At 51.1% G+C, this 138594-nt stretch overlaps 8 protein-coding genes across 10 annotated transcripts in view; 5 read left to right on the top strand and 3 right to left on the bottom strand.

Annotated features, from left to right (window-relative positions):
* Positions 1-7788, top strand: part of DDR2 (discoidin domain receptor tyrosine kinase 2) — a 12949-nt gene extending 5161 nt beyond the window's left edge. The window contains exons 3-17 of the mRNA XM_058030029.1: positions 531-633; positions 754-985; positions 1069-1216; positions 1346-1451; positions 1815-1998; positions 2069-2312; positions 2430-2492; positions 2619-2749; positions 3238-3448; positions 3938-4161; positions 4265-4401; positions 4772-4951; positions 5075-5303; positions 5788-5937; positions 6364-7788. Of these exons, the coding sequence (XP_057886012.1) occupies positions 531-633; positions 754-985; positions 1069-1216; positions 1346-1451; positions 1815-1998; positions 2069-2312; positions 2430-2492; positions 2619-2749; positions 3238-3448; positions 3938-4161; positions 4265-4401; positions 4772-4951; positions 5075-5303; positions 5788-5937; positions 6364-6501 (2480 nt within the window). The 3' untranslated portion in view covers positions 6502-7788. The remainder of the gene's footprint in view (positions 1-530; positions 634-753; positions 986-1068; positions 1217-1345; positions 1452-1814; positions 1999-2068; positions 2313-2429; positions 2493-2618; positions 2750-3237; positions 3449-3937; positions 4162-4264; positions 4402-4771; positions 4952-5074; positions 5304-5787; positions 5938-6363) is intronic.
* An 830-nt stretch (positions 7789-8618) lies between these two features.
* HSD17B7 (hydroxysteroid 17-beta dehydrogenase 7) lies at positions 8619-14826 on the top strand. Its single transcript, XM_058030054.1, has 9 exons — positions 8619-8666; positions 8770-8973; positions 9071-9163; positions 9992-10106; positions 10576-10770; positions 11645-11749; positions 12748-12804; positions 13347-13445; positions 13851-14826. The coding sequence occupies exons 1-9, from the start codon at positions 8632-8634 to the stop codon at positions 13944-13946; spliced, it is 999 nt and encodes a 332-aa protein (XP_057886037.1). The 5' UTR covers positions 8619-8631; the 3' UTR covers positions 13947-14826.
* A 12697-nt stretch (positions 14827-27523) lies between these two features.
* On the top strand, positions 27524-41241 carry OLFML2B (olfactomedin like 2B). 2 transcript variants are annotated; one of them, XM_058030118.1, is made up of 8 exons: positions 27524-27667; positions 28718-28981; positions 32317-32424; positions 35365-35535; positions 37198-37426; positions 38321-38803; positions 39263-39439; positions 39710-41241. In XM_058030118.1, the coding sequence occupies exons 1-8, from the start codon at positions 27524-27526 to the stop codon at positions 40309-40311; spliced, it is 2178 nt and encodes a 725-aa protein (XP_057886101.1). In that variant the 3' UTR covers positions 40312-41241. The 2 variants fall into 2 exon arrangements, with proteins under 2 accessions (XP_057886101.1, XP_057886100.1); XM_058030117.1 differs by having other exon boundaries at positions 37198-37435.
* Positions 41242-41633: 392 nt separating this feature from the next.
* Positions 41634-114127, bottom strand: ATF6 (activating transcription factor 6). 2 transcript variants are annotated; one of them, XM_058030119.1, is made up of 16 exons: positions 114052-114127; positions 113894-113958; positions 112055-112142; positions 111642-111736; positions 111033-111162; positions 110580-110786; positions 107810-108030; positions 102260-102445; positions 101758-101849; positions 90417-90560; positions 88554-88673; positions 86729-86834; positions 85720-85784; positions 81688-81802; positions 59285-59369; positions 41634-43706 (listed from the first exon to the last, which is right to left on the bottom strand). In XM_058030119.1, the coding sequence occupies exons 1-16, from the start codon at positions 114119-114121 to the stop codon at positions 43498-43500; spliced, it is 1998 nt and encodes a 665-aa protein (XP_057886102.1). In that variant the 5' UTR covers positions 114122-114127; the 3' UTR covers positions 41634-43497. The 2 variants fall into 2 exon arrangements, with proteins under 2 accessions (XP_057886102.1, XP_057886103.1); XM_058030120.1 differs by having other exon boundaries at positions 81688-81799.
* A 780-nt stretch (positions 114128-114907) lies between these two features.
* Positions 114908-124410, bottom strand: SELP (selectin P). Its single transcript, XM_058030116.1, has 16 exons — positions 124344-124410; positions 121771-122160; positions 121566-121673; positions 121276-121458; positions 119129-119314; positions 118809-118994; positions 118502-118687; positions 118190-118375; positions 117870-118055; positions 117225-117410; positions 116595-116780; positions 116252-116437; positions 116000-116119; positions 115591-115621; positions 115336-115391; positions 114908-115196 (listed from the first exon to the last, which is right to left on the bottom strand). The coding sequence occupies exons 2-15, from the start codon at positions 122156-122158 to the stop codon at positions 115337-115339; spliced, it is 2373 nt and encodes a 790-aa protein (XP_057886099.1). The 5' UTR covers positions 122159-122160; positions 124344-124410; the 3' UTR covers positions 114908-115196; position 115336.
* Positions 124411-129494: 5084 nt separating this feature from the next.
* LOC131086871 (1-phosphatidylinositol phosphodiesterase-like) lies at positions 129495-131552 on the bottom strand. Its single transcript, XM_058030121.1, has 2 exons — positions 130850-131552; positions 129495-130610 (listed from the first exon to the last, which is right to left on the bottom strand). The coding sequence occupies exons 1-2, from the start codon at positions 131006-131008 to the stop codon at positions 129495-129497; spliced, it is 1275 nt and encodes a 424-aa protein (XP_057886104.1). The 5' UTR covers positions 131009-131552.
* A 274-nt stretch (positions 131553-131826) lies between these two features.
* On the top strand, positions 131827-134330 carry HTATIP2 (HIV-1 Tat interactive protein 2). The gene is made up of 5 exons (XM_058030122.1): positions 131827-131985; positions 132063-132170; positions 132268-132405; positions 133181-133242; positions 133826-134330. Exons 1-5 carry the CDS (start codon positions 131827-131829, stop codon positions 134049-134051), a joined length of 693 nt encoding a protein of 230 aa, XP_057886105.1. The 3' UTR covers positions 134052-134330.
* Positions 134331-137302: 2972 nt separating this feature from the next.
* The window catches only part of LOC131086874 (regulator of G-protein signaling 5), an 8881-nt gene continuing 7589 nt past the window's right edge, over positions 137303-138594 (top strand). Inside the window, exon 1 of the mRNA XM_058030129.1 lies at positions 137303-137426. Coding sequence (XP_057886112.1) covers positions 137383-137426 — 44 coding nt within the window. The 5' untranslated portion in view covers positions 137303-137382. The remainder of the gene's footprint in view (positions 137427-138594) is intronic.

Here is a 138594-nt window from a genome sequence, read left to right as displayed (position 1 = left end):
CCACCCCGGGTACTTTTCCACTTGCGGCCCAGCCAGGAGGAGGGCTGGGGGTGGGAACTGAGGGGTCATCAGGGAGGACGAGTGCCTGTCTTGGTCACTTGTTCCCTCAGGCAGGGACAGGGAGCAGCGGGCAGCGTGGCACAGTTGCTGCAGTGAGGTTTCTGGGCAAGTGGGCCCTCTGGAGCATGGGGACAGCAGTGCCAGCTCACAGGCTGTCCACCACAGCCAAGATCCTTGCCAGCAAGGCTGAGGAGATCCCTGGGGACAGGGCCCTGCGTGCCCGTTAGGCCTTGGAGCCACCTCCCCTTCTTCCCACTTCACTGGGAGCTGGGCTGGCATCCGCTTCTGGCCAGAGGCTTCACTTTGCTTGAGAAGGTGCCTGCTTTGGCAGGACTGTCCCTGCCTTGCTTTGTCCTCTCTCTGTGAGCCAGAGGGATGGAGAGTGCTGCCCTGGGGCACAGTGGATGTGGCCCAGGCCATTTCCGTGGAGGGATTCCCTCCTGCTCAGTGCCCTGCCGGTGTCATTGCAGCGGTGTGTCGGTACCCCTTGGGAATGTCGGGTGGGCACATCCCTGACGAGGACATCTCAGCCTCCAGCCACTGGTCTGACTCCACGGCCGCCAAGTACGGACGGTGAGTGTGGGCACCCTCCTGCAACAGCCACAGCAGGGTCTGGGCTGGCATGGAGGGAGAAGGGGGATGTGGGGCTGGCCTCAGCCACCTGCAAACAGCTCCTCCACTCTGGGCTCGCAGGCTGGACTCGGAGGAGGGCGACGGAGCCTGGTGCCCCAAGACCCCAGTGGAGCCAAATGACCTGAAGGAGTTCCTGCAGATTGACCTGCAAGCCCTGCACTTCATCACACTGGTGGGCACCCAGGGGCGCCACGCCAAGGGCCACGGCAATGAGTTTGCCCCCATGTATAAAATCAACTACAGCCGGGACGGCACCCGCTGGATCTCTTGGAGGAACCGGCACGGGAAGCAGGTGAGGAGACGGGTGGGGGCTGCATTGGGTGGTGGGTGAGGAGGCTCCTCCTGCCCATCCCCACCACGCTTCTCTCTCTCCAGGTGCTGGATGGAAACACCAACACCTACGACATCGTCCTCAAGGACCTGGAGCCGCCCCTGATCGCCCGCTTTGTGCGCTTCATCCCCGTCACCGACCACTCCATGAACGTCTGCCTGCGCGTGGAGCTGTACGGCTGCGCCTGGCTGGGTGCGTGCTGCGGTCCCCTGCCTGTCCCCGTGTCCCCACGCTGGGGTGCTGGCCATCCCAGCGGGGGCTGTCTGTCCTGCAGCACTGGGATTGCAGGGTGTCCATGCCCTCACCCTTCCCTCCCTGTAGATGGGCTGGTGTCCTACAACGCGCCGGTCGGGCAGCAGCTCATCCTTCCTGGGGGCACCATCATCTACCTGAATGACTCAGTGTACGACGGGGCCTTTGGGTACAGGTGAGGACTGGTGCCATGCTGGGCACCAGGTGAGGGGCATGTTCCTTCCCTGCATTTTCAGGCTGATCCTCAGCAGAGCAAATGCTTGCCGTGTCCTTGAGGTGAGGGACATGGCCAGCCTGGAAAGGCTGCACATCATGAGGGGGTCAGTGTGATGAGGGAAGCAGCTCCAGCCCTTCCCTTGGATTTGCTCTAGCTGCACCACATGTTCAGCACCCCACAGCCTTTTCCAGAGAGAACATCTCCAACAAAATCCCCCCCTGAGTGTCCCAGGGCCTGTGAGGAGCTGCCAGGGGGTGCTGGGTGGTGCAGGTTGTGGGGCTGGCAAGAGTCACGCTCCTTCTGTCCCTTTGCACATGCCAGCATGACAGAGGGCCTGGGCCAGCTGACGGACGGGGTGTCGGGGCTGGACGACTTCACGCAGACCCACGAGTACCACGTCTGGCCAGGCTACGACTACGTGGGCTGGCGCAACGAGAGCACGGCAGGCGGCTACGTGGAGATCACCTTCGAGTTCGACCGCATCAGGAACTTCACCGCCATGAAGGTCCTCACCCCCCCCGCCCTGTCACCCTCCCCGTGCCCCTCGGTGGCCGTGCTGACAGGCTGCCCCACAGGTCCACTGCAACAACATGTTCGCCAAAGGTGTGAAGATCTTCAAAGAGGTGCAGTGCTACTTCCGCGCCGACGCCAGCGAGTGGGAGCCCAGCGCCGTGTCCTCGGTGCTGGTGCTGGATGACGTCAACCCCAGCGCCCGTTTCGTCACCGTGCCTCTGCTCCACCGCATGGCCAGCGCCATCAAGTGCCAGTACTACTTCGCCGACACCTGGATGATGTTCAGTGAGATCACCTTCCAGTCAGGTACTGGTTGCCACGAGCCTCATGGGGACCGGGCTCTCCTGGGTGGGAGGCTCAAGGAGGTGGCGGGGCTGTGGGCCATCCACACCCCCAGCGTGATGTTCTCTTCTCCCTGGCCAGATGCAGCCATGTACAACAACTCAGTGCCCCCCGCCGAGGCACCCGTGGTCCCCACCACTTACGGTAAGCGTGGGAAGCAATGGCACCCTGTGCTGGGTGGGCCCTGTGCCCCATCCCACACAGGAGAGGGGCAGGGGGTCTCCCCATTCCCCACTGTGACCGGCCCTCTCTGTCCCCTTCTCCGGCTAGACCCCACACTCAAGGTAGACGACAGCAACACGCGCATCCTGATCGGGTGCCTGGTGGCCATCATCTTCATCCTGGTGGCCATCATTGTCATCATACTGTGGCGGCAGTTCTGGCAGAAGATGCTGGAGAAGGTGGGCAAGGGTGGTGTGGCTGGTGAGGTGCCTTGCGGTGGCGGGGTCATTCTGCGCAGGTTCTTCTGGGAGCTCAGCACGGAGAAAACAGACTCCATGCAAGGGCTGATGCTCCCTTGCCCTCCTCAGAAAGGCTTTTCACCCATCTCCAAAGGAAGGGGACTTAGCTGAGCAGGGTGGTGACTTTGGAACGTGCCTGTTTGTCCATCCCTCTGTCCTGAAGCTGATCTGGGGGACAGGAGCCTGGGTGTGGAGGGTTCTCACCACAGCCACCACCTAAACAAGGTCACTCACAGAACTGATGAAGCCAAACCCTTTTCCATAGAGGCAGACAAGAGAAGGGGGGAACATGAGGACAAACACAGGCAGGAGTGTCCCTGCAACCTAGGGACAAGGCACTAGAGAGGAGGTTTGCTCACATCCCTGGTACCATCCTGCCCATGCTGTGGGGAACCCCACCTCTCTCCTCCCTTGCCCCGCTGTCACAGGCATCACGGAGGATGCTGGACGATGAAATGACCGTCAGCCTCTCCCTGCCCAGTGAATCCAGCATGTTCAACCACAACCGCTCCTCCTCCCCCAGCGAGCAGGAGTCCAGCTCCACCTACGACCGCATCTTCCCCCTGGGGCCCGACTACCAGGAGCCCTCCCGCCTGATCCGCAAGCTGCCCGAGTTCACCGCGGGGGAGGAGGACACAGGTGAGAGCCAGGACACCCTGCGTGCTCACAGCCATCTCACAGGTGGCAGCCAGGACACCATTCACAGAGCCTGCTGCAGCCCCCTCTCTCCAGCCCCAGCTTTTGGCCGCTCTCCAAATATTTTGTCACAGGGGGAGAGGTCACACAAGTCCCCATGCATCCCCCATGAAGGTCACACAAAGCTTGTGACTGAGAGCCATCAGTGACATCGACTGCCAGACTAAGGTGTATCCCACTGTCATCCTTGGGATGCTCTGGCACCTCTTCCTCCATGACGTGGAGGCCAGGCATGGATCTCTGCTCCCCTGGGGCTCAGGGCTTGGTCGGCGTTTGCCCTTGGTGGGGAAGGAGTGGAGCAGCCTGCGCTGCCTGCAGGAAGGCAGCCCTGGGGAGCTCTGGGGCAGAAGGGGCAGAGTGTGAGCAGCCCCAGGAGCAGAGGGTGCAGGGCAGGACACCCACGGCAGGGCTGGCCCCGCTGTGTCCCCCCAGGCTGCAGCAGCCCCACCAAGCCATCGCAGGCCAGCGTCCCCGAGGGCGTCCCGCACTACGCCGAGGCCGACATTGTGAACCTGCAGGGTGTGACGGGCGGCAACACCTACTCAGTGCCGGCCCTCACCATGGACCTGCTCGCTGGCAAGGATGTGGCCGTCGAGGAGTTCCCCAGGAAGCTGCTGACCTTCAAGGAGAAGCTGGGGGAAGGCCAGTTTGGGGAGGTGAGCGGGAACTGGGCCTGCTCTGAGCAGGACTCAGGCAAAGCTCTTCCCAGCTCGCAGGGGCTGTGGAAGGCTGCCAGTCAGCTGCCCCTTGCTCCCCCAGGTTCACCTCTGTGAAGTGGAGGGGATGGAGAAGTTCACAGGGAAGGACTTTGCCCTGGAAGGCCTGGATGGCAGCTCTGACCACCCCATGCTGGTGGCTGTGAAGATGCTGCGGGCAGATGCCAACAAGAATGCCAGGTAGGGGCTGAGGGGGGCACACACCCCAGCACTGCCCACGGGCAGAGCCTCACCAAGAGAGCTGGGATGCTTGGAAAGCATTCCGTGTCTCCATCAGCCGTATGCTCAGTGCAGCTGCAAGGACCACACACCTGAGCTCTCTGGGGATGCTGGGCTGTCACACGTCAGGATCCTTAGTCCTAACCAGCTCCCCAGTGCCTACCTACCTGCTGAGCCCACCCTGCAGCTCATCTTCTCTAGTCCCAGGGGAAGGGGCCCACAGGTCCTTGGGAGGCTTGGGTGGGTGGGTGGCACTCTTGGCCAGTCTGTGCTCACCTCTGTGGCCCTCTGGGTCTGTCTATCCCACCTGTGTGGTTTCTGTTCCGGAAAGGAATGATTTTCTGAAGGAAATCAAGATCATGTCACGGCTGAAGGACCCCAACATCATCCGGCTGCTGGCGGTGTGCATCACAGATGACCCCCTGTGCATGATCACCGAGTACATGGAGAATGGGGACCTCAACCAGTTCCTGTCTCGCCAGCAGGCAGGCGGCCCTGCACCCACCGTCAGGTAGGGCTGCCTGGGAGAGCAGGGGCAGGCAGTGCTGCTTGCTCCTGGGACACCCTGCCTGGAGCACCTTCTGGCTGTTGTCCTTCCTGCCTTGTGCTCATTCGTCCCGCGTGCCCCCGACAGTGACCTGCGGTTCATGGCCACCCAGATCGCCTCGGGCATGAGGTACCTCTCGTCCCTCAACTTCGTGCACCGGGACCTGGCCACGCGCAACTGCCTGGTGGGGAAGCACTACACCATCAAGATTGCCGACTTTGGGATGAGCAGGAACCTCTACAGTGGGGACTACTACCGCATCCAGGGCCGGGCGGTGCTCCCCATCCGCTGGATGTCCTGGGAGAGCATCCTGCTGGTACACGGGGCCGGGGCTCTTCTGACGGACAGACATAGCTCTGGGGATGCTCACTGCCCTGCTTCCTTGGGCTGGGGGGTGCAGGAGGGATGGCGAGGTCTCTGCTCACTGCAGCCCAGATTTGGGATGAAGCATGGGGACAGCGGGAGCGGTGGCAGCTTTTTGAGGCAGGCTGGGGGGGGACTGTGGTGATTTTTGATGTGTCAGTGCAGAACATCCTTTAAACGGGATGCTTGGCATTTTATCCTGGCCACGGTCAGGCCCGGAAGAGGGAGCAATGTTGGTCTTTACCTTTGCCAGGAGCTGGGTCCTTGGCAAGTCCAGAGCAGTCACTGCCAGGCAGACCTGGAGCTCACCAGGCTCTGGCCTCAGGCAGAAAGCAGGTCTGTGGGGCTGAAGCATCCAGAATGAGGTTTTGATCCCCGAGCACCTGGAACTTCTGGGTAAAGCCCATGCCTGATCCTGCTCTGCTCCCTCTGGCCAGGGCAAGTTCACGACGGCCAGTGACGTGTGGGCGTTCGGAGTGACGCTGTGGGAGACCTTCACGCTGTGCCGGGAGCAGCCCTACTCCCACATGTCTGACGAGCAGGTCATCGAGAACACCGGCGAGTTCTTCCGCGACCAGGGCCGCCAGGTGGGGACGGGATGGACGGGACAAGAGGACCAGGGGTGCACCTAGGACATCAGGGGCCTGGGGAGGGACTTTAGGGTGACCAGATAGGGAGCTTGGCTGTGAGGCAGCTATGGGACAGGAACTCCTCTGGGAAGGAGTCCTGGTGAAAGGCCCGTCGTGGCAAACGCTGCACTTTACACAGCCCAAGGCACTGCTTGCTCACTGACCCCACTGCAGCTTTTAGGGTCTGGGGGACAGAGGCAGGTGTCCCCAGCTGCCTCACTGTGCCACTGGGTCATCTTGTCCCTGGGCACATAGTGGCACAGCCCCCACCTCGGGCCATGGAGAGATGGGGCACCCTGAGATAGGTGGCTCTCCAGGAGCAGTTTGCACATTGGTTTCTGTGGCAGTAATTCTCTCTTTGCTTTTCTGCTATTTGTTTTGCAGACCTACCTTCCCCAGCCCATGCTATGCCCTGACTCAGTCTATAAGCTAATGCTCAGCTGCTGGAGACGGGACACTAAAGATCGTCCCTCCTTCCAGGACATCCATCGTCTTCTCCAGGACTCAGCCAGTGAGGAATGACCCTCGGCTCCCACCTGTCCTGGTCCCATCCTTCCCTGTGCCCAGAGGAGCCCCAGATGCAAACCGAAGCCACTTCACTCGGACTTAGCCATAAACCCGGAGCGGCTGCTCGTGTTCTCATTGTGCAGTGAGCCCTCACAGGAGGCCCCCAAGGACAGCAAAGCCCCACGGTGTGGGGCAGCTCAGACCTCCCTCTTCCCCGCAGGCCTGAGCCCGGCAGCAGCTGGGGGAGGGTTATTTATTGGTGCAGCCTGTTCCTGGTGACAGGGACTGGCACAGAGCGGCTTCTCTTGCCCGGCTGAAGGGGACAAACTTCAGCTGGACTTTCTCCATGAGGAAGCTCAGCCCACACGCAGGGCAGGTGCCTGGGGAAGGGATGTGTGCAGGTGTGTGCCCACTGGAGCAGGGACAGACCAGCAGCCACCACCTGCTTCAGGAGGAGTTGGGAGCAGCCTGCAGCTGTGCAGTTGCGGGGTGAAAACAAAGACTCCGCGGGCATTCGGGGCTTTGGACATGCCACAGGGAGAGGCAGGAGGCGCCCTCCCTGCTGGCCAGCCCCAGCTGCACAGGGAGAGGACTGGGGGCGCTCCCGGCACCTCACCCAGCTGCTGGAGTGTGCAGCCAGGGAGAAGCAGGCATCCCGTGCCGAGGGGATGTTCCCTCACTGACCACAGCCACTCCAGGGCAGCTCAACTGCCCACCAAACGCATTTTGGATGCCCCACGGGTGGTGCATGGCAGCTGGCAGCAGGATGCTAGTACCTTTTAGTTCCATGGGGAAATCTCCAGGTCCTCCTCCCCCAGAGTTAACCCACATCTTCATCTGCCACGAGAAGAATGTGTATAGCAGAGTTTCATTGGCAGCTGCCTGCTGCCCATGCCCGGGCATGGAGCAGGGCACTCCAGCTCTTCCTGGCTCTCAGCCTGGGATCACAGTCCAGCTGAAGCCCCTGAGCTGGGCTCTGCCGCCCTGAGCATCCCACAGCATTCTGGCCCCTGTCCGTGCTCCCGAAGCTGCCAGCATTCTGAGCAAACTGGGCAGGTGCCAAAGCCATGGGCCCTGGCAGGTGACCCACCAGGCCCCAAACTCGGACTCTCCTGTGGCTGGGCAGGAGGAACTGTGGACTTGGGGGGTCCATGGAGCCCTCCACACTCTTGTACGTGCTAGCTCGGCCCCAGCAGGCGCGTGTGGCACAGTTCCCGGTACCCCGTGGCTAAGGCATGTGTATATTCAGTAGATGCACCTATGTGTAGGGGCCAACCCGCTGAAGAGACACTCGGTATGTGATCTGGCTGCATGGTTTCCTTGTGGCGCTTCTGCAGGCAGCTCAGCTCGCCTGCCCCGAGGGCACCCCGGGGCTGGGGAGCTCTGGAGCTGCACTGTGTGCCTGGGCTGTGGGGTGGAACACAGGTAACAGCCCGAGACTTGGAGCCAGGATGATGGAGGGAGCAGCTGGCTGACCCACACTCGCTGTGTGTCCCAGCGGTGGGAGGGAGGATGCTCTGAGGCTCAGCAGCCATGTGCAGCAGCAGGGCCGGGGCAGGCCCGTGTGCCTGGGCGAGGGGAGGGCAGGGATGGTGGCTGTGCCCCGCAGGGACTGGCAGGTCTCCCGCGTGCTCCTCCTGCCTGCGACACAGGATGGATGCCTCATCCCTGCTGAGCGTGTCGAGACGAGGACGGGCCTCGTTCGTGTCCTGGAATTGGTGTCCCTGTGCCTGTCCCCTGGATGGCCGCTCCGTGCTCAGGGTGCGTTGTGGCCCATCCCAGCCGTGCCTCAGCGGGCTGGGGCAGGTGGGGCACATCTGCAGCTCCCGGGGCCCGGGCGCTCTGCTCCATCGGTGTGGCCCCGCATTCAGTAACAGGCTGGGGGGTCTGGGGGGCAGCTGTGGGGTGCGCGGTGTCCATGCCCTGCTCGGGCCCGGACCCCGCCGGCAGCGGGGCGTGTCCCCGGGGGGCGTGGTCACGGAGCGCGCCCCGCTGGCCCCGCCCCCCGCGCTCTGCTCATCATCACGCCACCGGCGGCGCGGGCCCCGCCTCCCTGCCGCCCGCCGATTGGCTGCGGGGCCGGGCGGGGCGGGGCCGGGCGCGCGCAGAGCTTATAGGGCGGGGGGCGGCGGGCGCGGGGCAGCGATGGAGCGCGTGGTGCTGGTGACCGGTGCGAGCGGGTGAGCGGCGCTGAGGGCCGGGAGGGGCGGGCTGGCCTCGGCTCCGCTCGGGTTGCGCTGCGTTCGGTTCGGTTCGGCTCTCTCTGACACTGTGCCGTTGCAGCGGTGTGGGGCTGGCGCTGTGCAAGCGGCTGCTGGATGAGGATGGCCGCATTCACCTCTGCATCGCCTGCCGCAACGAGCAGAAGAGCGAAGCCACGCGGGACCTCATCCTGGCCACCCACCCCTCTGCCCAGGTGTCCACCGTGGAGATGGACCTGGGTAACCTGGCCTCCGTCCTGCGGGCCGCCCGTGAGCTCCGCTGCAGGTACGGGACCTGTCCCCGTGGGACACCCCTGCCCGCGCTGCGCCCCGCCGGGCACCCCTGACCCCTCCGACCCGGCTCCTGTGCTCTCTCCACGCAGGTTTCAGCGCCTGGACTTTGTCTACCTCAACGCTGGGATCATGCCCAACCCGCACGTGAACTTCAAGGCTCTCTGGCACGGGCTCCTCACCGGGTAGGAGTGTTGCTCCAGTCCCCCCCGCCTGTGGGCAGCACGGGGCGCTGGCACCGCCGGGCCGTGCCCTGGGTGCCGTGCTGAGGGGCCTGCCGCCCTCCGGTGCGAGACACAGCACGGCCCTGGGGATGTGGGGATGCCCTCCCCTGTGGGGTGGGTTTGCCGGCTGAGTGCCGTGCTGCGGTGGCCCGAGGCACCCAGAGCCGCCTCTGCTGCCAGGTGTCAGCCCCGCTGGAGGGCAGGAGGTCACCCAGAGCCTGCAGCCGCTGCCTGAGAAATGCTGCTGTGTTGAACTCTGGGTCTCCTCGCTGCTGTTGTGATGCCAGGGTAGGTTTTTGCAGGCTTGTTCAAAGCTGTGGATCACAGCGGTTTGTGAGGGCCACGGTTGGTGTGAGCGTCGATGCTCTGTGGGCAGCACAGTGACGTGTGTGAGTCTGGCAGAACTGCTGGGCTCTTGAGCTCTCCTGCCAGACTGCTTTCCTTGCCTGCATTAGGCATGGCCCGAGGCCTTGGCTAGATGCTGAAGCTTGATGAAGTTATCTGAGAGTGAAATGAGGGAAGGAGGTGTTTTTAACAGTACTTTACCATGGTAAAGTGAAGGAAGGGACAAGACTTCTCTGGTCTAGTGAGTATTGAGGCACTTGCAAATAAAGGGCCTGGGATACTCTCTAGATGTTTCCCATCCATTTTGTTAATGGTTTGATGTTGCCCTTGAAAGCAAAGCTGTGTGGAGCCTGTGAGGTGAGGGTACTGCTGGAGGGCTCAAGTGGGGAAGTGGTGGATTCCCCCTGGCAGTGTTCCTCACTAACTCCTGTTCTTGGCTTCCAGGAAGCTGCTCCACATGCTGACCACTGCAGAAGGCATCATGACCCAGACGGACAGGCTGAATGGAGATGGGCTTCAGGAGGTGTTTGCTACCAACCTCTTTGGGCACTTTATGCTGGTGAGGCTTCGTACGAAGATTGAACCCTCAGTCTGATGTTTGATGTGGGTAGGGATGGGTCTGGGCAGTACAGATCTCACAGGTTCAGATGCTGATGGAGGCTGCAGCCTGACAGATAAAGAATGACAGGACAAAGGCTTGACATTTGTTTGAATGAGCAATAAATGGTGACTTTTGTTGTAAGAGTTAATATAATTTTGAGGTTACTGTAATGAGCCAGCAGACAGAAGTCAATCATATGTAGCTCTCCATCCAGGATAAATGCTAAGGCTTGGCTGTATTAAATTCTGAGGTGCTCAACTGAGCTATCCAGCTGAATGAGAGCTGCTCATCCAAGTGTCTGCTCTTGGCTAGTCTAGGAAAAGCTGTCTGGGAAAGCTGAGAGAAGCTCACAGCCTTAGGTGCTGTAAAGTGATGCCCTGAGCCTGGGAAACTGCTGTGTTAAATAAGTTAAGGATTCTTTTTCCAGGTTCGTCAGCTTCAGTCTCTGCTCTGCAGCAACGAGAAGCCCTCACGACTCATCTGGACCTCCTCCAGCAATGCCAGGGAATCTGCCTTCAGCCTCTCTGACTATCAGCATGCCAAGGGGCAGGAATCATACAGTTCCTCTAAATATGCTACTGACCTGACCAGTGTGGTTCTGAACAGGAAATTTAATGACCAGGTGATGATGGGGTTCGTGTTGCTGCAGAAATCTAATGAGCTGCTGCTGTTTGTAATTATCATGACGTTGTTGTTACCTAGTTGCATTCATTCACTCATAGCAATCTGATGCATTCCTTAGTGCACAGGTAAGAACTAAACGTGGCTGAGGTTGAACTGGTGGTGTGGGGGGTAGGGAATCTGCCAGAGAGATTGGGAAGTTCTTCTGGCAAGAATTCCAGAATCTGGCAAAGTGGGAGATTTTGGAGCAGTTCTTACCTTGCAAGCTCTACTCCTTAGGTCAGAATTGATGTTAGAGAGCAAAGAGCCTCTGCTTTTTTCAGGTGTCCCTGCCCATCAGCACAGGGCTGCTCTGGCAGCGCTGCCTGGAGCTGCAGGCTCTGCTGATGGCTCTGTGCTGCTGCTCAGGGCAGCCAGGGAGCTGTACAAGCAAGTGCCTTCCCTGTCCTGGGGCAGTGATGGGTTGTGCTGGCAGCTGCAGCTCTGCTCCAGCAGTAATGCTTTTGCCATTCTCAAACACTTCTGGAGAAAATGGTTTAGTCCCAAAAGGCTGAGCTCTTACATATTAAAGAAGAGGTAGTCTTTAGTCTGACTGGGCTGTAATTTTTGGGATATCTGCTGAGCTGCATGGAGATTGCACCAGGAGGCTGCATTTTCTACCCTGGGGGTTTGTAATGGGCATGGATCAAACACAAACCTTTGGACCTCTTAAAAATCACCGCATCTAATTGCTCTCTGCTCTGGTACTTAGTGTAGTAACAAAGTCTGATGCCTGTACACACCCTCTCTGCCTGAGGAGCACTGGGAGGGAAGCAGCATGACCCATTCTTTTAAGTGTGGTGTAATTGCACACTGACTTTGTTTCTTCTCTGCAGGGTCTGTATTCCAGTGTTGTTTGTCCTGGGCTTGTTATGTCCAATATGACATACAGAATTTTGCCTGTCTTTCTGTGGAAGCTGCTGATGCCCATCATGTGGTTGGTGAGTGGATGTCCTGGCTGGTTTTGGGCTGTGACACACATCACTGCAAGTGATGTACAGCACACTTTGGCTCCCTGCTGCCTGTGTTGGTGTAGATTTCTTCCTTCTCTTGGGCTGGGCAGGCTGGACCCTGTGTAAGCCTTGCCCTTTCATCTTGGGGCCCAGTTTCCAAGCTGAGTTTGGAGGTTTGGTGCTGGACACTGGCAGAGGAGCAGGGTTCAGCCCTTCAGCTACAGCAGTGTTTGTCAAAGCTCCCCTTGGAAGCTTTGCCAGTTCTGCTTGGGATTGTGAAACACCATCAGCTTGCTGGCAGCAGAGCTCAGGATGTGGCCCCAGCTTGGCCCCTGTGCTTTGAGATGCTGTTCATTTCTAGAACAACCTGCTTTCCAGTGGTGTTCCTTCCATTCCTCTAGAAGGCAGTGTTGTTTTTTTCTTTCCAACCCTATGGAAAGCAAAGCTTCCTGCTCTCTGTTGCCTCCCCATCTGCTTCCTCAGAAGTTTCCTTGCCTTTCTTCCTCTGGCCTTCAGCTTTCCAGGTTTGCTGCAGTTCTGTCCCTGAGGGCTGCCTGTTCTGAGCCGTGATGCTCTTGCTGCAAGAGTGGCCTTTCATCTTAAGCTGCCCCAGTTGCAGCAGCTGATCCTGATGGATCACGTTTCTCCTGGCAGCAGAGAGGCAGTGCCTTCTCAGTTGTCCCCAAGGCTGGCACTCCTGCAGATCCCCTCTGCCATTCCTGCCCTTGAGACCCTTCCTGGTGGCCTGTTGCTCCTGCCTTGGGTGATCTCTGCGTGGGACCATGGAGTGACACTTGCTGGGGGGCTCCCGAAAGCAGTTTGTGGTGATAAGGGACGCTTTAGTCAGTGTGCAGTGTTGCCTGTTGTCCAGTTTGAGAAGCACTTGTACCTCTGGTAGATTATCTGGAGTGTTTGGGCTGCTCAGGGCTTGCCAACAAACCTTGGGCCACAGTACAAACTCTGCCGTGTCCTTCTTTTCCCCTCAGATCCGATTTTTTGCCAAAACTTATACTCTGACGCCCTATAATGGAGCAGAAGCTCATGTAAGTAGTTCACAATTTGATTCTAGCATTGCTTCCTTCTGAGTAGCTCTTCTGGGGTCTTGTGGCTTGAGCAAAGAGCCTCTCGGCGAGGCTGGAGGGTGGGAGCTGTGTGTGACCCCCAGATGCACACAGCAGTGAGTGTGGGCAGCCAGCTGTGCCCAGGGCTGCTCGGCCACGTGGAGCTCTGGGACCTTCACCCAGTACCCATAAAATAAATGGTTTTGGGAAAGCATCCTGACCAGGGAGAATGATGTGCAGCAGAGGGGGTGGAGGTGGGTGATGGGGAGCACAACGTGTCTCAAACACAGTGGGAGCAAGTGCAGCCATGCTGAACTGCTGTAGCAGAAACCTCCATTACTCTTGGCTGAGGTAGGTCACATCTGAAGGGAGCCAGCTCAGAACTTCAGAGATCACACCTTCCCCTGCCTGGTGGGAGCTCCTGTGGTGTCTTCTCCCGTGTCTGCTGGCAGCCAGGTCTTTGCCCACAGGCGTGGCTGGGACAGTGTGTGCTGCACTTGTACATCTTGGTGCTGTTGTTCCAGGTGTGGCTGTTCAAACAGAAGCCAGAGTACCTGGATGCTCTTGTCAAATACCACAGCTGTACTTCTGGACTGGGGAGATGCTACGTGGAGCCTCGCAAGGTCAGTGGAGAGGGAGCTTCCTGCTGCCTCTGCCATCTGCTTTGTGTGGGAGGGCTGGTGCCAAGGGTGTCCCGTGCCTGGAGTGGAAGGAAGATGCTTGTTGAGTGCTAAGTAGCAGGAAGGGATGTGGGGTTATCTGCAGTGCTTCCTAGAGTAACTCCTGGCTTAGGCTGGAGTCTGGAAGACAATGGAAGTGATGATCAGAACGGGTTAAGTGTGGGATGATACTTTCCCAAAATATGTTCTGGCTTATGCCCTGGTGACAGAGCATGTCTGGGAAGGTGGAAGCTCTGGAAATGCACCCTGCTCTGGAAATGCACCCTGCTTGTCCCCAGAGCTGCCCTCAGTGTGTGCACTGGCTGCCACCAAGGGATGGTCTCACAGTGCTGTTTCCTTGCCTTCCAGATGGATGTGGATGAAGACACTGCTGAGAAACTTTACCAGAAGCTGTTGGAACTGGAGGAGCAGAGTCTAGAGAAATACCACGATCTCTTAGATTAAGTAAAGCTAGTCTCAGTGGGGTGAGAGTCTTGTATCAGTAACCTGGGGTTTCTTCATTCTGGTGCTACCTGTGTTGCCAGCTGCTCTGCAGGCACATGGCTTCAGACACAATCTTCCTTCTCGACAGAAGGTGAACAGTTCCTGAAAATGGAAGTGTGAAAACTGAAGAGAAATACTTAGACCTTTGGCTATGGGATTTTTCTTTTGGCATAAAACTGGAGACCTCGAATAGGCAGAGTCTGTCCCAACACAGTTGCAAAGTGGTGTCTTGCAGAAGCATGGCTGAGCTGTGTGTGGTTCAGGAGCAGCCTCAGAACCTGTGGTTTCCGTCTGGCTCAGGGCAGCAAAGGCAGCAGTCTGGGGTGCTGCCCTGCATCTTGGCTCTGCTGGTGTTTGTAGATGGCTCAGACACATCACCTGTGGCTCATCCTGATGTACTTGAAGGCTCACCTTCAGCAGAGCTGCCTTACACTTGTTCACCAAAGCTGGGGCTGCCTCTGCAGACCTTCTCAACAAGATTGAACCTTACTGGCCAGGCAGGGTCTGCCCAGCAGCTGAAACCAAGCTCCTGAAGAGCTGGCCTGAGAAGCACACACCTGCCTCAGCTGTGAGGACAGATGCCTTGCTGTCCCCTGGGTATGGGCACTTGAGGGTTTTAACCATGACTGCCTTGAAAGGATGATGTTAACCTGGACTCAGGGCCAGTCTGCTCTGTTTAGAGCAAGAGTGAGAGGTTACCATGTTGTTTTATCTATTTAACTCTTTTTATATAATATAAATCTATTGTACCAACCATTCTTCCTGTTGTTTATCTGGAGACTTTCAGCAAGTACCTGCCACCAAGTAACTTCAAGTGCTATAATGAATAAACGACTGAAATTGAGTTGTCCTTAATGCAGTGGTGTTTTTACTCCAATATCCATCTACTTTTGACTTGGAGGCTTGGCAGGAAACTTAATTGGTGCCTTGTGCTGTAAATCTGTGCATACCTGGGAAGTGTGGAGCCTCTCTGCCATGGAAGAGCTGTCAACCACCTTTTTGGCTTGCTTCTTTAGCTAAGGAAAGACATGAGTGATTTCCAAAGACTTCAGTGTGGTTTTGTGTGCTGAGCACCTGTGGGAAGCCTGAGACTATTTCCCAGCCTTAGGCTCTTGGGAGATGTCTTTTGGTGCTTGCTCACCCGCTGTGTCACATAATGACTCTTAGTGCTTAATGCACTAATTAATGGCTTAATGCACCTCCCTGGGGCTGCCTGGGGTTGGGTGCTGTTGGAGTGGGAGTGCTGCCTGCCCTGGCTGCTGCCTCCTGCCAGGGTGCCACAGAGAGGGGCTCTGCTGGGAAACCTGCTCAGAGCTAGGAGAATGCAGGCTCTTCATGGACTTGCCTTGCAGGGATGCACATTCAAAGAGTCTTGCTTTCATTTTTTAATTTCTTCCCGTCCTCCGCTGGTTTGGGTGCTGGCAGCAGAGGTGGATCAGTGTTGAGTTTGGGCTGAGGGGACCCTCCCAGCTCAGCCCTGAGTGAGGCCTGAGCCCAGCAGCACTGGTGTGGGCAGCAATGCCCTGGGTTTGGCCTGGCAGTAGAGCAGAATGGGGAGCTGGCCATTGTGGGGTGCTGCTTCCCTCAGCTGTGGCTGGAGCTGTTCAGAGCTGTGAAACAGCTTGTGTGGGTGTGCTTATGTGGGTGTTTATTTAAATGCAATAAAGCCAGTCCCAGCACCAGATCTGCATTCTGTGGCTTTGTTCAGCTGTGTCCTACAACGCCCTGGGACTGAAGCCCTCTATTTCTGGTGGAGTAGTGCCTTCCCTGCTCCACAGGGAGAGTTGGTGGCTGGTTCTCCTCCCCACAGCATCCTGCAGCAGTCCTTGGCTCCCTGTTCTGCAGGAGATGAAGCACATTGCCCTGGCTGGTTTTAGGTGACTACCTTGCGTTTGCTGTGCTTCTGCCCTGGGCTGTAGCAGGTAACACTCACCAACTCCACCTTCAGTGTTCCCCCCACCCCAGTGCAGAGGCACTCAGTCATTTGTTATCCCTGCCTCATTTTCTCTCTGGGCTGAGACAAATGGAATAGCAGGTGTTCCTCAAAAACAGTCTGACACAATTGAGCTGAGTGCAACTTAGTGGGGAGCGGGAGGGTCAGGGCTCTTATGCCAAGCTGCTCACTTGTACTGCCCTGTGCCAGCTGGCACTGCAGCTCTGCCAGCCTTAGGGTTTGAGTGCAGTGAGGTCTGGGCAGCCTAGGAGAGGTAGCTTTGCATGATCTAGCATACTTAAGGAGAATAAACGTCTTCTGATTTATGGGTTTGCTGGTTCTGTTGGGATTTTTTTCTTAAAGCTTGGAAAAAAGGGGAAAATTTCTTGGACGGGCAGAGGTTGATGACAAGAGCTAGGACCTTTTAGGTCCTTTTATCTCAAGTGTGCCTGTAGGATGAAGTTAGACATTTAACAGGAAAAGCAGGGATGGGATGGAACAAGTGCTTTTTGCCTCTGGAGACCTGAGCTCAGCTTCTGTTCAGAGTGACACAAAGGAGGAACAAAAGGTGCTGAGCCCTGGAGAGTGGAATGGCCTGGAAAGATGGGATACACTTGTCATTTCCCACAAGCTTTGAGCTGCATGGAGCTGGAGAGGCACAGCCAGCCCAGGGGTCTGCAGAGGAGTCTCTTCAGTGGGAGGAGGTGCTCCCTGTTCTGCAGCCCTGTCACAGGTCCCTGCTTCCCTACAGGGGCTCCTGCCTGCTTGTGTGACCCCAGGCATCATTGTCCCTCCCTTTCTGTGGAAAAAGACTTGGCTGTGCTCAACCTCACTTTGTGCCCCTCTCCTCCATGTGGTGAGAAGCTGGACGTCTTTGCAGCCAAAGGATGGGACTGTTTTGTGGGGTGGGAACTTCCCACATTTTTTCATTTTTTTTTTCTTTTGTCCTGAAAGCACAGGTAGGACCTGGATTCATAGGGAAGAGCTGGCAGTGGCAGCCATGAATCACTGCTAACACAGGATCTTGCTCTTTGTGACCCTTGGACATGGAGCTTTCCAGTGAACCTCCAGGGCAGGTCTTGAGTGTGAGAACTCGTTGTGGTTGCTCTGTGAAGCCCTGCACAATCAGCTGTGTGAGCTGGTATCTCACAGCTGTGCCTCATCCTGAGCCACTGGTTTTCCACCCTCGTGAGCAAACACACTGCCTTGCTCCAAGCACAGCCTGAGCTCCCCATTGCTTTCCAGCTCAAGTGGCTGTCAGCTATGTAGGGCATGGATAACAGAGGGTGGGTGGGAACTGAGCCCTGGCCAGGGAAGGAGAAGGCTTGAGGTTGGTGTCAGAGCTGAAATCCTGTGGCTGGGTGACCTTTGCCTCTCCAGGAAGGGAAGGGAAGGGAGTGGGATGGAAGAGAACAACAAGGACTGGCATGTTCCTGTATGCAGGTGGATGTAATACAGCCAGGCTGTTTGGAAAGATCCAGGCTTAGTGGATGGCAGCTTGGATGTTGAAAGCCTTGGGAGCTGCCCAGCGTGGGGAGAGGAGACACATAGCTCTGAAGGGCTGGGTGAGAAGCAGGGAGCAGAAGCCCCTCTGAGGGTGCTGCAGCAGCATGGCCTCTCTGTCTGGCAGAGAAGAGACAAGAGGGACCTGGGTCTGGGTGGGTTTTGCTGAGAATGGGCAAATTCCAGAGCCAAGAGTGCCTCTAGAGTCAGGGAAGATTGTCAGCACTGCTTTGAAAGATGGAGCTGTGCTCAGAGGAGAAATCAAAAAGGGAACCGGGGGATGAGTTTAGGAATAACAGATGCTGAGTGTGTGTGCAGGACCCTCTTGGGTGAAGGAGAAGCTGCTAAAGACAAAGATGGAGGCACAGCTCCAGACTTGGCCTTCTGTGTGTTTCTATCTGTCTCAGCAGAAGCTTTGGTCAGCTCAGCTGGGCTTAGTGGGAGCCGTGTCCTTTGGAAGCTCCATGAGTCACCGTAGCAGCACATGGCAGGTGCAGAAATATTTCACATCTTTGTCATCTGAGCACGAGGTGCCTCATTCTTGGTGGGCCAGCAAAGGCCAAACTGGCTGTGATGGTTTGGGTAAGTCACTTCCAAGCAGCAGTGTGTGAGGGCTGCAGGGATGCTGCTCTGTCCCGGCTGGCCTGTAGAGCCCTGGGACGTGGGAGCGTGGCCTGAGGTGCCAGGGGTTTATTGATGGCCACTAACACCCCTCAGAGCAGAGCGTGGGCATGGAGGGCAGCTGTGGGGATGGAGGCAGCTGTGGGCATGGAGGGCAGCTGTGGGAAGGAGGGCAGCTGTGGGCATGGAGAGCAGCTGTGGGGATGGAGGCAGCTGTGGGCATGGAGGCAGCTGTGGGCATGGAGAGCAGCTGTGGGGATGGAGGCAGCTGTGGGCATGGAGAGCAGCTGTGGGCATGGGGGCCAGCTGTGGAGTTGGAGGGCAGCTGTGGGCATGGAGGCAGCTGTGGGCATGGAGAGCAGCTGTGGGGATGGAGGGCAGCTGTGGGCATGGGGAGCAGCTGTGGGCATGGAGGGCAGCTGTGGGCATGGAGGCAGCTGTGGGCATGGGGGCCCAACTGTGGGGATGGAGGGCATCTGTGGGGAAGGAGGGCAGCTGTGGGGATGGAGGGCAGCTGTGGGCATGGGGGCAGCTGTGGGCATGGAGGCAGCTGTGGGCATGGGGGCAGCTGTGGGCATGGGGGCAGCTGTGGGCATGGGGGGCAGCTGTGGGGATGGAGGGCATCTGTGGGGAAGGAGGGCAGCTGTGGGGATGGAGGGCAGCTGTGGGCATGGGGGCCAGCTGTGGGCATGGGGGCAGCTGTGGGCATGGAGGGCAGCTGTGGGCATGGGGCCCAGCTGTGGGCATGGAGGCAGCTGTGGGCACGGCTCCTCCTCTGGGCCCCGGGCTCGCTGCCAGGCGGTGGCAGAGGGCAAGGCCAGTGAAGTTTGGGAGAGGAGCCCACTGCAGGCACGTTGCCTCATGTTTGGGTTGGGAGCACTGGAATGAGGTCAGGGAAGCTGGGATGGCAGGAGCAGGGGCAGCTTGGGCCTGGCTCTGGGCACGGGCAGGGGCTCACATCTGCAGGTGTTTCTTACAGCCCCTGGTCAAGGATGTCCCTCTGGGGCAGGGACAGACAAAGCACTGATAACCTTGGCTCCCTGCAGGGCCACAAGGTGCCAGCCATTCTCCCGCTCTCCTTTCATGCCCTGAGCTGTGAGGGTTCTCTATCCAGGGTTTTATGTGCTGGCCTTGGGCACCTGAGGGAAGAGGTCTGTCCTCTCACCCAGACTGCTGCTCTAGGGTGAGGGGTCTCCAGGAGGGACAGTGTGTGGGGTCAGTGCAGACCCAAGTGCCCAGCCATGGGGACACCCATGCCTGAGCTCCCTGCTCTGCACGGGCTGGGAGCTCTGGCACACACCCTGTCCCACAGAGGGGCTTTGGGGGACCCCTCTGCCATATACAGGGGACCAGAAGCCCTGCTGGCACTGAAGCTTTGCCTTTCTGAGCCCCAGGCATGGGGCCAGTGAATCAGCCCAGCAGGCACCTCAGCCTCATGGGCACGAGTGGCTTCCTCCCACCCACGTGGGGATGGCCCGTGGCACTTCCATGCCCACCAAAGCCCTTCCCGTGCTCCCGGCGTCACGGGCACAGTGACCACGAGCAGGGCCAGCGAGGGAAGGGCATTCCTGCAGGATCTGCTGCTCCTCCACGGACACAGATGTTCTCTGTGCACTTTGGGAGCTCTGGCTCTGGCTTCTGCTCTCGTCTCTTTTCCCAAAGCCAAGGCCAACGCTGCTGGGGTGCAGAGCAGCAGATTGGCAGGGATATAGGGGAGCAGGGGGAGCGTAAAGCTGAGCTGGTGGGGGTAGGAGCTGGTGGTATGAAGGTGTCCTCTCCAACACCTCCTGGGCCCCTAGAAGCCCATGGGATCTTCAGGGATGTGTGGGCACTGACCATGGCAGAGTGATCTGCTGTCGGTATGCCAGGACAAACAGAGCATGTTGGAACAGGTTCCACAGAATCACAGAGTTGGAAGGAACCCTCAAGGATCATCAAAGCACAACTCCTGGCCCTGCACAGGACACCCCAGGAATCACACCAAGTGCCCGAGAGCATTGTCCAAACACTTCTGAAACTCTGGCAGGCACAACCACTTCCCTGGAGAGCCTGCTCCAATCCCCAACCACCCTCTGGGTGAAGAACCTTCTCCTAATATCCAACCCAAGCCCTGCTGGACACAGCTTCTTGCTGCTCCCTCAGGGTCTCTCGCTGGTCACCACAGAGGAGAGATTGGTGCTTCCCCTTGTGAGGAAGCTGCTGTGAGGTCTCCCCTCAGTCTCCTCTTGTCCAGGCTGACCAAGCAAAGTGACCTCCCTGCTCCTGGCATGGCTTCACCTCCAGGCCCTTCTCCATCAAACAGGACCCCAGGTGGGGCTGGGCAGGGCTGGTGGCGCTGGCACGGGTGCCATCCCCGGATGGGCTGCCCAGGGCACCCAGTGGCACGTGCTGCTGGTATGTGGTGACTGCTGGAGAAACCTGTCCCAGCACATCCCACTGGATCAATCACCTTCCCTGAATGTGGCTGCTCAGGCTGATGCTCCCTGCCCGACGAGCTGAGCTCAATCCATTCCCCAGGGACCTGTCAGCGGTGTCAGTTGTGACACAGGCTGCTGCCAGAGAGGGGTCATGTTTTTATCAGGCTTTGCTAATCCCTATTTTCTCTCCACCTTTTTCCCCTGCCCGTGCATCCCTCAGCGAGGTGCTCATCGGGGATTTGATTGCTGCAGGACAAAGGGCAGCTTTCCCAATGTTTATCAGAGCACTGCTCTGTGAGCCGTGGCTCCAACCATGGTGGCCTGGGCACCTCAGAGGCGCTGCTTGGAGCAGGACAGGCTGTCCTGGCCCTGGCCCGTGCCCACTTTGCCAGCAGTGCTGAATGCTGTGCAGGGGCTGCCTGGGCTGTGCAGGCCCTGCCTGGCTCTCCCTGCACAGTGCCCTGAGCCCTCAGGTCCATGGTTCAGCTCAGGAGAGGGCAGAGCAGGGCATTAGCGAGGGGGACACTCCAAGGTGGGTTCCAGTTCCAGCCATGGGGGTCAGCCAGGCTGCTTTCCCTGGAGCCAAAAGAACTGAAGACAACCAGTCCTCGGAGCCTCACTTTTGCCCAAGCTGGAGGCTCCCCCAGAAAGTTCTAAAGGGGTTTTCTGCCTGAGAGACTGAAACAGAAGGGTTTGCTTCCTTGCCTTGTCCCTGAGCACTTTTATGGCTACCACAAGCCCCTGCTTCCCCTTGAGGGCCCTGCTTGTCCCCTGGCCTGTCTTGGCAGGGCTGCTCTGAGGCCAGCAAGGAGACAGAGCAGCGTGGAGGGGTTGCAGGGCAGGGGAAGGTGTGTGGGCAGGGCAGGGTGCTCCAGTCAGGGCTGTGTGGAGAGATTGCTGTCCTTCTGCAGCAGCACGCTCAGTCAGGCCTTGGGGAAGCTCAGGGGCTGCTGGTGTGGCTGTGCCAGGTCCCAGTGCCAGCAGGGGCAACGTGCAGGGGGTGCAGTCACCGTGCCAAGGGCAGCGAGGGCACACACGTGCGGTGCCCGGGCATGGCACTGAAGGGTGGGATGGGCAGACAGAGGGGCAGCAGGACATGCTGGTCCTGCCCAAAGTGATGGAGCAGCCTGGCAGCGTGTGGCCGTGCTGGGAGTGCGCTGTGAGCAGGGCACTGGTGTGGCTGGGTGGCCCAAAGCCGGGACTGCCTTGCCCAGCCCCACGGGGCACAGAGGGCACGTGCCCGGTGGAATGGGACGTGTGTGCCCAAGGAGGTTTGTGTTTGGAAACACAGCAGGGCAGAACCTTGCCTTGATCACAGGGGCCAGGCTTAATTACAGTGTGAAGTGGAGATGGGTACAATCAGCTGGCATCTCAGGGAGGCTGGATGGAGCAGCTGCATCCCTGAAGGTGCTGGCTATGAGTTAGGGTCGAAGGTATGGACACACCCTTGTTTTTACCCACTGGATTTCTTTGTCATCTTCTGCGCTGTTCAAACCAGAACTAATAGCCAGAGCTGTTTTCCTGGCTGTGCCATGCAGGGCGTTTCCACGGTACTCCGTAGGTGCCAGTGCCAGCACAGGACAGAATCCCTTGATGTGTAGGAAAGCCCAGGTGAATCCCAAAAGTCTTTGACACCAATGGGAAAATGTCAGGCCCCAGCATCTGCCACCATTTGGTGAATGGGAACAGAAAGCCAGGAATTTCAGCATAACATTATTATAAAGCAGAACTTGTATGAAGTCCCACTTTGCTCACACTGCAGTAATCTGTCCTGAGCTTTGCAATCAGTGCCTGTGCAGCTCAGCTTAGTGCTGAGCTTTTCCTAAACCCAGCCTTAAGCTACTCTTATAAGCTCTTGTGGATGGACCAGAGCTGCCCAGGAAGCCTGGGGCCCTTCCCAGCCAGCCAACCCACCTGACACAGTGCAACTCACCTGGCCTGCTCCTGACTTCAAAAACTGTGCTTGGAAAGTTCTGTTTTAGGACATATTTTAAAATACATTTTTTGTTCTGGCTTGGACAGGTCTCCTCCCCAGTGCAGGTGCTCTGCAGAGGAATGCTGAAGGGTCAGGCTTGGGGCAGTTGTGGCTCCGCTCCCGTGGACAGCCCCGGAATGGTTTCCGGAGCGTGTGCCTGCTCACCCAGCTATCATTTGACTCACAGACATAAACAAAAAGCTCGCTGCTGAGGCCAGCAGGGCAACCTCTCAAATTGCTGGGCAGCTCTGGGTCACGTCACGAGTTTTCCTGCCAGGTTAATTCACTCCATGGGCTGGATTTCCTCCTCCAGCGGATGGATGTAGGAGGGCGCTTCCCTCAGCCTGGGCGCCTGGGCCAACCCGTGTGGTGGAGCTGCTGCTCTGATTGCTGCGCCCCTGCCCGGCTCTGCGGCCTCCTGCCACCCCACCACAGGCTGTGCCAGGCGAGTGGCAGCGCTGGGCACACCTGCCACTCACACTCTCACCCGTGCCCGTGGCAGCGTTGCCTGCAGGAGCCCTGGCAGCAGGCACAGCACCGTGGAGCCCAGGAACGTGGGGACAGATCCACCAGCCCCTCTCTGTCTGTCACCTCTGCAGGCACACGCCTCGCAGGATCCAGCGGGGCTCTCTCTACAGACACCACGGCACCAAAAGCCACCTGAGCCGAGGCCACAGGCTCTGGGAAGAGCTCCAGCACATACCAGGAGCATGCAAAGATCAACCGCAGCCTGCAGCTCACCTTGCTCACCTCCGGGCCAGATAAGAAGGAAGATGATGTGTCCCACCCTTGTGATGCTAGGCGTCTTTCAGGTTTTGACCCTAAGTTTTCTGACACGTGTCCTTTCAGACTGGCAGGAGTGCCTGGCAGGCTGGAGGCTTGGTCTGCCCTGCAGAGACAGTCTGGGGAAGCTGGGGTGGCAGGGACCTCATGCAGCTCAGCACAGAGAAGGGCAGGAGCAGCCCCCACACCAGCATGTGCCGGGCCACCCGGCGGGAAGGGAGCTTGGCAGAGAAAGCCACGAGGGGGCTGGCAGGGAGCAGGCCGGGCAGGAGCCAGGAACACACCTTGGCAGGGAGCAAGGCGGAGGGTGTCCTGGGAGCATTAGCTGAGGGCTGAGAGCAGGCACAGGGAGGATCTTTCCCCTGCACTCAGCGCTGCATGGCCACACGCAGCGGCCATGAGGGGTCACTGCCATGGAGGAACACGGGAGCATCTCCCCTGCGGGGCAAGGCCGGGCGCGCCGGGGCCTGCGCCGCCTGGGGGAGGCTCGGGGGGCGCGGGCAGGCCGGCACGGCTCCGAGGGCCGGCAGGAAGCGCTGCCATCGCCGGGAGCTGCGAGCAGCCGCGGCCCCGAGCGGGGGATCCAGCTCCGGGCCGGGCTGGGCCGCGCGGGGGAGCTGCGGCCCCGCCAGAGGGACCGGCGGGACGGGCCGAGATCGGGCACAGCGGGATCCAGCTCGGGCACACCGGGATCCAGCTCGGGCACACCGGGATCCAGCTCCGGCATCCCAGGATCCAGCTCCGGCATCCCCGGATCCAGCTCCCACATCTCGGGATCCAACTCCCAAATCCCGGGGATCCAGCTCCGGCATCCCAGGATCCAGCTCCAGCATCCCCGGATCCAGCTCCCACATCTCGGGATCCAACTCCCAAATCCCGGGGATCCAGCTCCGGCATCCCAGGATCCAGCTCCAGCATCCCCGGATCCAGCTCCCACATCTCGGGATCCAACTCCCAAATCCCGGGGATCCAGCTCCGGCATCCCAGGATCCAGCTCCAGCATCCCCGGATCCAGCTCCCACATCTCGGGATCCAACTCCCAAATCCCGGGGATCCAGCACCGGCATCCTGGGGATCCAGCTCGGGCATTCCAGGGATCCATCACCGGCATCCCTGGGGCTCCAGCTCGGGCATCCCAGGGATCCAGCTTGGTTATCCCAGGATCCAGGTCGGGCATCCCGGGATCCAGCACCAGCATCCCGGGGTCCAACTCCAGCATCCCAGGATCCAGCTCGGGCATCCCGGGATCCAGCTCCCACATCCCAGGATCCAGCTCCAGCATCCCAGGGCTCCAGCTCCCACATCCCAGGATCCAGCTCGGGCATCCCGGGGATCCAGCACCAGCATCCCGGGGTCCAACTCCAGCATCCCGGGGATCCAGCTCCCAAATCCCAGGATCCAGCTCCAGCATCCCGGGGATCCAGCTCCCAAATCCCAGGATCCAGCTCCCACATCTCAGGATCCAGCACCAGCATCCCGGGCTCCAGCTCCCACATCCCAGGGCTCCAGCTCCCAAATCCCAGGGCTCCAGCTCCCAAATCCCAGGGCTCCATCTCCCACATCCCAGGCTCCAGCTCCCACATCCCAGGATCCAGTCCCACATCCCAGGCTCCAGCTCCAGCATCCCAGGATCCAGCTCCAGCATCCCAGGATCCAGCTCCCAAATCCCAGGGCTCCATCTCCCACATCCCAGGATCCAGCTCGGGCATCCCAGGCTCCAGCTCCCACATCCCAGGATCCAGCTCCCACATCCCAGGATCCAGCACCGGCATCCCGGGCTCCAGCTCCCACACCCCGCGGGGTCCCACCCCGGGCACCCGCCCGCCCCCGGAGCCGCCCCCAGGGCGCCCGGCAGCCTCAGGTGTCCCAAGGGGCAGATGTGCCGCCCGTGCCGTCCGTCTGTCCTGCCGGTCTCAGCACGCTCCGGCACCCCAGGGAGGCACCGCCCCAGCCCTGGCCCGGCCCGACCCGCGGTGTCCCCTTGGTGCAGGGCCCCAGACCAGCACAGAGGGGCGAGGCACCAAGGACAGGCTTTCAGGGTTTTGCACTCACAGCTCCAGGCACAGCCATAGTCGCTGCCTGTCCTGAGACTTGAATTCCCTTTTGCCCAGACCTGGTGGTGTTTGTTCTTGTTGCACTTTGAAGAGCACTGTCTCCCTGCATCCTTGGGCAGCCCTGGCTCTGCTTGAGCCCAATAACAGAGTGGAGTCAGCTCTGGGGATACTGGGGCCTCCTGCTCTCATCAAAGTTTGGGCCAGTTTCCATCAGCAAGACAAAAAAGCCAGAACCACACCTTCTTGCTCTGCTGTCCTCAGCAATCTGTGGATTTGTCTTGTTTTTTTATTGAAGGAGGACTATTCAGACTCTAGAGACGATTGCTCTGAACCCAAAGTGCCTGTCAGTTTCTCTCCTTGCCCCCAAAGTACCGGATCAAATCCATCTTTAACCCAAACTAAACACCACCATAAGAAATGCTTTCTTCCCCTTCCAAAGAAAAGAAATCAGCAAGGTGTGTCAGTAACATGTGAAATCCCTCCTTTTAGTTTTGAAATAGCGTGGTCGATTTGTTTTCCTTCTGTTTTTCCAGCCTTTGGAAGCAATCATTGAGAAAAGGCCTCCCCAGTTTCAGGCGCTCTTTGCTGTGCAGCTCTGTGGGCTGGTGCCCCTGCCAGCCTGGCAGTGCCATGGCTGCTTGGGGCTCTGGTGCCCTGGGCTGGTGCCGCTGCCAGCCTGGCAGTGCCACGGCTGCTCGGGGCTCTGGGGCCCTGGGCTGGTGATGCTGCCAGCCTGGCAGTGCCATGGCTGCTCGGGGCTCTGGTGCCCTGGGCTGGTGCCGCTGCCAGCCTAGCAGTGCCATGGTTGCTCGGGGCTCTGGTGCCCTGGGCCAGCCGGGCACGGGCTGGGCCCAGGACAGGGGCTGTGCCGGCAGAGGAGGTCGCTGCCCTCGGGGAAGCTGAGCCATGGAAACACAGGCCTGTGCTCAAGGGACCCATTATCCCTGAGAGAGGCTGCTCGGGGGAGGCTTTTAGAGATGCCTTTGCCTCCCGCTGCTCTCCAGCTGCCGAAGGCTGGCTGTCCTTCTCCTGCCAGCCTCCCTGGTTGCTTCCCGCCCTGCTCTGCTGTGCTCAGCGCTGCCGCAGGGACCCACACGGCCCTGGCCCCCTCTCCTGGCTTCCCTTCCCAGGGAGGCCGGAGGAAAGGGAGGCACAGCGCCATCCCACACGAATCCTGAGGTCAGCATCGTCTGCCATCCCCTTGCCACAGCCGCTTCCTCTCCCACACGAGATGTTTTCTTTGTGTCTGGCAGCTCCATCCCTGCGGAGCTGCCGTGGGAGAGAGGGGTGGAATGGAGCAGCTGGAGTCCCCCTAAGGAGGGTGTCTGCTCCCAGGGCTGCAGGCACCAGATTTGGGGTGGTTTTGAGGCCCTGCATTAGGGACTGGGGGCGCTTGGCCTGTGCCTTGCTTCAGCAAGAGCTCGCACGGCCTCCCGTGCCACTTGCTGTGCGTGTGACTTCTGTGGGCATGTGTGGAGGAAATGTGAGTCTGTGCCAGGCCTGGGCCACGGTGCTGGTGCGTTTGTAAGGGCACCTGGGGTTCCCTCCTGTGTGGGCGAGGCCCAGCCTTGTCACGGCGGTGCAGAGACGCTGTGCCTGCGCGCTCCCCGGGAACAGCGTGTCCAGAACACTTCCTTTTGGCAGGAGGTGCACAGGGATACAGGACTGCCAGAGCACAGCCTGAATTTCACTGAGCACACGGAGGTCCACACTCGTGGCTGGGAGCCTTTCTTGGAACATGCTGCTTGTGTGACCCCAGCGTGGGCAGTGCGACTCAGTGAGAGCCGTGCCATCGGGACCATTTCCCTGCCATCCAAAGGATGGATGGAGGGTGAGAGCCGGGCTGTTCCTGGAGCTGGAAAAGGAGCCAGACAGGCAGTCAGGATGGCTCTCCGTCCGCCCCAGCTCCCTGGCACACGGCAGGGATGGGCTGCTCAGGCTCGCCGGGCGCCGAGCGGCAGCGCAGCCCTTTGGGGAGGCGGGCGGCGGCTCCCCGAGCACCCCGCATGCCGGGGCTCCCCGCAGCCCGCTCCGGGCGGGCGATGCAGGTGGGAAGCGCCGGCAGGGGCTCGTCCCGCCGCCCAAGGGGAGAGGAGCGGAGGAGGAGCGGAGGGCGGGAGGCGGAGCGGGAGGGAGGGAAGGAGGAGGAGCGGGGCGGGAGCCCGGGCCGCCCCCGCCGCTCCGCACCTGAGCGAGCAGCGGCGGCTCCGCGCCGGCCCCGGCCCCGGCCCCGGCCCCTCCGACGCCCGCCCATGGCTCGGCCGCTGCCGCTGCTGCTCTGCCTGGCCGCGCTGGGCGCCGGCTGCCGGGCGGAGAGCCAGCCCGCCGGCACGGCCGGGCCCTCGGCCGAGCCGCTGCAGGACGAGGCGGACAACCAGGAGAACATCCTCTCGCAGGTACCGCGGGCACCGCGGCACGGCCGGGCCGGGCTGGGCGCGCTGCCGCGGGCTCGGGGTGCTCGGCAGAGCCGGGTGCTCCTGAGCGCGGACTTCTCGGCAGCGCTGGGTAGTGCTGTGCGCGCTCTGGGTGATGCTGGGTGCGCGCTGTCGGTGGAGCGGGGTGATGCTGCGCGCATCCTGGGTGATGCTGGGTGTACGTTCGCGGTGGAGCTCGGTGATGCTGGGCACCGGAGGAAGTTCATCGCGGAGGGCGCAGTGAAATCACTGAAGCCCATCAGGGAGCACTTCACAGACTCCATCCTATCATTTCTCCGGGGGGACTCAGAAAAAGGGAAACTCCTTGAGAGGAGAATTGGTGGGGCCTCTTTGTGTGCCGAGGGGAGGGATCCGGGCTCTTTCCCTGCCAGTGGGATGCGGTGGAGGTTTCTGTTAGATTTGGCTGATCAGGCAGCGTGTTATTATCTGCCCTCGGAAATGGCTAACGCAGAGACTATTGCAAATGTACCGCCAAAGTTATTTTTGTGCTTGGGCTTCCAGAAGCGCTGTCTGCAAATCTCCGTAAAGGAAATTCCTGGCATTGTATAGGGCTAATCAGAAGTACTGCTTCACCACCAGGTTACGCTGCTTATAGGGTGGCTTTCAGTCACTCTTCCAATGTACCCTTGCCGTGTCGGCCTGTGTAAAACAGTCTTGCTCTGGGTAGCAGGTGGCTTATTGGGTCTTTTGCACACAGAGCATTAAAAGAAAGCAGAAAAAATTAAAAACTCTTGTATTTAAAATTCAAAGCAGCGTTCTGCGCACAGTGCAATAAAAACCACAAAAAATAACCAACTGAAGGAAGCCAGTTTTTATTCCCCTTGTCGGCAGCGATTAGCTCTGCGCTCTCTAGAAAGCTCCTTGGCTTGGCGGATTCTGGAGGAGCTGGCCAGTTTCCTTGAGATTCAGGGTATCCAGAGTGTCCTTGTTTGGACCTTGAGCTGCGGGCCGTGCTCGTCCCCGGGCGTGCAGAGCTCAGGAGGTTTCTCACTGCCGGTGACCTGTGCTCAGCTGCTAGGTGACTACGACAAGGTGAAGGCGGTGTCCGAGGGCTCCGACTGCCGCTGCAAATGCCTGGTCAGGCCCCTGGGCCGCGGCGCCTGCCAGAGGATTAACGAGGGCGCCTTCAGGGCCGAGGACTTTTACACGGTGGAAACCATCACGTCAGGGCCCAGCTGCAAGTGTGCGTGCGTGGCCCCCCCCTCAGCTCTCAACCCTTGCGAGGGCGACTTCAGGCTGAAGAAGCTGCGGGAGGCAGAAAGCAGCGACCTGAAGGTAGGAGAGCAGCTTCAGCTCCTGGCTCTTTGGGGACAAGGTCATCTTATGAAGCCTTTTTTTTTTTTTTTTTTGCTGAGCTTTTTTCTGAAAAAAACCCTCTATTTCCTAACATTTTTCTTAAGTCATCTCCTAGTTATATTTATATCTGCATGTTTGATATAGAAAGCAAGCTCAGCTTAAGGGACTGAGTCAAGCAGCTGCAGTGGATGATTCACTTGATTCATCCTGTGCTGCCTGGGGTCCACTGTGGCTTTCTGTGCTGAGAGCCCAGTAGGGACTGGGCTGCTCCCTGCCCCCTGTCCAGCTCCAAACGTCCCTGGAGGACAGCTCTGCTCTCCTCAGCAGCTGCCAGATCTTCTTTCTGTTGCCGACAGGGACTCCCAGGGACCCACGCAAAAAAGCTGATTTGGCTTCCATGGGCCGAAAGCTGCTGATGCGTCAGCGTGAGGGTGTGATGCACAGCTGGCTGATGGCAGGATGGATTTGTTGTTTTAAATGCTGACACTTCTCTACTATTTAGTATTTTATCTCTCTAGTAATACATACTTCTTTTCCAAAAGTCACAGTGTTTGTTTTAAGTACTCCTGCAGTACTTTTACTGGATACTTCCTTTTGCTGGTGTAGCAGCTGGCAGCAGACCCTGCTGGGTTTTCCAGTTTGCCTCCCATGCCACTGGCTTGGTCCAGTCCCTGTGAGTCCCTGGAGTGGCAGGTTGAGTGCTGGTGGCGCTGGTGCCCCTCAGTCCCTCTCGGGTGGGAAGGGGGTGGCGTGCAAGGTGCCGTGGGGCAGCTGCCATTGAGGCCACCACGATGGGCTTGTTCTAATTAATTTGGAGCTCGAGGATGTGTTTCATCTTACCCGACTGCAGACACTTCTTGTCCAAGCTCTCCTGCAGCTAGGGAAGATAAACAGGCACAGGCAAACAATCCATCATTCCAGGGAAGGATGACGCCCACTCTGGAGCTGTTTGATGGTCCCTCAGTCTGGGGAAACACCAGGAGGTCCCACATGGCCTTAGATGAGAGTCTGAGCTCTCTGTGGTGAGGGGAGGGGACACCCCGAGGCGACAGAGCCACCCCTGTGGTCCCTTGCGGGGAAGCAGGCAGAGCTCCTGCACCAGCAGCTCCCAGCTCCCTCCTCATCCTCCTCCAGGAGGAGCAGAACTCCTGAGCAGAGCTCCTGGCCGTCCCTTGGCTCCGGCAGCGCTTCCCAGCGGGCGCTGCTCGCAGCCAGCTGTGGTGTGAAAGGCTGTCTGCCTGTCTGTGTGTCTGTCTGTCCTCTAGGAACTGGCCCCGGCTGCCCCGCTCCCTGCGCGAGGGCTGGCGGCCAGGCGGCTGCGCAAGGTTTATCCAAACACACACACACTGGGGGTGTTCTGTCCAGCCCCGCAGCTGGGCAGCACGACTGCCTTCCCTCCGAGCACAGAGCCCCCCCTGGGGTCAGGATCACTGGGAGCAGCCCCTTCTTGTAGCACAGGCTGGGAAGAGGGAGAGGACACAGCTCCAGTTCTTAAGCTACTCATGAGGAGCAGCTCCCACAACTCATCAGTGAGTGAACCCCTCAGCTCTAGCAGCCCCAAAGGGTTTTGCTCTCTTTGCTGGTCCAACAGGCATTGCTCTTTCCTGGCCCAGCAGCAGGAAGGGCACAGGGTCATTTGTATGTTGTGTTTTACCAGGCTTTCTTACGATCTGACACAACAGCCCTGGGTACTCCCTGTGTGGGAGAGCTGTGGGAAGGTCCCTCCCTTGGGTGGGCTGGAGGATGAGTCCCCGAGGGAATGATGAGAAAGAGAGACATCCAGGCAGCAGGAACACAGCCCAGGGCAACCAAGCTCAGTTGAATGCCTGCACTGGGCTTTCCAGCTGAAGGTTTCAGTCCCATCTGTGCCTTTAGTAAGGTCCAATGGGAATTCATGGACCATCGGACCGTGGGAGCCAAAGCCCACAGAGGGTGAAGGGAGGGAAGCAGTGAGTTGATAGGAACATCAGTGTGGTCTTTGGGGAAGGAGGGCAGGGAGGAGCTTTATCTCAGATCTGTGAAATGGCAGCAGGCTGCCTGCGGGCACAGCGCGAGTTTTGGGGGTCTTGGTGCAGAGTCAGTGCGGGGAGGCTGTGCTCAGGACCATCTGCAAGGAGGTTAATGCAGTCTGCAACCTTTGTGCATTGATGGAAATTCTCCAGCCTGCAGGGAGAGTGGTTGTCTCCAGTGGCTGTCTGGCAGGCAGTGTGCATTGTATCGGCCGTCTCCATCCAGCTCTCAGTGGAAAGTGGATGTGCAGCCATAAAACAGCTCTTGTCTCTTAGTGCTGTCATTTTATCTGGCCCAAAAAATCTTTCCTTTGCTGTCAGCTCCACAGGGAGGTTGCAGAGGCTGGGGTGGAAACTCCAAGCGCTGCCAGCAGTGCTGCCTGTGATTCTCCCATGTTTATGAAGCTCTGCTGACCAGTTTGTAGCTGCTGGGAGAAAATGTCACCGCCCTGTAGTAATTCCTATGCACTGAGAATCCTGCTCAGCCATCGGGGTTGTAGAATCCACAGCACCACGCTGGACACGTGGGGACACATGGGGACACATGGGGACATGTGGGAGCAGGAGGAGGTGGCCCAGGAACCCTTCCCACCAGCCATGCCATGCTCAGCACAGCAGCAGAAACTGGACAAAATGCAGAACAAGGGCTCTGCTGTCCAGATCCCCAGGGGTGACCAAGGGCTGATGCTGGGCAGGACACAGCCACAGGGGTGACTTAAATAGAGGGTGTCTGTGAAATGGGTGGCTGCAAGAGAGAGCAGCATCCCTGTGATAAAATTGTTGTTCAGAAAGGGAACCGTTGCCAGGCTGGCACCGAATTTCTATTTCTTCACTCTTGCAATTTGAGAGTATTTTAAAACTTTTTAACAAGTTTCTTCTTGTTCCAGGAAAAAGAGCACAGGATGGCATGAACTCAGAGTCTGATCTCAAACTGAGCTGCCTTTTCCTTGTTGCCTCTTTTGCTGGCAGCCCCATCACTGGTGGAGTAGTTAAGCCTTTGGGCTTGTGGGAGAGCCTGCCTAGAGCTGGCAAAGGGAGCAGCATTTTACCTTGCTCTGCTGCTGATCCCCAGCACCCAGAATGTGCTCCTGGAGCCCTGAGGCTCTGTGGAGGGGGCGAGCATCACTCTGCAGGCCGTGCTCTGACCGGGGCAGCAGTGCAGCAGGGCTGTTGAAGGGAAACCTTGCCTGTTAATCCAAATTCTTGCACTCAGATGGAGTGCACTTGACTTTTTGGCTGAAGAAGCTCCATGGGGGTATGTTAGAGCGAGTGCTGCTGCCTGACTGTTCTCCCCTTGCCTTGCAGCTCTCCTCCATCGTCGAGATGCTGGAAAGTGCTTTTTACGGCTTAGACCTCCTGAAGCTGCACTCAGTCACGACCAAGCTGGTGGGCCGGGTGGAGAGGCTCGAGGAGGTGAGTCCTGCTCTCCTTCAGTGCCCTTGCCCTCGGGGGGACTGACCTCCAGCCAAGTTCCTGCAGCCTTTGGTGCATTCAGAGCCATGTGGCCTGGGAAGAAATGTCAATTAACTATTTGGCTGAAACTAAACCAGACCAGACTTGGGTGTCTGAACCAGACCTGATCACAGGCAGTGCTCAGTGCATCCCCATCCCACCAGCCTTGCCTGACCCTCTCCAGCTCTCGCAGTCCCTCAGGGTTTAGACTGGGAGCGGGGTCCCAGCTGTGGCCTGGACAGGAGCAGCACCTCCTTTGGGTCAGAAGGCCCTGCTGTTACGTTTCTCCTCTTCTCAGTTTTGCTTGCATGCTGCTGTGATGGTTGCTCTCAACCAGGAGCTTTTGTGCTGTTTGATGTGGGGGCGAGAGGTTCGAGGCTGGTGCTGGGGTACACTCAGCAGGACTGTGGGGAGCCAAGGAGCTCGCATTCCTGAAGGACCAAGTTACGTCTTGGCCTGTGTTAAAACAGAGCAGAACCCTCAACCTTCCATTTAATTTTAGAGCAGACTTCCAGTGAAATAATTTTCACTTCCATGCAGTTTAATATTTCTTTGGCTAGCACAGCGTAGGGTTTGCAGTTTAAGCTCTGCTTGGCTGTGTAGGAACAGGTTGCCAGATTAAATAGTGGAGTTTTCTCCCGTGGTTCTGTATCTGGGACGGTAATTCCACATTCTTGTCGGAGTGGAGCAGTCCTGTTTGTCTCCAGCCAGGAGCTGAGAGGCAATGACTTATAAAGCCAAAATTCCACTTGCAAAGCGTTTCGGGAAGGCGCGGCGTGCTCCGTCCCGGGGTCAGGAGGGAGACTGCTGAGGGGAGCACACTGCCTGGGAGCTTTGAGTTTCCAAGCATGGAAATTGACCCCAAAGGGGTTTTGAGGTCTGAAAATAACAAAGCACCCACGTTCTCCTTTGCAATCGCACCCTCCTCCTGTGGTTTAGTGCGTTCTTCAGTCATTACTTGGGTTTGCCAAGGGATTGTTTCAGGTGGTGTTATCACTGAACTCTGCTCCGGTATCAAAGTGGCCCTGCCTGCCAGCTGGTTTCTGCAGGGGGGTTCAGGGCCAGCAGTGCTGGTGGCACGCTGGGCACGTGGGGTGACCTCTGCAGCCTGGTCACTCCTCTCACAGCCAGTCACAGGCAGGCAGGTGGGCAGAAAGCTCCCTAGGGCTGAAGGAGTTTGGCCTGGGGTGGAGTTGTAGAGGTGTAGGAGCAAGGAATTCACAGGGGTCTCTAATTTCCCAGAAGTGAGGGTGCAGGATCATGTGAAAGCAGCTGCAGCTTCCTGCAGGCACTTGGACAGGATGGAGAAAGGCAGGAGAGGCCTTGGTTAGGAGGAGATTGCCCAGTGCTTGGGGCAGAGCCCAGCTGATGCAGACAGCAGGTGTGAAATGCCTCCTGCTGCTGGCTTAGCACGGGAATTCCTGTGGAGAGGATGTGGAGGAGGATCACAGCCTGCAGCGGCCTGGGCTCTGACAGCAGGGACAGCTGAGATGCTGAACTGGAGCCTGGCATGGCTTCAGAGCATCGCCCTCCCGGGCGGGTTGCTTTTGGCAGCTGCTGCCCTGCACAGCAGCTGAGCAGCCTCAGCAGCATCACAGGCCAGGCTTTGGTGCTGCCTCTCTGCTCAGGGGGAGGCAGATTTCAACCTTGAGCCGGTCACGAGCCAAACATGACACAGGAGAAGTGGTAAAGGGCACAAGGCTGTTGGAATCAGTCGTCCTCTCCCAAGGAGGATGGTGTTGAGAGCTGCTCCTGCACTGCTCCTGGGAGAACATCATGAGATGCCCTGCTCCTCTGCTTGCTGGAGCAAAATGCTTGCTGGAGAGTCCCTGTGTCATTGGACTCAGCCTCAGATATCCTGGTAAATCGGTGACTCACGATTCGTGGGTAAAGCCTGGGAATTCAGATGCCTGTGGAAGGGGCTGGGGGTTAACCCTCTGCTTTTGCAGGGCTTGGAGGGTTTCATGAGTTCTTTGCAGTACAACAAGGTATTTTAGACCAATGGTGTTGGTAGGCGGAAGGAACTTCCAATTCTTGGTCCATGGGGTGCCTTCTCTAGTGAGGCAGCTCCTCTGCTTTGTTTTCAGCTCACAGCTGTCGCATCAGCTGGCAATTTTGAGGTCACAGATGGAGATCACGGTGGGTTTAGGAGAAATTAATGGTGGAACAGATTGAAAATGAAGGATCAGGGTAACCACCCCCAGTGTCTGTGCTCAAGTGCTTTGACTGATGTGCCACCTATGCAAAGCAGTTGCTGTTTGAGGTGTAGAAGCCCAAGGAGTGATGAGCAGAGACTGCAGCCCTCCCTTGGGTACGGGCTGTGTCTGTGGCTGGGGACTGAGAAGGGTGAAGGGCTTTGCCTGCCGGGGGAGTTGCAGCCAGCCCCAGCTCTGTCCCTGTCCCAGGGCAGCTCTCTGAGGGTCACTGGCTCTTGTCCTGTTCCCAGATTCTCAGATTCTGTGGGAGCAGAGGGTGTTGGGGAGCAGCAGTCCCTGAGTGCAGGCACTGTGTGGCCAGGCCAGGAAAGTGGGATTAATAAACGCAAGATGAACTTGCTGCCACAGGTGAAGGGCACCAGGGTGACTTAAGGTGTTTCAGCTTGTCTTTTCCTCTTCCTTTCATCAGCTGATGAACGTGGCTGAGGGTGGGGGTTGAAAGAACCTCAAGGCCTCTCTCCCACTCCATGGGAACCTGCAGCAAAGAGTGGATCTGGGATATGTACACCAGGGATGGGGTTCCTGGATCCACTGGGGTCACGGGCATCTTCTTAGCAGCTGAAGTGCCTAGCCTCATGGAGAATCCCCAGCTGTGGGTCCAGGATGGCAGCACAGAGCTCCAGGGCTGTGGTTTGGGGCCACAGAAGATCCCTTGTGGTTAAAGTGTCCTCTCCTGCTTTCCTAGGGCATGTCCAGGAACTGGACGCAGGAAGGCCAGCGGGCAGGAGCCAGCGGGGAGGAGGCTCTGCAGGATCCCCCTGGCAGGGCAAACTGCTCCAGGCTCCTCAGCAACAGCCTGGCCGACCTCGAGGGCTCTCTGCAGCGGGACGCTGAGGCTGCCTACGCCCACTCGGAGGTACAGCTCGGTGTCGCTGCTGCTGCTGCCCACGCAGCCCTGCGGTGGCTCCTGCATGTGGCCCTGCCCCGGGGGGATCTCTGCTCGCTGGAGTGAACCCGCCGTGTGCCTGGGCACAGCCCAGCTGCTGCTGGCATGGCATCTCGGTGGAAGCAGGGGGAGCTCGCTCCCTCGGCCTCCCCCCTTCCCACGGCGTTGTTGGTTTTCGAGGTCAGCGGTGGCTGAGCTGCTTGGAAAACGTGATGTCATTGTGGGGCCGGCTGGGAAGCGCTGGGAAACGGAGCCTTTGATGAGCAGGGCTTGGGGCTCGGTGGAGGGACAGCCTGTCGCCTGCCTCCCCTCCCTCCAGCCAGGCAATTGCCCCTCCACCACCAGCCCCTGTGCCTGGTGGGCTCTGGGCAGGGGCTGGGCATCCCCTGGCTCTGGCACCCAGCGCCAGACTGTGGGGTCCCCGTGGGGCTGCCCAGCGTGGGGACATCCTTTGCCTGGGCAGCAGTTTCGGTGCAGCCCCAGAGAGATGTGAGCGGGGTGTTTTGGGAAAAGGTCTGTCCAGGGTGTCCTGAAGTTCTCGCGGCTTCAGTGGGACTATCTAGGATGGCCCGTGCTCCTCTGATCCCTGCTGGGCAGCTCCTGGAGTGTCCTGCCCTCACCCCAGTGTCCCTCTGCGGGGCAATAGGAGGTGTCTGGCGGGGGGGAACAGTTAGTACATAATTTCCAGCTCGAGCAGGGGTGCTCAGCTCCTGAGGATGGCAAGAGCCTGTGCTCGCCCTCCACCCCTGCTCTGCAGATCCTGTGTGGGGATGGGCTCCCCAAGCCCCTGGGGACAGTGCTGGGCTCCCACACGTGCCCTGTGTGTCAGCAGGGAGGGAATGGCACCAAGTGAGCTGTGCCAGCACTCCCTGCCCCAGGGAGAGCCGTGCCCAGGCAGGGATGTCCAGCTGTGCCCCCAGCCCCACTCCCCTGCTCCCACACCATGAGCTGAGCAGCTGCTGCCTGCTGGAGAGGAGCCAGCCCCAGCCAGGCAGGGGAGCAGACCATGGGGCTTTTATTACCCCGAGTGACCTCATTTCCCAATATTCCCCTTTTCTCACTGCTAATTGCAGCAGGGCCCATCTTGTCAGCCAAATGGGCACTGCTTCAACCCTCAGGCTGGCTTTTCGATTTTCTTTAATGAGATGAAATCCTTCAGACCTGAGCTGTGGCAGCTGGTTCCCTGCCCTGGGGGGGTTCCTGGTCCCTGCCTCGGGGGGTTCCCGCTGCTCCTGCTGGGAAGGTGCCTTCAGCCTCTGTGAAAGCTCAGTGCACATTGCACACTGTGCAGATCAGCTGCTGGAACCAGCCCCTGGCATTCCAGGGAGTGACCCTACTTGTGCCTGCCCTGCACCCCACAGCGTGTGCCCTATGGAGCCCTGAGTCCCAGAACTGCAGGGTGGCACCAAGGACACGCAGGAGCAGTGCTGGTCTGCCACCCTCCTGTGTCCTGAAGGGCTTCCCATGACAAAATGGGGCTGAGGGAGACAAAACCAGGACTGAGGGAGACCCTGAGGAAGGAGGGAGCTCAAATCCTTCTGCCCAGCATGGGGCTGTGCAGCCTGACCTGCCCTTTCACCAAAACATAGCATTTCTAGCCTATCTGGTAACAACCTCCTGTGTCTCTTCCAGGGGAAATACGAAGAAAGATTCCTGAAGGATGAAACCATCTCCCAGCAGATCAACTCTGTGGAATCCCTCCCGGAGCTGCACCTCTCTCTGGAGGAGAAGAAGCCTGAGCAGCTCTTGCAGAGGAAGCTGCGAGTGAGGAGCCGGCCTCCTTCCAAGCCCACCATTGTCCGAGGCGTCACCTACTACAAAGCCCAGTCCACCGAGTCAGAGAACGACATCGAGGAGCAACGTGAGTTGGGTATGCAGCCGTGGTGGGATGGTGGCTGCATCCCGCAGCAAAGCCAGTGCCTCATCTGGGAATGTGGGGGCAAAGTGTGTGGGAGCACGGGGGGAGGTGGGACAGCTGGTGCCTCACCGCTGTGCAGCCTTTGAGCTGTGCCTGCGGGGCAGTGCAGCATTGGTATTCCATGGAAAATCTCTGATAGCTAAGGAAATAGCTCACTTCTTTGGTTCAAAACACCCAGCATCAGCACCTTTCCAGAAGGAAATGGGGCTTTATTCAATGTGCTTGTGTTTCAAACCCGCCTGCCCGATGGCATCCCGGGAGGATTGTGCAGTGTTTGCTGTGGTGGAAGGCAGTTCAGGGCTCGTGGCCCAGGCTGGGAGCAGGGGATGAACCCTCATGGACCAGCGGGGTGGGCAGCACGGGCAGGGCAGAAGGGCAAGTGCCCTCGCTGTGCAGACTGGCTCAGCAAGCACATCCAGCCCTGCCCTGCAGGGGTTTGGGAGCTCCTGGAGATGAGGAGGAGCAGAGGGTGCCCGTGCTGGCTGGGGAATCCCAGTGATCCCCATGCCCTGCCTGAGGCTCCTGCTTTGGATCCTGCGTTAGGTGAGTGGGATCTGGTTTGGAACGCAGCTGGGTCTCCATCCTGCCCATTCTCTGGGAGGTGGCAGGGCAGAATTGGTTTCTGTCACCTCCCGCTCTGCCTGGCCCGAGGTGGTGGATGTCACTGTGATGGGGCCTCACTCACCTCCTGACACGGGCACTGTCAGCCTCAGGGGACACGGAGAGGGAACGCAGGTGGATTTAGTAGCAGCCAGCCTGCAGCAGTGCCCAGGGAGCCGCCTGGAGGGGCCTGGCTCCCCTGGCTGCAGGGCTGACACCTGCGCCTGTGTTTGGCAGCGGACGAGCTCTTCAGCGGGGACAACACGGTGGATCTGCTGATAGAGGACCAGCTCCTGAGGCCCAGCAGCAGGGCAGGCGAGCCCATGAGAAAGCCCTCCCCAGTGGGGTGGCCGCCCACCCCTGGCATGGCTCCCACCACCGTGCCAGCTGCGGGCACTGCTGTGACGCCCACGGTGCCGCTGTCCCCTGCCGCGCCAGAGCCCACCGCCGTGAGCCGGCTGCCCCCCGCCCCGAAGGCCGTCACTGCCCCGGCAGGGCTGGCACAGGAGGGGACCCCACAGCTGCCAGGCACGGCCAGCACAGGGGTGGCCACAGCCACAGAGAACTTGCTCGTGGCCACCCCCACCGGAGGCTGGGGTGACACGGAGCCCAGCCCGGGAGCTTGGGTCCAGGCAAACACCCCCGCAACGCCGGTCAGCCCGGCCATCCCTGCCACGCCGAAGGAGGGCCTGGAGGAGGAGGACATCAGGAACATCATTGGTGAGTGCCTGCAGCTGCTGTGCCCATCCAGCTTTGTGAGGAGGGGCTGGCTCGTGCCCACAACACATCCTGATAAGCACAGCACACCTGGATTTGGTCACAGGCGGGAGGTGTCATGGAGATGGCAGCTGGACAGCACTTCACTGGGGTGCCAGGTTTAATTTTTAACTCTGGAACCTACTGTAGTTTCCTCCCACCTTTAGGGGCTGGGTTGGGCAGAGCAAAAAGACGCGAGACCTCAGATGGTCAGCAGCCTCAGCTGGAGCAGGCACATGGCTGAAGCTGTGGGGAGATGTTTGTGGGGTCTGGCCAGTCCTGCTGGGCCTCACAAAGCTGCACCAGAGCCAAGGTGGCAGAGGGTACCTGATGGGTGAGCAAGGGGCTTGGGGAGAATGATGCCCTCAGGGAGAGCATGGCCACCCTGCCTCTGGCCTCACAAGCCTTTCCTTGCCCATGCAGGGCGCTGCAAGGACACGCTGTCCACCATCTCGGGGCCCACCACCCAGAACACCTACGGGCGCAATGAGGGAGCCTGGATGAAGGACCCCCTGGCCCAGGAGGAGCGGATCTATGTCACCAATTACTACTATGGAAACACACTGGTGGAGTTCAGGAACCTTGACAACTTCAAGCAAGGTGGGTTTGCACCATCTCTGATACCATGCTAGCCACCACTGAGCTGATCCAAGCAGCATCCCCGTTCCTGGGGATGATCTGCCTAGGGACCTTCCACCCTTGGGTGCTGGCACCCGGTGTGCAGGGCACAGAGCATGGGACAGCTCAGGCTGTGGCTGGTGGCCAGGGAGGGAGTGTAGGCAGAGCTGTGGGCAGAGGTGCTGCTGGCACGGCCACTCACCCCACAGCAGCTAAGGGAGGTCTCGGCAGCCAGGTGTGTCTGCCCTGCAGGTCGCTGGAGCAACTCCTACAAGCTCCCGTACAGCTGGATCGGGACAGGGCACGTTGTCTACAATGGTTCCTTCTACTACAACCGGGCCTTCACGCGCAACATCATCAAGTACGACCTGAAGCAGCGCTACGTGGCCGCCTGGGCCATGCTGCACGACGTGGCCTACGAGGAGTCCACCCCGTGGCGGTGGCGAGGCCACTCCGACGTGGACTTTGCCGTGGACGAGAACGGCCTGTGGGTCATCTACCCGGCCATCAGCTACGAGGGCTTCAACCAGGAGGTGATCGTGCTGAGCAAGCTGAACGCGGCTGATCTCAGCACTCAGAAGGAGACCACGTGGCGGACGGGGCTGCGCAAGAACTTCTATGGGAACTGCTTTGTCATCTGTGGGGTCCTGTACGCGGTCGACAGCTACAACAAGAGGAACGCCAACATCTCCTACGCCTTTGACACGCACACCAACACGCAGATCATCCCCAGGCTGCTCTTTGAGAACGAGTACGCCTACACCACGCAGATAGACTATAACCCCAAGGACCGCCTGCTCTACGCCTGGGACAATGGCCACCAAGTCACCTACCACGTCATCTTTGCCTACTGAGACCCCCCCACCCAGTGGGGCACTGCAAGCCAGGGGCCACCAGCACCTTTTGTTATTATTTTTATTGTTATTATTGTTATTTTGTACAAATTGAAGAGTAAATGATGGGTTTTGTTTCAAGCTGGTTTTTTATGGTGGATTGTAGATCGATCCCCAGGCCAGAAGCACTCCCTTTGTCTTTGCTGTATCCTTGCTTCTGATTTTCCTTCCCAGGGGAAGGAGGTCCTCCTTTGGAAGGGCAGGCCCGGCTCTCCTACCCAGGGAAGAGGAGGTGGCCCAGACACCGTCCTCCTGAGGATGTTTTTAGCTGGAGATGATCAGCAATACACCCCGAACCAGTGCAAAGCTGCACGCACCAGGTCCCAGCGGGATGCTGCTGCCTGCCTGTCCTGGTGGAGGACCTGCACGTCCCATGGGAATGTCCCGTCTCTCAGGACCATCCTCCCAGCTGACAGCCAGCAGGCCCCTTGGAGATCCTGCTGTACATGGGGCTGCGAGCACAGCTCCAGCAGCCCCTGGTGCTGGTACTTACGTCAAGGACTGTCCCCTCCAGCCGGCGCTCTGCTCTCTGCAGGCCGCCCTGGGGGGCTGGACGCACCCCGAGCCCTCACTCGTGCCTGGAGGGAGCTGGCGGCAGGAGGGGGATGCTGTAAATACGTGTAGATGGCTTTTGTTTGTTCATCTTGTAACCCAATTAGTTCCCCTTGGCATTTGCTGGTGAAGGCTCTGCTCAGCTGGGCACTGGGCTGCCTGGGCAGGGGCTGGCAGAGCCCTCGCTGTGCCACTCCACCTCCTACACTCCCTCTCATGCCCATGCCCGCCCTGGTCCTGGACCAGCAGGATCCCCTCAGAGAGGCACAGCCCTCGCCCTCCTGCCCATCAGCATCTTGTATTTACCTGCTGTCAGTAATAAAGGATCCAGTACCTTTGCAGCTGTTCGGGGCTTTCTTTGGCTCAGCTTCACCCTCTGGGTGCATGACAATGCACAGGGGTGTTTTGGGTGGGTTTTGGTTGGTTTGGGGAGAGCCAGTTTACACAGCAGATGGGGACAAACTCCAGAGGGCTTTAGCCTGCTTGGGACTGGTACTGGGGCAAGGTGACACACCATGTCCAGCTCTCATGAGCTCCTCTGGCAGGCTCTGGGTGAGCAGCTCGTGTAGGGTACCTGCTCTCCAGCAGCAGGAGGGGGACAGGGTGGATGTGCCACGGGCACTGCCAACACTGTGCCAGGCAGAGCCACACTGCACAGCCCAAGAGATGGCAGACCAGGGCAGGTGTTCCAGTAGTTTGCCTAAGGAAAACAGTATATACAAGCACAATAATGAAGTTATTCGTAATAAATAAAAGAAGGATTTTACTGCCTTCAGTACTAGGGACACAGAGGACAGAATTACACAGCATGAGCGATGCTCTCCACCACCAGAGCCCAGGGCTGCTGATCGAGGACGTGGTGCTGCAGCAGCCCTTCCCAAGGTTGTGCCAGGCCCAGCCACCACCCCAGTCACCCTCCCCAGCTCCCTGGCAGCAAATGCCCCCGGAGCAGCCAGCAGCCCCTGCCCACGGCTGCGGGGAGCCGCGTGCCTCTGGCTGGGGCACCGCGGGGGTTTTTATTTCTGACTGTTGTGAGCTGGCCCACAGTCAGGTGGGGCCAGGCCAGGAAAATGAACTGGTGTGAGCAGCCCAGCCAAGCCCAGCTCCCTCCCAGCACTGCCGGGGACGTGGCAAAGGGCACAGCTTCCCCAAGGTGCTGCAAGGCACACACTGCACAGGGGGTGTATTGCCCCTCATCCTCCTCCTCCTCACTGCCCCTGGAGCTGTCTTGCTGCGGGATCAACCTGTATTTCCTAACAGCCACACACATACATTAATAATAATGATAATAATTAATAATTAATAACCCCATGTGAGCCAGTTAGCACTCAAACCATGAAGGAAAGGCAGCTGGCTGGCAAATTGAAGCTCATCATCCTCTTCGCAAAATGCACAAGGGAGAAAAAATAATGTAACAACATGCTGAAGTCATTATGCAATGCTGATGCTGTGCTGGCAGCTCATCCCAGCTGAGCTCCAGTGTGCTGGAGCTCCTGGGCCCAGCTCTGGCCTGGGGCTCGGCTGACAGACAAGGAACAGTGAACAGAGCTCCATCTGCAATGGCAGCAGTGGGCTGTGGCCAGTGTTTGGGGCCCATGGAAGCCTCCTGGCTGCCCAGCGAGTGGCTGGCTGTGCTGGTGAGGCAGACAGGGCTGTATGGTACTGAGTGTGTGTGACACATGTGTGGCTTCAGGAGAAGGTGCTGTGGCTCTGTCCCATGGAACTGAAGCATTCCCAGCAAGGCTAGTGCTGCTCCAAGGGCAGTTGTTAGCTGTGAAAAGTATTAAATAGCACACACAAAAAACCCACGCAAACAAAAACCAGGAAGAAAAAAACCCAAAACTCAAAAAACCTAAACTTTACAAATGCATCTGCTGCATGAAATCACTTCCTTTGGGGCAAGCCTTCAGCCGTGCAGCCACGTGGGCTGGGGAAGGCAGCAGCAGGATCCTGGAGAGCCAGGCAGGTGGGGGTGGGCAGTGCCTCATCGGGCAGCCCAGCCCCAGGGCAGTGGGGCTGTTCTGCTTGTAGTGCTTCAGTGGTGAGTGAGGGGCCCCAGCACCCTCCTGAGGGGCTGGGCTGGGCTGCTCCACCACACTGCTGCATCCCAGGGCTTCCTGCTGAGGGAGGCTGGCTGCATGGCAGGATTCGAGAGGGAAGGACGAGCAGTGGGGTTCTCTGGTCAGGCCCAGCACCTGAAGCTGGGAGCTGGACTTCTCCTGCTGCCCAAGCACACTGCAGGGAGAGCGGCCCCATCCCAAGCGTGGGTGTCTGCTGCCTGGTCTCTGGCTCACCAGCCCGCCTCCGGCAGCCTAACAGGGACAGAAACGAAAACCAACCCACAATCCAGGACAGCGCACAGCAGCGGGGATGGCCCGTGTGCCCCACGGTGCGTGGGCCCCCAGGACTGTCCCTGGCGAGGAGCCGGCCGAGCTGCGCCATCCCCGGGCAGGATGCGGCCGTGGGGTGAGCTCAGGCACAGCAATGGGCCAAGGGGGCTGTCCCTGCTGTGCCCCCGTGCCAGGAGCCCAGGATCTGCCAGGGGAGGGCTCAGGCTGGCGGCAGCACCTGCTGCCCTGCGCGCTGCCTCAGGAGCTACTGCAGGGATTTGACAATGGCCCTCAGGGCATGGGGCGTCTCTGGGACGGACGGGGAGGAGCTGTAGAAGGTGTTGCTGTGATTTCTGCGCTGCTCTCGGAGGTATGGAGGGACAGATGAACTTTTGATGTGGAGGATCCTGGTGTCCATCACTTCGCAGTCAATCTGCATCATCACCTCGTAGTCCTGCCCATTGATCACATTCTCTGCAAAAGTAAGGATAAAAAAAAAAAAAAACAGGTCAGAGTTAGCTCTGCAAGCTAGGGATCCAACAGCACTAAAAGCAGAGCTTTCTGGACCCCTTTTTGTCTGGAGCAGGAGCTGCAGTGGGGGAACTCCCTTTCTGCAGCTGCACACATGGAGCTCCATCTCACACAGCAGAGCCCCAGACTGCTTGTGACACCTCAAAGAGCCCAGACCACACTTAGCATGTGCAGTCACACCTAGAAATTAATGTCTTTTATTTCCCCTTCTTCATCTGCACATCATTACTGATGGAGTTTGCACTGTGTAACATTCATTACAGAACTGTTGTACTTGAGCCACTAAAGCACGGGAGTAATTGAAAATAAGGTTTATTTAAGAAAGCTGAATGTTTCACTTTCTGTAACCCTCTTGACACTGGGGACCTTGAGACATTTCTTCACCAGTTTATTAACAAAAACCCTAAAATGTGATCTCTCAAAAGAATTAACTGTGCCTCATTCCCATGCTGACCTGGCTGCTGTACTTGAGTGACGTGGTGGCACTGGGCAAGGCCACTCCCCTGACAGAGCCCTGGGCACAGGAAGCCCTTGAGCAGCACACAGGACCCCAGCGTGGCCCCCAGCCCGGGACATCTGCTGCCACAGGAGCTGCTGGGCCTACAGGCTGTGCACATGGCTAGCATCTGCTGCCTGGATTTAAAGGTGGGAGACTATTCCCTGCACAGACAGTGTGCCCAGGAATGCAAGAGCTGAGATTGGATTTCCAGGCAAGACCAATCCTTTCAGAGCCAGAAGACTGCCATTGGCTGGGCTTCCTTTCTGTGCTCAGGAGGATGGAAGATCACCTAATGGAAAGCGTATGGACTGGAGGAATGCAATATACATTACTAATTTTTACTGTTTTCCTGGATTAACTCTGACTCTGGATGACAGCTGAGGACCGTGGCCGGGCCCTGCTGCACCCCACGCCACCTGCAGAAGCCATTAGATCAACCATGTCTGGTACAGTAATGAAAGGCAGGAGCAAACCCTGGCTAAGGGGGCTGAGAGCCTGCAAGGGAAATCAAAGCTTGCACCTGCAAGGAATGAAATGGAAAAAGCTCTGTATGTGCCACCAAGAGACTGAGGCCAGGAGCAGCTGTGCAAGTCTCTGCCACTGACCCAAAGCCCCGATGAGCACCTCACCCTTCCTGGATGCTGCACTGCTGATAAAGCCCTGCTATGACATAAGGGACCCTTTCAGAGGCCATTCCTCCACGTCACCCCTTCTCTCTGCCTTTGGAGGTGCTCTAGGCTCCCAGCCATGGGCTCAGGACCAGTCAGCAGAGGGAGCTGGGCCGCTGGTGCCACTAAGGAGAGGGGGCTGGAAAGGGGAGCAGAGGGGCACAGAGCCTGGAGCCAGCAAATGGGCACAGATGGGCTCCCTGTGACACAGCAAGCAGGAAACAACTCCTCAGCTCTCATGCTGTAGTTGATGGAACCCCAGCTATGTGAGAAACAGTGCTCCAAAGCCACAAGTGGGTGAGGTGGGATGGGATGGTGGCCAGGGCCAGGAAAACATCTTGATAGTGCAGTGAGCTTCCCTGACTATTGGCAGCCAGCACAGAGGGCTATCATTAAGTTGTGGGCATTGCACAAGACAGAGGAGAACAGCAATCCCAAGGGCTGCCCAGGCAAGGCAGGGAGCTGTGCTGTGTGGGTGGCACTGGGGAACCAGCCCAGCCCATTCTGACCAGCTGGGATCCCCATCCCCCTGTGCTGACACAGCTCCCTCCCAACAAAGTGTGCAGGATTAAGTAAGCCAGAGCTCTGCCACCCCATGGCAGGAGGGGCTGTGTCTTCTGAGTCCAGCACAGCGGCGAGAGCTGGGAGGAATCACTCCCATGATGAGCTTCTCTGGCCAGCAGGCACACAGGGGATGCACACCCCCCCACAGACATTCACAAATACCCAAATCCTGCCCTCGGCCTGTGAGTTAGCCCAGGAGTTAAAGGCAGGTTTGAAGTCAGCACCTGATCCTTTCCCTTTTTGGGGTAAAAGCATTGAACTGCTGCAGAAAACCTCTGCAAAGGCTTTGATCTCGCAGGGGTGAGGGCAGCAGTGGGAACGGCTCAATGCCCACTATAGGCATTTCCAGCAGCCTTTCTCATTACCCTTAGCTCCAAACAGACACAGAAGAGGAGGTGGGATGTTCCTCAAAGACCACAGTTACTGCTTGCTGCTGCTGCCAGGCACCTGGCCCAGCCTCATTCTAAGGAGGGTTCTGAAAGCAGTGGCAGCCCCAGGACACCCAGCACACCCCAGCCCAGGGAGGGCTGATGCTCTGTGAATGCCCTTGTGATGGTCCCAGCAGAACAACAGGCAAATGTGACCCGAGTACAGCTGGCACAAGCCCCTGTTTGGGAAGACTAGCTCACTGTCATTGCAAAAAACGATTCCACACGGCTCTGTCCTGAGCTCGATGCCATTAAACTGCTTCATGATCTGGACGAGGAATAGACAGCATACTTAGAAGATTTCTGGAAGATGCTAAACTGGAGAGATTCCACTGACCTTGGAGTGGCTAGATTGGATGAGACTGCAATTTTGATAAAAGAGAGAAGCTGTCCAAAATTTTCAAAATGTATTTCAACCACAGCCAGAGCTGGAAAATGAGTAAAAATGGGGCCGGGCAGAAGTACTACAGAAAAACCTTGAGGACTGCAGAGGATCATTGTGGATAAGCCAGCAGAATGACAGGATTAGAAACAACAGCTCGACTGCAAGAGAAACATATTTAACTTTGACCAAGTTTCTAATGATAATGAAATACAAGCCCTGGATGAAAGTACCTTGGGGAGATGAGAGGATCTTCATGATGAAGAGTTTTTAAGGAAAGGCTGGAGGAGCAGCTGCCTATCAAGCCCTTGGGTACCAGAGCTCCACAGACACTTGCATTCACTCCTGGTCCTCTGGCCCTGCACCTCTGTAAACTGCAAGTTCCCACTCCTGACCAGAGCTGTGGTCAGCACCTTCCTCAAACCCAGCACCTCGAGCTGTGGGTTCTCCACTGGACTCCGTGGTCTGATCTGATTCCCAGAACAAGCAAACAATATTGCCTGGTGATTCCTGTGTCAGATCATTCAAAACCAGCCTTGCCATGCTTTCTGTCCTTCCCCTCCCGTGCAGTACCAACACCTGGAGGCACCCGAGGGGCAGAGGGTGGGTTTCCAGAGGGGCTGTGCCCAGCACTGAGCTCAGCAGGTGCCTGTGGCTGATCCAGAGCTCAGGCCAGCCTGAGCACACAGGCACCAGCCCTCCCAGTGCAGCACAGGCAGCAGGGTGTCTGTGGGGCAGGAGTGACAGCCCCAGGCTGCTGCCTGCTGCTCGGGTGCTGGCTGGAAGGTCAGCACTGCCAGCGTGCGTTACACAAGGGCAACGCTGACACACACTGATCTTCACTGCCCTCAATTACCAACGACTGATGCTTGGTGGGGTTGGAAACAGATCTCCTGTAAAGGAGAGATAGATTAATAATAGATTAATAGAGAGGCAGATCAATAAATAGATTTACTGCTCCTCTTTGAAGTTCAGAACACAGTTTTTCACACAGTGCAGACTCAGGCTAAAGAAGCTATCCTTGCTGGGCCAAGAGCCAGTGCTGCAGTTAATTCTTTGTTAACAGCTTTAAAAGCCATGCTTCAGATGACTGACTATTTCAAATTAATAGCAAAGGTAATTGTGCCAAGCGTTGCAGCTCTGACTGCACTTTCCCAAAGAGCCTTACTGGCTCTTGCAGGCTGTACCAAACTCCCAGCACGAGCTTGGTCTGGGGAACAGAAACCTAATTCCCAGTGCTGCTCTCTCTCTAAAAATAATCACATTGCAAGATCCAACAGATGAAAGCTGAAGTCTGCAGTCCAAACCAAAACCAAATAGGGCTGAGGGCATTAACTACTGCTACAAATTACTGAGGATGATAGAAGATTGTCTTCATATTTGAAGCACTACATTTTAAAAACTGTAAAGGCCATAAAACCAAAACCCTCCTTCTTCCCCCAGTAGCACTGACATCCATCAATCAGTTGGCTGTTCAAATGTCTGCGAGATTGAGCACCTACTTCTATGGGAGATACTCTCTCAGAGAATGGAAGAAGACAGGCAGAGAGTTTGAAAGGCAGGCAATGAAACTTTTGTTCTGCAGTTAGTAAGAACAAATGGTGATCTCAGCTCTTTCCACAGAATTCAACTTTACACATACCATCAGGCTGTTTGGCCCTACGGACACACCTGTCTGAAAGAAGATGTAATTCTAGATAATTTATCCTTTCCTATTTACATCTTCCCCAAAAAGCTTTGCTGCAGCAAATGTTCACTGTGAAAACTGGTGTCTGCAGAGAAACTGAAACAGAGCTCCCCTGAAAGGCCACCTGAGCTTGCTGGACTGTTTCAAACACCATGGAAAGGTTTTACAGCTTTCTGAAGGTGCACTCATGCCATATGTACATTTATAGTGCCTTATTCTACCAGAACTATAAATTTCACTTTGCTCTCGACAATATCACAGTGTATTACCAAAAAAATACTCAGTGGCACCAATACTCTATCATGCAGCGAGGTCCTCAGTCCTCAGGCCCTTTTCTAAGGCCCCCAGCTGCCTTTGAAGCAGATAACCGTGTGCCAGTACCTACTGGCTGCTTCCTGAGTAGGCAATTTTAAATGGTCAGAACCTGCCTGGCTCTGTATCTGCTGTGCTCACTGAATACACATTTTAGGTGCTGTCAGCCACACAGATCTGGACTACATGTCCTTACTCCTGCTAAGTACAGGGAGGGCAGTCACTCACCCATCCTTATTTAACTACCTGTCTTTGTCAGTAAGGAGAGAGAATCATCCCCTCCTTGTGTGGGGGAGCAGAAGGTGACTTTGCTATTCATGGAACTGATGTCAAAATAGGAGCCAGCGAATCGCCCCTGTGCAAGGTGATCCAAACCCACCAAACTCTATTAAAGCCGTCTTTGCTGAACAGCTCCTCACACTCTGTACTTTCCACAATTCCTTCTGAAGAGGAAGTTTCCAGTCTGTGTCAGCATTAATCTACACTTGGAGCCCCTTCTGCAGCCCATCTCTCACAGCAGCAGAAACCAGGGCAGCTTTCAAAGAGCCACTAACGTGCTCCAGCACCTGGGAGCTTTGTGCGAGCTGCACCAAGCTGACAATGATGAAGTTTAGCTTTAGGAATGATTTAGCATCAAATAGTTTTTATTGTAACCTACCCTGGCCCAATCCAGAGCTCATGTTTAGGGTAGCAGGGCTCAGAAAACATGAGCCTCAGGAGTTGAAGACACCAGCTGCACTGGCCTGCTGAAGGGCTGCAGCTGTCCCCACACATAACTCACAGGGCTTTCTCTACATTGTCACTGCAGCAATCTTCCATCTCATCTGCCTTGAGAAGCCCTGACTGTCCTACCCAGCACATCTGGACAATGTTTCCATCTGAAGGGTTGGTATACACTACCAAATAAGTATATAAATGAAGCAGTGTAACAGACTAAAAATATGCTCACTGCAACAACGCAGCAGGATTGCTAAAACATTTACAGATTGGATTGTTGGACAGGATTGTTAGAGGCAAGGGAGAAAGTTATAGTGTGACCCAAATAACTTCCCTTTTTAAAAGCAAATTCTCACTTGGAACTACTTCCAAACAGAGCACTTGCAGTGGTCTCACCTCTCTGAACTCAGCTGTCCTCAGTCCCGGGCACAGACTAAGTGAGATCCTGGCATTTCAGTTTCCAGGTCTCCTACCTCCTCTCCAGCTGTGAGCCAGACATCTCTAGGAGTACAGAAACACTGGATCCACATCATCAAACTCACCCTGACAAGCCATGAACTGACAGCAGGAGACAGGGTCTCTCTCTTCATGCCTAATCCATTGGAGCAATGGTGTCAGGGGTTATCCAAGGGAGACATGCACAGGCATCAGAGGTAAGCAAGAAAACCAGAGGAAACAAGCTCTCAGTGGCCTCTGAAGTAAATAATGGAGCCACCAGCGAGGCTGGCACTGCTGTGGGTGAGGAGCATCACCTGCCCTTAGCTTACAGCACTGTGTGGTTTCTGGAAGAGGCCAGCAGCTCCTGTGAGCAATGTGGTCAGTGGCCAATCTGGGCCAGCTGGTGCTTTCTAGTACCTGCTCTAGACTGGGAGGTCTCAGGGAGAGGGAAGGAAAGTTGGCTCCTCCCAGGGACCATGTCCCACTGGATTGCCTACCTCCCTTTTCAGTCTTTCATGCTGCATCACTTCCTCTAAGAGAAAGAACGTGAGCTACTGAGGAGATGGCCCAGTGTGCACTCAGTGTGATTGCTGCTGTTTTGGAGAGGGAGACAATGGTCACCTCAGGAAGAGAAGACCAGACTCATCAGTGTTGACCCTCGCAGGCACTTGATTTAAAATTCCCTCAGATGGAGTATTTCTAGGAAAAAGAGAGACATTTTTGACAGCTCTGGCTGTGTATTTGTGTGTTGTTGGCAGGGTACCATTGCTGCAGGATTACCCTGTTTAAAATCTTACCATCTGTGACAATGCTAATGACAAAAGGCAAAAACCCAAAGAGAAAACAAAGACAAGGGTAAGGAGTTCTGCTGCACAGAAAACTCTAGGGAGTGAAGGAAAGAGGCTAGAGGAAGAGCAATGCTCTTAGTCAGAACCATCCCATGCCTACTTGGGAGGCACTAAAAGGATACACAAACTTCCCACACTGCCTGCAAATCCAGACCTACCCACTTTACAAGACATTAAACTGCACACAGGAGAGTAGCCTAGAAAGGCATTCCAGTAAAGGCTTCTTTCAAGAACTAGGGCTGCAGGGCTTGTCTCAGGAGCAGGGCACTGCTCCCTCTGAGTGCAGCAGGGCATCTCCCCAGCACAGATCTGTGTATCAAGCTACTGGCAACAACCCCTTCACTGCAAAATGAGACTGTCTGTTTCCACCTTTTAGAGAGACACTAAGCTGTGAGTGAGCCTTCCCTCTTGTCTCACAAAAGCTTGCTTCCTTTCAGCAGTCTCAAAGAACCATATTTTCCCAAGGTTTCTGAACACTCAGTATGCTGCTGTGCTGAAGGGAGCACCCTTATTGCCACTCCCTCTCCCTCTGGGAGCACTCTCCCTCCAAGGGAGCACTAAGGTAGGGCTTTCCTCTGCAGGAGCTGTGCTTTCTTCCCAACCTGTTCCACGTGCCAGGACACACTCAGCTCTCACAGATTCTGCCAACTGGTGCAAAACTGAGACTTTGGTTGGAGTAATTTTTTAAAAGTTTGCCTTATTTGTCACCTGCCTGATATTTATACAGCCTCAGTGGTTAATACCAGCACAAGAACACTTTACTCCTTCCTTCAGCAGCGCTGATTTCCACTTGAAGTACTCCTTAACACCTTGGTCCTCCACAGGCACTAGAGACTCCCTGGCAAGTCTCCTCTCAAAAATATTTTTACTATTTCTTTTATGCCTCAGGCATGCTGTTGCTCAGTATCTTTTTCTGGCTTAACTTCTTATGGTTTGACATTTAGTTTGCCAGAAATTATCCTCTTTTTTTTTTCCCATTCTCTCATTTGGCTACAATGTCCATTGTTTAAAAGACATCTTCTTACTTCTATGGATTGACTTTATTGCGTTACTTAAGCCCATCGTATTTTTATAGTCTTCTTTTAAAGACTTTTGCAATGAGCTTTTAATCTTTAATCAATTTTCATTTGTCAGCATTTTTACTCCAATAGTTTTTCCTTTAATGTTTTTCCTTTTCTTTTCTTTTCTTTCCTTTCCTTTTTTTTTTTTTTTCCTTTCCTTTTCCCATTTTATTTAGCCTCTACTTTTGAACTGTGGCATTTCAAGTTGCAGGCACTTACTGATAAAATTAATTTAACTACTGGACTTAATTTTTATTTTCAAGAGGGAACGTCATGTTTGCATTGACATGGACCTTGCCTATCACTTGTATCCTGGTGTTAAAGTGTGTCACTGGTTTAAGACTGCAGGCCAGTGAGAGCCTGTATTCCCCTACAGTTGAAATGTCTTTATAGCTTGGACGGTATCCAAAGAGTGAGCCGAATTTTCCACCTGTCTAACTTGAGTACATAAAGTTACCTCATTTATTTAGATCCTGCAATCAGCTCTTGCTTGTAGAAGAGTATTTTTAACACCATCTTCTGTCTGTGTGGGGTGAGCACTCTCCTGCACATGAACTTCAATGCCTCAGTGCCTGTGTCAGAGCCGGAGCGAACGCAGCGTGCTCACAAAGCGACACAGCCCTTGCAAACGTTTCTGTCTCCCAGCTACAGCAGCAGGAGATTTACAGCTTTCTGATACAGGGGTGCCTCCTTTCCCATGGAGAGGGGCAGCTGGGGCTGGCAGTCATTTCTTCATCCACATTCACCCAGAAGGTGTTTGTGCTAGACGGGGACAGGGCACAGCCTGCTCCTCTGGAGCTGCTACAGACTCAGGCAGGATGCAGGGAGATGATTTACTTTATGAAGTGGGGAATGAGCAAAAATGTCCTTCAGGAACTCAGGATGTGTTTTTCAAATAGTTTCCAGGGCCAGAAGATGCCCAGGAAGCACCAGGGGTGAGGAGGGCTGTACCAAGAGGTGAGGGAAGCGCAGCCTGGAGGACAGACCCAGGATCTGAGGAGCAGGGAAAAGCCTCCCAGCCCTGCTGGCACGAGTCTCCTTAGAGACTAACCCAAACATTCCAACAGGCCCTCTCAGACTGTTTTCACCAGTATCTAGGTTTACTCCAGTGATGTTCTCAAGACTGAACTCATAAATGTGAACCTCCTCTACCAGCTCCGTTGCAGCTTTTCATGTTTTTACAGCGTGAGCTCATTGTGGGTAATTATGCTTCAGATCACTGCAGAAATAGAGAGTTACCAGAGTTGGCCCACGTATCACAAACATAAAACTGTTTGCCACCTATAATTTCACACCAAGAGGAATTATATAATCTTGAATTTACAACATTTGAAGATATATTAAGGCAGATTGGCTGGGCTGGAGGCTAGAATTACAACAGGCTGCACATAGCAGGACACAGCCATGATGGCAACAGTAACCTCACAGATTGGGGTGAAAGTTTCCTCTCTGCTTTGCAGCATGTGCTCTCTGTGAGCCTTGGAAGAGCACACGCCCACAGCAGCACCGGCATGCAGGGCTAACAAACATCCAGGAGACACACACATGCTCATTTCAAACCAACTCTGCAACTCCACACCGGCATCCGTGCTGCCAGCCTATGGCAAGGGCTTCTTTTTAATTATACTTTGTGTATTTTACACAAGTGTATCATTGCTATGGAAAAAAAAAAAATCTGCTGTAACAACACTGGCATTGGAAATACTACATACCAAGCCCAATTGATTTATGACTAATTCTCTGCCCCCTTGGCAAACGGTGCATTCCCAGCACAATGCCATCTGCAGCAGTGCCCTGCCTGCACAGGGAGCACCAGGCACGCTGGGGCTTGGCCTGCCCTAGCAAAACCCATGAGATACTCATTTCTGTATTCATTAAGGGGCAAAAGGCACTGAAGATCCTCTGAAATAACCTTCCTGTTCTTTTGAATGCATAAAAATAGATTACTCATTTAGTAATTTAGGTAAACAACTCGTTATGAAAATTCATTAGGGAATAAGCCTTCATGATTTCATTTCTTGTTCGTTTCCTGTCTAAATAAATAAACATGAACTCAAGTGACACAGATTCCATTACTTTTGCACACAGATTCTTGAATGATTTCTTTCTTACTTTTTAAAATAATTTCATCTCCTCCTTTCTGTCAAAGACAATGTATTAACAAACATGGCGGGGGAGAGCAAAGCCTTTCAAAGGTAACAGTTGAAAACTTTTATTTAGGATTTAATCTAGGCAATGATCAATTCTGATTCAAAGAAATGTAGGAAAGTTTGAGGAATATTTAGTTTTGACAAACTGCACTTCTACATGACTTTGAGAACAAAAACGCAAATAGCAGCATCTTACAAGATTATTAAAATCTGTAGTTAAAATTTCTTGTTAAAAAATGTTCTGCCATCATTTCAATCCATTTCAATCTGCAGCACAGCTTTACAAGAGCACGGGAGCAGAAGTACATCTCTGACATTGGCAAATCCTCCTAATTACAGGAGAACCACAGTAATGTGCTGCCCCATGGCTGCACACAGGACACTGCAGGCTCTCCTCTGTCCCAGCCCAGGCTCAGGAATCAGCTGCTGCAGTGAGGGCTAATCATGCCTCTGACTCTTCCTTCCTCAGACTTCAGCAAAACAACTTTTATTCCTCAACTGGCAGCTCAAGAAGCAAAAGAATGGCATTACAAAATGACTGGAATGGCAGCATTGGAGACATTCTTAGATGTATTTCCCTACATCCTGTTTAGAGAACTTGACGGACTCCCGGGTGACTTTCCTGAAAAGCCTTAGCAGTCACCCTTCTTTCCTCTCACATCTAGGTTCTAATCCCACATACACAACTTCCAGAGTCTTCTGGTCACACACTACAGCTTGTAAGGCTGTGCTGAGTTCTCAGCACCTTCTGTCAAATGCAGATAAAAAGCAGAACACTGAGGGAAGTATCTCTGTATCTCATGCTTGTGCAGCCAAGAGATTGTGTCCCCTGTAGCTGGCAGAATGGCATGAGCTTCCCAGCCTGGTGCCAAGGACAGCAGCTGTGAGAGGGAGCCATGGGCACCATGCCTTGGCTTTTAGGCACAGGGAGAACAATGAGGGACAACAGCTATGGACAACCCTCCTGGAAACTGCTCTGGAGCCATCCAAAGCAAGAAAGAGGCTCCCCAAAATGCCAAGCAGTGGCCTGCAGGGAAGGGGCTGCTGTTCGGTCAGACACACGCTATTTTAGACCTTCCTCAAGGACTGACTGCGAATCCTGCTTCTTGCTCTGAAAAAAGGAAACCCATCTTTTGTTTGCTTGACCCTGAAAGGCAGAGGAAGTTGAAGACTTTATTTATTCAACCCTAAGACATGGGAACTTACAGACCATTGTCACTTCCCAAGGAGCTTTTGTTTTTATTTTCCTCCTCAGCCTGTGTGGGTTCTGTTTGCCTTACAGATTTTTTATAGACAGTTTGCTACCATCCTGGGACATCTGTGACTTGCTTGCACATGGCTGGCAGTTGAAAGGAGGTTTTTTGTAGCTGCAATGCAAATAATTATGCTGCTTGATGGCAGAAATCATTCCAGTTTTGATCAAAAAGCCTTACCACTAGATTTGTTTTCCACCTTTTTAATTAGAATGTATATTATTTCAGAGCACTTTTGAAGTCTGTTACCTCAGTATGATGATGGACGGCAAGAAGGAAAGCTGATGGAACTGCTCACAAATCAGAAATTGGCTAACACAACAGAGCACATGGACTCTGCTGAAGTCAGCACTCCATTCCATTTCTGCCTTTGGGAGATTATTTTGCTGTTGGATTTCATGACAAAAAGCAACCCTTAGGAGAAGAGGGCTCCTTCAGAAGGTTAAGGAGGGTCAGGTTATTGAGGGTCACACAAACAGCTATCTCAAAGGCAGACTGAAGACAAGCCCCACTGGGCTTCATCAGACTAAGGACGTACCCAGAATATTTATAAAAAATTCAAAACTCTGTCATGGCTGTTAATTCCAAGAAAATGAGCCTTAGATTTCACCAGGGGCTTTCTCATCAGGTCTCTCACTTTTGTTTTCACCTAGAGCGCAGACACCAATCCCCAGTTTAAAGAAAGTGAATGATGGAAAAACTTCCACATACAGGGAACTGTTTTGCACAGGGATCCCAAGAAGAAAAAAGGCCATTTTAGTCTCTGTGTTGCTGCTAAGGAGAGCACACACCTGTACAGACACTTAGAGCTGCTCCTACCAAGAGCAAGTGCAAGCTGTGAGAGTCCCTCACCTAATCCCAGGCAGAACTGCATTCCTGAAAGGGGCTTCTTGGGCCAGAGACTGGCCCTGCCTGTCCCCACTCGTGTGTGCTGCACAGAGCAGCAGGCATGCTGCACACACAGAAAGCTTGTGCTCAGGGTGGGCAGAGTGCCCCAGCTACACTCTTCTCCATAGGTTACTTGGATCCAAGGATCCATGTTGCAACACGCTGCAGTTAAATAAATAGAGGGCTAATGGCAGATGGTTTCACTTAAACTTCAAGAAAGGCACCGCCTATATGTCAATTTGGAATTGGTGTAATGAGCCAACAACATTCTGAATTAAAATAAAAGCAAATTTAGGAATGAAACCTACTGGAGACTTAACTGGTCTCAAGTGCATAGTTAGATTTCTAAAATAATAGCTGCAATCCAGCATAACAAACATGACTTGCTTGAAAACAAAAGCCTGAGTTTAACTGTAGATTGCAGTTCGTTTTCATTCCCATGAGAAACTGCAAGATATTTCTTCTTGGAGTAACTTCTCAGGAAGGTACACCAATGGTGCCTCCAAAACCACAGAGAGTGGGACTAGGACTCGCCAGTTGTGCCTTTTTCCTTCCAGGTTTACCAGTGCTGAGGCCCTTGGGTACCATCAGGCAGATTTTCTGTGAGTACTGCACGGGGTCCCTGGGCAGAGGCAGGTCAGAACGGGGCATGGCTGGCTGCAGGGGCCAAGGGCAGAGCTGCACCACGGCACAGCACCCAGCAGGGACATGGCACAAGGGCAAAGCACTGCTAGAGCATCTGGGGAGGCAGAAAAGGAAGAGCTGCCAGCAAGCACTGACTGTGAACTGGGGGATGGCCTAGCAAGCTTGGAAAGGGGCTATGACCAGGGAGGAAGAAGGAAAAGGGAGTAGGAGGCGGAGGATTACCAGGTAACAATGTATAACAAGTTCCCGTACTTAAAAAAAAATTAAATTTACACATATTTAACATATCTTAACATACTAAACATATTTAAATAGGCAAATATGTTTCTGTGCACCCGGACAGTGAGGATCTGGTTCTATCCTCATGCTCTCTGAGGGGTGTGGGAGATTCAGGCTGACTGTGAGAAGGAGCACATGGCAAGGTAAGGGCTGTTTTTACTCTTTGCCAGCACAGAGCAACTGAATACTTGAAAGCAAGTTTTTATCTGGAAAATTAATAACATACTGCTATTGCCTTGTACAAGATCTCCTTTTTAGCTTCGATCTTACTGACTGCACACACGTGCATGTGCACATCAATCACAAGATTGTCTCCTGACATTTGTCACTACCTCACAGCACAAGGACTGCCACCTTCCTCCCAGAAAAACTCTTCAGGCTGTAACCTTGGCTCTGCTTTGTACACTTTTGAAAACTGCCAGATTAGTCTTGCAGAGCCATGCAGGACAGCAGTGGACAACTCATTCCACTCTGTACTCATTGTCCATACCTGTTCTCTGTCCCTGCAGCTAATGGCGGGAATGGCTCAAGCCAGCTAAAGGCAGCCTCTAGTGGGCCTCAGAAGGCACCAGAACAATCTAAGTGTAACCAGAAAAAGGATGACTGTCTGCTGGGAAAAGACTGTCCAAGTAGTTCAAAGGGTTGGTTCTCAACTGCCCTGTCAAGTATTTCATCTTTGGAAACAGTGTCATGGGTAAACTTTAGTACACAATGCAAGTAATCACAAGCAAGTGATGAAGTTCTGAAAAAAACTTCAAAACAAAGACCCCTTCATTTGTATTCCTGTCAGCTCCTCTGGCAGGATTGTGGCAGTAAAAAAGAAGGGCAAGGAAGTGGCAGTAGAAAAGGTTTCCCTTCTTGCACAGAGATCTGGCTGAGGCACAAGGAAACAGGGGACAAGTTCTTACACTGAAAGTTTTGCCAATTTCTCCAAAGGAGACTCGTCCTTTTCCAGCAGCCAACTCTCTGCAGGTGCACAAAGCATTAAGGTGGGCTTAAAAGAACAGCAGACAGCTGGGAGGAAAGCTCTGCTGTCAGCTAACTCCCAGATGCTTGTGCAGATGAACTCCAGTCCCCACAGAGGCAGAAAAGGGTGGAGAAGCAATTTTCTCAAAGGACAGAAACGGGTTCTTCTCCAGACAGAACATTTTAGGGAATCATTTCCTATGGTTATCAATAGTCAAACTGAAAATCAAGCCAAGTTACCTACTGGCTCTTGCTTGTCTTTCTTCCCAACACCTGGCTGGGTGTCACAGAGGAATCCATGTTTGATGCTGTTGTTTACTTAATGCTATTCTTGTGTCTCATCTGTTTCGACATCTCTGCCCAAATCCCTGGACGTTTTTTTTATTTCCTGGATTATGCTGATGTTCCAAAGAAAAAATCCCGAAGAACTGATGAAAATATAATTTCACAATGTTTCATTATTTATGGATAAGATTTGTCACTGGATTCTGATGGGTATTTTCCAAATTATATTTACTCCAGCAAATGAAAAGTTATTTAAAGTAAAAACAGGACTTGGTAAAATGTTAAGAAGAAATAATTTGTAATTTAGAAATAGTGTTTGTACTTCAGTGATAAAGTGCCCACTTGCATGTGGGCAGGTCAGCCAGAAAAGGATTTTTGTAACAGACATAAAAAGGGAGTTTCAGGCAGATAAATGCCAAAAATAATTTTGATACATCTAATAAAAATTCCCCTAGGATAGCTGTACAGATTATCACACTCGGCTGTACTGCATGGGAAAGTGCAATTATTAAAATGCTAAAAGCCTGAACTGATTCTTTTTTTCTTAGTTTATGGAAATTCGCATCAGCAGATAATGTTTTCAGCATGCTGGGATTTAACAATAACATTTGGGCTTATGATTCACATGTACTGTAAAAGACAGATGTTTTAAAAAAGCATTATGTGCACAGTTGTTCAGAAAGTAAAGTTTACGCTGCTGCAGGGTTCTCAATGCCTTTGATGAGTGTGGCAGTGACCCTGTGTCCCAAGCATGTCCCACCCTGGCAATTCCTCACCATCTGAATTCATGATATATTCGTGCAGGTCATGTCCTGTCTCTCGTGTGGGCCTGAAATGCTGACCCAGAACATTTCTGTGCACTAATAAGCCGGTGCCCCAGTGCAAAGCTGTTTTCTCTGCTGTCCTGCAGCACCGTAACATGATGATTATTAATCCTGACCAGGCAGTGCTGAGAGGTCCCACTCACACTGAGTGTTGTATAACAGCGTGGTAAACAGCTGAGGAGGGCCAGGGAAGGCAGTCAGCATCCTAATAAACCAGCAAGGCCAAGGAATTTGCCCTGCTAGGCAAGCGTAGGAGGAACCCAAATGAGGAGATGAGGACAGTCTCCATGGGCTCTGAGTTTAAATCCCATTCATGTAACCCTTCATCAGCTGGGTACAAATCACCAGGACTGGATGGCACCCTCCCCGTCCTGGAAGGAGCCACAATGCACAACTGCTGGCCAAGTCCCCAGCTCTCCTCAAAGTCTGGGTGACCAAGCATGGGAGATCTGCCAGTACCCAGCTCCAGCGGGGACCCTGGCAGCTAAACCCCAGCAATGATCAGTTTGACTTCTTTTGCAAAGCTGTAATGACAGACACTTGGCCTGAGTTTGCTTTTCATGTATGAGTCAGTCACATCTCTTTGAAACTGTTCTCTTATCGTTCCCTTACTTCTTTTGCACTTACCATTGATGTTTACAGCTGGCAGCACTATAGACATCTTTGGTCTCCTGGTCTTGTTATGTGCGGTGGCTGGCAGTAGCAGGTGGTCCTGGAAAACAGCAGAAAAGATGTGTTAAATCTACTCTCAAAGCAGAGAGCTGGGAAAATGACTTTCCTTTCTCTCTTACTGGCATTCCACACTGTACTGTTTACAACAGCTCAGAAAATTCATATTGTTGAGGGAGTCTTCCAAAAGTCACAGCAATTGCTCATGCTGTGTAACCAAGAAGAAATCCCTATTGCATGCAGCAAATATGAAAAAGCCTTGATCATGTGGAAAGAGATGCAAACTACTATTAAGCCCTCATTCAACAGAGTGCTTATGTATATGATTAAAGCAATTTAACTTGACTTCAATGATATTTAAACATATGTTTAAGGACCTTGCTGAATTGAAGCTTTTACTTGCACAGCTGTTTACTTTCTATGTAAGTCATCTTGCTCTGTGAAGCTCTACACCACACGCCTTGTGCAGCAGGCCTGCACTGCTCAGAGCTGGACTGGGGTGTGAGACACAAGCTCTGCCGACAACACCTCCTAGGGAAGCTGGATGGTGAAGCTGTGCTTCAGTATCTGATCTCTCCTGGGCGCTGCTGCCTGGCTCTGACAGTGGGAGCTGCCTCTGCAGGACACAGACCTGCCCTGGATACAGAGCTGGCCTGCAGGCAGAAGCACAGCCTCTGTCCAGGGCTCTCGTGCTGCTGCTGAACTCAAGCTGCTCAACTTGCAGCCTGGAAAAATATGCTTCTTCCCTTATCAATGGAACTTAAAAGCTGTGGTCCAGGCATTTCTCATATTATTAAGCCAGTTTGATGGTCTCCTTTCATGCTTTCCCATGCTTTTCCCATACAAACATCTCATACTTTTGGGCAAGGTTATCTTTTTGGCAAACCGAATTTGACTTCCTTCAGGATACATTTATTTATTAATGTCAGGGTAACTGTAATTTTGCCATTGAAAAATATAAACATTACAGTGTTATATGCAAGATTTGGGGAACTGAGTTACACACAAAGTTAGGTGTCAAATATGTCAAGATATTCTGTAGATACACTGCAGAGATATCACTTTCTTTCTCTTTTTTTCCCATCAAAAATTTCCCTCCCCCAAAACACTAAATGACTGACCATGAGAAGAAAACATTACTTAAATAAATGTCTGCAAAAAACATCTTGGTAACCAAAATTATAAAACCACTCTGGTATAATTCTCAGATCACGTATGTAATTCCCATTTCACTTTTGAACCGCTTAAGATTAAGAAAACATTCACTAAGACAATGAACCTTACATAAAAACTCTTCTTGAAATCCAATGTTCCCAAAGGAACAGGCCTAAGATAAGATGTCCATTAAATTACATTTTGTAGCAATGCCCTTGCCACAATTTGGTGACTATTTTTAGCAGACCTTAAAAAATGCTTATACTGTTTGGTTTTTTCCTTTTTCAATGCTTCTGAGAGTCCATCACTACCTACCAAACCACAAGTACTGCACTGATGATCACCTGAGAGTCATTACAAGTAGCAGCTGCTTTTTGCTAACCTATCTGAAGACTGGTGCAATAATCTATGCTGCCTTATAATGGCACCTTTATTTACTGTATGTCTAAATTGTATTAAGAGCTACCACAAGGATTTTACAGTGTTTTGGACTTGCTGCACAACCTCCCAGTGATTCAACAGCAACTCTGGAGAAAACAGGCAAACAGAAAGCTCTAAACCCAGACTGCCACCAGGAGCTAATCTGCAAGATGCACCCATTGTCTGGAAGCTGCCCATCTACAAAGAGACATTTTATAAATCTGGAATTGGTGAAATGTATCCATCTCTTGAATCATCTTTATCTTTCATATGCATTTTCCATCAGTGCAAACTTGCAAAGTTACCCAACTACCCTCATTCTTCACTGAAGTCAAAGGGTATGCTGTAGAATATCAGATATTCTGACCACAGTTAGCCACCCACAGCATTCTCAAGCCCAGAAGTCTTCAAGCAGTCCAAACCTTTTATTTGAAAGCAACACAAAATTAATTCTATGCCACAGAAATGAGTGTACAGATTAGAGATTTGGAAGATATCAGACATTTGGAAGCACTGATTGAATGCATTTATAAAATGTCATGTGCCATTCTGAAGGATGCTGAATTGCATCCCAGAAGGGGTTGTCACACTCATCCCTAATTTTAAACAGCAGACAAAAAACCCCCAAAACAAACCTAAATTAAAATATTGTTTGTGATATTAACACATGGTATAAAACTGAAAATGAATAAAAGCAAAATTTGCAAGTCAGCATCTGGCTCAGGAGCACGAGTGTCAACCAGAGGCAGAACAAAATCAGAACTATTACCCAACAACAGATGGCTTTGGCTTGGAGCTGGAGCTGCACTCAGACGACAGTTTAAACAGACTAAGCAGACCTGAGACTGCTGGCAGAATGACTGGAAAAATATCAGCCTGGAAAGAATATTTCAAATGAGATCCTTGCTTCAGCATTCTCATTTTTCTTTTGATCATCTCTGCAGTTCTGTGATACTGAAGCCAGATGAGATGGACAGATAGACACAGATACTGAAAACCCAGCCACGAACACGTTACCTTAATTCAGTTAAGTCTCAACAACACATGGGCCTGCAATAAGGATTCTGAGGTTTCTTGTGTATCAGATCAGTGTTATCAGGGCTCCAGCAGGGATAAGGCATTAGAGCCTCATGTATCTCTAACCCTACAGCCAAATGGCAATGGAAATCCTGTCCCACTGTGCTAGAATATTCCAAAAATACCGGTGCTCCTGCAGCTTCAGCCTCAGTCTATGATATGTGGTTTGGTACCCAAAGTCTCTCCTACCTAGATGCATGAAAATATGGTGACGTTTTAGCTTTCATTTTCTTTGTTTTTGTTAAAAATTTTGGTTTAACTCTCATAGTTTTAAGGATGTAAACAAAACATCATCACTGCATACCATGAAGCTTCATTAAACAGAGGAAAAAATGCTAGGCATGGGTTTTTTTGATCTAATTTTGTTTCTTAAACTACCATCACCTCCAATCTGGACTCTTGGCATTTAAGTTAACAGAACTGGCAATAGTGCTTGTTTTGGCTTTTGCAATGCATATCCCATCAGCCACAGCACCTCCCAGGGAGCAGTCCTGCACCTCCTCCATTCCTGCCTCCTTGTGAGACACAAACACGCAGGAATTAACCCTCGCAGTATGCCCACGGCAGAGGAAAATGTTCCAGGGACCGTCTGGAGGAGCGGGGCAGGCATTTCAGGGAAGCTCACGTGACACAGGACACAAAGGAGAGGATTTCCAGCCCCGCAAGGCGCTGCACTCTCAGCATGAGCTGTCCTTTCTCCTGTCCCAGGGGTTTCTCTCTGTCAAATCAATCCCCCTGCATTTTTCCTACCTTCTTAGCTGTTGTGCTTAGGTATGGATAAGTATTTTTCAAAAGGCTTTTCCGAGGCCTTAATTAAGGACTCCTGATTGAGATGTGCTTTGTTAGAGCGTATTCAGCACACCTGCCTGTGTGAACATGGCTGGCCATGCTGCTGCCGAGGCTCGGGCCCCTCCGGGGGGCTTGGAGCACGTACCCTGCAAAGCACAGATGTGATCCATGTGGGAGCCAAGGCTCCAGCAACACAGCCCCCGCCCCACGTCCCACAAAGACTTGGTCAACATGTCCCAGTGAGCCCTGCTCTTCATTAAGAGCTCCATCTCTGTCTGACAAACCTTTTGCAAAAACAAGTGACATTTGTTGCTTGACGGCAATAAAAGCTCAGAGGAGACTGGATTAAAATACCAAAGGAGAACTTTAATGTGCTATTCTGGTAATTTGCCTTGATGAGGAGATTTGATCTTTACCATGGCCTTGGAGACCTGCTCTGTGCCAGAATGTTGCAACAAAGGCAGTGGCCAGAGCAGAGGGGGCAGCAGGAGCCAGGCGTGCCAAAGGGCACTCTGTCACTCTGTCCAGCAGCTTCCCAAGGCTTCTTACAGCAAACAAACACTGGAGCTAGACATTTTTTCATCTCCATTTATGACTAAGAAGTCTCCCGGGGAATTATGTGCCTCGACCTCTTCCAGCCTGAATCTTCCTGCTGTGGTTCCACATTACAGCTCACCGAGGCTGAGCTGATGCCTCAGGTTTGAGCTTTTATATTTTTCATATTCTGTGCTGCTTTAGTGTGTAGTTCTGAGCTTCCTCTCTTCACAGAGTAGCTACACAAAACAATTCCTTCCCTAGCTTGGGACCAAGGAGAGCCACCCAAATCTCAGGCCCAAGAGCACAAACAACATGGACTGAAGAGAGAAGAACAAGAAGGAGGGGACTGCTAACCCTAAAGCTGGAATTGGACAGTGAACTGCAAGATGCAAATGGAGCAGAACTGATCAAAGTGAGAGACCTCATGACTGTTTGTGCATTTTGTGACCATTTTGGTTCATCTTGGGTGCAGCCCTGGCTGGGCTCTTGTGCTACCCAAGGTGGATCCATTGAGGCCTAATAAATCCCTGCTTTATTCTTTAAGTCTGTCCAGCCTCTGTTCTAGGTCAGCCTGCACAAGGCATCAGAGGAGCTCTCCACATCCCAGGGAGGGGCTGTTTTTCTTTAATGGCACAACTTTTGGCAGTTTTCAACACCTCCTGACAGCTTAAAACCTTATCTGTTCACTACCTGACCACACCTAATGAGTGACAGAAAACAAGTGCTTTTTTGATCATACCAAAATTGTGCATCAAATCCATGCACTGTCTTTTGACCCTATTTTTTCTGAACATCTTCAGAGATTTTGAGTCTGACATGACACTGGACCCTCTTTACAGGTATGCTTTTGACAGTACAAAGAATGTGCAACAAAAATATGCTCTCCCAGGCCCAATACTGCATGCCACTTCAGAGACTGATTCATAGTACCAATACTCCAAGGAGCTAGACTTCTTAAACCCCTGGGTTGGCAGAGCCCCTGAGCCAGCTTTTTTCCCCACAAACTACAGATTTGACACTTCTTTAAAATTTCAGGATCATTGTTTCCAGCTTTTTGCTGTTACCAGAGATGTGACATGTCTGTCCTGTTCTCCCACACAGTTACTGACCTGGCCCTGAGCAGCATCCCAGCCCTTGGGACACAACTCCTGGGCAAGAAACTGCACCTGAGAGCTTCATTCTCAGGAATGCAGGATGTCAGCAGCTCTCTGAACACAAAAGGAGGCTTCCCCAGGGAACAGAATTCACCAGTGTGGTGCACTCAGAGCCAAGAGGCTCATCCTCATCTACCCCAGCAGCTCCCAACAGTGCAAAGCACAGAGCAGGTTGTAAATGGGAGTCAGGCCTTGGCATTTCTGGTTTCCTCCTGCATTTCAAAAAGGACATGTATGAAAGTTTACAAGTTTGTAGAGGAAATGGCTGTATATTTTCATTATAGATTCATTTGGGAGACAGCAACCATCCAGTGCCCTGAGGTTACACCAGGCTGGATGCAGCACTGGTCCATCTGAAAATGCCAGAAGTTCTTGAAACAATGTCTTCACCATCAGGGGATGTTAAACTGGGCAGAAATGCAGAGGGGAGGGTGCCTCTGGAAACATTTTTGACCCTTATATCTGAAAAGCATAGGGATGTTTTTGAGAATAGAAAAGAAAAAAAAAAAAAAAGAGAGGAAGCCAATTAAAACCTCTGCACAAACTGTGACTCACAGCCACCACTCTAGCTCATCATACCATAATTTAGTAAAACTGGCTTGTTTTTAAAGTTGATCTGTTGAGGTTTTTTTGTTTGGTTGGTTTCTGAGGTTTTTTTTAAAGGTAGACCTTAGAAATCCAAGGAGATTTACTTACCTCATCATGGATCCTTACAGGGAATCCATGACATGAAGAGTATGGGAGCAGGTGAAAAATGGGATAATGACTGCAAGGAACCCACAGAAACTCCACAATAAAATTTCACAAGGTATCAGCCTCTCTGCAGCAGCTCTTGGCAGCACACCCTGAGAGCAGCTTTACCATTTTGAGTCTAACAATGCCATTTAACTTAATTTGAAGTTGTACCAGTTCTACTTATGTTAACCTTGATGTTAGCCAGCACACTAACACTGTTTGAGTTTGCAGCACATTTAAAGAAGAGAGTTTGTAATTGAGAATTCAACTCCTAATCATAGCATCTAACTACTTTTCTAGGTTTTAAGGGATGAGGAGAAGATTGTCCCAGAACAAGAAAGCTCCAAAAAGTAGTGGGAATAGAGATTGTTTTTCTGCTTTCATTTTTGCCAGAATTGTTCCTTTTCACCCCAGTGCTGTTTCAATCCCTGTATTTCTGTGCACAGGTGGTTTTTACAGCCTATTCTTTGCACACAGTGATGGAATGAAGTGATGAGATATGATTTTTAATTTAAGTGTTTTACCAGAAATAGCTCAATCCCACAGTCAATAAAATGTCCTCTAGCGTAAGATTACACCTTTCTGCCATTCCCAGACAAATTTTCATAAATAAAACCTAACTGCACTTTGGAACAACTTCTAGTCACTGTCCTGGCAGAAGAAGGAGTTGCTACCCAGTTTAGCTCCCACATGAGAGACCTTTTAATGAAGAAGTCTTTAGTGCCTTTTATTGTAAATTGTGCTACTGCCAGATGTGATATGGGCTGGACTCCAAAAGCAAACTACCTGGAAAGCACCTCGCTGTGAGTCAGAGGGCCTTGTGAAAATCCCAGAGACCTCAGAGGAATGGAAAATTCACTCTGTCACAGCTTCCTTCGGAGGAGTTTCCCCCTCCATCCAAAGGCAGCACTGCTGCTTGCCCACTTGAATGGAGCACAGGAGTGCCAGTCCAATTGCAAGGGAGAATGAGGTGAAGGAACACCATTTGGACTTTATTTCTCTGATAAATGTGTTTTTCCCTGTAGTTTTGTCCTTTTCGATTTGAATAAGAAGGAAAAAGGCCATGTTACCATGGAGGGCACAGGACAGAGACTGGACAGAAATCCTGCCAATTAAACTTGCCTGCAGAACTGCTCTGCAGGGCCAAAAGTAAAGAACAATGCATGCATTTGCTATGATGTAATTTTGGTTTGGCAGCAGATTAAAAAAAAATTCCTAAATGCAAAGTAAGAGGATGTGAGGGACAGAATTCTATGTCTAAGTGAACAGTTTTGGTTAAAATCATACAGGAAGGTTCTAAAGCATTCTTGAAAATACTTTGGTAATTTCTGTGTGTGTTATTTGTGGAAATTATCTGCATTTCAAAAGAAACTGGAAAAGGTATGACTTCTGTGCCTCAGAGAAGGAAAAAGAATCCCAGCTTGTACTGGTGGGAAAGTTTCTCCATTATGTTTGATAAGGATCAGGTTTTCTTCTAAAGGCTCTCTCAATCCAACCAGCATCATAAAATTACAAACGTTTGCTTCAAATTATCTTAAAATTATGTTTCTCTGCCATTTTCTGTCCTTTCCAGAGGCTATAGAAGCACAGAAATGCAGTTCATCTGTAACTCCCAGATGAGTCTGTCAATTGTCTTTGCAGATTTTACAAACTTATAAGACCCAAAAGGAATTAATTGTTTTATTACTATTATCCATAAAAAGAAACACTCCTCCTTCTATAATTCACTGCAGCAGAGCTCTGCTTTTGCACAGCATCTGCAGGCTGTTAGTTTTGCAACTGCAATCTGTAATTGCAAAAACATGTAATTTAGATAGGGCATGTGAATCCAGCCCAGTAAAACCAAAAAGGATTTAGTCCAGATTCTCTGCTTCTCTCACAAAACACTAACTGAAACTTTCTATGCTTGTCAGCATGACCTCAGGTCTTCTACAGAAGACAAATCCTGGACTGCCAGAGTTGCTGCTCTGCTGGAGACTGCCCCAAAAAGTGCCCAGACCCCCACGTGCAGAGGAGGATGCTGCTATCAGCTAACACAGCTTTTCTGTGGCTCTGCCTTTTGCAGCCCAGCCACACAGCACAGAGGCAGCCAGGGCACAAAACCAGCGCAGTTCCACGGGCACACTCCTTAGAGGGGAGTGGCATCTCTTCAGATCCCATTCCCATGAAACAGAAGCTGCATGGCTAAAGAGAAATTGATGCCAGGCTTTCTCCACATGCTGGCTCAATGTAACACTGCAGTTCCAAATCCATTTGCTAATACAGCTGTCCCCTGCTTTCTCTTCCAGCTGACTTCAAAGGACAGTGAAGCACTAGAACACTTTGATCTCACTTTGTGGTGAGATCATCCTGAGAGCTCTTCAGAGCCCACTTGACAATGCCACAGCCTACTCACTGCCAGCAACAGCCTTCTTCCACACAGGAGGCTGGACCAGAGCGCTCTTCTAAGCAGCATTTCCAGCATCCATAAGGACTTGGGCTCAAATTTTCAAGTCTGTCAAGACCATACTTCTACCTTGCCTTTTCCCTGACTTGCTCACCTCTCATGGAAAGACTGTGTGAGAAAGATGTTGATAGCAAGCAGGGTTACAAAGCTATCAAAGACAGCAATCAGGGTTAAATACACATGAGAAACATTCAGGAATAGCTACACAAGCTCAGGAAAGGTCACACAGCCTGTGACTGAATGCTCTTCTGGCAGAACAATTTCATTTCAAGGCAGGAGAAAGGATGCTTTCTTACAGCGCAAAAATGCCCACACATGCAGGCAGCTGGGGATTCAAAAGAACTTTAAAATCCTAATCAGAAACAACTGCTAAGTAGAGTCAAGACTTCAATTATTTTTAAAATCAAGGCAATTAATTTGATCACAGTGTGTTCAGTCCTACAACACATATGGCACAAGAGCCAGCCCTAATCTGAAATTACTGTCTTCTTGCCTTCTGCAGCACCAGAAAGAATTCAAACCTCCCATTCAAGCTCCACACTAATGCAAGACAGCTGCAAGCCAAGAAGTAGAGCACTTGCAGTTGTCAGTGCAGCAGACTGGGCATCTCAGACAGCTCAGCTAAGGGAGCTGAGACAGTCAGAATTTGGACACAAAACGCAGGATTCAATCTGAAGGGCAACTTTTATTAAGTGGATCCAAGCACGTTCCCATGCAAAGGAAAATGTTATATATATTACTGGTGTACAGGTGAATATACATTTAAAGCTTCAAGTAAAAATACTACTAGACTGCAAAACTTCATTTTACAGAAGCTGTTAATTATTCTAAAAAGTGTGCACAATAGGCAAATTTGGCACAACAGGACCCAACTGTTCATGAGCCCAAAATCTGAGCACACATAGACGCATTCTTGAGTTGAACACTTGGGATTCACCTTAAAATATGTTTTACTGCCTGCAGAGAGAACATCCATGTCCTTTGCAGTCAGGATATCAGGTACTGGATTCAGATCTGGTTCGAGGGAACAAAATGACAACTGCAGCTCACATCTCACAGTCATTGTGACTTTCTCCCTTTCCTGATCCATCCACTGATCTGTGATTGTTGTCAACTTGCTGAAAATATATTCACTGGGAGGGGTAAATAAACAAATTGAAAGCAAGGCTAATGACAAGAGTGAATAAATTAAGTCTAAATTAAACTCAGATCAAACCCACTGTGAGCCATACTCATTATAGTTGTTACCACTTTTATAATAATATTTATTTTATTTTCATTATTAGACTGGTTTTATTTTACAAGGTGAACATTTTTTTTTCTCCAATTCTCCTCCCAACTGGTGGGGAGAGAGGGCATGAACAAGTGGCTGCCTGGTTCTCATTTAATGGATGGGGTTAAGCCATGTTACTGCCCAAGAGCACACAGTGGCAGCTTGATTCACATCTGCAGCCAGAGAGATGCTGCTTCTGAGAGCACAGCAGATGTACAGGAAATTAGCAACAAATCTTTCCTAATTGTGGAAGTTGCATCAATTACACAGAAATACATCAGAGGACTGGAAAGTCTGGGTTAGAAGTGTTTGCTGTCCCTCAAATTCTTGGAAAAGGCAACTAACCACGAGCTAAGTTTCTGGGGATCTCCTCCTCCCCGCACCCTTTAGCCTCATATGCTCAGGGTACCTGAATCTCTCTCTAAACCTCTATGAAGTTAACTCCAATGAGATGGAGCAAGCAAGAAATGATGTTTTAGGTCACCACGATGATGGTCACAGGCAGAAAGCTGTTTTATAAACAGAGGCAGTACTTTTACTAAACTGCCTTGGACCTGGTTTGAGAATACAGATCTCATTTGCATTGCCAGTACCTGCTGGGTAAAGCAGCTTTGAAAGCACCTTTCCATGGAACCTGAAGAATTGGCTCCTCTGATTTCACTGCTGAAAGCAGTTTCTCCTTCCTTGCAAATCATGCCAAAGCTGACTAAAACAATACCTTTTAATAAATATGATCATCCACAATGCAAATGCCACTGCCAAGAACACAGCAACACGGGACATAAGGAGAGAAACGCAAAGAAAACACAGAAATAAACCTGGACAGGGGGCTGGCACACTCAGGCCATGGCTGGGGCTCCAAAGCCAAGCTGCATTCTGTTTCCCTAAAACTGCTGGTGCACAGACAGCATGGTTTGAATATCAGGATGCAGTGGGCTGAATCCAAATGCAATGGCAGCATTTTCAGCTGTGCAATGTGTATTACATTATGGCTGCTTGTTGGAAAGATGTTTCTCATTCTGCAGATCCCAGGCAATCTGTATGGCTAAGGATTCATCAACTATTAATAGCTTCTTCTAATTAAAGAGGTATTCAACATAATAATGTTAAAGAAGTTATTGCCTCTGTTACTAATAATCTCAGTTAAGAGAGTATGAAGATGAAGCTCCCTTTATTTTTTTTGCCTATTGGTTTGTATTTAGCCCAGCCCAATGAACTTCCTTCTTTTCACATTTGTAGCTAGGTTTCACTTCTAGGTTTCACTTCTAAATCTCAATTCTGAGTCCAGATTTTTTGCCAAACATCTGCTCTGTTTGAATTTCTAGTCTTGCTGAGGAACGCATAAATCAGTTTTTAGAAACAGAGATAATTTTATAAGTGAAACAGTACTATAAAAAAAAAAATCAGCATTTTCCCCTAAAAAGAACCCCTCAAACCAAAACAAGAAAACAATCTGATGGAAAATGGTCTTAAAAGCATATATAAGGTACAGGACTAACTCTTACTTGGAAGCAAAAAGGATGCCTGACACTGAGGATTCTTCATTAATCACCCTCGAGCTACCTGAAGTGCCCTTCAGAATGCCTGGGCACAGCCTAAGCAATCTGATCCCTGTGACCACCTAAAACAGGAGGGTCCCTTCTCCTTCCCTGCCAGCCTCTGGCAATTGTCAGACTCTCCTGAAAGTGCCCTCAGCTCCTCAGGCTGTTTTCCCCCCAAGATAATAAAATAAAATGGCCCTAAGAGAGACCTGAGTACTCACAGCCAAGGAACTGGCATGGACAACAGGAACCCTCCTTTCTGGTGCTGATAAACCATGTGAATGACTCACTGGTCTGTAGCCTTAGAAAGTCCTGGGATCTGCTCATGTAGCTAGGGAAGAAAATGAATCATCCAGTTTTGAACAGTGTGAGAGTACTACAGTGCTGTACAAGCCATCACACAAGCCACCTGCACTTGTCCATTGTACAGCTGGTAGAAAACAGCAGTTTCCACAGAAAAAGCTTTCCTGCGTGACAACAGTTTGCTTGGATCCTGCTCTGAGGCCTGAGAATGGATAAACAGAGGTGTGAACTGGTGCATGAGCACCACACTCCTTGTCCATCTCCTGACACCATGTGAGTAACCGCCTGTCTGCCACAGCAATTGAATTAGCAAGATCACAGGCACCAGATTAGATGAAAGAGAGGGAAAGGTCAGCTTTGGGAAGATAAAAACGTGGGGATGCTTGCTTGCACGCCACTCAGAAGACATCAGGCTGTTGCTTTCAGGCTGGGGCTGTCTCTCTTCCTGCAGAGTAATGTGTTTTCTTCTATCACTACTTGCCAGCTCTCCACCACATTTAGAACAGAATAGCTCGAGCAAATAAAAGCCTTTCATCTCCCCACTCAGGGTGAGATTAATTTTTTCCAGGTTTAGCTCTCTCACAGAGTTGTCTGGGCTCCTTTTAAAACTTACAGAAGGAAAGGCACTTCTGGAAAGAAATCCACATTTAGGTAGCTGTTTGGGATAGGTGGGGAAAATTGAGAAGAGCTTTTCTGCCTCCATTTAGCACAAAAGGAGCCTTGAGTGGTGCTTGAGAATTTGTGGTGCCTGGTAGTCCATAAAGTAGCAACAGCAATCTGTGAAATTTTTTAAGAAAGAAAGTCAGATGCAAAGAAATTAAGAAAGAAAAACAGAAGTATGAGAGGAACACTGCAAATTAAGCAAATTTAAGCCTTTATCAGTCCACCTCTCACTTGACATGTGCCAGCAGCATGTACAACTACAGTAAAGGCTTTTGCCTTCAATAGTTCTAATGAGGTACATTTTGCTAATGGAAGAAGAAGTCTTGAGTTAATTTCCACATTTTCTACAAACATCCTGCAAAGTGTGACGCAACCATATCAGAGAACCACAGAAACCCTGTTTTCATAAATGTGGGTTTTAAAAATGAAATGCCCTATTCACAACATTTCACCAAGCCACTGGAGTTTTCAGCTTTTTTATTTCAAAATACAAGGGACTTTGAGGTCAAAGAAACCTCTACCAGAATTCTAATCACAGAACAAAGATGTGAGGAATGATGCCCGAGAGGTTTTAGATGAGTATATATCAGTGTCCTCTTAGACACTGAGGGTACAAATACTATGGCAAAATAATTGATTTCACTACATGGTCAGCATCAATTGCATGGGCACTTTTAAAATCACCTAAATTATGCTTCCATATGAACCCTCCCTTCTTTTCTTATTACTGTACTGGTTTTAATTCTACACAAAACAACTGAACATCTTGGACTCACGGTGACTTCTGCAAATTAGCAGAGGTACTGAGCACTCTGAAGGCACCAATCTAAACCTTCTCTTCTAGCTGGAGGGCAACTCAGCTTGCCATTAACCAGTTTGACATGTGTAGTCACTACTTTCTTCGTTACCTAAACTCATCAACAAAAATACCTTATCGTGCTGGTAATGTGCAGGTCTACAGCAGAGCAAGAGCCTGAGGCTACTGCCTCCTGCGGGGTGTGCTCCCTTTCACTTCCACTCCCTCCTGCCCTCTGAACCTCTCGTGGCTCTGCAGAGCTGTGCCTGACCCACACAGAGGCAGTGTGAACTCCAGGCAGTCCCCAGGCTGCAGATCATTCCCCTCTGTGCCTCTGACCCCACACAGATCTGTTTGCAAGCACACCAAGAGCATACACAGCCCTGTAACAACTGCACATGCCATTACTGGGAGGGAAACCCAGACCAGGAGCACAGTAACACATCCTCTGATGGGCCAGATTCAACACTGTAACTTCCTACAAGCCCAGGCAGCTGGACCAAGGCTTTGTCAGGGCATTTTCAATCACAAAAAGCACTGCAAGCAGCTAGAGGTGATTTGTAACAGAACTGGACAGAAGGTGCCACAGCTGAGGTACAGGGCTCTGGTTTTTGTCTTTCAGTGCACACTAGTCTTGTTCTAAGATGCCTGTTTCCTAGGAGAATTAAGGTACTGGAAGTGACTTTTATAAACAAACAGGTAAATTCTCAAGTCAACCATCAAGATTTGGAGAGACTTAAGTCATAAGGATATCAACTTTGATTCATGTGAAGAGGTTCTACTCTGCTGGACAGTGCTGGTTAGAACTGCCAGGAGAGCAGAGGAGGGATGGAGAGCTGTAGGGGATTAAATGATCATCACTTGAGAACTTACAGAAGGTCAGGTTCTTCTCTCTGGCCTATCCTGCACTCTTTAGAGGCACATGTGTGCATGACAACGAGATTGAGGGACAGACATGCTTTTTACATGCATTTCTTACATCCCTTTGACAAGTGCCATTCTGTGGGCAATATCCTCCTCCTGGACTGCCATACCAAGCCAACACCAACCAACCCTACCCTGAAATGGAAATACCCTGTCACAACATTGCCATTTACCCAGCTGGCTTCACACCCTTTTTTCAGCATTGGTAGTACCACACCTGTGTTTAGCCTCAACCTAAAGTTTCCTTCTTGTTGTGTAAATGTAGTTCTTTACACTTTCTTTCATTCTCCTAGAGCTGCAATTACCTGATTTTGCCAAAAATTTACACCAAGCAAATGGCTGCATCTGTTGCTTTTCTCCAAATGACAGCACGTTGAGGTCTACCTTCATTTTTGTACATGTTTCCCTCTGTTGGCACTTTGGAAATTGAGTGGGAAGAAGGAAGGGAAACTTCATGCCTGGATTCTATGCAGCACCTCTGCTGCCTGCTGGAGAGTTAAGGCTTACAGCTGGTTAGTAAATGCCAAACAGATGGACCAGCAAAAGGAAAGAGAAACCCAGAGTGTTATTTCCTTGATGTTAAGGAGATGCCCTTCTGAAGATGGTGGTCCCAGATCACCTAAGACAGCAGATTGGTTTTCTTTCAGCTGCCTTTTCCAGGAGTCACCTGTCCACTGATTGTCTACTGAGTTCCTGATGAAAAACAGCAGATCTGAGTGCTCAGGGCTGTTCTTAGAGAGGAGAAGAGCTCCACACTGATTTCCTAGAAAGGAGATTAAACAAGGGCTTCCCAGATGCTAACAAGTGACTCAATCTAAGAATCTCCAAGCTGAGGAACAGCTTGGGAATGTGCACTTCTAGAGTCTCAGAGGAGAGCATTGTTTAACACACAGGAGCCTGGCAGGACTCAGATCCTGAGAGGAAGGCCTGTGCACCTTCCCATCTCTCCAAGCACAGCTCAGACCACTTTCCTCATAGTGGATATAAGCCTCTTTGAGACAGCTGACACTTCCAACCTTGTTTTGGATAGTCACGAAACCAAGGAACCGTAACAATCACTTGTGCAATACTTGGTGGCCCTTTGCCAAGCAGCTCCAAGGGCAGTGGCCCATGGCATTTAGCAGGCAGGCCACTCCTCCACAGCATCCTCATGCTGCAACACACTGCTCGAGCTGTGCACATGCACCTCCTGCACAGCTTTGCCTTCTCTCCATGAAAAACACTGTCAAGTGCCAGAATTATTCACAGGCACATTTTAACGTTTGCAATCAAAACACAAAGAGGATTTCCTGAACAGTGGTTTCCAGTGTGAAGGATCTCTTAGCTTAGCCCATGGCATTCTGAATTCCTAATCACTAACTCAAAGCCTGACAGTCTCTATTAAATGTGCTGGCAAAATTGGAGTTCATCCAGCTGCAGGGTGAAGAGCAAAGCCGTGCCAGGCATGAGGCAAAACGATCTCTTCTCACACCCATCACCATTCCAGTAGATAGACCACAAACAACTAGGAGATCCAGAAGCTGAAAACAAGTTTTATGTTCCACTTTCAAGCAATTTCAAAGCCAGTTTAAAGATAAGAATGTAGAGTGAATTCTATCACACTTCTTGTCCTAGGAGGGTCAGCTATTCAAAAATAAAACCTGGAAGCTAGCAGAGTTCTATTCGGTCCAGTGGGAGGTGATGATAATCTGCACACACTCATAACAGCACCTGGGCTCTTACTTCATAAAATAAGCTTTGTGTGCTGTCCAGCTAAAAATCTGGAAAAAGGATTAATTCTAACTGGAAGCAAATAACTTCATCTGACCAGAATTAACTCTACATGTGTGCCTAAGATTTTAAATAATGCTCTCAAATGTAATGCTGTAATGATTAATATTCGCTAAAAAGTAGGACACTAATGAAACCAAACCCATCTCTATTATGCAAGCTTTACTTTTATACGGAGTGCCAGATATAAAACCAGAAAATGAACAGAAAAATATCACTAGTCCGAAGCCGTGGAAGTGTGAAGTTCAACGAAGAAAGCCAGCAGGGGTACTTTCAAGTGCTCTCTGCATGTAGTCATTCAAGGCAAGCAAAGTATCATGAAGGTCATTTTTTCAAGCAGTTCACTCCTATCAGATTCAAGTCAGTGTCTTACTGGCTACTGCAGTTCCAGAGATGAAGGGATCATTTATGTTTCTGTACGTTTATGGCTCAGTCAGCATCGATCCCACAATTAGATACTGCTACAGATCATAAGCAAGAGCCCACCATTCCCTTCTGGGAACTGTTCAGAATAATCTGAGTAAAATTTTCTACAATGAACATCATGCTATCACAAAAGAAAAATGTACTATTATCTGGCATAAGTAAAGTATTATTAATGCATTATTGAACTTGGGTTATTTCCTGAAGGAAGGGAACTGTTTCAGAGCTCCGTATTTTCACCACCTGCACTGATTGAGCACAAATTAATTGTCTGTGGATAAACTTGTGCTCCTGCTCACTTTGTGGGTGGCAATTGCCTGTTCTGTACTCTTATTAGTGCTGTTCTGTACTCTCATTAAGTGAGATACTGCTGTCATTCCTTTACTGAGACAATGCCCACTATATAATCACATCTTCCTCCCACGCTTCCCAATTATACTTCTCTAGCCTATGTCCACACCGATTTCATAACCAGCGGGACTTTTACAGAGGTTTTCCAAACCCAACAATCTTCCTTTCCTTCTTGCCCACAGCTCTTTGTCTCTCAAGCATGCAGCACATTTTAAATACATGTATGCTATTACTGGTCACGTCTCCCTGCAACCACTTTGGGTTCTGGAGACATTTCTTGCAGCATGTTTTATTTTCACTATAATTATCTGCAGTGTATGTTGTCCTTCCAAATACTAGTTTAAAAATAACAAAGTATTAGTTAGATCTGGGATGTGTAAAGAAATTCAGTGATGGCATTAATATGATTAATGAAGTTCCAGCAACCATAGAGAAGACAAACGAATCAAGACTATACACACAAAATCCAACAGGAGCTTTTGCTTCATGCCAGACATATTTGAGTTGACTTTCCTGCCTCTGCTTATACATCTGTCCTCAACACCACATCAATTCTTGACTCTATTTGGAGGACAGTGGGGTTCAAAGGGACCCAATGAGATAAAAATCAGAGCGACTAAGCCTTCGCTTCCAAAATGCCTTGGGATAGATTCCCAAGTAGGAGCAGCTCTCCAAGCAGGAGCTAAGAACAGAACAAAGGAAGCAAAATCCCACTAGCTGGGACAGGCATCGCTTCCCTTCTCAGAAACACCATTCTGCAATGCTGCTCTGGTCCCTCCTGCTTGCACCTGGAGCTGGCTGCTCCTCTCTGCCTCCCACCCCCACACATCTGGGATGTCCCACCGCCTGCTCCTTCTCTTCCCCCTCCTCTCAGGCTGCTTGTTCTCCACAGCACACACACACCTCTTTGCTGCTTCGCCCCCCAAAGGATGTCCTCAGTGACAAATGATGACCTAGTCAGGTTTTTTGGAAAATAGGAGAAGGTGTTGACAGAAACACTTTTTAAAGAACTGCTGGCCTTTAGCTGCAAACCGAAATTAACTTCTTTAGAGTGTCCTTTTACCTAACTTGCATACACAAATATTTTGAGAATCCCAGGACAGAGGTGAGGCCATTTGTGTTCTATAGACCAACAAAAAATTTAGACTTCATTTTGGATTGTTAGATTTCTCTCTGGAGGTTTTTAGACTAAGCTCTAAGATGCTACCAAAAGCAACATCTTCCCCAGCTGAGTAACAGAAAGAGCACAGAGAAACCTTCTCCCCATCACCTCTCCATCCCTTTGAAAGTCACCTCTACCTCCTCCCCACCTACCTGAAATATTCCATATGGAAAGGAAGACAGTTCAACAAACAGCAGAAACAAAAACAATGAAGCAAGCTTCACTAGACACCGGGGATTTGGAAGGAGAAAATTCCCTGACACAGAAAGAATCCAAAGTCTGGCCAGAAAAGATGGAATTTGTAACAAAGAATACAACAGGCCAGACTAAATTTTCACTATCGACACTTAGATGGAAACAGGAGGTTTTCATAATGGATTCTCAAACCTGAAAGTCAAATACAGCTGTAGTTTGACAGAGGCTGACTCACTGAGCTTCAGGGCATGCTGAAGCACAATCACACATTCTGTTTGCTTCCAAATTCTCCCAGAGAGGCATGAACCGGCCTCACAGAGAAGACAGGATGAAGGGTGAGCTCTGCTTTGAAAAGGACAGACAATTTTATCATGGATACTATGCCCTAAACCTCAGTTCTTTTACCACATATTATTCTCAGCATATTTATAAAATATAAGACAAAATCTAAAAAAATCTCACAATCCTGTGATAAAGTAACCTTTTTCCTCTGAACAGCTACTAAGGTCAGGCTCCACAGGAAAAAAAATCTGCATATTAACTGACAGCAGTTGCAAATCCACAGGACTCAAACAGAAGAGCTGCTCTATCTCTAGATAGATAGGGCAGCAGGACTGTGTGGGTCTAATCAATGCATCTGACTGAAACACCGAATTACACACCCCAGTCTGCAGAAATCCACAAAGAAGTCAACAGCAGAAAACACTAGGTTCAGTAAAAACCACCCATTGTCAAGTGCAACAAAGTAGGAGGAAAATGTATGTTGGGACTGAATTTCTGGCTGTGAAACATCATCTGACGCCAACTTCTTCTAAAGCAGTTTTCCCTGCAGGATGTTGATGGCATCAGGAGTGCAGTGAATTGGAACCTGCCTCATTCAAATTATTGTTGCCAGCAGTGTGTGCAGCACAGCAAACTGCTGCTGCACAAGCATGTCAAAGCCAGCCTTTATCATCTTTTGCTTCCTGAAAGTAACAGATCATCCCAAATACAATTATATCATCTGAAATACAATTAGCACAGGACTGGCTTATTACCAACAGAAGCACATTTCAACTTTGCTCCTAGCAAACAAAGAAAGAACAAACGTTCTGATTGAAATTTGGCTTAATGATTTCAGCAAAAACTTGTTTGCAGAACTCGAAAAGCTGTTAAATGCTTACTGCAGATGTTGGCTTATAGGACCAGAAATTTACTTTCATAATAAGAGGTTTCCCTGAAGATCTATGGTTTATGGCACTGAAGCAGAAATTTATAAAGCCAATTCCTGGTCTTACAGAAGCTGGTAAAGGCTTTGCCATTGATTCCCTCCCATAGGGCCAGCATCACTCTTTCTCTAAGAAACAGAAACCATTTAATATCAACTTTTTACTACATTCTATTGTAAGATACTCTGTATGCACTGCAACAAATGCAAGTGGGAAGCTTTTATATTAGAAGACATTTCTGCTTTCAGATGGAGAAGTAGTGAAAGGAAATGCCAGAAATCCTCTGAACTTCCCAAGTGAATTAAACTCTAAACTTTGTTTTCCTTAAGAACAGTAATTACATTCTTACCCTAAAAAATGTCACTGTCCTTAAATAAGCCTGCAGAGATGTCATCACTGAGTGAACCTTCCAGGATGGAGAAATCTACTCCAAGTTGTTTAATCACTCCAAGTTGTGGGGACTCTGATCCTAACCACACAAGGGTGGAACGATCTGAAGCAGCATTTAGAGGCCAAAGTAAATTGGATGGGATTTGTTTTCTCCAATGATTTAGTTAATTACTTTTCACATTAAGCTAGCTATTCAGGTAATTCTAGAAACAATTGCAAGGCCTGAGCACTCCGTGGAATCAGGGGGTTGGCAGAGCAGCAGACTCTTGTTTAAAATGACATTACAGATTCCCCTGATAACAGCAACAAATTAATTTCTTTAGACCCAGAGCAAAAGCTCTGCTTCTTCCATGGACTCGCTGATCCAAATGCTACTTTATTTTCCTCTCTCCTCCTTAAAAAGGAAAAAAAAACCCCATGTAAACTTTAACTGTAAATATGTGGACCTGCAAGCCTTCCAAGACAAAGGAGAGAAAATAAAATTGATGAGATCATGGGAATCTCAGTCTTACAGGTAGCAAGCATCAGCAGAAGAACATGCAGTGTGCAACAGCTTGGCTACCCAGTCCTGCATTTCCAGAAGTCTTGGCCGAGTCCTACCATGTAAGAGGCAGGGATAGCCCTAGCAAATCCCATTTTCTAGAAAATCCAAGGAACTCAGGGCATGGCTTCTGCAGTGCAAGTGAGAACACACAAAAAATGTTCCATTTTATCACAGGCATCCAGGAGAAATGCTGGGGTTTGTGAGGCTGCAGAGCAGGAAATGGGGACAGAGGATCCAGGGACATCAAGTGGAAAGGAACTCCCGACAACCACAGTCCACCTTCCACTTGGAGCACAAAAACCAGAACCACCCATTCCCTGCAACTTTTAACTACATGATTCTTGTTCTGTTTTTCATGTTACAGGGCTGTGACAGCTTATTAAGTATGTGGGAGTGTCTGCATGGCAAACAGCGAGAGAGGAGAACAAAACATTTCATCTCCAGGCCTTGGCTCCTCACTTGGACAGGCACAAGCAACACAAGTGAACTTTGGGACAGCACTGGGGGGGAATCAGTCCTCTCACAGCTCCTAATCAGTAGGGAAAAGGGAGCTGTGGTCCAGAGAAAATGAAGTCAGCAATCCCCAGGAGGAGGTGAAAGGGCACCTTCCCAGGCTGGGGCCCTGCTGATGGCACCCCTCTGGCTGTGCAGGAGTCCTTTCTTCTGCACTCACAAAAGAATCTAAGCAAATCATTGAAAAGTGCCTCAGGGCAGAGCTTGCTGCTAGATCAGGTTTGCCCTGTTTAAACAATAAATGAGGTAATGCACGAAACTGCCTTCTATTTGAGGACACTTCATTCACAAAACAGAAACACCAAAAGCTTTGCAACCAAATAAACTTCATAGATGGGTTTAAAAGGCCCCTGCACCCCTCCCAGCAAGAGAGCAGAGCAAGCTGTAGGGATTCTGTGGCACAAGGCACACTGCTTCCAAGGACAGCTCTGTGACTTGAAATGAGAGCTGACAACTTCCAGGTCGTTAACCCAACAGTGTAAACAGGACCTGTGGACATGTACATGCATTCAGGTGGGCTGGAGCAATGGCCCCAGGTGCAGAAGTCTACAAACACTGCTCTGATTTTTGTTCAGAGTTTCCAGGAAAACTTTTACTCTCTGCTCCCTTTTCCTCATCCTCAGGATATGCGGAGCCTGGTGCTGGCTATATTTGTGTTGCTAGCTGAAAGAACAGCAGAACATGCCAAGCATTTAATAACAAAATTCCAGCCTTGTGACACAACCCAGTAATCCCAAGACTGGAACCTAACCTCATATTTCTGCTCAGCATAAAACCTTAATACTAAGAAGAGCACTGCTATTTTTATTTTGCCTGAACCTTTTCTACAGAGGTGCATCTCACAAGTCAAGAAACCTGCTGTGTACCAGGTGGAACAGGGCTGTATTACCTATGTACCTGTGGCATCTGTAGATTGGTGATTATGACAACACAGGAGCTGCTCAAACTAGCTGTGCTGATCTGTGTGTTCTTGCACAGAGCTGGTTTTAGCTGGGTGAGCTGCTGTCATGGCCACTCCTGGTGCCCACTACCTCAGGGCTCTCTCGGGTCACTCCTCTGAAGAGGAAACAAACGGAGCTTTGCAGGGTCCTGGCAGGATCACAGCTGGGTGTGAACATGCACAGAACAATTCCCATCTAACACCCCAACTGCAAAATGGCAGGGCAGGAGGCTCAGCAAGGCCCAGGGTCAGCCAAATGTGCATAACATCTAATGACTCATCGAGACCTCTGCAAAAGGGAGGAAAGAAGTTCCTCCAACTCCAGGTTGATGTTTCAACCACTGTCTGCCTTGATCATTTCCATCACCAGATCCCAACCAGCTTCTCACTGCTGCAGCTGTCCTGGCTTTGACACTAGTCAGGCTTGCAGTGCACAAAGTGCCATCAGACACCTGAAATTCCATTTTATAACAGCTTTTACCACCAGTAACTGTGCTGCAGATGTGAGGCTGTGCCTGACAAAGCTACAGCACAAGCCTCTGGTCTATCTCAGCACAGATAGCAGGCCCCCTCATCTGTGCCAACTTACAAGTCACAAAACAGCAGAAAAATTGTGGCCCTGCACGCAGTTCTGTACAGCTGCAATATGTGATACATAAAACTGCAAATGCAAGAGTTTTAGGGGAAGACAGAAACTGTATTGTGCTAACTAATGATTTATGCAGAGGGTATATTTGTTCCCATACTCAGAAGCAGAGAAGGTTTGTACCCCTTTTAAGTAGCTCTAATGTGTGCTGAACCACAGAGTTCATGCAATTTTGGGCTGTCTTGCACTATAATGTTCCCTGCAAAGCTCTTTCCATTCCCAATATGACGGGCATGTTTTACAAAGACCATGATCTGGCCATGTTACTTGTAAAGGACACAGAGAAGCATAATTTCAGAAGAAACACAGTTACCTTCAATCTTGCCTAAGTCATCTTTGGTATCTCTGCTAGAAGCAATCTCAGGGACCTGAGTAAAAGGCCAGCAGCAGCCCCTGCGACACTTACTCTGCGGAATGACACCACATAGAAGGTATCTTCCCTTCGGTGAATCGCTTCAAAGAAGTTTTGATAGCTCCTTGGAGAGGCATAATACACTTGCAGCTCATTCCCTGAGTTCCTGCTGAAATAAAGAAGGGCAAAGGTAATTATTTTAGACAAGACAGTTAATTTCAGTGAGACTTTGGAGACCTGCTTTTTAAAGGAACTCCAGCTCTTCCTCCACTGAGAGAAGCTTGAGGAACACAGAACACAGGTGAAGGCAATGAAACTACTCAGTACTTTTTGAAAGTTCAAGGTGTTTCAAAGGTCTTACTGTGGCAAAGTTTTCCAGATTTGTTTTTGTTCATGCTTCTGAGGCCAGCAAAAACCTGCTTGCTAGCTCAACAGGAAAAAAAGGTTTCAACCTAAAGTGTCTGAAAAATTGTGATGACTTCTGAAAATAAATTTAAGGATAAAATGTCGTTCTGAAATAAAATATCAAACTATTTAGTAATGAAATAATTTTCTTTTACTGCTAAGAATCCAAACCACTGAAACTGAAAGAAGTACAAAGTTAAGCATAAACAAAGTTTTTAATTCACTGTCAAATGACAAATTCACCTTCTTTCTCACTCACATTTTTTTTTCTTTTTTTTCTGCTGTGTCCTCTTGTCAACTCTAAGATTTTTCCCCTGGTCAACTCCAAGGTTTGTTCTTGATTTCAATTTAGACAGAGGAACAAAAATAAGATATTCACATAATTCTGGCTTATCTTTTCCACGGTTCTCATCTTACACATGAGACACAAGGAAAAGATGCTCTAAACCATTCTAAGCCAAAACACTGGCCAGCCCTACAGTCATGGTACTTACCCACTGTTTATCTTGGAAAGGTGAGAAATTCCTAGCATATACTGCTATCATTAATACTTCCCCAATCCCATTCCAAAATAACTTATTTAATCACACTGGAAAGCTGTACTCAGGGAAACCATCAGCTGGACCTTCAACCTGTCATTTTCATTTCCTCCACTTTAATAGCACACTGTGTGTTTGCAGCAAGGACACTGACCGGGCATCCCACCCCTCCCAAGCTGTCTTCTGCTGACCCAGGTTTTGAACTAGGAGGGCTAATTTAGATTATTTTAGTATGTTTATAAAATATAACAAGGCACAAACCTATCACCAAGAGATTTTCTCAAGCAGCAGTAATAACAGGCTGTCACCATCTCCTCTTCCACTGCTAACCGAGTCCTGTCACAAGGAGAAGACTGCAGCTGACAGGGCAGCTGCCCTTTCATAGGACTGGGAGTGTAAGTCCTGGGGGATCAGGAGCAGGCAGCTCTACTCTACACATCCCCTTCTGCAGAACTGTGCATGAGAGGACTCAGCTCCTGTCCTTCACACACAGGAAACAAAGGCTGGAGCTCATCTGAGCTTGATTACTCATCCACAAAAATACTCAGGCACAGCAAGTCCCTCCTGAGATGGAGCATGGATCTGGGCTGTGATGAAAGGCATCACATCTGAGATGGAGCATGGAGCATGGAGCTGGGCTGTGATGAAAGGCACCAGCACTGGAGCTGGGCTGAGATGGAAGGCACAGCACTGCACATACAACACATCCTGAGCACTGACACAGGCTACACAGAGTTGTGTGCTAGCCCACACTCCATGTGACACAACAAGAACCTGAAAACCAGCCACAGGACAAAACTGCCCCAAAGCACTTAGAAACCACAGGGTCTTTCCAAAGCTCTCCTGGTTGTGTAACACACCAAATATGAGCGATACCAGGGGCTTATTGTAGGTACACAGTTTGTGGTAATTGGGAATGGGGCTGTGGCCAAGCCTCATCCCTAATGGGCTACAACTGTGAAAAGCAAGTGAACAGTATTGAAAGCAATGAGAAACCAATCACAGAAGGGAACAGAGGGCACACAGGTACAGTGCATGAACAATGAGAGGTATAAAAGGTTGGGCTAAAGAACAAGAGGGGCAGATGTTTGCAGCCTTCTGAAGTGATATGTCATTCTGTACGGGCAGACACACGAAGCCTTCTGATGTGAGATGGTGTTACTCTGTAAGGGCTGAAGCTTTCTGAAATGGTAAGATGATACTCTGTGTATCATGGCCATCTCAACTGCAACATGTGCTGCGGTGTATGACATACTGCAAGGCAGGACATCACATCTGCCCATAACCGCTCCACCAAAGGGAGGGAGTAGCTCCAGAACCAAAAGCAGCTGCAAAACTATCAGTTTTTTAAGTAACACTTTTGCATATTACGAGAAAGCACCATCTTAAATTGTGTATCCCAAACAATGGTGCTGAACCTGGCCATTTATTGGGAGATAAAGAGAACTTTTGTTTTAAATCTCTGAAGGGCACTGCTTGTCATGCACCACAGAGCACTGGGATGTTGCACACAGGCTTGTTTTGGGAAGAAATGAAGCAGGACACAGTGCTTTATGCATCAAGAACCACAATCTTAACAGTGCAAAACTTAGGAAAATAACTGGAGAGTCTCATTTTGATACCTGAAGCCTTAAGAAGCACTCTTACATAAGCCCTCAACAAAATCACCTCTGAAAAAAGCTACACTATACTATAAAGAGATGAGGGGTGATTTTCTTTGAAATCATCTTAAATTTATCGCCTCCACAGCTCTGACTTCCCTGAAATTCTTTTCAATCCTCAGCTTCCTGATGGAATTACAATGGAGATGGAGGCTATCTCTTGTAAGAGAGGCATTCAGTAAACCTGAAATTAAGCCTTTGAGTAGGACATTGGACTAGAGATCTCCAGAGGTCCTTTATAACCTAAACTTCCCTTGATTCTATGATTTCATGGAGCACCAAATAGCTGGTGGCTCCAAGAGGAACTGGAAATCTGTTATATGTTCTTAGCAATTCCAGGACAGCCTCAGCATGCAGCTGCCATGACTCACCAGTCCTGTTCACATAAACATCCTTAATCTGAAAAAAACCCCAAAAATCTCACTTCCTTTGGAGCACAACAGATGCATGATGTTTCACGCTGTTTCCAATAATCCAGATAATGTTTTTTTCAAGAGTAATGCAAGCATGTATATTAAACTGCCTTATGGCTTGAGGCTTGTTCACCGGTGCTCAGTTGAAGCAGCTATCCTTCATCTGCCTGTAGAACTCAAAAAGCTTTTTTTTCCTCTTGTAAGTCAAGATGTATCAAAATTTGACAGCCTGTTCTCCCTAACATTTGCTTGCTCTTTTCCCCCAGGCTGATGCTGCTTTCAAAGCAGCAGTGCAAACAGGAAGGCCACAGCTGTCTTACTTGCCACAGCACCATTTCAGGTGGTGTTCTCACCAAAAAGTGCCCTCCATACTCCGTTCTGCTCTTACACTCCTCTTTGGCACTTCAAAGCAGACACTCTTCTAAACAGTTTCACACAGAGATCAGGAGAGAGAAACTTTGTTTCCTAAATCTTTTCTGTCCAGTACTTTCCAGGGAAGAGGGGCAGGATAGTTATGAAGAGGGGTGGGCAGGGGACATCAGGAAACTATCCATGAACATGCTCCAGTAATCACCAGAGAAAAGTCAGCAGATGGAGACAAAGAATGCAAATGAGATACAATGGCACTTTAAGTTCATCATACCAATTTGGTGCTGGCTCTACCCTTGAAGATAGTGAGAGAAACCTCTCCCTTACCAGACTCATGGCTCTTTGAAACCTTCTTATAAACTAACGATGTTCTCAGAGTCCAAAGTCTGTTCCCCCTGTTTTTCCCTAAATATTCAAATCTGTTTAGAAAGGGACTCTGGACAGCAAAGCAAAGATTTTCTTAGAATTCATAGCTAGAAAATCCCTGGAAGAGTACAGCTGTGATACAGGGGTCCCTTCAACTGTAATATAAATAATTAGAAGCTGTTATTTGCTAAGGGAGAGAATTAGACCAAGAAAAGTAGATGTATTTGGCTTAAGAACTCCGAGAAGATGAAAATGGTCATTCTTTACCAACTGGTTGGTGAAAAACTAGGTTACCAAGTAGAAAGCAATAACAAAGGAGCTGTTCTGCCTTACCTGAGACTGGTGTCTGTGTAAGGCATGGCCATTAGCTGGGAATCTGCTTTGTCACTGAGGGACCTCTGAAAAAGGGGAAAAAAGAAAAGGTGACACAAAGTGAAACCAATAAGCAATTCTGTGGTTTGCCACTACATTAAATACAACACACAGAATGGGGGGCAAAGGTTAATCAGCACCCTGCACCAGAAACGTGCATTTTTCCACTGAAACATGAGAAACTGAAATGGTCATCAATCAAGTTGGAAAAACAAAACCAGCAAGATTTTAATACAGCCAAATTTGAAGGCAACATTCAGAGACAAGAAAGGGAGCTTGGCATCATAGACAGCATTTCTAAACATTCTACCATTCTGCTCTGGACACAGGTGAGAAGGATCTCAAGTTTAATACACAACACTTCTCTAGAATACTGCAGTCTTTCCCGCATTGTAATGCTCTGGACAACCGCCCGCCACAACATTGCTACATCTAACCAATTTAAATACTTTGAAAACTCATTGTCTTAATTTCAGCCTTAATGTAAGTATGCCATCTAGATAAAAGAGATTTTAAAAAATAAGAAATATGAGCACAAGTCTCATAATTCTGTAGTCATACCAAAAAAAAAATCCCTCTGGCAATAATTTAAACAATAGAAATATTTCAACAAAACGAATCAGCTGTCACCCTTAACAGTGAGTCAGATGAATGTGCTGTAGAGGTTGTATTTCTCTCCACTAAGCAATTGCTTATCCTTACAGAGAAGCCCTAAAAAGTATAACAATTTATTTACTTTTAGAAAACGCCGAACACATTTTGATGGCTGCAAAAAGCAATTCAAAACCCTGAATCCAAGAGCACGAACGGAAGAACAAATCCGACGATGCAACAACCAACCAAACGGAGCAATTTAAAATGGGACGTGTTGGCTGCCCTGATCCCAGGCACGACGGCCACTCCTGTCTGTGACGCCAGGTGCACGTGTAGGGGGGGAGTGCCCTGTGGAATGGGATTTTTGCTGGCGTACCTGCGGGACCCGCGCTCGCTGCTGCTGCTGGCTGTTGCTCAGGCGCCGCGACCGCGTGCGCTCCACCTCGTGCCTGTGCACCCATCCTCGCAGCTCGTGGGTCAGCCTAGGAGAGCACAGCGTCAGCACACACCGCACACAGCACTGCCACCACGGTGCAGTGTTACACAACAGCTCAGCTGCCACGGAGATGATGCCTTGGGATTTTAGTTTTTATGTTTTTCGTGTATTTGTAATCCTGCAGTTCTTTAGCGTGTACACATACAGTGTTAGCTATCGTCTTCACATTTTGGTCAGACACATCAATTCCTCTCTAGGCCTGGGAATCAAAGACGCCTCCCTGCCTTAGGCCCTGAGAAACATCAACAAAAGTGAGTTGGGGGGGTGCAAACTTGGGTTAAATTACTTCATTACCTGAACCGGTAACTGGAAGATTAACCCCCAATATGCAAATGGACCAAACATGCAAAAGTATGAAAACAAATGACTGTCATCCATTTTTGGGTGTAGGCCCTGGATGAGCTTCGACTGCCCAAGGTGTACCTATTGCAGGCCTTTAATAAATACCCTGCTTTTACTCTGTTAGTCTTGTCTAGCCTCTGTTCTAGGTGGCCACTACAAGGCATCTGAAGATTACTATTATTTCACCTTATAATAACTTATTTTTAATACCACAGGAAGAAAATACAATTTTAAGATTTATCTATAAAGTATTAGATTCACGGGTGTTCCCACATAAAATAGATGTGGAAACACCCATTCTTTTGTCCTTTCTTTTGCCCAACAAACAGTAATTTTGAAATTACAGGAAGGACCACTTAAATTTAAAATCAAAAGTTGATCAATTCAAGACAAATTATTGATTAAGGATAAATTTTGGCAAATAAATCTGAGAGAAAGGATGGACAAAGAGAATGGAGATAAGGTTAGTGACTCATATCTACGGAAAAAGTGGAGCTAAGTGTTTTCGAACAGTGAAAAAAGAACATCTGCAATGTCATGTTCAGACTGCTTCTATCAGAAGTTGAAGAACAGAAGACCATCTTTTATATAACTCAGCTGGGAAAGGCTTTTAGCTGGACTTGATTTCCACATCACTAACACTTCTACATATGAAGTGACCTCTCTTTTAAGTCATGAAAACCTCCCAGACTATCAGAAAATTGTTATTTGGTTATTGCAAATGACCAGTGTGAAAACAGAGTGGTGAAAATCATTACTAAAAATCATGGAAACATTACAAAGATCCAAGTAGTCCTTATGACAGCAGGCATTGTGTGACACTGTTCACAGGGGTCTTAGGATGAGGGAAGAGACGAGGATCTGACTCTGTGTTTTAGAAGGCTTGATTTATTATTTTATGATACATATTACATTAAAACTATACTAAAAGAATAGAAGAAAGGATTTCATCAGAAGGCTAGCTAAGAATAGAAAAAGAAAGAATGATCACAAAGGTTTGTGGCTCTGCTCTCTGTCTGAGCCAGCTGACTGTGATTGGCCATTAATTACAAACAACCACATGATCCAATCACAGATGCACCCATTGCATTCCACAGCAGCAGATAATCAATGTTTACATTTTGTTCCTGAGGCCTCTCAGCCTCTCAGGAGGAAAAACCCTAAGGAAAGGATTTTTCATAAAACGTGTCTGTGACAGGGATTGGACAGTGCAGACACTCAGGAGACACTGGTCACGTACTGGATTAACATGATGAATGGACAACAGTATCATCCACAGCTGTCCAGCAGCACTCAGCCAACACAGAGTTGATGTATCAACCCCTAATAAACTGTAAATGCTCTCAACAGGTTGTTTTCTCACCTCAGTGACTCTGTCCTGTTGATCAGAGGCCGGCAGGGTGGTGGTGGTGGTGAAATATATAACAGTGGTTCTTCTGAGACTATCATTAGTGCTTTGTTATCAGATACAGAACGGTCATACCTGGGAAAAATCAACAAAAGCACAGCAAGAAATCCCTTAAAAAACTTTTTCATGACCCTTTGACCAAAGCCAGAGAATGAGCACTATCACCAGCAGACCCATGAATGTTACAGCTGCTCCTGTGAGACCTCTGAAACAGGTGAGTAACAATTCCTATCAAACATCCAATGTTCTTAGTCAATCCCTCAAAGGGGGCTGACAGCTCTCAGTGCAGGGCAGACAGATGAGCATTAGCAGATGTTGGATCTCTTCCCAAGAAGGCCAGATATTGATAGAATATGTAGTCTGTAAAATATTCCTCATAGTATGCAAACTATGTGATGTCTGCAGACACAACTTTCTTTTTCATTCCTGTGCAAGACTTGCTACAGAAATAATATTTATTATCCACTAAAACCATGCAGATAGAAAGACCATAACCTATGTAACAACTGAGCAGCCACAAACTATATTATAACTGAATGGAGAGGATTTACATCTCTGTCTCCAGAAACTAGCTTAGTTTTGATAAGAAGTGAAAAGGAGCATGTATTTCTCAGTACAAAAATCCATAGCATTCAGCAATTCCTGAGGGGTTAACTATTTATCACCAAATATCTAATGTAGGTTTCTCTCCTGACTGGTTATCAATGTAACAGCTGTAGTCCTCTTGATTTTGACAGACGTGTAGCTCCTGAACCTCAAATTCTTTCTGAAAATTCAGGTATAAGAGCTTATGAAAGCCTTATTCATAATCCCCTCCCTTTCCCAGCTTTCTCTCCAACTTCATGTCCGCTTCTCTCTACTGCATCTAGGACTGATAAAGAATATGCAGCAAAAAGCTCACAGCTTGCCAAACCCAGGGAGAAGCAGAGAAAGAAAAGGAGGTACAGGCACGAGCACATCCTCCTGAGAGAACCACTCCACTCTTCTGTCCCACAGGTCATGGTCTGAAATGCAGCACGTAGGATACAAAGCCCTCACCATGGCTACAGCCTTAAAATGCTCCTGATTTATTGCTTTCTTTTTGCATGGCAAAATACATTAGGGCTTTCTGCACATCTGTGCCTGGCTTTGTTCAACCAGCCAAAACACTCTGCTGGAAAAGGACAGTCTAATAGGATAGATCTTGTAACGGGAAAACATGAGCTGCATTAGCCAGACTGCAATCTGGAGGCAATTATATGTTCACTTATGCACTGCATGCTGGAGATCTAGGAAGCCTGAAAGGCAGTATTGAATTAAATAATGGATAAGCACAGGGATGGACTCAGATGGACTTTTTAAAATGACAAAGAGACTGCAAAGTGCATAGTGTGTTCTTACTTGTGAACTTCCCCAGTCTTCTCTGGAGCAACTAAGAAAACAAGTACTCCAGCATGAAAAGTAAGAAGAGATAGATAACATGACAGCTATCACAACTATGCAACCTAAAATATAGATCAGAGGAAAAAAGCAAACAGCTGAATTGAAGAAGGTCCTGGAAGTCTTGGTGACAAGCACTTGTGGATAAGCTCCCTTCCCTAACACCGTGCAGCACAGCCACGTGTACACTTCTGAAGCTCTACACATTGGGTACTCTGGGAGATAAAACATCATATTCATTTGAAAAGCAAACTGAGAAGCTTTCAAAACACTGTGCTTAGAACTCAGGTACTCTGTAGAAGCAGCAAGAGCACCGGCCAAAAAGGTGAGCAAGGCAGTGAGGGCTAAAAGCACCAGTGCCCTCTACCACCCAAAATACGTAAAAGGTTTTGATCTCACCTATTACTCTTCTCTGAAACAATGCCCTCAGGTATCTTCTGAGCTGTGCTGGACTCCTGGTGAGCTGAGAACTCCAGAAGATTTCTGGTCCGGTGGTTGGAACTCACAGTGGAATCTACTCCATTTGGATCCTTTTCAAATACACTGGAAAACACAATAAACATAGCAAAATGTATCACACACGTAAGAGCTCTGCAAGGCACTTTTCTGTAAGGCATTTAACACTCAGGTGGAGAAGTTTCTGGCTGCTGTTACATTACATGGATAAGGTTCATGTTGTATCTACTGTAAAAAACTGAGGTGTCACTGTAATATAATTGTTCAAAGCAGTAGTAGTCAGAAAAGAATTTCTGTTCTCTTTTTCAGTTTTAATTGATTGAAGGATTCAGATGCTCTAGTTTTCACATTCCCCCACACAAACTACACCTGCTGAAACTAAGAACACTCTGCTTGTAACCCAGGTCTACAGGGATAAGAAAATTATCTACAATCAAGTCAAAGCACGCCAAAACTTCAACTTTCATCAGCCTCAAAGTACAATCTACACAGTTTATATGAATACAACATGTAAGGAAAACTTAGCTATCAAATTCCATGCAGCTGCAAGCCTGGAATGTTACACCAGACATCTACCAGGACTGTACACAAACCTAAATATGTTCAGTTCTACTTGGATTTAGAACAACTGGCAGGGCCAACAGCCCCACGGGCAACAGGCCATGGTGCAGACACCCTGATCTGGTGTGTGCTGGCATGGACTGGAGGATCCTGGCCTGGAGGCTGCTCAGCCAGCCAGGAGTGTCTGTGCAGCCCTCCATGCAGAGAGGGAGCAGCACTGCACATGTGAACAGAGAACCCCATCTTCAGAAGGGTGAGCTACAACTGAGAACTCTCAAAAGCACAGAAGCAATACTTCAGTTTCTCCTCTCCAGCAGCTGGCTTTCCTCTTTCATAACACAGTTGCTTCCTGAAATATGCATGTTTACAAACCCAAATCCTAACCTTCTTGGCTGCCAACAGCAGAGCATCACCAGCAGCAACAGAGTGAAAATATAAAAATGCAATGCAGCGCACTGACGAGATCTCTGCCATTCATGCTGATAGCAGTTCACAGGGTATATTTTAACTCAGCAGTTCACAGGGTATATTTTAACTCATGCCCCACTCCTCCTGTCCAGCTGACAAGTATTTCCTGGTTTTACATGGCATCACTTTGCAACAGGCAACAAATACAAATGGAGACAGGCAAAACCTAGCAAGGAGGGCAGATTAAATACTCCACAATTAAGCAGAAGGCAGACAAAATTGCCTAGAAATTCCTTCTCTTTTGCCAACACTTTTGCACTCCCATTAGCAGTGACCCTGTGAGCAACTGTGTAATGTTCTGAACCAGAGGAGTCAGGACAATCCTAGACTCAGGCTGATGTTGCTTTGACTGCCTCTCTCCTCCAGGTTTCTAGGCAGCAGCACGGAATGAGGGCAGCAGAAATGCTACGGGCTCTGCTTTCACTTGTGCCAATGGGCAGAAAAGTACTCACAGTTTCCTTACTGCCTGTGTACAGTGTATCCAAATGTCTCATTGCTTCTCCTGCACAGAAAGCTGGATGGTTCATTCATTACCGCCTATTGGGCAACACCAGGCCTATCCAATTTTACAGAATCAATCCCCACTACCTACTAGGTTTTATGAGATCATATCTCTTCTCTGCCAACGAAAGCATGAGCACAACTGGCAGCATCTCAAGCCCAAGAACCAGAGAGCAAGACTAAGGCTGATGTTTAAACAGATGCCTCACATTCCTGTTGGAAGCCACTCACCTGTGAACTGCCCTTACTGTACTTAATCTGGAGTCATGACAGCTAGAAGTACATGGCACTTTATTCATTAGACCAAGAATATCCCTCAGAAGATCTGAAAGTTGTTAACTGTCCTGCAAATCCCTTCTCCACAGCCTGAAGTGTATCAGCCATCCAGTGTGCTGCTGAACCTCCTGGATCTGGTGTTTTAGCCTATCCTACTTCTCTTCTTTCCTATTCAAAATGACACACAGAACCAGAGAAACTGTCCACGTAATTAGTTAGTTAAAGCTGAGAAAAAAATCTAAACAGAAGAACTGCAACAAACTGCTTTTTATCCATGATGCACTTCCTTCCTATTTGTCTCATTCTGCAAAAGCAATTCTTGTTATTTCAGGTTCCAACTTGGCGAGGTGAAGTGTCACATACAATTCATTCCTGCTGCAGCTCACCCTGAACTCCCAACAACAGAGACAAATCCAAACCAAGGACAAAGACACACACTGCACCACAAGCACAACTAATCTTCCTTTCTGTGATTTAGTTGTTTTAGCTACACACCCATTCTAAACCACACACACCACATTTATTGCATCAGCTCTAGAAGAGAGGAAATGTTTATTTTCCCCTCTTCTCAAGGATAAACCATCTGTATCTTTTCATCAACTGAGCATGGGATGTTTCAACCTGAAAGAAGATACCTTCAAAAGCAAAAGGCAAAGAAGGAGGTGAACAGAGTATGCTTTGCCATCCTTACAAGCATAAACCATGGTGCCCACTTCTCACAATGTGAACACAAACTTGAGAACAAGATATGATATCAGGGTATTTTTCCCAATGCCCTTTCCTTTATCAGGATCGTTTATTTTTCTTTTGAAACAGAGCTAGCAGCAATTTCTGCTATATAGGCCACTTTTGCACTCCCTCTTTCCCATTCTTTTTCTAGGACATTGCAAATGACTGTTCCTTCTCAATGTCTCAGGTACGTCTGAAAAAAAAGAAATGTAAAAATCCCCTTTGTTGCTCTCCTGGTTTGTGGCAATGACCTGAAACCAAAATAACTTTAGTTCTGGATAAGGAAAAGCCCCACAAATTGAAATCCTGCCCCACTGTCACCTTCTAATTACTTGGGTAGTTTTGCTAATTTTGTTAGTTTTTTCCCCATCTGAACTGAAGATGTTGTTCTCATGTATCATTTCTTTCTCTTCTCTTCTCCCCAGAGGGAACACTAGTCAAGTTTGTCTATAAATAGGGCTCCATCTTCAGGAAACAAATAGGAGAGGACATGCAGGTAATGGTCCACATCCTCCAGTTTCTCCAAGTCCTTTCCTTGCCATGTGGGTACCTGAGGGCCTGAGACAGGGCACCAGAAATATTCCTCCTTCTTCATCTCAAATTAATATGGGGGAAAGGCATGACTTAGGAGCAAGGAATCCCTCCAAGCAGCTGGGATGATGATGGACCTGCCCTGCAGAGCTGCATCTGGAAACATCTGCTGACCTCAGGCATGCTGAGCTTCACAAGTGCTAACCAGAACAGCAACAATACAAGCAGCAACAGGAAGGGTCTACAGAACAGATCCCAGCACCACGACACTGAGGAGCAAGTAAATATTGGGCATTTAAAAGCATCAGGCAGAAGAGGCCAGCAAATGTGAAAAAGAAAGGTAGAAGATCCCATTCAGAGGGAAGAAAGTTTCAGAAAAACAGTATTTTCAACTAAGATACCGACAGTTAGTTTAAGAACTGGTTTAATATGACAGATGGCAAAAGCCTTGTCAGTTTTTTCATCCTGTTGAGCTACAAGATGAGAAGTTGGAAAAGGAAGAGCACTTTGGCATACCTGCTCTGTGCAAGTCCTGCTAACTGCAGGAACAGAGTCACTGCCCCACATTACAAGTAAAAAAAGACTGAAGCTGAGAATTGGCTTTACTGGGCAAGACAGTCTTTTAGAAGTTGGAATATTTCCTTGGAATCTTTCTTGTTTAGCTCACTCACACACCTGGGGTGCCTAGCAAGGCTTTAGAGCCTGCATTTGGACGTCCCAGATACTGTGAGCATGAAAGGGTTTTCACAAGCCACAAACACCCTGTCCCAAGCTGGCTGAGCTCTTGGCTTGTTCAGATGCAAAACCAGATCCAAGGGAAAAAAGAAAGAACCACTAAATACTTCATGCAGATGTTTGTTCCGACGTGTAGATAAATTTGATTATAAGAGGGAAAGAAAAGCAGCACTCCTGCCATGGTTTCTCCAGGCACCTGATATTTTAGCTGTATTTTTACTTCTTTGGTTTGAATGTCAGTTTGATAAATGTGAAAGCAAGTCTTGCCAGGAGCCCAAACTAAATTTCATTTGTGCTTCTGGCTGAACAAATCCTGTGCATTTCAAGTTTTGAATACTGACATTTAAGTTGTACAGTAACTTGTAGACCAAAGCCAATAGTGGTATCATAACAAAGAGTTTTCTGGGGACAGAACCCTGAGCATGAGCTGGGAAGTTTCCAACAAGCTAAAGTTGACATTGCAAGGAGACACCAACCAAAGACCTTGTCCTCTTCCTAACTGATTCCAGACAAGGCTGCCATAGTGCCAGACACTCTCTGGAAAGTATTTCTCCTTTCTACTCCCAATGAGTGCCCCATCTGCTGACAGCAAGGCTCTGCCTTCTCCTGAGGGCTGCTCCACAGCTGCCCTCCTCTGAGTGCTGGGCTGGAGAGAGCAGCCCAGCCTTCCTCCTCTGCACTGGAAGAGGAGGAAAGCAACCCAAAGAAGAGTTTTTGTATATTTTTGCTGTGTTTTGCATGCTTTAAATAGTAATTAATTTAAATAGCAAATTTTTAATAAAGCCTCTGGAAAGGAAGAAAACAGATATTGACACCCAGAGCACTTTTTTTTGCTTAGAAAACTCCGTACCATTATCTGGCCTTTATTGCCAAAGCTTGTGGCTGTGATCAGCAGAGGACAGAGGAAGGAATCCCTTCCTGCTCCCAGAGCTGTAGTTTGTAAGAAAACCAAAGATATCCAATTTTGTTCCAGCATCAACTATCAAGAGAGGTATTGAAAGGTCTGGAACCTAGACCCATACCCAATTCTCTCAGCCTGTCCTTTTTCTCTCAATTTCTCCCTCTGTCTTCAAGGAGAAACTACAACACAAGACCAAAGGTGTGCTGCAGAAGCAGTTTTATATCTTTTGGCCATCTCCAACACAAATATACACTCAGCTCAGCACTGAAACATTTTCTTTCAGTGTCACAAACACCATATTAAGTTTCCTGTACTACAAGTGTTAAGATCCTCAAATGTCTTCTGATGCTTCTGCTATAACACCCGGAGGGCTTCATCTCTCCTTGACAGCCAGAAGCCATGGGCCTGCCTTACATAGCACAGTTTTATGCCTCATGCACTCCACTCACAGTTTGTTCTTCACATTTCACCAGTTCCTCTCTACTAGTGAGTAAGAAATTAATAGGCATTTGACTGTCATCATTTGTATGTAGGTTTACTATACACCACATCTAAGCCTATCAGCCTCCTGAAGACATATGAGAGGCTATTGAGGCTTGCAAAAAGCAGAAAACCAGTCCTTTTTTATCCTGCAAACAAGTGCAAAGAAAGCCCATGAGTGGATGAACTGAGGAAAAGAAACTGACCCTGAAGTACAGCCCATGATCTGCAGTGCTCTGCTCTCAGAACCCCTCTCAGAGAGGCTCTGAGCTGTCACCCTGAGTTTGGAAGTTCCACTCCTCCTGCAAGCCATCCGTGCTTCCAACCAACCTGCCCCACTTTGCTCTGGAACGGAGGCAGGAAGGGGCACACACAGAGTCCAGAAGAAATGTTCAGGAAACAAACTGATGTAAGGCCAAAAGAATGCTGTTTGAGCTGCTGGTCACTGCCCTTCATGTGGGGCAGGTGCCAGACTTCAGCCTACTCAGCACATGTGACTCAAGGGGGGGGACATTTGGGATGTTTCTGAACATACCATGTCACAGAGGAGACTTCAGACCACGCCAGGACTTGGCCTGGCAGCTGTGGGTGGGATCTGCACTGACAGACCCCAACACAAACACACAGCTCCCACACATCTGCAGCAGCACAGCATTTGCTGCAGGTGATGGTATGGGAACAAGACCAGCTCATTACCCACACAGAAAATGCTCCCTGCTGGCATTATTCCTCTAACTTTCCAACATCCCATCATTGAGCTATCCCTACGCTCCTGCTGACCACACAACAGGTCTCTTTCTTTAATCAAAGAGTCCAGCATAAAGTCTCAAACAACAGCAAACTTGCACAGCACCACTGCTGAATGCACCTCAGAATAATCCTGGTCTCCCACATGCTCAGGTGAGGGCACTAGACCACAGTGACACCAATACAGGTGTGCCCAATGGATGGTGCTGTCAGCAGCCCAAATCCTTCATGCCCCAAAAGCTCAGCAGACCCCAGCAGTGCTGACTAGCCTGCTGCACACTGGGTGGGATGCCAATCTGGGTACTGCTATCAACGACTTGTATTTTCATTACTTTATCCTCACAGACAGAAGGTCATGGTAGCTTGCAAACTGAACAATCCTTGGGCAATTTCCTCATTTTTAGTAAAAGATGATTATTCTTAGCACTTCTGCATTTTTTTTCCTGTTTGTGCTACCAATTTAAGAAATTAGACACACCCCTAAGTCCTCCAGGAATCAAAAGTCACTGCTTCTTCATTTCAAATGACAAATCACTTCTCAGCCAGCCAGGCCAGTGTCTTTATTTGCAACTGCTCAGTGGATCTAAATTTTTAATAGATTATTCAGTTTCCAGGATAGTCCTGGAAAGTAGAGGAAAATCCATGAGGACACCCTGGAGAGGAGCTGCAATGACATCTCTGCTAAAGGCCAGCCATTCTACTGCAGCTGCCTGAGGTCAGTGAGACACAAGAGGTTTTGAAGCAACAGCAGCAGCTGTACTGAGCTGCATCAATCACCACCTCACTCATCCTCCATCACACATACTGCTCCCTGCATATCTTCAAGTCTGTTTTCCAGTTTGAAAGGGATTCCAGCCATACAGAGGTGGCCAACTTGTAAGGAAACACAAAATTTATAATAATACTAAAAAACCAGTATCACACCACCCTCTCAAACCTCCTGCTCCCATCTCTTTGCAAATCTGCCTTTCCTCCCTCCAACTTCATAGTTTTGTTTTCTGTCCACTACATAGCGAAAGTGGTAGTTAGGACACGTTCTGGCTGGCTGACATCTTAATAAATGCTCTAAGATTGCTGTTAGGTGACAACCACCATGTGAGCTTATGCAGACTGATTATGGGGAAAGAAATAACTAGCTGAACACTTTTTATAGCCAAAAAGATAATGCTACAGCCACCAGCTTACATGCTTTGCTGCTACGGTCCCAAGAAGAGATGCAGAAAATTTATCTTTTGCATCTTCTGTGATTGTTCTTCTTTTCCTGCATTTTACATGTGACTTGGGTTATTTTCCTGCAAATATTTTACTATCACATGTAGGACTTGCATTAAATAAACCAAAACAAACATACAAGACAATTTATATTGAAATGAGAACAGGGAAGAGAATCAAAATAAAAATATTTCCAAAATAAATATATGGATTGTTTAGACTAGAACATGTGCTTGGTTGCCATTCGTTTCAGCTTTGTTCGTGCTTGTTTAACACATTTTCAGATCTGTTTACTCTAAGGCATAGTCCAACACAAACGTGGAAATCAAAGGAGGAGAAAAAGGCATATAGGAGCTGAAATAATTTGAAAATGACCAGATTTGATGTTGTAAGTGCTAAAAAACCAGCACAGCTAATTAGATGTTTGTCAATGGCAGCAGCCAGCCATGTCTCAAGGATGCTGTGGCAGCTGGGAGTGGGACCAACACCAGCCCCACAGAAAGCACACATGGAGGCAGGAGAGCCTGGCTCACAGGGACACCCAGCTCCAGTTGCCCTGGTTCCAGCTCCCAGCCCTGCTCCGTGCCAAAGCCTGTGTGCTCCCTGCCTTCAGCCCAATGCTGCTGGGTGCCAGTTCCTGCCTTGCACCTCACAGAATGCAAGGCTGGGGCAAGGGGGTGATCTCAGTAATGAGCTGAACCAAAATATACCCTCTTCCCTCCACACACCTCACCAATCACTCTCAAATAATAATAAAAGGAGGTTTTTACATGTGTTGAATCCAAATCCAAATAACTCACTAAGATTACAGAATAGTTCACTGACACACAGATGGGAAGTTCCTGGGCGCCTCTCTTTTAGTATAAAACACACAGATAAAAGAGAAACACTAACAGAATTTCTGCTAAATTAGTTCTGCTTTTAACAACTGAAAGCTTCAGTTTTCAATACAAAGCAGCAACAAACCCAAAGAGTTTAGTAACACAGAACTACCTAATGCAGAGTGACCACTAGCTCCCCACAAGCCCCTTTCACATCTTCAAATTGCACTGGCATTCAATTTCTATACAATTAGACTTGCATTCTTTTCTTAGAGATACCATGGTACTGTGTCAAAGACTGAAGGATGTTCTGAAAGGCTTCTCAGTAATTAAGCAGATTGGGCAGCACTCTCCCTGCAGTATTTTCAAACAGATTTCTTGTGTCAACAGGCCAACTTCCCTACCAGACTTTCACCCCCACCCCCAAATTCCCAAGTTCAGCATTACAGATTACCCCCACACTATCTGTCAGCATGAAAACCTGTGTCAGCAGAATTATTTTATCTGCTAAACTCGTTTGCCAAGGGCTGCCACATCCTGGACTGCTTTCCATAATCTTAAAACAGCAGAACAGCAGTCTCAGCATCCTCCACAAAACATTACAAACACCTCACCACACACACAGGCAACAAGACTTAAGACTGATTAAAAAAATTGTGTTAGTCGTTATTAGTGCAACACACATCCACTAATGCAGAGTAAACACAGACACACACAGAATGTGCAATCTGAGATCAGCCACCCATCCAGATGGGATTGCTCTGTGGGATGCTGAGCCCAAACACTGCACCTTCACTGACCCACTGCAGGCCATGGAGGCTCTGCAGGACTGCCTGCTCTTCAGCCTCACATCCCCAACCCCAAACAATCCAACTGTTTCTCTGCTTTCTCTGGTTTGACAGAAAGAGGTAACCTACACATCTGCCCTTTTGTTTTACCCCTAGTCTTCAAAAAATCCTACCACTTCCCACAAGAACTTGAAAGGCATCTTACAATAAAGCCAGCTAAGGGAATTTAAAAGTCTGCTACAGATTTTAGGGGGTGAATTTCCCATGATTTTGCTTTTTTGGATGTCACACTCTCTTTGCAACAGTTCATTGGTTTTAAGTAACAAAATATTCACTGCTAGTATGTTTGGATCAAAATATCCTGAGCCTAAATGCTGGCGCACCTCCACTCAGGTGTGTAAGTGAAATGATTTCTTACATAGAAAAGTTGGCAACACGAGGTTTCAGAACATATTTACCTCCAGCTAACCACTGCATGGAAATTATGGATTCCACAGTTAGCTAACTAGGGGGGAAATAGTGTTTTTGCTGAACTATAAGCTAGCATGGATATTATCACAAAAAAAGTTACTTGTTTCTGTAAGAAATTGCAGGGACTGAAAAAAAGGACATATATTGGAAGCTTCTGTTGTTAAGGACTAAGCAGAACAGCAATCCTGTCCTGTTCATGGAGCTGCCATTCAGTGACACCTTTATAAAAGGAAGAAAATGCGTATGGGAGGAGTGAAATCTAAAGAAATTGTCTGTATAGCTCATATTCCAGGTCTTCTAAAGAGTATTGCACAATCAAACATTCACACCACCTTGATACAGCCTAGCATTTTAATTGCAGTGTGAGCATTTCTTCTGCTAGGGAGGACAAAAAACAGGAGGAGTAATTCCTTGCAAATTTGCAATTACATTTCTCTTCATTGCCTAAATCCAGTGCTGATGCAAACCACCTGGTTCAGGCACAGCAGTTACACTGGCATGCTCAGCTACTCTACAGGCCAGGAACAGTCAGACACCCAAGGATTTCTTCTTGCTTTATCTACTTTATTAAACATTAAACCTGTCAGAAAGTTAACCCTGTCACATTCCTATAGTTACTGAGTGCTGCAAAGACATGAACGCAACATGACCTTCCAGACCACTCTGACAGCAGTGCCTTGCCATTGAGCTCAACACCTTGCTTATTTTTGGGGGTAGGGAAGATGCCACAAAACTTCAGAGCACTGTGGTAAAAGACTTTCCACCCACCTCTCTGTTCCCAAGCCTTCCATCGTGAACAAGAATTTCATGCATTCCATCATCTCACTGCAATGCAGACACAAGTACATTTCCCCCAGCTTTAGAAAGATGACTGGCTCTAGTAATTCTCAACCAGTGTCTATCTCAAGTGAATAGTAATGCTTCAAATGTAGATGGGATGTACAAATCAATCCCTTAGTATCTGGAAGATGACTTTTCTGCCTGATAGTCAAAAGTCACAATACAAATCCTAAATACACTAAGAAACGGTCTACCTTAACATCATCCATATCAAAGCAAAATTATCAGCTGTATTTTACTTCCTGATATAAACAATATTTGCAGTAAGTGCAAATACTTCAGAAGTAATTTCAGCTTTAGCAATTTTTCTAATACTAAAAATACAAACATCACTTTCTAAAAATTTATCACAGTCAGAAACAAAATCTTCCTCCGTATTTATCCCATTCCTTTAGTTTGACTGGGATTTTGAGGACAAATGCAGACACTGCTGACTGGGATCCTACTGAAATATTATGCCTCTTTGAAAAAGTGAATAGCTCAATCAGAAAGGTCTTTATGTTCCAAAGCAAGTTAAATAGACAGGTATGTGCAAGAAGTATTTCTTTTTATTCTCCTTTCTTCCACAGATTTCTTTATAAAGTGTCTGGCAAGTGATGTGGCTTTTCCCTGCTGTTCTCTGGCTTCTACACTCTACTGATAACAGTTCAAACAAGAGAAGTTTCTGATTACCACTTCAACTAATTAAGGAGAGGGAACAACTTCTTCACCAGACCTGGGAGACAAGGGCTTACTCTGTAATGAGGGAGCTGGACACATCTTAAGAGTCAGGGCTGCAAGGCATGGAATATACAGCAGGGTGTCCTGAGTATTTTGAGCGCTAAAGCAGCTTCAAGTCATAGCTACTGAAATTAGCACAGGTATGAGCAAGAAGATAAGCTCTCCAAGTCTGACTTTTTTTTTCCTAAAAGGATTCTAAACACAGCTCTTAATCTCTACAGGCATAAATGGAGCAGACAAACTGCTGAGTGCTGGCACTGAATAACAAAATGCCAAACCAGAAGAAATGAGATGTAAAAGATCCAGCCCTTATTGCCAGAAGGATTCCAGAAGAGGAAACATTATACAGAAGCATCTTCCCCTAAGCAGGAGGAGAATAAATGACAGATTTCAGATTTCAAGCTCAAGGCTTTAAAACACAACACTGGCTATTATTAATGATTCAAACAAAAATCTCAGGACAGGAAACTTGCCAGGCAAAGAGGAATTTCTAAGCAGCTTACCTCAACGGACCATAATTCAACATTATAAAGGCCAGTATCACCATCACACAGAGTGTCCTTCTCTTCGGAGATGATACTTTGAGCTTCTGGTTCTAGACAGAGAAAACAGAAGACACTGAGTAGAAGACAGGTACACATATGCAGGGGTATATCAGAAGCCAAGTACATACACCAAATTATATTTGATTTTTAGATTTATACTTGCCTAATTATGTGTGAACACGTTCCTGACCTACTTAAAAACAAAACTTTGGTTTAAACATTATGATCAGCTTCTATCCAGTGAAATATGCAGAAGCATCATGAAGTAAAGAATGAAAAGTCTACCAGACAATGTGTCAGCTATCCTGACCTAGAGTTGGTGAAAATCATGCTTGGACCGGGATGCTGAGCTAGAAACCCTCAAAGGTCCTATAGTCAATATTTCCCCAACTCTGTTGTAGCCCCTTCCACCTGAACAACTGTCTTCATATGAAATCAGACTTTCACCACAATCTCCTACCTCTAGTACCACTTCATCCAGCTGCCTCTTCAGCGTGCTGTTTTCTTTCTTGAGTTTCTCATTCTCCAGCAGGGCTGCCTCCAGCCTGGCCTCCAGTCCCAACATGTATTCCTTCTTTTTCTTGCGTGACTGAAAGGCTGACTCACGGTTTTTAATCATGCGCTGCTGCCGCCTCAAGACATTGACCTGAACACACAATACACAGGCTGTTAACAATCCACAAGTTAAAACTGTCTCCATTCCACACAGAATTTCTGCTTCTCTGCTTTGTCAGAGGTCTGCACAGATAGCTTCCCATACTCTGCTTCAAATGACCTGGAATGGTCAGCACAGAGGCACCTCAGGATCATGGTACACCTAAGGAAAAAACAGGTCCTGAACTGCCTCTGTTTTCTTCTGTATTCTCAACATTCTATATGCAGGGGTCATCAAACATATACTCAAGTTTGATTTGATCAATCACATCACAAGACAGAAAAGAACTTATCTTCAGGTCTGCAAGGCAGCAAGAATGTCTTTTACCTTGACTTCTCCCTGCACCATTTTACAGCCTACAATCATCTGCTACATTCAGGCTACAGTCATCGGCTTTCCTAACAGAAAATTTCTAGGGTTTTTCAGTCTGTTCTGTATGGAAGTAATTTCCATACTGATTACACCTGCTTCTGTACCTTTATCACCTATGCTACACAGTTTTTGAGATTTTGAATAGTGTTGCTGATCTCAGATTGCACATTCCGTGTGTATCAAGCACTCACACGGCAGTTTAAATGCACTCTCTGGGTGCATCTACACTAACATCTTGGCTTGGGTTCACATTTCCTGACTGTCCCACTAAAAGTGCTTTGCTTCACATCACAGACCAGTCTCTGAGAGCACACGAACTGGATTCCTTCGGGATGAAGCTCAACCAGCAAACATGCTCCAGGAGAGCACATAATTCATTCTAACCACTAGCAGGCATTCAGTCTGCAAGACCAGACTGGGACAGCTCAAAGCAACCCCTCCCCATCCTCCAACAATCCTGATGACTGATTTTTTTCCCATGCAGGAACACTCCATCATCTTTTACCACTTAGTCATTTTGTGGCTTGCACTGAGTGGGACGACCCAGACCAAAAGCATCTTGCTGCCGACAAGGATAACAACGATGAATACTGCAGAACTATACAAAAAATACTTGAAATCCTAAATTTAAACACTAGATTGTTGATTTCCTTTCGCTCACAGATTAGCAACAGTGTTTTCATTAGGAAGAGAAGAATTCCATCACATTTTTAAGCTGCAATGGGATGTGCCTCAATGACGATTACACTGACAGATTTCTGAATGATCCCTCTTACATAGACCTTAATATCCTTCAGTACCTACCAGCAAAGGCTCTGGTGTAATCTGTATCTCCCAGAGCAGGAACATTAAAGAAAAAAGATGAGAACTATTCCAGAAGTATTATTCTAGGGAAATAGTATAATCTGTCACAGAACAGTAACATTAACTAACTCAGATTTTGAGTCTGGCTATGCAAAAAACCTTAACCAAAGCTTTTCAACTCTCTCCTTGTATCTACCTGCACACAGACAATATGCTGTTCTAGGGCACTGGCATCTTCAACAAAAAGTGGCCACAAGCTGTTTGAAGAACCATTCTTCTTGATGCTGCAGCTTGGTGACAGAGATGAAGAAAATGTGTTACAGTGCATTAATGTTCTGGGTTGCCTCCATGTTGGTCTAATTGCTTTTTATAAAGATCATTTATTATATATCTAGCCTGCTTTCACCAACCAAAGTCCATGACAGCGAAGCTGTTTGTACTTAATCCAGTTTCTCTCTTTAGCATGGGGTGGAGAAGGAAAAGATTTTAACATATTTTCATTAACACTAAGCTTTGTCTTGAATTTTTAAGTACAACATTTAACATAAAAAAGCTTCTGCAGACATATAAAAACTGGACCAAAAAAAAGATTCAGGCTAGCCAAGAACTGCAGCGTACAGAACACACCAGTCTGGGGCCAGGATCACTTAAACTGTTCAGAGATGAAAAAACAAGGCATGAGTTCATGCAGCAGCTTTGGCTCAAGTTGTGTGCTATTCCAAACAAGGAGTTACATTCCCCTTTCAAAAAAGACATTCTGCATTTTGAACTCAGAAAAGACCAAATTGTTTTCATCCATTCTTGTTTACAGACCTGCTCAGGATTATTTATTACTGGACAGCTTTTAATTACATGTCTGGAACCTCTGGCAAATCTACATGCTTCCCTGAAGAAAATAAGGTGTTAGAGCACCAGTGCAGTGGCTCTATACTAAAAGTACATCCTAACATACATCTGTCACTGTTTCAGACACTGCCATCTACATTTTATGTGTCACTTATCCGGACTGGTCTACTTTACTTACAGTTGCCCAAATGCTGTGAGGAACAGCAACTCTCCCCAGCTGATTCCAGGTACTCTGTGCAGTAGCTGCACTTCAGTATATGCCTCACCAACTACATTTTGACTAATTTTTAAGCCCTGCTGAAATGAAACCCAGTATTTGTGTCCCTAAGTTATTTTGTTTTAATTTACAATCCTTAAACAGCTTAAGGTCTTTCTTGGTCAGCCCTCCAGGTCTCGCCTGGCTTTTCTCAGGGAATATGCCACAACTGCACACCCAATCCCAACTAAATGCGATGCAGGAAATGGAAAGAGCTGTGTGAAAGTGCTACAGGAATGCTGAACCTGGAAGCAGTATGGTAATCAGCATCACACAGCTGGCCTAGCACCAAGGTAAATATGCCCCCTGCCCGAGCATTTTGATACTCAGGAGGGAAAGAAAGTAATTTATAATGTCAGTCTGCTTCAGCAACATTGCTTTACACAAATGCTGAACCAAGATAAAAGGTAGCAAACAGCTCTGCTAACTTCTTTTACAGCCTCCAACTTTTAAATTGTATCATATTAATGTTCCACTCAAGATAGCAACTCCTGGTTCTAAGGAAACACAGACCATAGAGGGAGAACTTGGCCTTAAAAACAAACAGTAATTAGTGATGCAACTTCTGCTTTCTAGCTTTGAAAACCACTCCACCACTAGCAGAGACACACGCAAAAACGCTGTAAATATGGAGAACTGGCAGGTTCATTGCAAAGCCTTGCTTTAAAGAGCACTAACCAGACTCAGATTGTCCTCTATCTCCAGAGGTTTTACAGAGTCATGCACTTTACAAATAAACACCGCTACCTCCATTTACTTCCAAAGAAAACTCAGTTATGAGCAAAACTTAACCTCCCTTCCAACACAAGCTGTACTTCTAGAAGCAAGAATGTCTCTCGTACTCTGAAGTGTTTTTGTACATGTGCTGGGAAAGTTGACAAAGAGCTGAAAGTACAAACCATTCAATGCAGCATTAGCTGGCTTCTTACCTCAGCTTATGAAAGCTACTGTCTGAAGATGCATCTTTGATTGCAGGAATACAGGACATATGCAAGTTTTTTTTGTTCTAATGGAAGTTCTGGGTTTTGTCTCTAACTCAACAGACCACAACTTGCTTAATGAGTTTACGTCACACAAATATTACATAATGTACAGCACAGAAATGAGGATTCTTCAAATAGAAATCTACACTTATGCTGAAGTTATTTTGCATAATTAATCTTTTCTAGGTTTTCTGTATTCTGGCACTTCCTTCATGGCTGGTGGGCTGCACGTGTGCCACCAGGACACACGGGGCCTAACACCTACAGCTAGCCATCAGCTCATCCCAGTGTAATCCACTGGCAGTCTGAATGTTAAGCTAACAGTTTATCCCTCCTAAGCCCAAAAGAAAGTCCTGCAGCGTTTCTTTTTATCCTGCAACATTTGCTTAGATTAGGAAACAATAACACGTGTTGCAGAGCTCAAATGGCAGTTCCCTCTGTGCAGCCCTGAGCGCCACATACAGTGTCCAAGGCAATCGGGAGATGTTTTAACCCTGCTGGCCCCAGCTGAATCCCAAAACATTTGTTTCTTCTCAAAGCACTTTTTCACAGTATGTGCCCAAGAACAGCTGCAACTGTTTTTTCATGTTGTAACAAACACAGGTAAGACTGCACTATTTCCCTAAAATGGCTGTGTGTGGAAATACCAACACAACCATCCCTGGAAACCAACACCTGCTTGGTACCCCAGCTACACATTTGACTCCTGATGTCGTGGATATGGATATGTATATGGAATATGATGACAATGAGGGGGCTTTGTCAATTAACCCTTACATTCAGACAATGGCAAGGTGCCATGCCAGCCCTGCTTACAGGGAGTCACAAATCTAGGGACTGCAGGTCATTGATTTGTGGTCCCTCGACTTAACTTTGCATGATGGGCAATTATCATTAAAAAATGCAGCACACTTAACTGCCCTGCCTACTACAGACCTTTGCTTTCTGCACTTTGAATATCAAGTTTCCACTGCACTCTGGCTGCTAAACCATTGGTAGCACAATATTTTCATTACAAAATGCAGCCCACACACAAAAATGATTAGTGAGGAAAAGTTACCATCAAGCCTGAGTGGCAATCCCAGACACCAGGAAATACAGCAACATCCCTCCAAAGAAGCTGAAGGAACAGGCTTCCCACTCACTGCTTTTGGGAAACAGTGATCTGCACTGCTAATAAGCAGGTGCCTATACAGCAAAATTCCACGTGTTTTCACCAGTGTTTTCTCCCTTACACTGAGATTTGATAGGACCCTCAGCTCACAACTGTTCTTGGAATACCCCGCTGGGGAATGACAGAGTTTTGAAGTCACCAACAAGAAGCTTTGGTCTGTTCTACAAGCATGTCTTCTTTGGACAACAAAATGCAATCAAAGCAGTTCCAAGTTACTAGGAGCTAAATCAAGTTAACACCCAGCTTGCTAGCTGGTTAAGATGTCAGAGCTGAAGGGGAAAAAAAGCCCACACACATCTCAAAAACTACACTTTACACCTACTGCTTACTGTGAGCTACTACTGAAAAACTTACTTATTCACATTATAATTGTTGAGAGCTTAGCCCTCTTCTACTCATTCAATAAATGACCAAAAGGGAGCCTGAAGAGACTAGGATCATATGGAACACAGTCACTGAAGTTTCTAAAAGTTATTAGTAAAATCTGGAGAGATAAATGGGTATGGAAAGAGAATGAGGTATTGAAATTTCCAATTCACCTGCTTCCAAAGAAATGTTTTTACTATATGGATTAGAAAAGTCATTTAGCACTAACCAAAAACCAGATCTATCAAATTTTCCTGTATATAAGAGAGGTCCAGCCACTGAGAACTTGCACTTGAGAAGACAAGTTACAGTAAATATCAATCAGCACTGTCTTCTGCCACTACACTTGCACACCTGGTCTGCAGCTCCAGGCAGGCCAGCAGACATTTAGCTGCTCCTCCCTGTTCTGTGCCAAGCTGCTGAATTCCCTGCTTACAGTTGGAAATCCTACTGAGGGTTTTCCTGAGACTCTAAAGGGACCATTAGGTCCCACATGCAGGTAACTGCAAGAGGTGCACAAGCCTTGGCTAGCAGCTGTCAGAGTCAGAACTTACATCCAGCCCCATGGCCGGGGAGCTGCCCTGGAGCAAGGGCTTTGTCACCGGGATTTTGCCGCTGCTGGAGCCGTTCCCAGCAGCTGGAGACAGAGCCTTCACCGTGTGGTTCTGAAGTGCTGGGGCCCCTCCAGTGACTGCAATGACTGGCTGGGAGGCAGGAAGCACTCCAGAAGCCTGGAGCTGTACCACAGCAGGCTGGGGCAGCACCACAGATGGACCTGGAACACAAGAACAGCAGCGCTCAGCGTGGATGGAATGGATTTATACATCACCACTTTGCAGGGGCATACTGCTATCCTCTCCTGCCCTGCACAGCTGATCTCAAATCCATTAGTATATTTGCACAGAACAGGAATGGAAAGAAGTTATTCCGAAGTTTACAAGACTCTTAATCCATCTTGCAAATCAAAACTACAGACATTAAAGGAATCCAATAAACCAAGCTCTGTCTCAAAAGCTCTTCAAAGTTAATAAAACTCAACACTTGTTATATACATTACTCAGTATTGCTAATACTTGAAGCACTCTGAACAACCTTTTCACAGAATTTAGCCAACTTTCCTCAATCCTTCTTCTCCCTTTTGTCTGTAAGTACTTTATTGCTGTATTCAATGGAAAACTTACAACACCAAAGTGACTCAAGCAACATAGATCAATTCAAACTAGCAGTGAGATGGAAGATGAACAAAAAAAGAGCAATGCAAGTTACGCTTTCAAAACTTATGCTGAAGCTTCAATTCACACTAAGACCATTTTTTTAGAAAAATGTCTTATGCAAGAGAGTTTATACACAAGCTGAATTGAGCTTAAAGAAAAGCCGGCAGAAAAAAATGAGGTAATTTTGACAGTTTGAAATGGAATTAAAAACAGTCATTTCCAACAAATTTCAGTCCAACAACATTTAACTCAAGCAGGTGCTTGAGTAATATTTTGCTGTCTGAAAATACATGAATGTCTCCCTAATCCTTTGCAACAGGATGACCTCGCCAGCTTTCAGAAAGAGCACATTCCAGCTGAGCATTCCAACCAAAATGCTCGACAATGGATTACAGCACTTATCCAGCCTTCTGGAAGGTGGAAAGTGAAGTAATTTACCTAGTGCCAAGATCTTATGTATGGGGTTAAACTAGACCTTTTTTTTTTTTTTGCAGGCACAATCTCAAAGACATCATAACTTAGTACAACCCTGTTTAAGAATCTTAAATGATGAATTTGAGATTTTTTCAAATTTTTTTTTTGTGTATAAAAGAGATGATGCTCTAAAACCATGCTTTTGCCTTTAAGCGTTTATAAAAGGGGCTGTGAAAATAAAATTTCTCATGCTTCTTTTACGATAATGGCATATTTCAAACTGGCACTTCCAACTTGTCATATGCAGGGGATTTAGACAGATGAAAAAAGATCCTTATGGTTTTTATTATGGAAGCTCCACAAGAGAAATTTTAAACATGCCATCAGTTAAAGGAAAGCATGGACATACTTTCTCAAAAGTATTTCCTCTACACTGTCTCACAGAAACTACTGTCCTGACTTTTTTTCAGAGAAAAGGAGAAGCTGATCTTCAGAGTACTGGACTTATATCCAAAGAAATCCATATCCCCAGCATTCCTTATTCCAGATGGTACTTTATCAGCTGGAACATCAGAAGGAATAAGAATTAGGTCACGTTGACAATGCTGACCTGTGTTTTAAGCAGTCTAGCAATCTTAGGCATGTTACAACAAATGCCAGCATCTCCAGATTTGGCTGAACCCCTGATGGAAGAGAAATCAGTAATGGAGACAAACTTTTCCCAACTGCAATAATTTCTAGATACGTGCCCTTAAGAATTTGTCTCCTTTTCCTCCTTCCGCGCCTCAGCACCCGTGCAGTCAACTGCAAGAGACTGTGGCCATCAGCTGGTGAAACGAGCAACTGCAGCTGGCAAGGGCTGCAAGGCAAGCAGGGGCCCTCCTGCCCCGCCTGGAGAGGCACATCCAGAAATGAAAGCTCAGGCCATGGAGCCAGAAATGAAAGCTCGAGCCATGGATCCAGAAATGAAAGCTCGAGCCACGGATCCAGAAATGAAAGCTCAAGCTACTTCAAAAACCAATAACAGGGTAACTGTAGCAAAGAAGAATTATCACGGGGCAGGAAGTCACTTTCCTCTTGTTAAAATCATCAACTTTTCTAACCTCTGACACAGCTCTCAATTTTTTGCAGATTTCACAACATTCTCTTTAATGCTGGTTTAGTGAGCTAAAAAGCCATAAACCCATGCTCCCTCCATCCTGTGGAAGAGTTTCAAGTGGGTAAAAAATGCTTATATCACTTCCCCCAAGCTTTCCAGCTCCCTTCAAGCCATCCTAACTGATTCTTCTGGATATTCCTTCAGTTTTGACAACAACAGCACTGTAATCACCTTATGCACCACCTGACATTGCAAGCAGAGCAGAGCAAAGCATCCCTACAGATCCTTCCAAATCAGCAGTTTTATCTCCACAGCTGCCAGCGTTCAGCACAGCCTCTGTCTTCCAATCCAAAGAATGGAATTATATAATCCAGTCCTCCATTTTACACAATGCCTATGTGAGTGCTGTTTCTCACAGGACAGGATGAGAGGAGTAAGGCCATCTTGTCAGCCTAAAGCTTTTCCAGCAATGCATGTAGGACTCTTTTTTCTCCTATTCCTCTTCTTTCATACACCAAACCTAACTCCATTCTACCAGCCAACCCAAACAGACAATGCCACCACCAAGACCTGGCTCAGTCAAGACAATTCACCTACCTTTAGGAGGTGCTGGCTGGATGTTGACAACTGGCTGATTCTTTGGCAGTGGCACAAGCGTGGGAAGAGTCTGAATAATGATGGTTTTAGCTGGGATGCCAATGTTAGCCTGAGCTTCAGGCACAGCAGGCAAAAGGGGTTTGGGTTGTATCAAAGGCCTGGACACTGTCTGACCACACTTCTTCAGGCTCCTTGCAGAATTATTTGCTAGAAAAGGAAAAAGAGTCAGAACTGGACCAAGAGGCATAAAATACATAATTCAAGCTATAATGAAGTAGCTTTAAATGTAGATTTTTTTATCCATCTATAATATCTGTTGAAAATAAACACACCTGATCAAATACCTAAGTAATAAATGACAGGACTCTAGTGTCTGTTAGTTAATAGTATTAATTTGCATGCAAGACAACACACATATTATCTATAGCATGAAAGTAACTCTTTCTCTCATACCAGATCGAGAAGAAATGCTCACAGCAGGCTTCTTCCCTCCATCTCCTTCAGGGGATGCAGGGCTTCTGCAGCTCTTGCTGTAGAGAGAGATGGGAGACATCTGGGAGCTACAGCTGAAGTCCACATCATCCTGCAGACACGAGGCACAGGAAATTAACACTTCAGTAACTCAGAGCAGTATCTACCAACACTTCAGAGTCTATCTGCTTCTCATCACATCTGTGTTGCTGCTGAAGCCAACAGGACAAAGGTTTTACTCTGCAATTTGATTCTGGCTAATGTCAAGTACCACTAAAAAAAACCAACAAGTACTTCTCCCCATCAGCAGAGCAATGGGAGGCAGAGGCCAACCCTGCTAGACCCAGAAGCCTTTAGAAGGCATTTTGTTTGTCAACAAGGCTACTGAACATAGATGAGGAAAGAGAGCTGAACATGTTCTCATTCGAACGGGTCACAGAGAAGAGATAAGAAAACACTGACAGGTTTTTGCCAGGGTTGGGAAAATAAGCTGTTTCCTCTTATGCCATGAATTTGGTCAGAGGAGTAAATCCCAGGGCTTTGGGTTTGTCAGAGCTGTTGCTGTGTGTGTTACATGGGGGTTTTGCATACAGGCACGTTCTGCACTGGAGAGTCCACAGCCGGCGGCGAAGGGACCGAACAGCTGGAAGCGGCTGGCGACAAAGGCTCTGTCTTCACGTTTGCATCTGCAAGAGGCAGGCAAAGACATTTCACTGCACAAGTTTGTAGCAATGGGAAAAGTAAAGAACACACTGTCCTAAACCAGATATTTAATTCCCAAAGCAAGGCACAGCAGAAAATGTAAGGAGATTAAAGGTATTGAACAACTTGGCCTGTAGGGCAGCCCTTGCCAGCTGTACCCATCTCCTAGAGAAACACAGCCTATCTCTCATCACAGAGCAAAGGCTGCAGGGCATCAAACAGCTCCACATGAGTTTTAAGAGCTCACCCTTGTGGGGCAGGAGGGGAAGAGCAACATCTGTGAAATATAGGAGGTTAATTACCTGCATAAGCATGGCCTGTAATATTCCAAAGGTCCGAGTCCCAAGACATCAAATCCAAATCAAAATGAAAGTTATAAAGATCATTTTCCTGAAATGACAGTTCAGAAAAAGAGACAAGACAAAAACAAAGATGCAATAGACACCATCAGCAATTATGTTCACATTCCTACAGCTCCAAAACAAACAGCACAACTATCAATCACTTCAGGTGCCTTAAGGTATGCAGAGAATAAAGTCATTAAGGGAGAAATTCTCAACTGAAACACACAAAACAAGGCTTCTTTTTAACTGACACCAGTAGGAAGGGGCAGGTCAGTTTAAGATCATCACTAATTATCATACTCTTCTTTGTAATTTTTATAGCAAAAGTTTTAAGTTCATTGAACCATCTCACAAAAAAACAAAAGTCTTAGGAACCTGGTGCCATCCTCTCCTTCATCTGCCTTGAAAATTTTATTTCATGCTTTTCCACCACTACATCTCAAAGCACTTTACAAACAAAAGCAGTACCAGAGGCAGTTTACCAGCAGGAAAACAGACACAAGACTGATTTGCCCAAGACCTGACTAATGGTATGTGTTAGGTCTCCCTATAATTGAATACACCAATGTCAACATCTAAAGCCAAGGACACCAGTTTCCTTTTCCAACAAAAATCAAAACAATCAGGCTAAAACCACTCCATACATACTATTTATCATATGCCGTTTAAAACAACAATTGGGGTTTTTCTCCATTTATTATGCTTGTGCATCTGTAAGTCTCAGTTTCCTATGCAAATGTGGCCCTTTATAAGCACTTGCATGAAAAATACAGACATGACATACCCAGCTTATACAAATATATAACAAAGATTTTCCTGAAAACCATGCTGCAACTATACCTTCCCTTATACTCTCAACTTGCCCTGTGAAGGGAGGCTCAAAAAGCCTGCAAACTGCATAGATAATGGTATTTTTAAGTTAGAATGAAAAGAAAGCTTATCAGAGCACATTTAAAGGAAGAATGACCAAAGAACCGCAATGTGAGCTGTGCATTAAGAGTCCTCACCCAGGCACGTAATGCTGACGTGCTGATGGGGAATACCTTTCCCTGTGCAATCAGTCTGTTCCCACATTTTCTCCAGTGACTGGTTCTATATGTGTAGGAATGCTCTTAGAACCTGGGGTTCACATGAGATGATAACCCAGGCTTGTGCTGAAGGTGGACTGGGACACAGAGAGCAGAGACATGGCAGGGGAAGAACATGGAGAGGAGAATCCACGAGGTGAATGCCCCGGGAGAGAAAAAGCAGTATGGACAAGTGGGCAGAGAAAACGACAGGGATTAATGCAGAAGGTTGCAAGCAAAAGCTTTTTGAGAAAATCCTACATTAAAAAAAAAAAAAAAAAAACATAAGTAATCTAATAGGCAAAGGGATAAAGAACAGCCCGGGTGGGTGTAGGTGTAACATACCCACCGTTCTCCCAGGTAGCCCCGAGCCAGCGCCACCCCAGCACTGCCCTGCGGGGTTCACCTTCACCGGGGCAGTGACACCGCCACTCGCCCTCGCCGGCACCTCGCACCCTTACCTTACCGCCCTGCCTGGCACCCTGACCCTACCGCCCTGCCTGGCACCCTTACCCTCACCCCCTGCCTGGCACCCTTACCCTCACCCCCTGCCTGGCACCCTCCGTTACGCTCCGCAGCCGTGCCCGCAGCGCTTCAGCCATCGCTACCTCCGGGCGCAGGCCGGGCGGCCACGCTCTCCTGCCAGGCTGCTCCGAGGCCGCCCGAGCCGGGCCGGGGCTCTCACCGCCGGCAGAGCGCGGACCCGGCCCCCGCCATCCCCGGTACTCACTTCGGGCTCGTCCTTCGGGGCCGCGGCGCCCAGCAGCTCGCTCAGCTCCTCGCCCAGCACAGCCTCTGCGGAGAGAAAAGGGCTCAGCGCCGGCCCGGCCCCGCCGGGGAGCTCCGCGCCGGCCCGGCCCGGTCCCGGCCCCACGAAGCCACGCTCACCCCAGTCCAGGCCGCCGCCCGCGGCGGGCAGCAGCCCCGCCGGCTCCCACTCGGCCTCGGCCGCCGCCATCGCTTCCCGTTCCTCCCGAAACACACGTCTGCTTCCGGCGGGGCAGGGCCGGGCCCGCCCGCCACGGCGGCCGCCGGCGGACACTCGGAGGCAGCACGGGCTCGCACGGCCGCTCTGCGCGCTCCGAGCTCCGCAGAGAATCGCAGCTGCAGCTCGGCTGGGAAAGGCCTCTGAGATCAGCGAGCCCAGCCCGTGACCCGACACCCCCTTGTCACGCAGACCATGGCACTGGGGGCCGTGTCCAGTCCTTAAACACCTCCCAGGGCAGCCCAGTCCAGTGTCCAGCCACCCTTTCTGTGTGGAAATTCCTGTGAATGTCCAACCTGAACCTCCCCTGGCACAGCTTGAGGCTGTGTCTTCTTGTCCTCTCAAAAATAACCTGGGAGAAGAGGCCAAAGCCCACCTGGTTACAATCTCCTTTCAGGCAGTGATAAGGTTACCCCTGAGCCTCCTTTTCTCCAGGCCAAACAACCCCAGCTCCCTCAGCCACTCCTCATCAGACTTGTGCTCCAAACCCTTCATCAGCCTTGTTGCCTTTCTCTGGACATGCTCCAGCATCTCAACATCCATCCTACATTGAGGGGCCCTGAACCAGACACAGCACCCCAGAAGTGGCCTCACCGGTGCCAAGTCCAGGGGAAGAATCACTTCCCTAGTTGCGTTGGCTACATTATTTAATGAAAACTTCTCCCCACGCCAGGCACACAGGAGGCATTAGTTAGAGAAAGGTATTTATTCAGACCCCGCTGACACAAGCTCATTGGTAGAAGCGTGAGTGGAGCAGCTATTGGGGAATGTCCAAATTCCTGGTGGGAGAATGTCCAAGGGCTGGGTGGCAGGCTGCCCTCAGCACATGGCTCTTGGCCCCTGGTGGGTCTCCAGCAGCCTGCACTGGAGGCAGCTCCCCTTGCCAGGGGAATGCTGCACACGCAGCATGGTGGCAATGTCCAGGGGCAGCTCTGGTCCAGGCTCCAACCACATACAGCCACAGGCATGGAGTCCCTCTGTGCTCCCACAGCAGCTCCTGCTGGGCCTGCAGCTCTGGGGGACACAGTAGGTTTCAGTCTCAGGCAGGCTGGAAGCACAGGAGAGATGGAGCTGGTGTTACCCACTCCAGTCCAAGGGGTGTCCCCTCCCAGGAACACCCCAGCCAGGAAGATGGCCACCCAGGTGAGTTTTGAACAGGGTGCTGCGAGGGTCTCACCCGGCCCCACCTCACAGATTGGCATCATATGCTGAGTTGGTGAAGGTGCCCGGCGCTCCCAGGTCACTGGAAGGCAAACACAAGGATGTCACCTTGGGGACTGCAGGAGTGTGTGAAGACCGGGAGTTAGCACAGCCCTGTCGGCCCCAGAGATGCTCCCGTAAAAAACCAGCCTCACACAGGCAGATCTGGTTGTCAGCAGGGTGAACATAGGGCTGTGACAGTCACAGTGCAGAGCCACCCTCCTGCAGAGCACAGCTCTCACCTGGTGGGTTTCAGGAGCTTCCTCTTCTCCTCTGATAACAGTGTTGAAATGTCCATAAAGCACATAGAAAAGAAATAACCAGATCTGTTTAGTGAAGGTCACAAGAAGCTGCAGCAGCAGCATCTGAAATTGAGCGGAGCAGGCATGAGGTGGGGCTGCCTTAACAAGGATTTGCTGCCTCCTTCAGAGTGATGATGTTTATCTGGCTCTGCCCTCCCAACCTAGCTGCTGACATTTTTAGCAGGACCAACTGCCAAGGACCCAAACAACTCAGCAAATAAAACATGTGAATGGAGGCAGTCACACTGTTAAACACTTCTGATCACCCCAGCCTCCCCTGGGACTGTCACCACCTTGCCTGAGAGCCCCTGGCCAAAGCTAGAGTGGGCTGCAGGAAGCATTTCTGTACCTCTGTCACTGAGCCTCTTGGCAAGGAGGGCAATGAGTCCCCCAGAGAGCACAAGACCAGCTACTGCCAGGGCTGAGCCACTGCTGTAAGCCAGGACTTGCTTTAGGAAGGCACCGTCCTCTGAAACAAAGCCACAGAGCCATGTGTTAGAAAGTTGCCAGCACTTTGCAGCCCCTGGAGTCCCCCTCCACCACATTCAAGATGTCCTTGGAGGAAAGCTGGAACTTCCACATGCTAGAGGAGCTGGGGTACCTGCACAGACAGGAGGATCCCTGGTCCAGTTCCCTGTGGCCTCACACTGGAGCACCTCTGCTCCCATCCGAACAAACCCCTCCTCACAGGAAAAGATGCACGTGGAGTTGTAGGTGAAGTTCCCATGCACATGAGAGCAGCTCAGCTGGCCTCTGCTGGGGGGGGACAGCACTGGGCAGCTGATGGCTGCAGACAAAGCACAGCAGGAGCATCAGGAGGACAGGACTGATAGCAATGAGATGGGGTTGTGTGGGCTGGCAAGCCAGGGGATAAACTGCCATAGGCCAGAGTGCTGGGGAGAGCACTCTGCTACAACAGATATGTGTGAGATCACAGGATTTACCTTTGCAATGTGTGGGGTCCCCAGTCCAGGTCCCCAGGGCTGTGCACTCACGGCTCTCCGGCCCCTTCAGCACAAACCCCTTCTGGCAGGAGAAGGCACACGTGGAGCCAAAGGTGAAGTCCCCATGGAGGTGGGAGCAGGCAGCCTGGCCCATCTTGGGGCTGGTCAGTGCTGAGCATTTGATGGCTGCAAGGGTAAAGAGGCACAGCTCAGAAAGGAGCCTGGGAGACCACACTGCTGGGACCAAGGGGCTGGGGACACATCATAGTGTCACCCCACAGCCAGTGACACCCTGAGCTGTGGCAGCAGCTCTACCTTCACAGCGTGGGGCATCCCCTGTCCAGGTCCCCGTGGCTGTGCACTTGCGACTGTCTGACCCCATCAGCACAAACCCCTTCTGGCAGGAGAAGGCACACGTGGAGCCAAAGGTGAAGTCCCCATGGAGGTGGGAGCAGGCAGCCTGGCCCATCTTGGGGCTGGTCAGTGCTGAGCATTTGATGGCTGCAAGGGTAAAGAGGCACAGCTCAGAAAGGAGCCTGGGAGACCACACTGCTGGGACCAAGGGGCTGGGGACACATCATAGTGTCACCCCACAGCCAGTGACACCCTGAGCTGTGGCAGCAGCTCTACCTTCACAGCGTGGGGCATCCCCTGTCCAGGTCCCCGTGGCTGTGCACTTGCGACTGTCTGACCCCATCAGCACAAACCCCTTCTGGCAGGAGAAGGCACACATGGAGCCAAAGGTGAAGTCCCCATGGACGTGGGAGCAGTTCAGCTCTCCCTGGTCTGGAGCTCTGAGCACTGGGCAAGTGACAGCTGCAAGGACAGAGAAACATTTTCAAGCTGAAATGTGGGTACTACAAGGCTAGACTGTTGAAAGAACAGGACCAAGAGGGTCCTCTAGTGAACATCCCTTGCTCAACACAAGGCCTGTGACACCTTGAGCAGCAGCAATACCTTCACAGTGTGATGTGTTCCCAGTCCAGGTCCCCAAGGCTATGCACTCACGGCTCTGCAGCCCCACCAAGGCAAATCCTGTCTGGCAGGAGAAGGCACACACGGATCCATAGGTGAAGTTGCCATGGAGGTGGGAGCAGTGCATCTCCCCCTGGTCTGGAGCACTGAGCACTGGGCAGGCAATTGCTGCAGAGTGAAGAGGTACACATCAAGCAGCAGCTTGGGGACTATGAGGCTGAATTCCTGTGATGAGAGAACTAAAAAGAGAATATCCCAGGGTCTGCCCAAGGCCAGTGACAGCTTGAGCAGCAACTCTACCTTCACATCTTGCTGCATCCCCTGTCCAGGTCCCCGTGGCTGTGCACTCACGGCTCTCCGGCCCCTTCAGCACAAACCCCTTCTGGCAGGAGAAGGCACACGTGGAGCCAAAGGTGAAGTCCCCATGGAGGTGGGAGCAGTTCAGCTCTCCCTGGTCTGGAGCTCTGAGCACTGGACAGGTGACAGCTGTAGGGGTGGAGAAGCACTTTGAGCAGGAGTCTGAGGACTACAAGGCTAAACTGTTCATCCTGAGAAGCTTCAGGGGAACCCTAGTGTCACCCCATGGCCAGTGACACCCTCAGTTCTAGCAGCAGCTCTACCTTCACAGCGTGGGGTGCCCCCTGTCCAGGTCCCCGTGGCTGTGCACTCACGGCTCCCCGGCCCCTTCAGCACAAACCCCTTCTGGCAGGAGAAGGCACACGTGGAGCCAAAGGTGAAGTTGCCATGGAGGTGGGAGCAGCGCATCTCTCCTTTTTCTGGAGCACTGAGCAGTGGACAGGCAATTGCTGCAAGGACATAGTTCAAGGAGAAGTCTGGGAACTACAAGGCTAAACTGTTTGGCCTGGGAGACTGGGAAAACTCTAGTGTCATCCCATGGCCAGTGACAGCTGGCACTCCAGCCACAGCTCTACCTTCACATCTTGCTGCATCCCCTGTCCAGGTCCCCAGGGCTGTGCACTCACGGCTCTCCGGCCCCTTCAGCACAAACCCCTTCTGGCAGGAGAAGGCACACGTGGAGCCAAAGGTGAAGTCCCCATGGACGTGGGAGCAGTTCAGCTGTCCCTTTTCTGGAGCTCTGAGCACTGGACAGGTGACAGCTGCAGGGGTGGAGAAGCACTTTGAGCAGGAGTCTGAGGACTGCAAGGCTAAACTGTTGGAATGAAAGGACCAGGACACTGGTGACACAGAGGCCTGTGACACCTTGAGCAGCAGCAATACCTTCACAGTGTGATGTGTTCCCAGTCCAGGTCCCCAAGGCTGTGCACTCACGGCTCTGCTGCCCCACCAAGGCAAATCCTGTCTGGCAGGAGAAGGCACACACGGATCCATAGGTGAAGTTGCCATGGAGGTGGGAGCAGTGCATCTCCCCCTGGTCTGGAGCACTGAGCACTGGGCAGGCAATTGCTGCAGAATGAAGAGGTGCACATCAAGCAGCAGCTTGGGAACTAGGAGACTAAAATTCTGGGACCAAGGGGCTGGGGAGCACCACAGTGTCACTCTAAGCCCAGTGACAGCTGGCACTCCAGCCACAGCTCTACCTTCACATCTTGCTGCATCCCCTGTCCAGGTCCCCAGGGCTGTGCACTCACGGCTCTCCGGCCCCTTCAGCACAAACCCCTTCTGGCAGGAGAAGGCACACGTGGAGCCAAAGGTGAAGTCCCCATGGATGTGGGAGCACTTCAGCTCTCCCTGGTCTGGAGCTCTGAGCACTGGACAGGTGATGGCTGCAATGGAGAGCAGAGCTCAGAGATGGGATAAATGAGGTTAAATTTAATAATTCAGGCTGGATCCAAATCAAATCTTACCCCCACTCACCTCTTTGAAACTGTAGTTGGTGCAATGATTTTTCTGCCCTACAAGTGATTTCCTCAGGGGGACACAGTTGCTGCTCTGCCAGAGCCCTGTTTATCCCTTTCACTACCCTGGGCCAAAGCCCCTGGGAGGAAGGACTGCAGCTGCTGCAGTCCTATTCATCTCCCTCCCTTTACTGGAGCAGAGACCAGCCTCTGTCCTTGTCACAGTGACAGGAGGACAGCTTTGGGACTGTAAAGCACTGCCATGGCTAAAGAGGTTGTATACCAGCCTCCCCTGCCTGTTCCCAGGGTGTGTTTTGCTGCATGCCAGGGTGATACCCAAAGTTTCCTGGGGTGAGTGGCTCTGCTGCCCGTGAGAGCACCAAAGGTCAGTGCCAGCAGGGCATTACCACCACCCAGCCAGCTGAGACAGACTGCATTCACTGCATCTTCTGCTTTCAAACTGACACCAAGCACTTTCCTGGGTAGACTTTTCCTTTTGTAGCTATTTTACAGGCAATTCTGGTTTCCCAGTGCCCAGAGGTGCCTGTTGGTGAACATGCTGTGCAGGTGGGCGCAGCTGACCCAGCCCCTTTGGGGGCCAGCCAGCAATGGGCACACAATGGCTGCAGGCGAGCACGGGGCAGAGTTTGAGGCAGGACAGGCAGCCTTGCCCCTCACAGTCCTTGCTGCACCACCAGCCTTGCTCTGCTTGTTTCTGGAGTAAGCCCAGCTGGCAATGCTTGCTAACATCATTTTGTTACCAGCACAGGCGAACAACTAACTCATCTGATTGTTTGCAATAAAATAAAAAATCAATCATATTACAGCCAGCAGGAAAAAAACAAGCTGGGAAACAAGCCTCTAGGAGCCTAAAAAGCCTGGAGCACAAAGGCTCAGCCCAGCTTGTCAGTGGGGATTTTTGCAAAATTGGGAGCCATCTCCTGCCCTTGCTCTGCTGGGGATACTGGTTACAGAACAGTCGCATCACATCTCCATGCCTGTTCCCCTTAGCTGCAGACAGTTTTGCTGGTCTCAGCTACCTAAGGTCCTGGGTTGGACCACAGGCCCAACCAGCACAGGCAGCAGCAGCAGCACTAACTTCAAGGCAGTTTTTTTTTTTTTTAAGAATATAAATACAAAGATGCTTCCCAGTCCCATTCCTTCCCAGTCCCAGTTGTGTCCCACGTCTGCTTGACTCACCCCATCCTTGTGTAAGGCTGTAGGTGTACCACAGCAGCACAAGAAAGGTGGAGCAAGACTCTTGCACCCCCAAAAAAGCCTGGCAGTTCTCTGGGATGCCTGGTGCCTGGCTGCAAACCCTCAAGTCACTGACAGGAAGACTTTCTCTGCCCCTGCAGAATAACATATCACAGCTTTCTCTCCTTTGTGGTTTCCTGCCACACTCTGTCCCACCCAGCTTAAATCTAACCTCATTTCATGAGTCCTTATCCCTGTTCAAGGTGGCCCACCCCTGCCAGGATACACCCTTCCCCTGGCTGTGGGACAGAAGCCCCTCTTTTATCTTTCCCAAGATGCCAAATGCCTTCCCAAGGCAGATCAGGTCGGCTAGGGGAGAGGGACACTGCCACAGAGTTGACAGAGGAGCCAGGACACTATCCTGACCCCACACTTGGTGCACACAGGGTGCTGATATCTGAGTGGGACTCAGGGCAGCAAACATGGGCACTGGGACAGCCAGGCAGAACAGGGCCTCACAGCTCACAGCTGCTCCTCAGGGAATCCCACCCCATGATGCAGCACCAGGAGATGCTTCCACAGTAGGCAAGGGTGCAGCAACAGTTGTCTGAACAGCATTGGGCACATGGGGCTGGTTCCCCCAAAGCATCAACGCTGCACCCCTGAGACCCCCAACCCCTGCCAGGCCCTACCTGTGCAGGTGGGGATGTTTGCTGACCACTCCTGGGAAGGCAGGCACCGCAGCACGCCCGCCCCTCGCCGCTCAAATCCCTCGTGGCACCCAAACTCACAGGTGGAGTTGTAGCTGAAGTCTCCGTAGGGATGGCTGCAGTTCATGGGCACTCCCTTGGGCTCCAGCTTGGCACACTGCACAGCTGGGAGAGACACGGTGCCACAGCCCATCAGGAGCACCGGAACCCTGCTTTGTCACCAGGGCTTGGACTCTCCAGCAGGGAAGGAGGGGTGGGGATGGATGTCTCACCATCTGCGCACTCAGGGCCGCGGAAGCCGGGGTAGCACTCACAGCGGTAGCTCCCAATGGTCTCCACGCACTCGCCACGCTGGCTGCACAGGAAGGGCTGGCAGGAGGCTGCACGCACAGGGGACGGTCGTCAGGAGCTGCTGACCACCCTGCCAAGGTGCCCAGCCCACCCAAGGCAGCTCTGGCCCGCAGTGCCCCTGCTCACCCCGGTAGCACAGCGCCTTCTTCTTCCGGTTGCAGGGCTCGTCGTTCCACTTGCCGGCCTGCTGTGGCCGCTGGATGTAGATCTCCACGCAGTCCTGGTTGGAGCGGCGGTTGTTGGGCTCCCCCCGTGCCCAGTTCTCTGCCTCCTTGGACAGCACCTTCCCGGTGCCCACCCAGGTCCAGACGCCGCCCAGCTTGCGTATGCCGATCCAGTAGTAGCGCCCGTGGAAGGGCAGGCTCTTGTTGAGGTACTCGATCTCCTGCTGGTTCTGGATTGCCACCAGGTCGGTAAAGAAGGTCTGGCAGAAATTCCTGGCCTGCTCCCACGTGTAGTCTCCTTGGTCACTGTAGTGGTAGGTCCAGGCACCCACCTGCATCCACAGCACCATGCCTGGGAAAGAGGATGAGGTCTGGGATTGGTGCAGAAAGGATGGCAGCTGGGTCAGGGGTGGGATCCCTTGGGACATGAGGGTGGGCTAAGCCTGACATCGTGGCCAAGAGATGCCAGGGACAGGCTGGGTGAAAGGATTGGATGAAGGGGTGACTGTGGATGAGAATGGGACTCCATGCGTACACAAAGACGCGGCAGAAGGAGATGAGGACAGAGGGGGATGGCACAGGGATGAGGAAGGTGGAGGTGACAGGGTGAAGGCTGAGATGGGGCAGCACGGGATGAGGCAGGCAGAGCACAGGAGGCAGAAGAGCCCCAAGCAGTGATGCCAACCCTCCTCCAACATAAGGACTGAAAGCTCAGCCCAGTGGCCCTCTTCCCCTGCCCACAAAAGCTTCCCAAAGAGGAAAGTCCCGCTTCAAGATGGTTCCATAAACACAGTTCCTTCCTTGAGTGCAGATGTATATACTTCAGTTTTCTTGCTTTACCCTGCTACATGAGAGCCAGATTGGAGCAATATGCCCTCACCCCCAAAAGCATTTGGACTCCAACCTGCTCATCTGAGACAGAGATGGTCTAGAGTCTTGTAAAACTCAGTGTTGCAAAACAAGGTCTTTCAAAAACAAGCTCATATTATGGTCATACCCAGCAGGCAGGGCAAAGGCAGAAAGTAACTGGAACCCACACCCAGAAGTGAAGGGCACTTTGCTGAAACCCTGCTCTTATTTACAGCATTTCACACCACAACTTTATGCAATCAAAGGGTTTTAGCCACAGAAAGAAGCTTCCTCCATTCTCCCTGGAGCAGCTATCTCCACAACTGCAGAAAGTGATGCGGGGATATCATATCTCCATCTGTGCAGAAAGGGAGATGAGGATCAAAGTTTGCTCCAAACAAACAGCCTAGCTTACGCTGTATCTCAGGAGAGCATTTTATCATGCTGCAGTTGTGCAAAGATCCAGGCATTGCAGATGAGATGCAAATACTCATCTTCTAAAGTCTAATTAGGGCTGTACTTTGGTCCATTGTTATACAATTTTGTAAGTAATTTCCCATAATTTGTCTGGTTTTTCTTGTGAAAGAGCAAACTATCCTCTTTGTTCAACAGAACTGAAGCTGGGGAAAATGCGGTTCCCTCTTTGCCTTTTGGGAATTTGGGCCTGCAGGACAGGAACTCAAGGCACCTTCTGGGAGCCTGCCCCATCCTCAGCTCCCACCAACCTCCTCCTGGCCCCTGCTGCTCCCCAGCACGGCTCAAGGCTGCTACCCTCACACAGCCCACCCCCAAACTGAGAAGGACCAAAGTTTGACATCTGCTCCATGTCTGTCCTCCACATGCTCTCCTACCTCTTTCCTCCAGCTCCACCAGTTACACCCTTTCTATGGCACAGCTCATCTCCCCGGTGTTATGCTACTTGTCTCTGCCCCACCTGGTGCTGAGCCCCCAAATGAATGCTGTTTTCCTGTGGTTTGATCCCTTGCTCCTGTGGCAGCCCTGATACCTCTTCCTAGGGTGGTGCTCAGCAGTTGAGGTGCCTTTGCCTTTTGGTTTTCTCTCAGAGCCAAATCTCAGCCTCCTCCTGACACTGCACTTACCTCATTTCTGTTCCTTAGCTCAGTCACTAAGGTTCTTAGGAAAATAATTCAGCTCACAGAGGTTTTCCAGGAACAGAGCAGGCACCAGTAGGTTTTGCTCTGTGCAATGCCAGTATGTGAAGGAAATACCCAACAGGCAGCAAAACCAAGTTAGTTTCTGTACTCCTGATGTCAATTAGCAGCTCTAATTCTGTGTGGCGCTGCCCCAGCTGTGCTATGAACCCTCACAGCCATGGTCCTGTGACTCCATCCATGCCCAACTCCCCAGCACGGGCATGGGTGTGGGCGGTGGGTAGAGCTGCCCTGCCCTTCCCCGGTTCGCAGTACAGTTCACAGTACCAGCTGCCATGCTGCATTTGGGGAACCAAACATCCTGCAGGGACCTCAGCCGTGGCCTGGCCCTTCCTGGGGGAGCACAGTCTGCCTGGAGGGAGCTGGCACAGGCAGGGCCAGAGGGATCCAGCCCTGGGGATGGGCCGCTGAGCCCCCAAAATAACAATGCTGCATTTCTCCAGTTTCTCAGACCTGCAGACTCCTTGGCAGCAGGGTCACACTGGGCTTACTGAGTGGGTGGTGGGTGGCTTACCCCATGTGATGGCAGCGATGCCCAGGGAGGTGCCAGGAGAGCCCAGAGTCCGTGTCCTCCTGGCAGATTGCAGTCCCACTGCAGCGCCCTGACAGAGAGGGAGACATGAGCGTGCACATCCCAAGGGGTTCACGCGTGCACCCACACCGCTGCCAGGCAGTCCTGGCTCACACAAGGGCAGGCAGGCTCGTGGCACTGGCACGCAGGCACACACGGTGTCCTGTGCCCTGGAGCCCCCTCCTGCCCAGCCAGGGCTGGCACCTACCTCTGCAGTGCCCTGTGTGCCTGGCAGTGTCCCGTGAGCCTGGGGTGGCTCGGGCACGGTGTCCCCGGGCCAGTGTGCATGTGTCCCACAGCCCCCAGCTGTGGTTCCTGTCAGTGCCTGCCCACAGCCCTGCCCTCCCCTGATCCCCTTGTCCCCTGACCCTCAGCCATGCCCGAGGAAAGGAGCAGTTCTTACCATGTTGGTGCCGCGGCTGCACCGTGCCCAGCCCGCAGCGGCTGTCCCTCGGTGGGCAGTGCTGCTCACGCTTCCCCCGAGCCTGCAGCTCCCTGCCCCCGGCCTCTTCCCCTCCCATCCCAGCCCCGCTGCCAGCCCACATCCTGCCCCACACCCCCGCCCTCCCCTTCCTTCTCTAGCCCCAAGAAACCCTTCTCTGAGCCCGGGGCTGGAGGCAAACAGTGGGGTCAGCACTGGCCACAGTCCTCATGGACCTAGCTTGGCAGCAGCCCCATGGCATGGGAGCTGGCTGCATCCCCGCTGCCATGGGGACATGACAGCCACAGGAATGACCCACAACAAGCCAGGATTGCCCAAGCACCCCAGAAGGAGGAGAAGGGCCCCCTGAAAAGTGTTCAGCCCCAGTCCATGATGCCCAGAGCACCGAGACCTCTCTGACCCACCGTGTGCCCACGCTGGTGGAAGAGAGAGGAGGCTGAGGTGTGATGAGATCCCTCGTGGGCTGAGTAGGACAGTGGCTCACCACCTCTCAGCTCCATGCCAGACACTCTCCTCACATGCAGGTGTTTTGCTCTGGCTGTGAATCTTCATATACCATTTATAAACACTTACACAATGTATCTTCTGTCTTTGCCTTTAAGTCTTTATGAGAAAGGTCCAGGAATATGCCAGAGGAACTTCCCCCTGACTTATTAACATCCTTTAGGAACTTCCACCAGCGTTTCAGGAACATGTCTAATTGTGTCCACCGCCCCTTGGATCATTATAATAATTATAAACAGTTTCTTACCCTGTCCTGCTCGTAAGTAGAATTGCCTTGGCTGGGTTTTCTGCAGAAATTACTCTGCTCACTTCCAGCTAAAGACAAACAAGAGCCATGCAGGTCACATGCATTTTCCAGTTCCAAAGAAATTGATGCTGCTCCACCAGGACATTCTAGACAAAAGGAGGAACCCATTCCACAAGAGCCATAACCCACTACAATTATTTTATCGTTGGCAAATATAAATGAACCTTGTTTCCTGTCTCTGGATCTCTTCCTTGAAAAATGTTTTAATGCAGTTGTTTCTTTCTATGGAATTGCTGAGTCTGTATACCCAGTAACTCAGGAACACTTGATTTCTAGCAGCTCCTCTGCCAAGAGTGGTCAGTTATGGGAAGGGAAGGAGCGGCCAGGCAGGCAGAGAGGCTGAGGGGCAGCTCCTGGGGAGGAGACCAGCACCAAGTGCTGAGGGTCACCTGGCAGGGTGGGAGCTGCCCCTCCTACTGGTGAGAGACTGCTGGGTCTCAGAGGGATGTTCATGGGTACACAGCCTCAAGGCTGTGCCCCCTGCCAGTTTCACTTCTGCTGGAACCCAACACGGCAGGGCAGGGCGGTAGAAAAAAAATACTCCCACCTTTATTTTTGTAACTACAAATAGTTGTTGGTATTGCTTTAAAAATGGAATCAAGGTGTCTGAGATGCAGAGGCTGTTGCTGCTGCGAAGACAGAAAATGACCAAGTTCGAGCTCTGTGTGGAGGCAGGTGCCCCATGCCCGGGTTCAGAGAGGCAGTCCTACATGGCAGAATGGATACTTGGCAGGATGGAGGCTTGCTTGGCAGGTAGTGGAAAGAAGTACACATGGTAGAGGGGAGAGAAGACCCGAATCAGCTCTGCTGGGAGCTGGTTAATCACCAGGAGCCCTTTCACATCTCAGGTTATTTCCATGGTTGGCTTCGCTGGAAGGGATTCAGGATGCTGCAGAGCACATGCTCCTGCTGGATTCCTGCTGCTCTGCTCACCAAGGAAGGGGCTGAACAGTGTGGGGGTTTCCCAGGTGGCAGGATGGTGCATCCTGTCCCCCCAGCCATCCCTCTGAGGACACGAGGCAAGCTGCCAGCTAGGGCTTTGCTCAGCAGGGGCTCAAGGGAGCAGGTACAACGACCCTTTCCTGTGTCACCCCTGCCCTGTCCCTCCAGACCCAGGCACTTGCATGGAGAAGCGCCTCCTTTGCTGTGCCCCGGCGCCGAGCAGCCCTCGGGGCGATGCTCTCAGCGCCCCGCAGCCGTGCCGCGGGCTCTGCCCCTGGGGAAGGGCACGGCCGCGCGTTGTTCGGGGCAGAGGCTCCCGCCCCAGGCTGGCACAGCGCGTTCCCCTCCTTGTGCAATGTGCCCGCAAACCGCACAGGAACCGAGTCACCCGACACGGCCCGGCGGCTCGGCTGCTGCCCGCGATACAGCGGGCACCTTCCTGGGAGCCCCAGGGCTCAGCAGCCCCTGCGGGCACCCGATCCCGCCCGGCAGGGCTCTGGGGTGCTGCCGGCCAGGACACACACGCCTGGGTGCAGCCCCGCCGCTGCCATCCCTCCGTTCTTCCCTGGGGACACGGGCGGCTCTCCCTGAGGCTTTAGAGGCATCTCCTGATGGCGGGCAGGACATCCCTTCCACCACAGGTCCCCAGAACGCGTTTAACCCAAAGGCCGGCCCTGACCTGCAGAGTGCCTATGGGCAAGTCGGCCAGCGCACAGCTCCAGCAGCCGAAGCCTCCTCCTGCCCCCTTTTATCAGCTGCTGCCCTGCCTCAAGCAGCACCTGATAAAATCTTTCTCACAATTTGAAAGCGTTTGGACACCGGGAGACGCATTAAGGGCGCTACCCTGGCTTGGAGGGACCGAGATGATGGCAAGGATTAGCCAGGAGCAGAAGTCCAGGGGCAGGTACCCCGTAGCCCGCACCCACAGGGACCTTGAGGCGCTGCTACAGCCCTGGCTGTGGGATATAGGGGTAGTTTTGGGCAAATCGCTCCTGCCCACCCTATCCAGACCCTCTCAGAGATGTTTGTTTGACCTCAGCTGTAGGACAGTTCTCTGCCTCCTCTCTTTCATTGTGAAGCTGGTGCTGGAGAGCCTTTATTATTGGGCATCACTGTCACACGGGTACCCCTGCCCGTGCTGCCTGCCGGCTCCCTGGCACCTGGCACCAGCCACATGTGCACGGCACTGATAAGGGTTTGCCAAACAGGATGCCTGGGGCATAGATAACACCGACATTATCTCACTGCTTGAGTGACAGGGAGTAAACAAGTGACTCTGCCCACCCGGGGAATCCCAGGCGGCACCTCTGCCCTGCCAGCGAGCTGGGGCACAGACTGCTGGGGTGCAGCTGCAGGGATGTGCCACATCCAGGGGCAGCCCTGCGTGACAGCCAGACCACTCAGCCTACAGCTCCGAGGAACTGTGATTGCCCGGCTTCTGCCCTGCCTGGCTCTGCAGGGCACTGTGCATCCCTGGAAGGCTGAGACAAGCCACTGCTCACCTGGCCCTGCCCCAACAGAACCCATCCTCCTGGCAGGACAGTGGGACCAGCCACACTGGCTGGTGTGGGGGCAGCCCAGGCACAGGAGGCACTGGCAGCCAATGAACCAGGCCACCCTCACCTTGGACACCACCAGTGCTTTTGTAGCATGTCTGGTTTAATGCAGAGATTTCAACCTTCTCCCATCTCCTATAGCAAACCTCGAGCCAGATTCCTCTGCCTGTCACCTCTGTCACCTGCTGTGTACTATTGCATCACCTGCTGTGCACTACTGCCAGCTCCCCTCCCTGGGCAGCAGATGAACTCAGCACCAAGAGCTGTGTTGCTAGCCAGGGCTAGTCCCTGCACAGCAAAAGACATCCTCTCCTCGGGCCAAGAACTCCTGTGGCATCTTCTCCAGCTGTGCCCAGCTGTGTTTCACCTGAGACAGAAGCAACCTGAGGACATTCTTCCCCTTCTGCCCTTCTGACAGGCCAAGGCTGAGCTTTCTTCTTCTAAAAGTTCCTCTTTCTTTCTCACCTCCCTGCTTCAGCACACAGCCTGTCTGGCTCGGCTGCTGCCAGTGATGCAATAGACACTCTCCTAGGTGATGATTTCTCCCCTGGGATCTTGGTTACCTTTCTGCTCAAAGGAGTTATTGTGTTGTCTATTTGGATTAGTGATCTATTATCTGCAGATAGGGCAGGCACTGGCACAACGTTTTAAAGTCTTTTTTTATGTAGAGCTGCCAAGTGCCCTGTCTGCACTGCCCCAGCTGATGCAAACTGCTGGGCTCTGCCCAGTGCAGCATCCCTTGGTGTGTGACCCCAGTGACAGGGTAGCCCTGTCTGGGTCGCTGCCTCTGTGGCCATCCAGCGCTCCATGCACAGGGTGGGTGGCCCTTGCTGGAGCTGGCTCTTCCTAAGAGTCCTGACTTCTGGGGCAAACCCCTGCAAGAAAGAAACAAAAGCTAAAACAATGAGGGGAGGGCAGTTCCTAGCCACTTGTTGTCACCTTTGAAATTAATTCTTACTCCTGTGACCTCTTGCTGCACTGCTTTAAGACAACAATTTAACAGTGCTTCATCCATGGGCAGAGGGGTACAAGATCCTTCACATCTAAGAGCAAAAGCAAAACGTCTTTTCTCCACTTTTCTGACAGGAAATGGCAAGGCAACATCGGCAGTGCTTTCCTAGCTTCTTTTTATTTTTATTTACCCTTAAGGAAAAGGACTATTTTGCAGAGAGGCATCTTGGGAGGACTCACTGGCCCGACAGGAGGTGAGGCAGGACGTTGTATCCCCACCCACCCCTGCTGCCCTGCGACTCAGGCGGCCCAGCCCCGTATCGGCACCGTACCTGGCTTCTGAGGGCAGGGCGCAGCTCCCCGGCCTGCCCGGCTCCGGCCCTCCGCGGCTGTCACACCATCGTCACACGAAGGCTTCCCGCTGCTCTGCAAGGCCTGGAATCCCGCTTTTGCCCCCCAGGCCCGGAGGCCCTTGGGCCGAGGCGCGGGGCCGGGAGCAGTGTCCTCCCCGAGGGACAGCGGCGCGGGCAGCGTGCGGGGCTGTGAGGGCCGCGGCCCCGCTCCCGTGTGCCGCGGCGGTGCCGGGCCCGAACCGTGGGGGTGCCGGGGGCCGCTGTGCCGCGTCCATTGGCCCGCGGGCCGTTGCTCTCCACGATGAGCCGGAGAAGGCCTGCGCCAGGGAAGTCCATGATGATCACCCCCCAGCGCACGGGCTGCCCGGCCCGGCGCCGCAGGTGCTGGCAGCAGCGGGGGTTCACAAAGCGGGCCACCTCCTCTGGGCAGGTGAAGAGCCCGTTGCCGGAGCAGAAGGTGAGGTACATGGTGCTGGGGTCTCCGCCGGCCGCCTTCTCCAGGTGCCGCCGCACTCGGGCCCACTTGCGCTCCAGCGAGAGCACGTTCCAGGCGTCGCTGATGCTCAGCTGCTCGTAGGGGATGCCCAGCACCTCCCGCGCCAGCGCCTCCAGCACCACTATCTTCCCGCGCACCTGGCCCAGCGTGGGCACCTCCTCCCGGCACCACACGCAGCCCTGTCCCTCTTCCAGCAGGCAGCGGTGCAGCTGGGCAGCGAAGCCGGGCCGGGAGAAGATGGGCAGCTCCTCCTTGATGCGCATAAGCACGGCCTCGCCGGGGTGGGCGCGGAGGAAGCGCAGGGTGCGGCGCAGGACGCCGCGCAGGCTGGCCCGCTGGAAGGTGCAGAGGTGGTAGATGCGGAGCTCCCCCCGCGACAGCTTGCAGCGCACGTCCAGGAAGCGGATGCCGGCCGCCAGCTGGGCCTCCAGGCCCCAGCTCTGGCACCGCAGGCGCCGGCCACCGAACAGGCTGAGGGAGTCGTGGGTGCCAGGGATGGAGAGGTGGGAGAGGGGCAGGGCGTCGGGGAGCCCCGCCATCCAGTCAGGGCAGCAGGCTGCCGGCTGGGGCACACAGTCGAAGGCAGCGCTGCGCCGGGACCATGTCTCCATGCCGCCGGGAGAGTGGGCACCTCGGCACCTGGCTGGCCCCCCAGAGCCCTGCCGTGGAGGAGAAGCAGACCATGAGCGGTGGGAGCATGCATCCCGATCCCACTCTCCCAGTGGCATCCCCACATACTATAAAACCCTAGAACGCACCATACCCTATGACCACATGCGCCCCATATACTTTGCTGCCTGTACTTCTGTCACACTGTACTGTTCTCTTGCCACTCTCAAGCACCCGTCCCAGTACCGCCGAGCCCTGCTACGCCCCAGCCTCCCCCTCATTCACGCACCTGGGTTTGCCTGTGGCTGTGGAGCAGAGCCCAATGAGCAGGGCACGGCCGTGGGTGCCGGCGGCACACTGGCAGGTGGAGCGGGATGCCAGCCATTAACCCGGTGACTGTCATGACGCGCGTCCTGCCTCGCAAATGGCACGTGCACCTGGGATTCATCCTCAGCCCTCGGCCAAGGAGCGCACTTGACAGACACACCAGGCTGGAAAACCACCTGGCTGATCCCGACAGCAGCCATTCAGGCCTCTGCACCTCCCTCCCCAGGAATCAGGACAAACGGGATCGTGGTGCCGCGGGGCCCCTTGATGCTGCCCACGGGAATGGCTGCTCAGAGCTGCGGGGTGCCTGCATGCCTGCTCCAGAGCTGTGTCCCGGTGGGACCCGGACCGCCCCGGTGAGGATGGGCGTCGTCCCTATCAGAGAGACAAAGCACAGAAAGTGTCCGGAGCGGGGGTCTGCGCTTGCCAGCACATCCTAAGACCTCCTCAGCGAGAGTTTCTAAGGAAATGGGCTTCATCTCCTTGCTCTTCAGGCACCAGGGACTGCTTCACAGTGGAGTCACTGCAAGGCTGCCCGGCGGGGAGTGACCCACCTCCTGCCCAGGGGACAGAGCTCCAGAGCACCCCGGCCGGCACCACGTGCTGAGCACAGCGGGGTTTGGAGAGGAGCCGCCGCACAGGTCACAGACCCCTCCGAGCATCCCTCCAGCTCGCATCCCCTCCGCCTGAGCGGGGTGGGCACAGGGATCCTCGGGGGCCGTTCTGTCCTGTCACTGCAGGAACAGCCCGCGGGGACCGGCCAAGGGGCACCTTCCCTCAGCAGCGCCCGGGCTGAGCGGGGGTCCCTGGGCCGGCCCCGGCAACGGCCCGGTGTGGCGCCCGCCCCCCCGCGGCTGCCCGGGCACGGAGCGCCCGCCCGCGGAGCCGAAGCGCGGCCGCGCAGCCGCTCCCGGCCCGGCCCCGCCCGCTGCTCTCGGCATGGCGGCGGCGGGCGGCGGCAGCAGCTGCTTCGTGCTGGGCGCCTCCGGGGAGACGGGCCGGGTGCTGCTGCGGGAGCTGCTGGCCCGGCGGGCCTTCGCGCGGGTCACGCTGATCGGGCGGCGCCGGCTGAGCCTGGGCGAGGCGGAGGCGGCCGTGGTGCGCGGGCCGGGGGACGGGGCTGGCCGTGGCGGCGGGGAGCGGGCCGGCGGCGCTGACCCTCGGCCTTCCCGCAGGAGCAGGCGGTGGTGGACTTCGAGCGGCTGGGCGAGCACGCCGCCGCCTTCCAGGGACACGACGTGGGCTTCTGCTGCCTGGGCACTACCAGGGCCAAGGCTGGCGCAGTGAGTGGGGACCCCCTGAGCCCCGGGCGAGCAGGGGTCCCGCCTGTCCCCTCCCCTGCCCGCTCCCTGCCCCGCTGACCCTCCCCTCTCCCCGCAGGATGGCTTTGTCCGTGTGGATCGGGACTACGTGGCTCAGGCAGCCGAGCTGGCGCGGGCAGGGGGCTGCAAACACTTTATCCTGCAGTCCTCCCGGGGGGCAAACGCACAGAGCCGCTTCCTCTACCTCCGCGTGAAGGTGAGGGGGCTGCTGGGGCGGGCTCCTGATGCTCGTGCAGGAATCACGGGATGCCAGGAGGTTCGGGAAGCAAGCAAGAGCTGAGGTTTAGAGATGCAAATGGCTCTGGGGGTACTCCTGCTGCTGTGGGACAAGGGAGGGGGCTGGCTGGACAGCTGTGCAACTGGCTTCTTATAAAGCAGCACAACACCTGCATGCAGCGTCTGCCTCCCTCCTCAAACTCCAGAAACATCTGCTGGGGTCTCCAGCCCATCAACAGTTCCCCAACCTTAAGCTGGGATAGCTTCACAGCTATGTGGGAAGCTCAGAACTGTGGCCAGGTGAGACATGAACTATCTCCTGAGGGAAGGCCTGCAGGCTCCCCAGGGAGGACCACACCCGTGGCAAAAGCTTTTTTGTCCATGTGTTGTGTGCTGCAGCTCCCAACACCTGCTGGACTCAGAGCTGCCTGCCAGCGCCTTGTGCTGCCTGGATCCATCCCCAGGCTGGATGCTGAGTCCAGATGCTCTCCGGAGCAGCCTGTTGCAGTTCAGCACAATTTAGTGATGGTTGCAAGGGCGCACTGCTGAGCCGTGGTCCGTGTCCACCACGGGCCCTCGCCCCAGCTGCCTGGCCTGGAGAGCTGATCCCTGCCTGGCCTGCTCCAGCCTCACGTGTGTGTTAGTGCCACCCTGCCCTCGGCTCAGCAGCCCTCTCCTGACTGTTCATGGGGGTGGCAGAGATGGTGCTTGCAGTCATCCTTGTCTCCTTTCGTCCTGCCTGGCTGCTCTGACAGGGAGAAGTGGAAAACCTGGTCCAGGCTGTTGGTTTTGATCACTGTACCATTCTCCGGCCAGCGTGAGTAGTGTGGAGGAGGGAGGGCACAGGGTGCAGGGTTGCCAGGGCAGCAGGGAAATGCTTCAATGGGAGATGGAGGAAGAGAAAGGATACATGAGGTAGGGCTGGGGAGGGAAGTGAAGAATGCCAGCAGCAGCAAGTGCAGCTCATGGATGAGCAGACTGCTTCCCAGTGCTGCAGGGAGCAATCTCTGCAGTTTCCTATGGCCCATTCCACTGCTAGTGCCATGCACCATGCAAGGACAGGAGCTTTGGGCTGAAAGCATAGGTTGAGGCACATAGGTCAGAGCTTAGCTCCAGATGGACCTTGACCATATGGAGAGGGAACACTCCCCTGTGTCCTTTCCAGTGTACTGTGCTCTTGATACCTAGGAGAACTGGAATTCTGCCCTCATCAGCACAGTGGGGAAAGGAGTTTAGTGTCCGAGGGCTCAGCTCTGTCACATTCCATGACCCTGTCAAGACCCCAAAGCCCGTGTCAGTTCAAGGATCCTGTCTGGGCCCTGGTGCAGCTGGAGAACTCGGTCTCTGGCTCTCACCGTGGATTGTTTCATGCTGACCCACCTCACCTGCTTGCTCTGCAGGGTGCTGCTGTGCAGGCGCCAGGAGTCCCGGCCCATGGAGTGGATAGCCCAGCAGTTCTTGGGCGCTGTGGCTCGGCTGTTCCCCACCGCTTACTCAGTGCCTGTGGAAATGGTGGCCAGGGCTATGGTGGCCTGTGCACTGCAGCCAGGAGAGGGCAAGGTAAAGGTGCTGGAGAACAGGGCCATCCATGAGCTAGGAAAGGCAGTGCCACAGCAGGGCACATAGGGCAGCAGGGATGACGCGCAGGAGCTTGGTTCACTCTTCAGATGCTCTCTGGGCTGAGGATGAACGCACACATGGGAGAGCTGTGGGGTGCTTGCATGGCTAGCGTGGAGCCAGAGGTACATCCACTTCTTTGCACTTTGGCTGATTCTCTCAAGGGATCAAAAATGCAGGTGCTGGCTGCTGGGTGGGGATAAACAATGTGCTCTGCTGCCTGGATCCACAATACAAATACGGGTAAAGATGTTGTAATCCAGGCCTTGAATAAAACCCTGTGACTGATCTGGTTGTGCCGGCTTTGTGTTGAAATAATGTCTGTCACCCACATGTCAATAACCCAGCCTCAGCCTCATGTGCTCAGATCGTGTCACTTCAGAGAATGCTCACAGGCAGGTGACAGGCACAGGAAGGCAGCTGCCTGTGTGGAGGCTGCACTTGACAGAGCACATGGTGGCACCAGTGCTGTTTGGATAGCAGAGCTCCTGGATGCTCAGCAGCAGCTGCTGAGGCGCCAGGAGTGGTGGCTCTGCCTGCAGCAGGTCTGTGCAGACACTGCTGGGCTCATCTGCTCAGGGTGCAGGGCTCTAGGGACGCTGCTGCTCACACCTGGCCTGCCACTTGGTACCTGTAGTCACAGAAACACCATGCAAGTACTGGCAAACGCCCGTCCCTCTGGGCTTTCCTTGCAGGCACGAAAGAGCCTGAGCCCAGCCCCGTTTTCCCAGGAGTGCTCTGCGTGTGCAAAAGTTGAGGTCAGCCCTGTGCACACCACGCAGGGGGCTTGCTCCTGCCCAGGTGCCAGAAGGGGAGCAGGCACGAGGAGCAGGGCAGTGTCCCAGGCCCCGGCTGCTCTCAGGCCTCGTGCTCGGGGTCGAGGAACTCGGTGGCTCCCCACAGGGGATGCAGAACATACGTGACTCCCAAGTTCCCTGCTGGCCAGAGTCCCAGTGCTCCGGGTAACGCTGCTTTCCAGGATTCTCTGACCTCACCCACGGCTCCTGTGTCAGTGACTTGGATGTGGCAAATGGAGGGAGCCTTGATCTCATCTCCTCCTTCTACACAAGCGTTTCCATCGTTGGCTTGGGCCTCAGGAAGTTGGTGCAGGCAGTGAGACGGTGTAGGCCTGCACCTAGGCAACTCCTCAGCCACGTGAGGGGCTCAGTTCAAAGAGGCCACAGCTACTGATAAAGACTGTCCCAGTGAGAGCAAAACAACGCCTTGAGAGCAGTGCACGAAGGGAAATGAGAGCTAGGCTGGTCAGCATCACGCAGGTATGAGGAGCACAGAGGCTGGTCGCCTGCAACACTGGTTTACACAGGCATGGTGCACTCAACGCTCAAAGAGATTTTTATTAAAAGGGCACGTGCTTACATGAAGGAGTGCAAATGAACATCTGAAGTGGCAGGACCTTAAAGAAGGGAAAATTGAGATGAGAGAATAAAAAAAAAGAATTCAAGCTCTGGAAAAACCAGGTGAAAAGCAAGCCACAGAAGATGTGAGAAAGCATCCTAAAGGCATAAACATGAATTATGACTATGCGAGAAGCAGAAAGTTCTCCAGGGAGGCTCAAGGACAGGATGTGATCAGGCTCTTTAGGAAGGAATGAGCCATCAAAGAAAGCCTTGCTGAGTTACTTGCACTGCCCTTTGCTGTTAGGGAGCTCACACTACCATCATTCCTTAGGGGACACACATTTGCATGACTGTCCCAAAGCATGCAGGGGAAAAAAATTTTTTTTAACACCATTTTTAGAACACATGGTTAAGTCAGCCAAAAGGAGCGCTCAGATGAATGTCCAAATACTCTCCTGGGTGGCAATTGCAGTGATCCCTTTACTAAAAGGTCAATATTATTAAATATGATGCTAGTTCTTAAAAAGTTCCAGTGGGAACCAGGAAACAGCAAAGCAGCTAGGCTGCCTTCTGTAAAAGGCACGTTGCTAGAAAGGATCATAGAGTCTGGAAATAACAGGGCCAAGGATAAATTGGGTGTAATGGAGATTCCATGTGGCTTTTGAGGGGTCAGTTGCAAGGCACAAGCCTGGATCCTTCTTGGAGGAAACCAGCCATTGTGTACACAAGAAAATCTGCTCCTCAGAGTGCACTCAGATCTCCAAAAAGCTCTCCCAGAAGGGCTCTTAAAGAAATTAGGCTGTCGTGGGAAGATGAGGAAGGTCTGTGTAGTTTCTTATTGGAAATATTTTCTTAGCACTCCAAAGCTTTGAAACACACAAAACAAACATTTCTTGCTGGACAAAACTCTGTGGAAAATGCAAGCCATTTCTGTGTAACCCTTGTTTCTGCTCAGTGGTAAAGGTTTCTTTTTCAGTGTTTCAGATAAATCTGTGTTAAAATGCTCAGCTGCAATCCCAGCACACAGTATAGCTTCCTTATCACCCTCCCACAGCCAAAGCCATTATTATCTGAGCATCTCATCCTCTGAAATTGTTAGCTGTACTTTTTTTCATTCAGTTTTCACTACAGACCAGCACAAAGCCAGGCCAAGCTCTCCAGGGAGGCACAGTTTCCGGCAGACTTCCAGCTTTCACTTACTCAGATGCCTGGACACAGGCAGTGTGTTGCTGCTAATCCCACAAGAGGTGCAAAATCCAGCCAGAAGCCAGAGCCAGGCGGGCACATCTCTGACACAGCACAAGGGAAAGGGGACCAAGGGCTTAGCTTCAATGTAACCCTGGGTTTCACCCAGGAAAATGGTGGCTGTTAGTGCCCCTGGGTGTGGACAGCCAGGTAGGGAGCAAAGTCCCTATTCCCAGCTCCCAGTGTTAAACAAAGCACAGAGAGGCACATTTTCATAGTCACCCACGAGCCACGGTCTGAAACTAAAGTCACCGATAGCCACCACCATTGTTGTAGCAGTGGATATTTGACATTAGCCACTGCCTAGAAATCAACAGCAAGACTTCTCACAAGCATTTTTATTTTTCTTAAAGTTCCGTTTTTCACTCGAAAAATCTCACTTGAATGAAGCATTTCTACCCGGCTCTTCTAAATACTGACCTGCAGCCTGATGAATCATTAAAAGAAACGCTGTGGGCTTCCTGAAGTCCCCTAAACCTCAGCTTGGCCCTTCCAGTTCCATTACCTGATCTCAGCCCAGCAAATGCCCGTTTTCCTCCCCCGCTGTGTGAGCTGAGAGGGAAGAACGCGCAGCCCAGCGGCCGGCGGGGCCGGCGCTGGACGCGGGGCTGGCGGGGCTCCAGCCGCGGCGCTATATAGGAGCGAGGGAGGCGGCCGGGCTGCAGCCGGAGCCTCTGCCGCCGCTTCGGCCGTCGCTCGCACCCTTCTCGCGGCCCAGGGAGCTACAGCCTGCCAAGATGTGCAAAGGGTTAGCGGCGCTGCCCCACACGTGCCTGGAGAGGTGAGAGCGGCCGGGAGGCGCGGGATGGATGCCGGGGCTGCCTGCCCGCGGGGCCCTGAGGGGCGCAGGGGCCCTCCCGCAGCACACCCGCGATGGGCATCGCTCGTGGGGACCGCCAGGACCCAGCTCTGAGCGGGCAGGGAAGGGAAGCTGGCTGGGGTGGCGCAGTGGCTGAGGTTCCTCGGAGGGATGAGCCGGCTCGGTCCCGAGCTCCCCGCTCTGCCCTGGGAGTCGTTCTGCTGCGCCAGTTTGGGCTGCTCCGAACCCAGCCCTCCGCCGTTCTGGGCAGGAGCGCTTCGTCCTCGGATCTTATCAATTTCCACACAACACGGGGAGGACAGGAGGAAAACATCAGGTCAGAGGTTTTGCCTTTCTGAGGTGGAAACAGCCCTGTCTCTCCAAAGTGCCTCACGATCCTCTTTTAATTGCCTGCGTGCCACTGACACGTGGAATAGCCAGAGCTGGCCCCTCTCACAAGGCTCAGCCCTGTTCAGGGCACCAGCCCTGCCCCCCTTGTGGCACCCATCCTCATCTCCATCCCTGTCCACCCTGGTTCTTGCCCCACAACCTGCCCCTGATGGTGGCAAAGGCTCCTCACAACCCCTTGGGAGCTCAGGCGGGCTCCAGCCCCTCGCCATTTCCATGCTGATCGGAACCTGTCCTCTCCTCTGCTCCCATGGGCTTTGGAGGGGGTCCAGTGAGAAGCAGAGGTGCAAGCACCTGAGGTCTCACTGCAGCAGCAGGGCGCTCAATGCTTCACCTAAGGGGGAAGTTTAGGAATAGACTCAAGTGAATTCCTCAGTGAGGGTTCCCACACCGGCAAATGCCTTAGCTCTGGTTTTTGGATGAGACTGACAGTGGGAAATTCACTGCCCTGAGAGGAGCTCCAGAGAAGCTCCAGCTGAAATTGTGCCACTGAGGGCTGATGCTGCTTGCCCAAAAGGCAAATTCTCACCACAGGCACAAACAGGAGCACGGGCCTGTGATGGTTTTGTTGTTGGAAACTTGTCTTTCTGTGATGCTCCTGAGTGCATGCTGACCTTGCCTGCTCCCCTGCAGTCTCCTGCGCCATGGGCAGCCAAGAGCACTCTTCCAGTTTCATGTGGGTGATCCACGTTTCTGCTCTGCTATCATCCTTGTTGCCACTCTTCTGACACTTTTTAACAGT

Source organism: Melospiza georgiana, chromosome 9, assembly GCF_028018845.1.
Source record: "Melospiza georgiana isolate bMelGeo1 chromosome 9, bMelGeo1.pri, whole genome shotgun sequence".
NCBI classification, from domain to species: Eukaryota; Metazoa; Chordata; class Aves; order Passeriformes; family Passerellidae; genus Melospiza; species Melospiza georgiana.
Note: the sequence above shows the minus strand (reverse complement) of the source record. Positions and strands in the feature narration are given on the sequence as shown.

Bases quoted from the DNA above. Each gene is read 5' to 3' on its own strand.
- HTATIP2 (XM_058030122.1), top strand. From the start codon at position 131,827: ATGGCGGCGGCGGGCGGCGGCAGCAGCTGCTTCGTGCTGGGCGCCTCC. The intron at 131,986-132,062 runs GTGCGCGGGCCG...GCCTTCCCGCAG, and splicing joins GCGAGGCGGAGGCGGCCGTG to GAGCAGGCGGTGGTGGACTT. The intron at 133,243-133,825 runs GTGAGTAGTGTG...CTTGCTCTGCAG, and splicing joins TGTACCATTCTCCGGCCAGC to GGTGCTGCTGTGCAGGCGCC.
- SELP (XM_058030116.1), bottom strand. From the start codon at position 122,158: ATGGTGCTGTGGATGCAGGTGGGTGCCTGGACCTACCACTACAGTGAC. The intron at 116,781-117,224 runs GTAGAGCTGCTG...TTACCCTTGCAG, and splicing joins GGATGCCCCACGCTGTGAAG to CCATCAAATGCTCAGCACTG. The intron at 116,120-116,251 runs GTACCCCAGCTC...GCTTTGTTTCAG, and splicing joins GGATCCTCCTGTCTGTGCAG to AGGACGGTGCCTTCCTAAAG.
- LOC131086871 (XM_058030121.1), bottom strand. From the start codon at position 131,008: ATGAATCCCAGGTGCACGTGCCATTTGCGAGGCAGGACGCGCGTCATG. The intron at 130,611-130,849 runs GTGCGTGAATGA...CCTCCACGGCAG, and splicing joins ACAGCCACAGGCAAACCCAG to GGCTCTGGGGGGCCAGCCAG.
- HSD17B7 (XM_058030054.1), top strand. From the start codon at position 8,632: ATGGAGCGCGTGGTGCTGGTGACCGGTGCGAGCGG. The intron at 10,107-10,575 runs GTGAGGCTTCGT...TTCTTTTTCCAG, and splicing joins TCTTTGGGCACTTTATGCTG to GTTCGTCAGCTTCAGTCTCT. The intron at 11,750-12,747 runs GTGAGTGGATGT...TTTTCCCCTCAG, and splicing joins TGATGCCCATCATGTGGTTG to ATCCGATTTTTTGCCAAAAC.
- OLFML2B (XM_058030117.1), top strand. From the start codon at position 27,524: ATGGCTCGGCCGCTGCCGCTGCTGCTCTGCCTGGCCGCGCTGGGCGCC. The intron at 27,668-28,717 runs GTACCGCGGGCA...ACCTGTGCTCAG, and splicing joins AGGAGAACATCCTCTCGCAG to CTGCTAGGTGACTACGACAA. The intron at 38,804-39,262 runs GTGAGTGCCTGC...TTGCCCATGCAG, and splicing joins GGACATCAGGAACATCATTG to GGCGCTGCAAGGACACGCTG.
- ATF6 (XM_058030119.1), bottom strand. From the start codon at position 114,121: ATGGCGGCGGCCGAGGCCGAGTGGGAGCCGGCGGGGCTGCTGCCCGCC. The intron at 111,737-112,054 runs GTAATTAACCTC...TGCCTCTTGCAG, and splicing joins TACAGGCCATGCTTATGCAG to ATGCAAACGTGAAGACAGAG. The intron at 86,835-88,553 runs GTGAGAAAACAA...GTGCTCTCCTAG, and splicing joins AACAGGACAGAGTCACTGAG to GCTGACCCACGAGCTGCGAG.